This window comes from Mercenaria mercenaria, chromosome 11, assembly GCF_021730395.1.
Source record: "Mercenaria mercenaria strain notata chromosome 11, MADL_Memer_1, whole genome shotgun sequence".
NCBI classification, from domain to species: domain Eukaryota; kingdom Metazoa; phylum Mollusca; class Bivalvia; order Venerida; family Veneridae; genus Mercenaria; species Mercenaria mercenaria.
The window spans coordinates 12,942,481-13,086,659 of NC_069371.1; the positions used below are offsets into that span (position 1 = coordinate 12,942,481).

General features: G+C 34.0%; 4 protein-coding genes across 4 annotated transcripts in view; 2 read left to right on the plus strand and 2 right to left on the minus strand.

The window, feature by feature from the left end:
* Nucleotides 1-22,802: 22,802 nt before the first annotated feature.
* LOC128546231 (uncharacterized) lies at nucleotides 22,803-70,407 on the plus strand. The gene is made up of 6 exons (XM_053517952.1): nucleotides 22,803-22,895; nucleotides 48,034-48,126; nucleotides 49,394-49,786; nucleotides 53,420-53,510; nucleotides 61,344-64,423; nucleotides 70,381-70,407. The coding sequence occupies exons 1-6, from the start codon at nucleotides 22,803-22,805 to the stop codon at nucleotides 70,405-70,407; spliced, it is 3,777 nt and encodes a 1,258-aa protein (XP_053373927.1).
* A 13,163-nt stretch (nucleotides 70,408-83,570) lies between these two features.
* Nucleotides 83,571-88,244, minus strand: LOC128546697 (ceramide synthase 2-like). The gene is made up of 8 exons (XM_053517953.1): nucleotides 88,123-88,244; nucleotides 87,361-87,418; nucleotides 86,929-86,979; nucleotides 86,339-86,431; nucleotides 85,588-85,716; nucleotides 85,143-85,249; nucleotides 83,995-84,160; nucleotides 83,571-83,627 (listed from the first exon to the last, which is right to left on the minus strand). Exons 1-8 carry the CDS (start codon nucleotides 88,206-88,208, stop codon nucleotides 83,571-83,573), a joined length of 747 nt encoding a protein of 248 aa, XP_053373928.1. The 5' UTR covers nucleotides 88,209-88,244.
* A 32,361-nt stretch (nucleotides 88,245-120,605) lies between these two features.
* LOC128546852 (ras-related protein Ral-A-like) lies at nucleotides 120,606-122,926 on the minus strand. Its single transcript, XM_053518246.1, has 3 exons — nucleotides 122,848-122,926; nucleotides 122,583-122,656; nucleotides 120,606-121,275 (listed from the first exon to the last, which is right to left on the minus strand). The coding sequence occupies exon 3, from the start codon at nucleotides 121,150-121,152 to the stop codon at nucleotides 120,829-120,831; it is 324 nt and encodes a 107-aa protein (XP_053374221.1). The 5' UTR covers nucleotides 121,153-121,275; nucleotides 122,583-122,656; nucleotides 122,848-122,926; the 3' UTR covers nucleotides 120,606-120,828.
* A 14,823-nt stretch (nucleotides 122,927-137,749) lies between these two features.
* Nucleotides 137,750-144,179, plus strand: part of LOC123531303 (splicing factor 3B subunit 1-like) — a gene marked incomplete at its 5' end in the record, with an annotated part of 23,857 nt that continues 17,427 nt past the window's right edge. Inside the window, 6 exons of the mRNA XM_053517954.1 lie at nucleotides 137,750-137,947; nucleotides 138,339-138,428; nucleotides 138,975-139,092; nucleotides 140,952-141,025; nucleotides 143,250-143,432; nucleotides 143,729-144,179. The exon at nucleotides 143,729-144,179 is cut by the window's right edge and continues 236 nt beyond it. Of these exons, the coding sequence (XP_053373929.1) occupies nucleotides 137,750-137,947; nucleotides 138,339-138,428; nucleotides 138,975-139,092; nucleotides 140,952-141,025; nucleotides 143,250-143,432; nucleotides 143,729-144,179 (1,114 nt within the window). The remainder of the gene's footprint in view (nucleotides 137,948-138,338; nucleotides 138,429-138,974; nucleotides 139,093-140,951; nucleotides 141,026-143,249; nucleotides 143,433-143,728) is intronic.

A 144,179-nucleotide genomic window follows, 5' to 3' on the forward strand; every position in this document is an offset into this window, starting at 1 on the left:
GTATTTTGAGAAAATTATGCCCCCTTTTGGACAGAAAATTCTGGTTAAAGTTTTACATGCAAGTTACTATCTCCAGAACTAATTCAGATATTGAATTGAAACTTAACATGTGTCTTCGGGGTTATAAAACTAATTGATAGCACCAAGTCCCATAACTCTGACCTTCATTTTGGCCAAATTATGCCCCCTTTTGGACTTAGAAAATTCTGGTTAAGGTTTTGCGTGCAAGTACATACAGCTATTACTAAAAGGCATATAGATTTGAAACTTCTTTTTTCTTTTTCTAGATCAATTACCAACCTCACTGGATCAAGTCCCATAATTCTGACATGTATTTTGAGCAAATTATTCCCCTTTTTGGACTTAGAAAATCCTGGTTAAAGTTTTGCATGCAAGTACATACAGCTATTACTAAAAGGCATATAGATTTGAAACTTATTTTTTTTATTCTAGATCAATTACCAACCTCACTGGGTCAAGTCCCATAACTCTGGCCTGTATTTTGGGCAAATTATGCCCCCTTATGGACTTAGAAAATTTTGGTTAAAGTTTTACATGCAAGTGTTTCTATCTCAAAAACTAATGCAGATATTGAATTGAAACTTCACATGTGCCTTCGGGGTTATAAAACTAGTTGATAGCAGAAAGTCCCATAACTGATATGCATTTTGGTCAAATTATGTCCCCTTTTGAACTTAAAACTCTTTTGATATTTAACCTTTTTGGGTAATATTTCCTGCTTCTGGGCCAATATTTCGAATAGTCGAGCTTGGCTGTCTTACGGACAGCTCTTGTTAGTAATCCAGCTGACTTAAAGGACAGTGGCTTAAAATAATGCATTGAAAGTTGATATATGACCTATAATTCTGTCAGTCTGACATTAAACTTAAGAAAAACAAACATTTGTATTCACTCGATCAATTGGTCTAATGGCTTATGTTGTTGAATGCAAAAGGCAGTGATGCCATAATTAGCCTTGCTATATACACATGTTAAATAGTGTCGGCACATGAGGAGTAGTAATAGTAGTACATGTTATTTAATATGTTTGGCTCTTAGATACAAAATCTGTCATTTATCTCCATTTAGAATAAATTTAATCACCAGTTTTTCTAGATTCGCCATTTTGTTCATACAAACCGCCTGTTTGTTCAAGCACTCATTTTAACAGAAACCAGTTTAAGTTTATCATTATTTTTTATCCAAACCAAAACCTAAAACCCAAACCGGATTTTTGCAAACAAAAGCGCCCACAGTCGAGGGTACTACGTCATATTGCATGTGTTTTCTTTACCAGATACAAATAAGTGTACATTGTTTTGTGATTCACATATTAAATACTGCAATTAGTGTATTCATGTCAATGATTGCAGGGACATAAAGAGTGATAAATAGCTATGCATTCTCTACTGTAGCCCAGTAAACACCTGACGTCGTACCGACGTTGGTTAGACGTTGGATTTTGGTCGCGACGTCGGCGACTTGGATCCAACGTCTAACCAACGTCATATCCACGACGTCTAATAGACGTCAGACTTAGACGTCTAGAAGACGTTGGAATTAGGTTGGATAGAAAGTCTGATAAATGTTTTTAGTTATAAAACTAACTGGTATAATTTTGCTAGTATATATAGTTTAAAGATATTTACTTGTTTTCATAAAGGCCTGGAAATGCACTTATTAATAATAGTTCATTCTCACAACAAACATTATATTAATTTAATTAATATAAATGTTACAATATCGCATGAGATTGTCTGCTTTCGGAGTCGGATTCTTTCCACGAACTTTAAACTGTTCAAGATAAATATGCATTCTATACACATGTATAGATTATTCTAAATTCACAAAGATCTTCTCTTCTACACATGCTGTCTACCAGTCACACATTCGCGAGATAAGCCTGCATCGGTTTACACAGTCTTCCTGTAATTTGATATTTATTGGGATAAGATAGAGCAAGTTTATAAATACTTTACACAAAGAGAAGGATCCGCAACGTGAGTGACAGATTTTTAAAAATTATACTTATTTTGAAAGTTATACTGTTTTTTATTCCGTATTTTTTAAAAAAAAAAAGACTTATTTTTGTTTGTTACTTTAAACAGCAATTGCATTTAATTACATTTTACGAAGTTATAGAATATTTTATTCATAGAATTTAAAATATTACATATTTGTTTGGCACGTATTAATTATGTTCTTAGTAATAGCACTAGTATATTTGTATGTGTTAAATAATGAAACTGTCAAATTTTATACATTTCAGGTGGAAATGTTGGCGGAGTTGAAGAATCATACAAAAATGACGAAAATTGAAAGTTTCAATTACTGCATTACTTTTTGGACCTACTGTATTAGACTTACGTCGCCATAATATGAAATAAAGATGATAAAATACATGTGTTGATTACTTGTTTGATTGCAAATTATGTTGAAAATTTGGTCAGATTTTGGTTTAAAAGCGGTTAGATTTAGGTTGGAAAAAGGTCGGATTGCGACGTCTAGCCAACGTCAGGATCCGACGTCTAAACGGTTTGCAAATCCAACCAAAATCCAACGTTAATCCGACGTCGGGGTCCGACGTCTATACGACGTCTAACCGACGTCAAATGCCTACTGGGAGGCATTTCAAACTTTGAACAACACAATTTGTTCACAATACTCCCATTCTATTTTGTTGAAGATATCAAGCTTCTTTTTCAAAAGCATTTTGTCATTTCTGACATGATTATAAATTAATTCTGTGTCTAACGTATTTCGCCAGGTACTCTGTGAGTTGAAAGTGCTGCAAACCATGTACATTTATTTGAAAATGCAAAATGAAAGTGAAAGTAGGTAGAACTGTCAAAATGAAAAAAAAATGCAATATTTCAAAAAATATATAAGTTAATTAGATTTCATTAACCAGAGTACCTAGATAAGTACGTTAGACACACAACAAAAACAAATTTAGAGAAAAAAAATGTGTTTAAAAAAAAAGATTGACATTTCTACAAGGGAGAATGTGGACATATATAGCTGCAGTTAGAGGTACATGTGTTTAATTAAGACAAAATACAAAGTATAACCAAACAAGGTGACTTTTATAGAAAGTATCTGCGACTTGTGTATATGTGCTATGAATATTATTGGTCTGTTAGGTATAATTTCCATTTATGAAAATTTACATGAGGGGGTCTCAAAGGCTTTAAAATACATGATCCTAGTTCTACTTTTCATTTCTACTTTCACTTTCAGTTTGAAATGTGTTCCATTTTTTTGATTACATTTTTGCAGCACTTTCACCCCCAGACTTCCTGAATAACCAATATGTTATGTTAGACAATAGTATAAACATTAGTCTCACTTGAGATGCAAACTACAGGTGTCATATATAGGCCTAGCTTATTCCTGTTATTAAATGTTGCAGGTTTGTAATATATCATAACTTGAGACAGGACTATATAAAAACTATTTTTGACATAAGCATGGTAACAAAATATATTTTTGAAACAGAAGTTTGAAAATCTGTATGACAGTATAATAGCATTTTATGATGGGAATTTCCAATCAGTATAATATATCATGTATATTAAAGCTTTTCCTTCTTTTTCTGAACACTTCTGTATATTGTAGATCTAAATAGAGACAGAATATAAAATTCCTCAATAAAATGCTAATATATGTTGTTGTTTTTTTGAAAATCATTATGAAAGAAAAAGCTGTTTCAATTGTAAGGCATCCCTGAAATGTCACAGATTTTGATAATGGTTTTAAATGTTTATTGTCAATGCATATATGTTTCAAAGTATGCTATTTAGTTTTATATGTTTATATATTTTATATGTGGTTTATATAATACACACCAACACACAATTTTATTAAGATTCTTGTAGATATCAAAATTATTTTGCTAATAATTATAAGCTTATGTACCCAATAACCATTGATCTTGTATACCTAAGGCTCAAACTTATTGTTTAAGATTTTCTATATTATCAAAATCTTTGTGTAATTTAAAGATTGATATTCCTTCTTATAAATGGAATAAACTATTTATTTAAACCTGGTTACAGAGCAATTTTTAGACAAACATTTTTATATAATTTATATCAGGTCACAGCCTGCTGATGAAGATCCTCAGCTTATTATACAGAGGTCAGGGTTGAGCTGTGTGCTGATTCAAAAGATGCTAATGACAGTGGATAATCCATTCTGAGTTGTTCTAGGACCATTCACCAATGTTTCAAAACACTGATGGAACTGAAGGCAGTACATGTACTGGTGTCTGGCCCGTGATTTCAAGTATAGACTATAGTATGTATTGACTAAGTTAGTCTCATCAATGTTTCCTAAATTTGCAAACTTTATTATAATTCAAATCATGCTAGATTTTAATTTTACTCAAAAGGAAATAAAGGAGAATAATAAATAAAATCATGCTTGCAAAATATACAGAAACCAAATTGATACCCTGAATGGAGGCACTTCATTTACAAACATTTGAAATGGATCAGTCTGATTTTGACCAAGTATTGGTTTTTGTTTGAAACTTTCACATGATATTTTGCATGCCTAGCTCAGAATATAAAGCACTAGACTATGAATCAAGAAAAGTTGTAAGTTTGATCCTTTGGCTATGCATGCAATATCTTTAACAGTTTGAGAGAAGAACATGTCTAAGTCATTTGTCCACCATTGCTTACTCATTTACAATGGGAAGTTGTCTGTGAGCACAAGTCATTTCTAGTAAAGAATGCAGGAACACTTAAAAGGTTAACTGAACACCATTACATGACTGAAATACTATGGCAAAATTGAATCATATTGAAACAAAAAACAAAAAAAAAGGAAATTTTGCTCCATAAATGCATATTAACAAAAATAAAATTTGTGATAGTGTACTGATATATCACATAAAAAAACCAATTCCTTTTCAGATTGTTGTACCTCCTCCTGATGTATCTCCTTGAATACAATATATCTGCCATGTGAAAGGAACAAGCCGCAAGATATACTGTGGAAGTGGGGGCCTGTGTAAAAAAAACATTTTATTTAAAGAATATAAGAAATCTGACACTAAACTACTGAAAAGGTGCACAGGGGACATTTTTGTGTGTATAGACTTTCATCAAGATTCTGAGAAAGTTGATTTATTAAACAAAAAATAGTCATATTGTGTCTTCAAAGCTGAAAAGATTAAGATCTTAGGAAAACTTAGGACTCAAGAAAAGTAATGGGATTTTGAAACTGTAGTGTTCAACATTTAAATTGTTTTTTTGTTGTTTTTTTTTCACTACATTTTGTGAAGAGGGTTCCATCACAAGATGTGACATATTGGTAAGAATGAGATGTAATTTATGAAAAAAAGTATTTTGCTTTAAATGTGCAGACTTTAAGTTACATAAAAAATCAAAGCTGTAACAATAAAGCTTGATTAAAAAAAAAAACACTGTTGAAAACTAGCCAATATGTAATTGTCACACTTTTTTGGATGCACAGGGGACACAATTAGCTATATAATTTAATATAACTTTAACCCTTAGGCCCTTGCTAAATTTCTATAATGAACTTGTCCGTTTTACAATTTGGACAGTATTATTAAGTGTTAAAAGGGGTGCTAACCAAAAGATACTGACTGAATGGCGAACAGTGCAGATCAAGATCAGACTGCACAGATGTGCAGGCTGATCATGATCTACACTTGTCGCAAAGGTAGGACCAACCGTGTACAGCATAATAAGGGTTAAAACTGCTTGAGCCATTCAGCTGAAATTGTAAACATTTGTTGACTACATTGATTGGATATAATTATGTAATTTGCCCCAGAACACTTTATAAAACTGAACTGAATTAAAATAAGGTGAGAGAGAAGAAAAAGCTTAATTATTAAAGAAAAACCAATATAGCCGATAGATATACATTGTAGAAGGCATTATCTTTGTTTACATTAAATTTAAATGTGGCTGCCACCTTGTTAGAAACATAAAGACACATTAATTTCTTGTTTTCGAATTTTATTAACGGATTTATGTGTCAAAGACTGGCATATGGGTGAAAATGTTACTGAAAATATTAAATCAGTTTTTATTGATTAACTCCCTTTTTGGCTTGTGCTGTATAAAGTCATGTGCATCATTGAAAGTATATGTAGTACTTTTCTAACCAACTGATAAACATTCTATTTTTGGAAAGTTTGTTGCATAAAGTTAAAGGAGTTTTTTTTTTGTATGAAAGTTACATGGTGTAGGCCTTTAAGCTGTTTACTTTAAAAACCACCTTGTATTTTTGATAATTTCTTATGTAATTAAGTCATTTCAAATGTTTTCTCTTTTAAGTGACCCTGAGTGGCAGTTCTTGTTAACTACAAAACCATCTACTATAATTATTGGTTAACTAATTATTGGAATAGTGAGCATTTTAACATTGTTTCATCACAATGCACTCCTTTATGGGAATAGGGAGGCAATAGCACATTTAACTATTAAACTAATTATTAAACTATGTCATTTGAATGAAAACAGCCTTAGACACACCTGAAAATCAGATATTTAATTTAAAAATACATGTCAAAGTTTTAAAAATGTTTTTGGATTTAAGTTATAACATTTTTTTTATTTTTATCTTCAGTTGGTTATAAATGCAACTGATTGTTTTTATCAACATCTGTTGTCAGGTGTGTTTCGTCCCAATTTAATTTTGTGACCCATACAGTGTTTCCAGGACTCATCAGTAAGAGAAACACCATTAACTTGAGTCAACAACATAACTTTTAACATGTGAACAGAAGTTAATTATAAACATTTTCAAAGGAACATAGTGAACTGGAACAGTAAATGAAAATTATAAAAGAAATGAAAACCTGTACACTTTGGCATTTCATAGTTCTTTTTAAAAAATCAAATTAATCTGAGAAGACAATGACAGTGAAATATAAAATTTTACTTAAAATTATTGTTGTAAATCATACTGAAATCTAACAACTTACAGATAATATAAATTTTATCAATAGCATAGAGTTAAGATTTTCTGATATTTTTGGAAAGATTTGAAAAGCATTGTACTTTAAATGTTCAACCAATATTTTAGATCAAATTATGAAATGCCATATTTATTTATAAATGAATAAACTGTTGTCAACTTATAAAAATTTCTGTTAACTTTAATAAATTATTAGAACTTAAATATTTTCATTGTCTTTGTGTCCATCAGTTTTTCTGCTTATTCAATTACATCATGCTATTTGCCACTTGCTAAATGTGAAATATCTAAAGTATAGATGTTAATAGTTAACAGCACTGCAAAATGCAGAACAAAATATTTCCAAATGCTTATTAATGAGTGATTACTTATAAACAAGCTGGTGTATAGAGCCGTATGTAACATCATGCCATTATGTAATAACTTTTATCACTTGACATGGCTAGAGACTGAACCTACAATATCCCACCGAAGTGGTGGGCCATCTACCACTTAGCTACTGAGGCCTATGAGGCAACAGGACTTGATTACTACAAAGTGGAGATTTTGTTTAAGCAGTATGTTAGCTTAGTTGGTAGAGTACTAGTCCTGTATGAGAGGGTCCCCAAGATTGAGCCCTACAGCAGACTGACTGCACATTTTACTCTATCTGTTCAATTAACTAGGTGCACAACATTGGACTGCGACTGTTTTATAAACTGTATAGGACTTGATTACCACAAAGGGGAAATTGTTTCAGCAGCTGGTTAGTTCAGTTGATAGTGCGCACACCCTGTAAACAAGGGGTCCCGGATTTGAGCCAATCACTAACTGCTCATTTTTATCACCCCTTGATAATAACCCCCAAGGTGTGAAACGAAATTTCACAATTTTGTTGTGCGCTATTATTGGATTATTATTATTAAGAATAAGGACTTCTAGGGACGTTATAGTCCTGGCTTCCTAAACTCTAAATGCCGCTTTAAATTTATATATATATATATTTTCATAGTTGCGGCTTTAAAATCCAGTATATAAACCGAGAGCGCTAAAGATCTTAAGCTAGGGACGTTACTGCACATGTCAATATATCTCGGTACGAGCGTTTTTGGTACGAAACATAGGCACAGTAAAACGTCTACCGTACTTAATAAATTTTGTCTTCAAAGTTGTGTAGCATTCAAGACGAGAAAGAAACAATTTAGAAACAGTAAAAAGGTTTGAAAATGTTGTTCTTGTGGTAAATTACTGCCAGTAATTGCTGCGTGTGTTTTAAAAGCGTAAACAGTGTCCCTTAAGTGTAGTGAATTGTGGCCTTTGATCAGCGATGGAAGGGGTCGCCGACCTGCAGAAGTGACGTCACCGAAGCAGCACGCGGGGATTCCAGCCAACCAGCGTCAGTTGAGTCCAAGCATTCCTATTGTGTAGACGTGTTTTGCATTGCTCTTCATATATCTGCTGCAGCCTCGATATATATCGGTTGTAAGTAGTCGTTTTTAGCTCGACTATTCGAAGAATAAGTAGAGCTATCCTACTCACCACGGCGTCGGCGTCGGCGTCACACCCTGGTTAAGTTTTTCGTACCAGTCCACTTTTTGACAAAGTCTTTTGAGATAAAGCTTTGAAACTTTCAACACTTGTTTACCATCACCATGTCCAGTTATAGGCAAGAGTACATAACTCTGTCAAGCATTTTGACTGAATTATGGCCCCTTTTGACTTAGAAATCTTGGTTAAGTTTTTCGTACCAGTCCACATTTTGACAAAGTCTTTTGAGATAAAGCTTTGAAACTTTCAACACTTGTTTACCATCACCATGTCCAGTTGTAGGCAAGAGTACATAACTCTGCCAAGCATTTTGACTGAATTATGGCCCCTTTTGACTTAGAAATCTTGGTTGAATTTTCGTACCAGTTCATATTTTGACAAAGTCTTTTGAGATAAAGCTTTGAAACTTTCAACTCTTGTTTACCATCACCATGTCCATTTATAGACAAGAGTACGTAACTCCATCTAGAATTTTGGCTGAATTATGGCCCCTTTTTGACTTAGAAATCTTGGTTAAGTTTTTCGTACCAGTCCACATTTTGACAAAGTCTTTTGAGATAAAGCTTTGAAACTTTCAACACTTGTTAACCATTACCATGTTCAGTTATAGGCAAGAGTACATAACTCCATCAATGATTTTGGCTGAATTATGGCCCCTTTTGACTTAGAAATCTTGGTTAAATTTTTTGTACCAGTTCATATTTTGTGTAAAGTGTTTGACATATGGCTTTGAAACTTTTATAACTTGTTCATTATAATAGTCTGTATTAGTAGACAAGAGTACATAACTCTGTCATCAATTTTGGCTGAATTATGACCCTTTTTGGATGTGGAAATTGGTTCTGTTTTCGTACATGTCCACATTTTGTCAAAATTATTTGACATATGGCTTTTAAACTTTAAACACTGGTTTATCATCATGATTTCCATCTGTAGGCAAGAGTACATAACTCTGACAACTATATTGGCTAAATTATGGCCGTTTTTGAACTTTGAAATTTGTTAAGGTTTTCTTACAAGTCTGCGTTTTGTCAAAACTATTTGAACTGTGGCTTTGAAACTTTTAACACTAGTTTATCAACATGATTTCCATATGTAGGCGAGAGTACATAACTCTATCAACTTTTTTGACTGAATTATGGCCCTTTTTGGACTTAGAAATTGGTTAAATTTTTCATACAAGTCCATATTTTGCCTAACATATAAATAACATAACATATTTGCCATTTAGTGCAAGTCTAATCAAAATTCACAAGTACAGGAACATTTTTGTGTTTAATCCATTATTTCTTTTTTCTGAAAATCTATGGTAATATTTTGACCCCATTCTTCAATCAGTTTTTCGAATAGTCGAGCGCGCTGTCATCCGACAGCTCTTGTTATGTTTGTACTGTTCATCCTTGTTGTCTGTTAAGCTAAGCAGCCAGATAACATTGTATTTCCTGTAATTCGGCTCCTGTATAGTGAAAAATCACTATATTGGTGTCAGAGTGGTTTTCGGGCCCACGTAGCAATACGTCAACTTTACAAAGTTTTTGGGTGAGAGTAGGGTATTAGCGGCTCGAAACACATCGCCGTTATTGTCGTGCTTAGTGTGTTTTCAACCACTTAGGTTATTTTACCCCCGGACCTTACGGGTCCGGGGCACTACCAGCTATAAACTTATAGCGTACCGGGAGGTCATCCCGGTGTGGGGAATTTAATAGGGGAGGTTGAAATAGGTTTCTTTAATATTTCTATTTTGTATTTGTGACTTTTTGGTATAAAATAAGTCTATAAATTTTGGCAGGGAAACCGCTGCGCAGAACAGCTGCGCGCGGGACGCGGCGTGGTCCCGGCTTCCGGTTTCTTTGCGCATAGCTACCGTTCGCCTTCCGCAATATTATATTGTTCGCTGTTTGTATTTGTATTAAATTGTTAAAATAATTGCTTTGTGACTTGTTTTGTATATTGTGTATCTACCATGGACCATCACACTCAAACGTCGGGTAGTACCGACCCGATCTTTATAAATTTTACCGAGCTCGATGAGGTCGATGATCCCGGGTCTATCCCGGGAGGGGACAAAGGCAATCGCCGTGCATAGAAAAATGTACGGCAACATAGAGTATGATATGTTCATGCAATTGCCTAACCTCAGCATTGGGGAGGATGTTATCAAGAGGATAATGTTTACTGACAATTATGATTTGGGTGGTTCATTTGAGTGGGAAGACGAGGAATTTGATATTGAGGGGGAAGAGGAAGGGTTAGAAATTTTAGACTGTGGTGAAGACACTACAATCAAAGACAAATACTTACAAAATTCTACCCTCGTAATTAGGGCTACACCCTTCCCCAGGGAGCAAACAAAAAAGAACACCCCTTGTGAAACGCCAGGGGAGTTGAAGGCTCAATGTTCTCTTTTCAAGATTAATTGTTTTAATCATGAAAATCCCGGTCGACCTGGGTATGGGGATCTAGGGAACAATACCCAAAGAGTTTATGGTGCTAAAGCGTCCAATATTCAGGGGCTTTGTCAAAGCAGAGTTGGCCAGGATGCCCCACATACACACGGGGAGGGCACTTGGGCTTGCCAACCCTTGTTCACTAAACCTGTACCTTGGGACACAGCGGTCAGGTCCTGTCTGGAGCACCAGTATATCAGTTGGTGGGTACAACACCTACTACACCCCCACCTTGGATATCCCAGACCGGGGCACCGCCCACGGGGTCAGCTGAAACTACTTAACCAGGTTACCCATCATCTGCGACACCACCAGTTCCGGCACCTTGGCGGCTTTCACCAGCAAACCCAGCCTATAAGGGACCAAAGACAAGCTTCCCAGACCCCTGGCAACCTCTTAGTTCAATGCCATCAGTGGGGGGTCCACCTGGGACTACTCAAAATGCATGGTGTTTATCTGCAGTGACAGCCGTGCGTGGAGGCTTACCCTCTGCCACTGCTCCTCCTTGGCACCCTCCACCTGCAGCACAAACAGTGGGGGACGCCCCCGCACTACCCCCTTTACCTTTACCTTGGAATCAGGTTAGTGGGGGTCCACCCCAGGTAACCCAATCCAGTTTGGGACTACCCCCCGGGATGCCGGGGGCAACCGCCCATGTAGATAACCAATACCACCCAAGCCCTCATACACCATGTCAATCAGGTCCGGTTTGGGATCCTACCAGGTGGTATATGCCACTTTGGTGTGGGGATAACCCTCATAAACAGCGTCACTTTGATTCTCATGGGGTTCCTCACACAGGGACTCTGCCCCCGAGGTCCGAGGGCAGCTCCAATACACCAAACAATATAAGCCCAGATGGGAACAGTTTCATGTGGACTATGTCACCCGGAAATGGGGACAACGCCCATTCACAAAGTTACGTAGTCCAAGATCAGAATCCTAGCATGCGCGATATTTCAGAGCAGAATGGGGAAAACCCCCATTTGCAAAGTAACTCCGATTCATATATACCCCAGACTGTTGATACCGCATGGTCTAATTCGTCACAGCTTTTGCAGAACAGTGACTGGGTCTGGGAACTAATTTTAGATCAGGGGGATTTTGGGGACCCCAATTCATCTCATAGTTTGTATGGTCCCCAACAACCGAGGTCACCAGGTAGTTTTACAAAGCCAACCCAACGTCAGGCTTCTCTTGAGAAATGCTATTCCCGGCAATGCCCTATGACCTCAACCCCTATGAAAACGGCGATAATCAGTACATTAAGCAAGTTGGCCAAAACATTAAGCCCTGTAAAACAGAGCAAAAGATTGTGCAAGACAGATTATGATAATTTACACAAGGTATTTATCGAACCGGGTCAACATGCTGTACCAAGGCCTATTAAAAATCAGTCCCAAGATAAATCTGAAGATTCCTTATTGGAAGCCTTGGTAGAAAGTGCTTTGTATACTGAATGTCAAACCCAAAAGGTAGAAGCCGAGAGCAAATCCGCTCGTACCGAAGTTGAGGGAATTAATGCTAAACGGTCCCACTATACTAAGGAAAGGTGTCAGGCCAGTAATGCAGAGTCCCTTGACCCGTTTCCAAATGCTAAAGTTGAAGATCAGACCCTACATAACGAGGCTAAGGGTCAGTCCCTAAATACAAAGGTCGAGGGTCAGTCTTGTACTAAGGTAAAGGATCAGACTACCTATACAGAGGCAAAGGGTCAGCCCTCGTGTTATGTTGGGGCTCAGTTCGTTAACAGTGAGAAAGAGCCCTTGCCCATCTAGCAAGCATACATGGGACCCATGTGGGACCCATATGGGTTCCCATATGGGACCTATATGGGCTACCCATATGGGACCCAGATGGGTTTTGCAAACCATTTTGGCATGGGTCCCATATGGGATATACTATATGGGACCAATGTGGGCCCCTTATGGGTCCCAGATCTTATAACCCATGTGGGACCTTTCTGGGTCCCATGTCGTATATATAGTATTGGCCATTTAGGGGCGTTCTGGAATTGTATGGGTCTTATTGATTGATTGATATTGTCAACTGTCCGAAACATTGTAGCTGCCCATGTAGTTGTTTCAGAATCATTGTGGACCTTTTTATCTTGATCTATTGCATTTCCAACTCACTTCATCAGATTCTTTGTAAAGGCATTCTGTAAAGTAGAAAAAATAATGTCAGTCTGAGCATTTGTCCATGAAAATTAAGACTATTTGCAAAAAAGTAAGTCGTAATTTATAGCTTTAATATCACCTGAAATATATTAAATTCGGGTTTTTATTATAATTATCATTCATCATTTTCCCGCAAATTAAATAGAAATGCAAAAACAGTTTTGATAAATAAGGTACTGATTAAACATTTAATGGAAGCATTTAAACTATTATCAACATTTTCTGAGATGTCCTCTCTAAGTTTATAGTATGAGAAATAGAATGCAGATTAAAAAAAGGCAACTGATGTTAAAATAGATATCTTATAAGTACGTAAAGTTATTGACGAATAATAATACAATTATTATGTTATAATAATGTTTAAAGTATTGTACTCACTTTTTCTGCATTGGTCCCTTCTGTACATAATGAATAAACTTGTTCTGTATTGCAGCTTAAACCTCCATCAAATTAACTGAATAGTGTGTAAACCATTGGCGTGACTAATAGATAACATGTGTAGAGAGAGATGGACCCTTAGTTACCATGGTTACAAACATGTATTATAAATGTTCCCAATGTCCAGTATAGCATTCCTGAATATTTTAAAATGAATGAATGTTATTATTAAAAAGCAATTACACAATTTTGAAATAGCTTAGACAACAGTCGAATTTTAATAACAATTAGGAATAATTTCGGTAGTGCAAAAAATCATTTACTAGTAATAGTCCATTTTCATGATTTTGTAACCCTAGTAATTTTATTTTGAAAATACAATAAAAATGCTATACCCGTCCTTTCTATTATGAAGTAAGAAAATTATCAAACCTTCGATCCAACATTCCGGTATGTCTAATAGCATAGGTTTTTTTTGCTAACATTTCATATTGTAAATGTTATTGCAGCTAAGAAGAACGAAACCTTGCATTTTCTTATAGTCAGAGACGGCTTTAAAACGTCTTTTAAAAGTCGTCTTTATTTCGTAGGAAAAACAACGGAAAAGAACGTCTTTTTTTCTGTTCACAGAAGACATGACCATAAAACAACCAAATAAAGACGTCTTTAAGACGTCTTTTGTTTGCTGGGATGGGACCCATATGGGACCCTTCTGGGAAACATATTTTTTGAGACCAAAGAAATGTACATGTATTAGAATTCAAAGAAAACATAGAAAAAAGGATTGTTATACTAGTGACAACACTTATGGTCCTAAAGTAAAGACGTTGCTGTATCACTTCAATGGGTCCCATATGGCTCTGATGTGTGCAAATACTTACAATATGGGACCCAGATGGGACCATTCTGGGAAACGTGTTTCTTTTTGAGAGAAAAGAAAACGTAGAGACATTCAGAGAAACCATAAAAAACTATTTTCTATGCTAGATACATCACTTTTAAACTTAAAATGAATGCATTGGTATATCCATCGCTGAGTTATTGTATATGGGTCCCATATGGGTCCAATGTGGGCAAATACTTACAATCTGGGACCCAGATGGGACCCTTCTTGGAAGCATGTTTCTTCTGATACTTCAAAAAATATAAAACTTTTCGAAGAAAACTTAAAATATGAACTTGTATACTGGTGACACCACATATAAACTTAAAATGAATACATTTGTAATTTATATCACTGGGACATTATATATGGGTCCCATATGGGACCAATATGGGCCAATACTTACAATAAGGGTCCCATGTGGGACCCATATGGTACATTTGCCCAGATATAGCCCATATGGGCCACATATAGGCTTGCGTGCTGGGTGTATAACAGCGTGGGTCAGAACATTAAAAGTGAGGTTGAGCCCTTGTACACTGTCGAGGGTCAGTACACTAAAACTGAGGTTAAGCCTTTGTATAATCACATGGAGGGCCAGTATGATAAAACCGAAGTTGAATCCTTTTATACTGTTGAGGGTCAGTCAATTATTACTGAGGCTGAGGGCCAGTCTGATAAAACTGTGGTCAGTGGTCAGTCCCAGATAAGTTTGGTCAAAGATCTGTCCCGAGAGACTGAGGGCAAAGAGGAACAGTGTCAAGATAGGAATGGTTACCGGCTTGATAAACCTATTCTTTTGAATGATGACCTAGAACAGTTTTTTCAGTATCTGGATGAGAAACATCTGGAACTCTCACAAGAGGCTAATAATGCATCACCCGAATGTTCACCCTGTGGAACTGTGACCCACAGGGAGGATAATACCCTACATGTAATGGGGGGTGGAGTAAGTCCCCAACTTAATTTACCACAGGGTACCGGGCCTACCACCTACCCCGAAAGCACGACATGCCCAGATATTCAGCCTAATCAAGGTGGAGAAAGTCTTTGTAAATTAGGTAAGGGAGAGGATAGTGCTGTTAAATGGCCGGATTGTCAAGATGACCTTGCTTTATTGACAGTAGAAACAAAAAAAAAAGCCCCAAACTAGCAGATATTTATCTAAAAGAATCCTAAAAGAATGTAACTGCACCATGCACAACTAGGGTTGGTACTGATCATTTGTGTGAAGTTTCATTAAATTGTGTGCAAGGGTTTGGAAAGATTAGGCACGCACAAAATTGCATATGCAGACTGTATGTACATAGTATGTTAACAAGAAACAAAGTCCAATAACTCTGCAATTTTTTTTCTGAAAGAACCTAACATGCCCCATGCACAACTACTGTTGTTACTGATCACTTGTGTGAAGTTTCATTAAATTGTGTCAACTGGATGAGGAGAGATGGTGCGCACAAGATTGTGTCTATGTATATAGGATAGTAACAAAAAAACAAAGTCCCATAACTCTGCAATTTTTTTCTCTAAAAGAACCTAACATGTCCCAAGCACAACTACTGTTAGTACTGATCACTTGTGTGAAGTTTCATTAAATTGTGTCAAGGGGATGAGGAGAGATGGTGCGCACAAGATTGTGTCTATGTATATAGTATAGTAACAAAAAAACAAAGTCCCATAACTCTGCAAATTTTTTTTCTAAAAGAACCTAACATGCCCCATGCACAACTACTGTTGGTACTGATCACTTGTGTGAAGTTTCATTAAATTCTGTCAAGGGGATAAGGAGAGATGGTCCGCACAAGATTGCGCCTACGGACAGACGGACAGACAGACAGACAACCTGAAACCAGTATACCCCCCTTACAACTTTGTTGTCGGGGGTACAATAAAAAAAAACGACAGAATATAATGAAACTCTTTTATTTGATTTATCTCAACCTTTAATTCTAACAAGTACGCTGTATAGAATTTCATCACAGGCCGCTATTTCCGTGACGTATTATCTATGCGTAAAACATTGTTACATAAAGAGTTTTATGCATCTTATAGCACTGAGGCAAACAAATATAGGCCTACATTATATATATTTGCCATAAATATCGTATTAGATAATATAGGTGTCTTCCTAATGAAGCAGATTCGAACGACAACCAGTCTTCAGAAAATAATACTGGGGCCAACAGAACCTGGCCAACCTCGACGAGTACGAAAAAAGTAAAACGTAGGTCAAAATGGGAAATATTCATTTGAACATAATACATAACTCGGGAAAAAGTGCTAATACAACTTTAGAAAATTCAGAAAGCCTTTATGTAATTATAACATCATGTTCGAGTAAACATTATTGATTTATCTAACATTATTACAATTTTACGTTTTGAAAATATTCGATTGTTTGGAGATTAGTCGGACACCCCAATTTCGAATAAAGTGCATCCTCTTTTGAATAACCGGGGGAAAAACAGAATAATTGTTGTACGGAGGCTGTTGCTCTGAAAGGTTAATTTATTTAGCAACTTGGCCAGATAGAAATACCATCCTTTTGCAAAGAGGTTTTAGCTTCCGGAGATGTGTGTAAAAATGTTATCCTTGTATTCATAGACACATAATAGAAACATATTCCATACATAATATTGTTTCCTAATATTAGAAACATCAGAAATACAAGTAAACACTCCCCTAAACATTCCATGACATAAAAAACGAAAGAATTTTTTTTTGATTTATCGCTGTTTTCTATGTTACTGCGGGCAGTTTACCTAACCAGTGTTCCTGGATTCTGTATTCTCAACAAATAACTTCCATCTTCACCAAATAAATCAGAGATGGAGGATGAATGATTTCGGACACGTGCCTTCTATCAAATTGTCACGCCCTACCCGGGGACCCAACTCGCGATTCATAGATCTACGCTCCTTCTACTGAGCTAGGCGGATGGGTTATAAGAAAGAAAGAAAAGACACTCGCTGTGACTCAACGAAACCTCTCTTATATCAAATAGCGCCTGTGGTATAAAATTTCAAAATAATGAAAATTTAATTCTGACCTGTAAAACCAAATTCCGACGTCAAATTATGTGAACATATGCGTGGAGCGGGTAATTAACCGGACAAGCCCTGGAATGGCCCTCGGGCTATTATCACCTTGCCAGGGCCATTATCACTCAAAGGCACCGCTCTCCCATTTATTAACCTATACCTAATCAATGATATTGTACATGTTGGTGTTTCAAGTGTGAATACTCCGAACAACATAAACAATTGCATATGCAAATATTCTTCATGTTAGCAGTGTTTTACAACGGAAAACATGTTTATTGGTACTTCGAATAAGAAAAATATGAAGAAAAAAAAGCTTTATCATATAGAAAATATATTTAAAGCGACTTTCAAAAATAACGTATCAGTATTTTAAGCAAAGTTGTCGTATTGGCGTATGTTATACATTCTGCATTGAAACCATTTCGCACTGAAATTGCCAGTTTTACAGTTATAAAGACCTCTTTTGAAAAGAAAACACTCTTTCTCACGTACCATGATTCGTTTTATGCCTGTAGTGAACAACTGATGAACGAGATTGTAAAATACTAAGATATGAAATCAGATATATCAGAAAAACAGCCAACCTAAGCAATGTTGTGGTTTGGGGGTAGGGGTAGCGTAATGTAATTTTACGCGAAAATGAATTCGGTGACACCATAATTTTATCCCTTCAATCGACAGAAAATAAAGTTTTCATCATCATGTCAGTTTTTTGTCAAATTCTACCGTTTGGGTTTTACACGAAACAAGATTAACGCAAACTTTTTATTCAAAACTAAACGTCATATTTGTTGCTCTGACGTCACTTTTACGTAAATATCGACTTCAACGTTAAAATGATCTCCAAAAATTATACACCATTTTAAAGACATTTTTAAATGAAAATATGATGAGAAACAAGCAAATCGATACGTGTTGACTGAATACAACGATTTACGAAAACACTCTGACGGACGTGAAATCATGGTTCATCAAAAATTGACGTCAATGGTCGTGTTTGAAGGTTTGTAGAGAAAAAAGTTACAGAAATATCAAAAATGTAAAATACGCATTATATGAATAATATGCTGAATTCTATCTTAAACAAAATGTCAAAACGAAACCCGATAACTTAAAAATAGGCGCATTTCACCTTAATCAATTAATACAAACTTTAAGAAATAATACATTGCAGAACTGTTACACGGCAGAGGAATAATTTCAATAGTAGGTCGTCTCGTGCCTTCGTTTGTTCACACCAGGACCGGAAATGGAAATACACCTTGTGGAGTTGCTTCATTTTGTCGTTTTCTTATATTGTGTATGAAACAAATTGTACAAAAAAAATACAGAAAAACGAAACTTTCTTCGTAGCACTCTTTCGTATTTACACGAAACGCAGAAAAACTGAAATAAATCAAATGCTTGCCATAAGCTACAGTCAAGATGACATTTATGTCACAACCTTTAAGAACGTAATAAAAGTATTTAATGTACAGTAGATTTATTCATATTTTGCAGTATGCCATGCGTCAAATTTTCTTACTGTACTCAAAATACCGTCAAATAACTTCATTGTTTGCATTTTTAGCAAGCATGTGCGCGTCACACCACTAGAAAAAGAAGAAATTTTAGTATTACTGCATTATTTTTTTTTTTTTTTTAGTTTTTTTTTGCTCGTTTTACAAGCAAAATAAATAATATTTTAACTATGAGATAAAAACTTTGTACAATAAAATTACAATAATGAAATATATAACTCGGCTGAAATTCACCCAATTTATACGTTTTCTCGAAAATCTGGTATTTTAGAAAATTTCGAAATGTAGGTAAAGAAATAATGAAATAACGAATAGCCTTATCACGTTGCTTTCAACCCAAAATACATGTAAATGTCATTTGACTTTTCACGCAACTCTTAATCATAAGTCTTAATTCTACACGTTATTTGTGCCAAATATATTACTAAGCTAGGGTATTAATAATAAGCTTGAAATATTACAAACTATGTCGATCTAAATTAAGTTAATACTTTTATTGAGGTCAAGAGTTCGTATCCAATGGTTTAGTACCGTCAGTGGGTGACAAAACTTGGATGGTGGTGACAGCCCGCGCGGCATAAGTTCTTGGATTACTTTTCGGAGGAAACTGTGTTTTTTTTTTTTTTTTTTTTTTTCAAAGAAGAAATAACACATATTTCGTAAGATTTTATTTTCTATTTTATTTATCTTTTTTATTTTGGTTGATTTACAGTACTTTGTATCGCTTTATTTGAATTAAAATTTTAGACAAAGTTACGCAGTCCTGAAAGAAAAATTACGCATATAATTGTGTATGTGTTAATCTTAAAATTATCTACTTTCAAGTTTTAAAATACTAGACAATTTATAATCTACGAATTCGATAAAGGCAAATGGGTATTTTAAGTAATCAAACGGGTCATGAAGACCGGATTTAGAATTCAGCTTTGGTAAATTTCACAAAAAAGTTTTCAGATAGAGCTAATCAAGTGCTAGTGTTTTAAAAATTCATTTCAACCTTAATTGTATTTAAAATAGAAATTTCTTTAAAACGACTTCTCCTAATGAACTGCTTGATGGATCAACTTGTCTGTAGAATCAATGTAAGTTCCTTTCTCAGTTTTGTTCAAATGTGGGCACCTGCCTCTTTTAGAGGTAGTTCGACCTAAAAATAAAAGATAAAAACTTTCTTCTCATGAAATGAGTGATTGGTCTTCATCAAACTTTTGCATCATTGTCAGGTTTTCTTTCAAGCTTTTTTATCTGGTGGGGCTACTTATCCCCTTTTAGGGGTCACAACAGCTAAAAATAGAAAAAAGGTTTAAACAATTTCATCTCAAGAACCCCGTAATAGAGCCTCATTTTTGTAAGCACCTCTCTCAATTGTGTGCAAATAGGGGCACTTTGCCCCTTTTGCCAGCCGCAAGAGGTATAGATTACATAGAAAAAGCTTAAAACAACGTCTCCTCGAGAACCGCTTAATGGATCTTCGTCAAGCTTGGTATGTAGCATCATTGTAAGGCACTCTCCCAATTTTAATTAAAGTGGGGAACTTGGCCCCTTGAAGGGACCATTAGAGTTTTACCGTTTTTATGTTTTGTGTGCTAAAACAGACCTCACCATTCATGATACAATGTGTCAAATGTCACACGGTTAAATAATCAAAGTCAGGGGAGCTATTTAGGGCCGCTATGGCCCTCTTTTGTGCCGTCCACTTATTTATTTATTTATTTATTTATTTATTTTTATTTATTTATTTATTTATGTCTCATTCATTTACAAACATATAAAATTACATACAGACTAAAACAATTGTAAATGACCGTTCTAAATAGAACTATAAGAGGCCATATACATACTCACATTTAAAAACATACCATATCACTTACAAATTCATATTAAGAATTAGAATATAAAATCATGTGTACTATATTCAATATCATTTATGAATAAAATCCCTCTGGTATGACTCTACATAAAAGTTGACAATGACCAAGTGACTACATGAATACATCTACGGATGTTGAAGGAGTACACGAATGTTGAGTAACTGACCGAGTGAGTACATGAATGTACGGATGTTAAGGTAAGTAACCGAGTGGGTACTTACAAAACAGACGTACAACTTAATCCTTTCATTAGAAAATATCCTATTTTCTTTCATCTATCAAAGGAGTTCTTTTTCTTCAAATAGCTGTAGCATATAATATATATTATATATTTAAGTTTATAAGGGGGACGGCTTTTTGTCAGAAGTTGCTGTTCTTAGCTATATAATCTACGGCTTATTATGTAATTATTTTGCAACTGGCATGATAAAATATAGATCACCCATAACATTGGACCTGTTTGTATAACTAATTACACCGGTTTGTAAAAGTTATTAAAACATATCAGATGTCTTTAATGTGACTGACTGCCTTCATAATTAGTACGCAATCGGGCACATATATCAGGTGGTTAAGCTGGGTTTTTTAAATCCTAACTTAACATATCACGCAATATCTATAATTGTAAATTAAATCTTTTGAAGTTTGGTGGATATTTCCTTTTAAACTGATGTTCAGTTTTGGAAAAAATAAATAAATTTGTAACATCTGCATCGTGTGAAGGGCATAAATTACTATTGGTATTAATTTACATTTTTATATTCTTAACATAATCGAAAATATACCATTAGAAATCATAAGGCTTCACTTTTGATAGCATAATTAAAGCAGATAACTTTAATTACACGCCTAACAAAAGATAAAGAATGAGAGTACCTCTACCTCGAACTCAGCCCCAAGCCCCCCTGTAAAATTTTACCGCTGTGGTCACCACCATCCACGTTTGTTAAATAAAACTTCATCAGACAGGATGAGTCTTAACCCCGTCGAAAATCTTAGTTAAACATTGAAATTTTACTGTCAGTTATTTCTAATTATAATTTTCTGAGTTTACCAGTTGTCAAATACCAGCTGTTACTAATTGCTAAGAATAACTAATGGACATAAATCATGGACCTACAGAGGATCTAATGCGGCATACAACGCTTTATGAAAGTCTATAAAGATGTGTTTATTATTATTTTATTTAGGCAGTGTATTAAAACCTATACATTTTGGAATGATTGTTTTTAAATATTCATACAGAAAAAAGAACAGGGCGGATCATTTAACTTCTGACTACAAAATGCTAAGGTCACTAGAGGGAATAGAATGCCCTACCCGTCTTTTGAACAAGGCTTGCAGCTGAGGATAAATACCTATACCCAAACTTTTTACTTCATTTTAAACTGTATTCTCTGTTCGGTGTAGTAAACAATGTACAAATGAAATTTCACACGGAAATGTTATACAGTAACTTACTATATAATATATATTCCTCTTGATGACTCATAGATTCTCTTTTTATGTAGGCGATGAAGACGCTGATCCTGCTCTCCCTTCTTTCTGTGTTCCTGAGCAGCACTGTCCTCGGTAAATATTCGTTCGTCTATATCTTAATCATCTCTCCAAATCCGTATACCATGCTGTATACAGCTTTAATACTTTAGTTAGTTTTGTTCAAATTTTGTTTTAGTGGCATGAAAGATATTAAAACTACCCTTCAGATAAGATTTTCAGAATCCGATCAGAAGTTAAACTTTCAAAGAGTATATCTAATAATGTTTGATGAACAGAAGCAATAAAACAACTGCCCTCTCTTTTCAAATATAACTACAATGAAGCTGAGCATGCAAAGCCGTTATACATTTACCAATAGTTAAGTGCCAATCTTACTTTAACGAAGTAAACTCTATAAAGAAGCCAGAATTTATACAGATATATAATAAAGATCTATGTTTAGCTTACCCTTCTGGCTACTTGGGTTGTTGGACAGACAAAAGTTCAAGAATCATGTCTGGCCGTGTAAGCGATTCCAATACGAATTCTGGTGATGAATGTAAGCGGAGATGTAAAGCTGCTGGTTACAGATACGCTGGCACAGAGGTACGTAAAGTCATTGATTCTTGGGACAGCAGTTCGCAAAGTTAAAATCTCATTGATATTCGGTAGCGGTAGATATAGCAGTATGTAAACTTAGAAGGTCATTGAGATACGTTGGGGCTGAAGTATGTAAGCTTAAAAATATCATGAATACGCTGGGGCAGCAGTATGTTAACTTAAAATCATGGATATGCTTGGACAGCGGTATGTAAACTTAAGAGGTCATTGATACACTAGGGACATTGGTATGTAAACTTTGATGATCATTGATTCGCTGGGACTTCGGTATGTAAGGTTAGAATGTAATTGATACGCTGGGACTTCGACATGAAAGGTTAGAATGGCAATGATACGATGGGACTTCGGTATGTAAGGTTAGAATGGCATTGATATGCTGGGACGTCGGTAAGGTTAGAATGTCATTGATACGCTGGGACTTCGGTATGTAAGGTTAGAATGTCATTGATACGCTGGGACTTCGATATGTAAGGTTAGAATGGCATTGATACGCTGGGACTTCGGTATGTAAGGTTAGAATGGCATTGATACGCTGGGACGTCGGTATGTAAGGTTAGAATGGCATTGATACGCTGGGACTTCGGTATGTAAGGTTAGAATGGCATTGATACGCTGGGACTTCGGTATGTAAGGTTAGAATGGCATTGATACGCTGGGACTTCGATATGTAAGGTTAGAATGGCATTGATACGCTGGGACGTCGGTAAGGTTAGAATGCCATTGATACGCTGGGTCGGTCGTCGGTCAGGTTAGAATGTCATTGATACGCTGGGACTTCAGTATGAAAGGTTAGAATGGCATTGATACGCTGGGACGTCGGTAAGGTTAGAATGTCATTGATACGCTGGGACGTCGGTAAGGTTAGAATGTCATTGATACGCTGGGACTTCAGTATGTAAGGTTAGAATGTCATTGATACGCTGGGACTTCGATATGAAAGGTTAGAATGGCATTGATACGCTGGGACTTCGTTGATACGCTGGGACTTCGGTATATAAGGTTAGAATGTCATTGATACGCTGGGACTTCGATATGAAAGGTTAGAATGGCATTGATACGCTGGGACTTCGGTATGTAAGGTTAGAATGGCATTGATACGCTGGGACTTCGATATGTAAGGTTAGAATGGCATTGATGCGCTGGGACTTCGGTATGTAAGGTTAGAATGGCATTGATGCGCTGGGACTTCGATATGAAAGGTTAGAATGGCATTGATACGCTGGGACTTCGGTATGTAAGGTTAGAATGGCATTGATACGCTGGGACTTCGGTATGTAAGGTTAGAATGGCATTGATGCGCTGGGACGTCGGTATGTAAGGTTAGAATGGCATTGATGCGCTGGGACGTCGGTATGTAAGGTTAGAATGGCATTGATGCGCTGGGACGTCGGTATGTAAGGTTAGAATGGCATTGATACGCTGGGACTTCGGTATGTAAGGTTAGAATGGCACTGATACGCTGGGATTTCGATATGTAAGGTTAGAATGTCATTGATACGCTGGGACTTCGATATGAAAGATTGAATGGCATTCTACGCTGGGACTCGGTAAAGTAAGCTTAGAATGTCATGATACCTGGGACGTCGGTAAGTTAGAATGTCATTGGGTACGCTGAGACTTCAGTTTAAGGTTAAAATGTCATTTATAAAGCTGGGACTTCGAAGAAAGGTTAGAATGCATTAATACGCTGGGACTTCGATATGAAAGGTTAGAATGGCATTGATACGCTGGGACTTCGGTATGTAAGGTTAGAATGGCATTGATACGCTGGGACTTCGATAAAAGGGTTGAAAGTCAGATTCGCTGGGACTTTTGGAAAGAAGGTTTGAATGGGGATTGATACGCGGGACTTTTTGGGAAAATAAGGTTAGAAAGGCATTGATGCCTGGGGCGTCGGTATGTAAGGTTAGAAGGCATTTAACGCTGGGGGCGTCGGGATGTAGGTAAAGGGAATTTATACGCTGGACGCTGTATTTAAAAATTATAATGGCATTGAAACGCGGGCTTCGGTATGAAGGTTAAAGTCATTGATACGCTGGGCTTTGATAGTAAAGTTAGAATGGCATTGATACGCTGGGGGGCCCGGGAGTAGGTTTTAAAAGGCATTGAACGCTGGGGCTTCGGTAGTGGAGAAGGCATTTAACGCTGGGGCTTCGATATGTAAGGTAGAAGGCATGAACGCGGGACGCGGGATTAAAAAAAAATGGCATTGAAACGCTGGGACGTCTTATGTAAAGGAAGGGAGATACGCTGGGGCTTCGTAGTAAAAGGTTTGAATTTCATTGAACCTTTGGCCCGGGAGAAAGTTAAAATTTGGGTTGATACCCGGGGCTCTGTAGTAAAAGGTTTGGGAAGGGATTGAACCTGGACGTCGGGAGTAAGGTTGAAGCATTGTACGCGGGACGCTGTAGTAAGGGTTTGGGAAAGGGGATTGATACCGGGGACGTCGGTTGAAGGGTTTGAAATGCATTGAAAACCCCGGGCTCTTAAATTAAGGTTGGAAGGGATTGGTCGCTGGGCTCGGTATGAAGGTTAGAACGGCATTTATAAAGCGGGGGCGTCGTATGTAAGTTGGAATGGCATTGAACGCTGGGCTTTGGTAGTAGGTTTGAAGGGATTGATCGCTCGGACCGATTAAGGTTGGAAAAAAGGCCTTGATACGCGGGCTTCGGAGTAGGTAAAGGGTTTTATACGCTGGGGCTTTTGTAGAAGGTTTTGAATGGGATAGTCACATGTTACTATAGTATATTTCTGACCAACTTCATTACTTCACCTACTGACGTTTTTAGCATAATATTATGCTTGACTGTAGCATTATCATTGATTGAATAATTCGAAGGTACCATGTATATGAAATCTGGAAAACAAGTTATGAATATGAAGCAAGTTTGAGCACTCATTCTGTGCAACTCATTTCACATATGTGTAATTTCTTTCTTTATTTATTTATTTATTTCATTTTATTTCATTTCATTTCATTTCATTTTCCACTCAATGAAATCAGTTTCGTTTCACATGAAAAATGATATTTTGTTAATCTTGATTGTAAATTCATTTTGAAGAAAACTATATATGTATAATTTATGAAATTAGTAATTTACGTTACATAGATTTATAATTTGTGATATACCGTGCATTCGCGGTGCTACGAATCGCAGTTTAACGAAATACCGGTATATGTATTTATATGTTTTAAAATATATAATACATATTTATGAATTTTGTACATGTTACATATCTGTTTAAACAAAATATATTACCATATCCCAAATATTTTTTGACTTTTTAAAAAAAAAAAAGATATTATAAATTTGAAACTCATATTATCGACATAATATTATTTTATCTTCTTTACTATACATTATCAATTATTTTTCGTAATAATTAGAAATATTTTACGACCGATAGTAGTATTAGAAATACCGATTTTGAGTCAATCTGACCCCCCTGACCTTTTGACCCTCGGTCCGAACTGACCAATGCCGGACAATTTAAAATCCACAGGTTTTAAACCCAATAATTAACCCGACCCTAAACTTATAATACTAACTCGCGAAGCTGAAACCTTCGAGGTCTTTGACCCAGTCAGACCTACAGTCTTCGGTTGCACTCGGTACATTTGTACCCTTAAAATCTAACGACACCAGTCATTTTCTTTAATAAGTTTATCAATCAATATCGTTTGTAAGCTCAATGTAAAGCGACACCGGTGCCGCTTTATTGGATTTATTTTCATTCATAAAACCGATATGTTTACATTTGTAGTACAATTCGTTTAAACTTCCTTGTGATCGATTTACGTTTTACAGGTGATTTAATATAAATGTCAAAGGTAAATCAAGTGCATTTTTTAAAAATGATAATGCGGGAAACCACAAATTCAACCAATCAAAAGCCTGCCATTTTTCTGCCACGAAGGCAGCAAACTGTCATTTGCTTTTACTTTGGCCGAATCTTTGGCAGAACTTTGGCAGATTATATTTATTAATAAAATGTAAGGTATTTGATCTTATTTTCAATTAGTAAGTATATTATCAGGGTACACATAGTAATTAAAACTTTAATTAAACTTTTAATTAAGCTTTTAATCCAAAAGTCTGTTTGTGTGGGGTGCATATCCATCCGATACAGGTTCATCCGATATGTAGAATTTGATGTAACTATCCGCCAAAAGCGAAAATGTTACTTCTGTAGATTTTGAATCGTCATAAGGATGAATATCAATCACTGTTTCTTGTGATAGATGAACTTTAATTTTTTTCTTATACATAGATATTAACCGATCAGTGTCAAAGTCCTCAGCTGTGATATTTACATTATCAGATATATTCATTATAAACGGGGTTGGAATGACACTCCACCACCTAAATATAAAATGTGATATTGGGCTTTTAATCGGTTTATCCGGTTCACCTATAGGCCTGGCCCCCGTTAATAAAATATTAATATCTATTATATAAATTCCAGTTTTTTCAACTTTAAACACACCACTCAAAATCGCATCTTGTGCAATTAATTTATATTGTTGGTTTGTTTTTATAAAATTTTTATAATCTACAATAATTCCAGTCTAAATTGAAATGTATTTAAATAGTTCAGACCGTCATATTTTCATATGTTGAATAATACCAGACACCACCACGGTTAAAATACTTTTTCATTTTACATAATCATAAAAACTTTTATATAAGTATTCAAAGAGAAACACTTCATGTCTCACTTTTTTCTATTTCTTTTTTTCCAATTCTTCTTTTATTTTTTTGTCTTTTCTTTTAAGTTTAAGAATTATTTCAGCTAAATCATCAAGTCGTTTTGTTGTAGCCAACTTCAGAAAGCAGATAAATTGTCAACAACACCCTTTGTTCTAGCTAATGTGTTTCTTGTTTTAAGAAAACATTTTTTACTTTTGTAATTTCTTCAGCATTAGTGGTAATTTCCTCCGACATTAGTGTTATTGCTTTAGTATTAGCAGTAATTACTTGGTATTAGCAGTGATTGATTCTCCTTGTTTAGCTGATATTTCAACTACAGAGTCCAAATCATTTGTTATTTTTTTAATTTGATCATTAATTATTTTAATTGCTTCTTCTTGTTTAACTGATTTTTCAACTACAGAGTCTAAATCATTTATTATTTTTTTAATTTTATCATTAAATTCATTAATATCTTCTTGTAATTTTTTTGTAATATTACTTAATTCTGCATATTTTAAATTGTGACGGTTGTCAACAATACTAATCCAAATTCGAATTTGTTTTTTAAAGTCATCTATTTTAGAATTAATTTCTTTTTTAAAGTCATCTAATGCTGTATCATGATCATCACCTCTTTGCGAAGCTGCCTTTTCCAGTTCAGATTTATATTCTGCAAATTTATTTGAAAATGTATCGAGTAAATCTTGATTCCCTTTTGCCATTTCAGTATTTAGTTTATTTATTTCTGTTCTAATTTCTAACTGATACATATTTTGTAACTTTTTTTCAGCTTCAATAATTTTGTCTTTTAGTTCTTCATGTTTAATCATACTATCTTTTAATTCTTGAACTTGAGTGTATAACTTTTCAAAATTGGTTCTAAATACTTTTTTTATATTGTCATCTGTCAAATCAGATTTCTCTTCAAGTTCTTTAATAGAATCAGTCATAGCTTTCATTTCTTCTTCAATTTACCTTGTAATTGATTAATTAATAATGAATTCTTTTTAAAATCTTTTGTTAATTCTTCAATATTCTTTACTTCTGCTTCTAGTGTTTGTTTTATACTTTTGACATCTTCAAGATTATAGTCATCTATTACACTTTGAATTTTTTTATACACAAACCGTCTTGAAACTGCATCGTTGGGTTTATCTGGATTTTCCTAGGTTGATTATTTCATTACACCCCATATCTAATGCTCTATTCATTGTGTTATCAAGTTCCTTATTTCTATGAAGATACGATTCCGTTTCCTTTTTAAAGCTTTTTGAATTGCTTTTTAGTAGCATAATCACTTAAATCAATATCAAATTTAACTTTACTTATACTGTCAGGTTCACTTATTTGTTTTACATCATTAAAAACTCCCATTATATAATTATTATATATTACCAGTAAAGTTTTTTCTTAAAAACTTCCTTGGTTTGTCAATATCTAAGAAATCATATTTTCGATTTGTTACATTAGCAAAAGTATCACGATCTATATTTTGTTCATTACAAATCCTATTATTTTCCGTTTTACCTGGACTTTCAAATAAAATATAATGTAAACAGTTAATTCGAATATCTTTTGGTGTTTTATAGTAAGACTGACTTAAATAAATAACACAACAGTTTTTGTGACGTCCTTGAATAAAGTATTTTGTTATTTCATTTTGAACTTTTTAATCTTCACATACAAAATCATCAAATATTTACTACTTTTTGTTTTTCTGATTCAAGATTCTCACAAGGTTCAATTTGGTCGGGATCAGCTGAATATTCAAGTATTTCATTTGGATCTACTTTAAATCTTTTTTGCAATTTGACTAATTGGTTAATTAAATCTTGATATTTAGATTGTTCTAGGTTTTTAGCATATAAGTATAACTTATCATAATATATAAGAGGTTTTCGAAGTATATGCATTAATGTATTTGTTTTTCCATATCCAGAAGATCCACATATTAACATTCTAAAACATGAATCTGGCATAAAAGGATACAATTGTTTAAAGTTATTGGATTTATCACTTTTTGTATCATAATTTGGAATTTCCATTTATATAATAATACATTATTTTACATTATCTTACATTATCTTACATTATTTTACATTATCTTACATTATTATATAAATGCAATCAAAACTTAATGAAATAAGAATAAGAAAAAAATTAGTCGGACAAAAGATGAGAGATCTAGAGAAGAAATAATGAGAGAAAAAATAAGAAAAGCTACAAATCGGGATATGTACACTGAAATTTATAAACCAATTACTGAAAAAATAGAAAGTCAAAAAGAGCAGTTATCAAGTCAGTTAAAAGCATTACCTGGAATAAAACAACAATTAGCATTACTAGGTGATGAAATGAAAGACATACAAACATACCAGGGTGTACCACAGCTATTCCAAGAACCAATACGATTATTACCACCAAAACCGGCTCCCTATACACCAACACCAATAGATTGGGGAGATGAACCAGCTGGATGGGTTCCTCAAGATGAACTTAAAAGAGTAGAAGATTACGGAAGAGAAAAGATGGGAATAACTGAAGAATCAGAAGAATTTCCTGAAATTGTTGGGACAAGACCGAAAGCAAAGGAAATACCTACAGTAGATTTAGATGCTGGTTTGGATAGTAATGTTTTAAAAGAATATAAATATTACAAACCGTCTGAAATGTTTGACTTTTTTACTACAGATGAATCTAATCCAGATAAAATAGATAAAGACGATATTACAGCTACAATAAATGGTGTTACTGAAAATATTAGAAGATTAAATGGTCTAATAGCTAGCAAATCAAAATCAAAAGATCCAAATAAAAAAGAAAGAGCAAAAGAATTAAAACACGATCAAGAGGAACTTATAAAATACAAAAAACGGTTGGTATATACTTTTAAGTTAGCTCCTACATATACAGGAAAAGGAATAAGATATCATAACCCATATAAAGTTTCACCAAATGGGCAATATGGTAATTTAATTATTAACTTAAATAAACTTTATAGTCAAAACAAATTAATTGCCAAGGATAGAATAACTGGAAAAGAAGTCATTAACACTAAAGTTGATGATGATTTAATTGATTTGATTAATAAAAGATATAACAATAATAAAAAACATTCAATTCATTCAAGAAAAATATTTAAAGAATTAACAGAAAAGTCAGGATTACCTATCAATAAAAGATCTATGAAATTTAAAAAAGTAATTAGGGGACAAGGTTATGGCGTTTGTCCATGTAATCCAAAAGAATTGGTTAATGACTTGGAGTTAATTTGTGGTTCAATTAATAATGGAAATAATAATGAAGAACTAAAAAATGAAGGTATTAGAATAATTGATGAACTATTAAAAATGAAAAAATTGTTACCAGAACAACATGAAATGTTTTATAAAAATTATTTTTCTTGAATTTAAACTTTTAATTATATATAAATGGAACAAAAAATAGTATTAAGTTCTGAAACAGTTAAAGATAATAAAAATACTCCGAGTGATTTTTACAATCAGATTTAGTCGTTCTTTAATTTTAGATAAAAAATAAAACTTATGTGTTGTTGGTTTGGATAGTATTAACACTATGACCTGCTCTTGCATAATATTAGTGATGAATATGACAATAAAAGAATTCGTTATCATAATGGTAAGGATTGGAAAGATATTATATTTACAAATGGTTCTTACAGTTACACAGATATTAATAATTATATTAGGGAAACATTAATAAGTAATGATGATTTGAATTTGATAAATCAGAAATTGCTCCAATAAGTTTGGAATTTGATTTAAGTAGTTTTAAGATTTTGATTTCAATTACAGATAAATTTAAGTTGGATTTGGAAATATCAAATTTCATACATTGCTTGGATTTGAGAAAAAAAAAATTAGACAAAACTGAATGGGGAACTAAAACACCAAATAAACTAACTCTGTGGATACAATTACATTCATTGTGATCTTATTGATAATTCACTTGTTGACTGTAATTTCAGTGATATTATTTATGCTTTAAGTACTGCAGATTTAACAAGAGCTTATCCATTTACAAAAGAACCACAAAGAGTTGGATATTCTGAAATTAATAAATATATTATAAATTCAATTAGAATATATATTACAGATGTATTTGGTAGAATAATTAATTTTAATGAGGTTGAAACAAGTTTTACACTAATTTTAAAAGAAATATAAATTTTAGTTTTATATAATGTACAAGAAAGTTTATGATAAAAATAAAGGAATATTTATTTATGTTGATGCTCACACAGGAGAAGAAATCATACACGGAACAGGTATCTTGGACACTTTAACAAAATTGCTTTCAAGTTCAGCCGCATCTTCAATTAGCACAGCTGGAAAAAAAGCTTTGGAAACAGCAGGAAAAGCAGCACTTGAAAGTGGAACAAAAAAGGTTGGAACAGAAGTTGGAAATTTAGCTGCTAATAAAATTATTGAAAAACTTAAAAAGAAACCTGCTCCAGCAGTTGGTAATTTAATTGCTAAGGAATTACAAGAAAAGAATAATAGTAAAAATAATGATAATGAGGAGGATATTGATATAAGATTAAATAGATTATTGTCAGGATCTGGGACTTTAGCTCGTGCTGGAACTTCAACTCAACAAAAACGTATTAACAGATTAATTTATAAAAAATAAAATAAAAACTAAAATAAAAACTAAAATAAAAACTAGAAAAAAAAATAAAATAATATATAATATATACATGTTTAGAACAAAAGAATATTGGCGAAAGATAACGAACTAACTCCTATTCAATTAGATACAGCTTTAATATCTGTCTTGGGAAATAATGTTAAGCAACAAAAAAAAAACGGATATCACTTTACAATTAATGATAGAAGTTCAAATTTTGATTGGTTTTAATGGTTATTTGAAGTAAGTTTTAAAGTAAATAAGCTTGCTAATGGTAATAATTATGCTGATGGAGATCAAATTGCTCTAATTAATAATGCAGCTTCATTAATTGATCAGTTAGTGGTTAAACAAAATGGAAAAATTGTTTATGATTGTAATAATTTATACAAAGTAATAAATGTAAAGAGTTTGGTTGAATTGTCTGAAGATTATGCAAAATCAACTGGAACAAATGAATATATTTATTTAGATGAAGCTGCTACTGCTGCTGCTGATAATAATAAAGGTTTCAAATTTAGAAAGGAATTAATCGAAGGTGGTAAAGAAGTAAATGCTAAAATTCCATTAAATAATTATTCATTTTTTCAGGGTTTAGAAACTAATATTTTACCTCCAAGTCAAATATCAAATAACACTGCAGCTGACAGATGATGATGAATTAATTTTTAGAGCTAATGCTGCTGATCCCAGGTAGGGTAATTGAAACAAAAATAATTCTATGGGTTCCACGTTTAATTTCAATGAATTTGGTTTGATCTAATACTACTGAAAGATTTAAAAAAGCAAGATGGTCATACCTTAGGGAAATGATGGCGCAATCAACTGATACACGACAGACGAACATAACTTTTAGAATAACGGCTGGTGTAATAAAACCACAACATGTATTTGTTTATTTACAACGACCTGATAAAAGTAATTCACAAGAACATAACCCACATTTATTAGATACATTTAAAATTAATGCATTAAATGAAAATTGCATTTTGAGCTCTTGTCGTCTTGAAGTTGGTAATGGTGTTTTTTATCCAGAAACAGAATACACAAGTATATCAAGAATATATGATGATGTAATTAATTATTATTATAAACAAAATAACAAAACTACTGGAAGTCTCTTAAATAGATTTAATTTTAAAAAATTGTTTGGATTTATTCATTTTAACTTGGAATATAAAAAGGAAGTAACTACAGATGACCCTAAAGCATATTACATTACAGCTAAATATAAATATTCCACCAGCAGCTAATATTCGTGTTTACGCAATTGTATATATGAGGAAACAGTTGAAATAAATACTATTGGAAATGAACTTGTTATTGTTTAAATGAACTTGTTATTGTTTAAATAAATATAAATTAAATAAAATAAATATAAATTATATATAATGTCATCAAATTATATTGAATATAAAGTTAACCTTACAGATGGACAAAAGAAAAATTTAGCCCGAGCCTACAACAACAAAACTCCATATAATTTTAGATTAAAACATGAACAATTACGTGGAAACTTCCCTTTACTATTAACAAAAACACAAATTAATCAAATTAAAAAAGCTGTTGCAAATAAGAAGGGATTAGAAATTACAATTTCGAAAAAACAAATGTCCAGTCAAGGTCAAAATGGATGATTTTTAGGAGCTTTGGCTGGTTTGTTAGGAAAAACAATTCTTCCAATGGCAGCAAAAATAGCTCCAAAAATATTAGCCCCTCTAGGCATTGGTGCTTTGTCTGGACTGGCCAGTACTGGTGTTAGTAAAATACTTGGAAATGGTATGATTTCAGTAGCTAATGATAAGAGAAATATGATATCACCATATCTTACACCTAATCAAAGAAAGCAACTAGTAGGATCTGGAGTGATTTAAATTAACACAAAAACAAAAACAAGACGGCGGCTTTTTAGGTATGTTGGCTGCTAGTCTAGGAATACCTTTGATTACATCTTTGTTAAGTGGGAAAGGATTACAGATTGATTCACAACGGAGACTTTACAGACGAATTCCTATAGTAAAAAAAAAATAAAATTTATAAACAAACCTATTTCTAACTTTGAAATTGAACAATGGGTAAAACAATTAAAAATTAAAAACTTTAGGGTTGGTTTAGTAGAAATAATTTATTAAAATTAAAAGAAAAGGTTGAATGTGGAATTATAAATTTGGATGCCTCTATTGGTCCTGGAACACATTGGGTTTGTTATGTAAATAACATGTATTTCGACCCATTTGGACTTCCTCCACCAAAAGAAGTAATTAAGTATATACCAAATGTAAAATACAACAATGTTCAATATCAAGACAAAACAAGTATGCTTTGTGGTTATTATTGTTTATTTTTCATTAAAAGTTACAAGATAAAGTACCGTTGTATGATTTATTGTATAAAATACTAAAATAAATAATCAAAGAGTAAATGAACAAACTATATAAATTATTTTAACTAAAAAGGACATTTATTTAACTGGAATAATTAATATAATGGGAATATATCAATAAATAAATGAAAAAGTAAATAAAATAGAAAGGCAATTAATAAGAAAACCTCCATTGTTTTTAACAAGTTATACCCAAGATACTGATAGTGGATTATTTCAATGGAAAACTGTAAATGCTAGTCCTGGTTTAGTTCAAAATGGTAATAATGTAACAATTAATTTTAATTGCATTTTAATTATTCTTGTTGATGCAATTAAATATAGATAAAGGAGAAGCTAAATATTACAACTAAAAAATAAAGAAAATGTAATTCTTCAAAGTTATCATGTAAAAAATAACAGAAAAAATGAATCTATTTCTATTAATTATGCAAATGAATTTAAAATAAATGATGTTATTTTATATTAATTCTTTAAACGTTATGATATTCAGTTAACAATTTATGGTTCTATAATTTAATAAAAACTTTAATAAAAACTTTAATTAATTTAAGAATAAGCTAATGTATCAATACCATTATCAAGAATATATCTTTTATCGTCATAACATGATAAAGATGTTTTATTTATAACATAACTGGAAAGATTGTGTTTATCAGAACGAATAACTTTAAAGGTGTGATTACTTTGGGTTGAATTAAACAAAGTATCTTATAATTTTTATGAACTATTGTTTTCTTAACAACAAGTTTTTTAATTTCCTTTACTTTTTTAATGTTAACTTCGTTTTCTAATAAATATGAATACATTTATACTTCTTAATCCGACAAATTCAACAATGGGAATGCCGGCAGCTTCATCTTTAAATTTTCCAATTACTTTTTTATTATTACAAAATAAAATTTGAATTACTATCGTAATCACTATTATCAAATAAATTTTTGTCCTTATAAAAATCCTCATATGCATCTTTAGTTTTTATTTCATAACATAATGAATCAGTGTCAGTAAACAATAATTACAATTACCCTCGTACTTTTCCTTAATATAATTATAATGAAAATCATACATTAAATATTTTGATAAATTCTAGAATGCACATTCCAACATAACAAGTCTGTTTAATAACAAACTTCTTTTATTCTATGAATACCAAAAAGGTTAGAGTTAAACACGTTGAAACTAACAAATGAAGGTTTGGCTATGTATTTTAATAAAATAATTTTCATCATGTGTTTAATTTAATATTAACCCTCTTGCGTAAATTCTCCATCGTCTTACCGAATACAGAATTGTTTATTAACTTAAAAAAAGTCCTTTTCAAATGAATTTTTTGCTTTAGATCTTTTTTGAGTATTAAAATCAATATACTTTTTTAACCAAGGACTTTCGTCAAAAGTTAATATTTATGTATTTTGTTACTTTTAACCCTAATTGTGTATATAGTTCAAGATTTTTATAATGAACTACATAAATTTTGTTTTTCATTAAAGTTGGAACTAATTTTTTTACATTACATTTTCCTATTTTCAAATTCTGTTTAATATTTTTACTATAATCAGAAAGCCATTGATCTGGTATAATAATTTTTTCAGGAGCTAAAGGATAATCATTGTGGGTTTTATGTAATTCTTTTGGATATTCAAGATCACATTCAACTATAAATTAGTTTTTACCTTTTGCAATTAATTTCTTAAATTGTTTTTCGATATAAATTTAAAGTTTCCAGAGGGTAAAGGTTGACACATAGCCCAACCGTAAAGGTTATTGGCGTCAAGGTACATAATGTATTTGCTTTCTTCTTTTGAATTATAATCTTTCATATATTTATTGTTTGCTTTACTGTATCTGTTTGAAATATAACTTATTCCACCTCTCAGTCCCTTTTCAATAAAAAGATACATATCAATATCAGTTATAAAATCTAACTTAATTCCAGTCATTTTAACATGCATCCCAAGCTAAACCAGGACTACTAAAATAATGACAAGGATCTAATTTGTAGTACTCCAAACATAGTTTTCTAAAATTTTCGAATACATCAGCTAAAAGTAATACGTCAGTTTTTAAATATAGATCATGATATTCTCCCTTGTTTTAATTTTAAAATTTATTCCAAACATTTTAGCATTTCATATTCGTTGTCAGAAATATTTGTTTCATTTAAAATGAATAAAACTCTTCTTTAGAAGGTAATTCTGTTTCTTTGAATTTTTTAAATGAATCCATGTAATCATATGGATAAACACCTTTTGTCTTTAATAAATTAATGCTTTCACAATCAAATTCTTGAAATAAATATTTAAATTCTGGAATATTTTTTACTAGGTATATCCAATGATGAGAACATAAATTGGAATGAATCAATAAAGACCAAGTCAGAAATCATAAATAGCCATATATCTTTCCATATTGTTAGGAATAACATTAATTTCTTTTTTAAATTTTCCCTATTTGTTGCATAATAAAATGACCGTCATAACCTCTTAAATTATGAAAAATAACAGGAATTTTGTGTGTTAGTTTAAAATTAATATTACATTCTGAGTGAGCACTTCCCTCTGAATTTTCCTGTTATATGACAATGATCCCGGACTGGCAACTTCACCTTCTATATATTCTTTTTCACAGATATGACAAAACTTTTGTTTTTTAAATTCACTTTCATCTTTTTTAGACATTCTTAGTTCTTTGTTAAAGTTAACACTAAAATTTCTTTACAATATTCCTCTTCCTCAAGCATTTTTCAATAAACTTATAAACTGCATTAGGACCTCTATAAATCTGGGTTGGTTTAGTATATTTATCGTCATAGCAACAAACAACTTTATAGCCGTAACCACAATCTATATGATTTTGATATGCTTCAGTAAATGAAGATTCAGTTGATGGTAAAGCAGTTAAAACTTTTTTAGTTATTGATTCAAAATCAGCATAAATTACAAAAGGTACTGCTAAACCTTTATGATAATTTTTAAATTGTACTTTACTTCCCTCTTTTGGCATTTTTACGCCTTGGATACCATTAACAGCTAAACAGTTTGGTATGTGTTCATTTAATATTCTTTCTTGAGTAAAATGTTGTAAGCAACTTTTACAAAAATATTTTCTATGTTGGTCTTTGGTTTTGTTAGTCATTAATCTATTAAAGTCTTTTATCCAAACATAATGATGAACTGGGGTCTCTGGTGATTTACAGTCGCCATTTATCTTATCATTAGTAATTAGCAACATGTCACAGTGTTCTTCGTATTGATATTTTGATATGTACAATGGATAAATACTATTTTCTTCATAACCAAATATATTAAATGATATTTCATTTAAAACTTCTATTTTAGGTATTTGATTTAATGTAACAGGAAATTTAATTCCAGTATAATCAAGATCGTTTATATGTTTTTTATAATTTGAAACTCTTTCAGAATGTTTTGTTACAGGAAATTTGTAAGCTAAATGACACCATCTAAAACATTGATTATCATCCCCCTTTATATTTATTAATCCTTTCATTGGATGTTGTAATGGTTTTGGTAATTCTAAATAACTTGAAGCAGCCAATGGACTATACTTATATCTATTTATATAATGAACATCAACTGACTCTATTCTCCAGCCACTTCCTTCAGAAATCCAATTACCAATTCATTATTATTATCATCAAAAGCTTGATGTAAAGTTTTTTTTTATTTCGTTTGTGTTAATAATTTCTAAAGCCTTTGATTGAAAATAAGCTGATTTATATATATTGTATCAGTTTATATAATTCCATTTTTGCAAAAGTTATTTTTAAAACAACATTTATTTTATACCTTTTAAAGTTTTAAGTTCAGATTTAAGTATTTCATAAGAGTCGTTTATAGTTAAATATAATGATTCTTTGGATCTTGTCTATATGTAATTTTAATTTCAAATTTCTATAATATTGTTTTGAAGATCTCTCGATTCCATCTATATATTATATTTAGAAAAAAAATCTTCAAGCAAAAAAGGATTAAAAAGATAATTAAAAAAAATAATTAAAAAATAATAAAATAAATAAAGTTTTAAATTATCTTTAAGAAGAAATAAAATATTTAAATTTATATCTTTTTCCATTAACTTTTGATATTCCACATTTTACTCGGTTTGTCCCTTCACAACACATTTTTATTAACCCAGCATTAATACCAAATTCTTTAGATGCTTTGTAAGTGCTTCTATATATTTTTTCTTCATTAGTATCACAGTCGGTTACAATAACTTTTTTAGGATTGTTTCGATAATTATTTGGTCTGGGACAATCACATAATCTTTCATCATTTCTCTTCAGTTAATAGACAACCACAGTCCCATTCAAATAAAGTTCTTTTACGAAGATAAGGATCTATAACATTTTGTAATTTATCAATGACATGATTTTATATTCATCGCTAACTATTTGATCAAGTTTTGATTTAATAACATTTCTTCTTTTAAGAACTTTCTTAATGAATTTTCATCTGGATTCATTATTCTCCTAAAGTGCTAGATAATTTTGGCATAATCATTCTAATCTACCTTTCTATTAACCATCTATATATAATATACTATAGAAAAAAAATCTTTAAAAAACGCACCTAATGAAATTATATTGATTTGAGAAATTTGTTTATATTACTATATCTTTTGAATAAAGATTTTAAAGTCATTTTTTCTAAATTGTTTATCAACTGTTAAAATTTTAATACCTTCTGAAACATTCTGTTTAACCATTCTTCGTGTAATTTGTGTAGTTTTTCTAAATAATCTAAACCAACTTTGTTTTCTTCCGTTCTGTTCTTTTTTGAAGTCTTTTTAAAAACATATTTCGGGTCGTTTTAACAATAAACAAATCCATCAATTGGGTTTTTTCCATATGGTTTTATAATATAGATCAGTTAAGAAAAGATTGTATACTGCCCACATCGGGTCATTTATAACACCGTGTCGTGATGTTGTTTTGTAAAAAACATTACTGTTAGTTAAATAACAACGTTCAAGAACAAGAAACACCATCAAACTGTTTAGCAGAAGATAACATTTTATATGACTGTTTAAAGTTGTTAGCTGAAAAGGAAATAAATATTTGGAAGGTTCTTGAGCAGCAAGTTCAAAAAGGTTATATGAATTATAACTGGGTCCATAACATTTGCCATTTCGTGAATTGGTTCTGGAATTATATTAAAATTAGGATTATATTCTTTAATAATATCTAAAAACGTACTTTTCCTGATGCAATATTACCTTCAACTGATATAATTTTTCTCATTTATATAAAATACTTATAGAAAAAATCTTTAATTAAAGTTAATACAACTCTTCTTTTTTTTACTTTAATCCGTTAAGTTTAAATTCCTTCATATGCATTTCAAGAGGTGTTGAATAATTTTTTTTCTCTCTGCATTTCTAATAGTATTGTAAAAATATCCTGAATAACTTTATTTGGATCTTCTTTATTTACTTTTTCCAATCCGTGCTTTTGTTATAAGTTGTTTTATCTTATGATGAGTGGATTTTAAAATAAATTTCTTGTCGTCAGTTTTAGTCTGGTTAGTAAATATGGTAATTACTGATGGACACAGCGCCAGCAACTGCTACAAATATAGGAATAGCTGGAACAAGTACTAATGCAGCTGAGCAACCAAAAATACCTGCTGTAATATATAATCTAGTATTTACTCTCCCACAAAATTTATAACTTTTTCTGTAAGCAGCAGCTAATTTAGTTAAGTGAATAATTAATTGATCTATTGTTTCTATTCCATTATTATTAGAAATAAGATTTTTATACTCATTTATATAATTAAACTTTTTATTTCTAAATTAAATTTGTTCAAGATCGCTAAACGGAACCCAACTATTAAATTTTTCGCTAAACCCTTCCATTTTACTAAAGCTTGTTTTTTTTTCTTATAGTCTCGTCTAATAACTTTTTCAATTCTAAAAACTTCTTGTGTAGTAGGTAAAAGTTCTTGTTCATAAAATGAAACCTTGAACTATTTCATCATTTAAATCTTTAATAGTGTATGTTCTGGAATTTGTATTATTAATTTATATAAATTATAAATATTTCCTCTGTCCAATTTGGTGTATATCCTTTTTCAAAATGTCTTTTAAGTTTACTTAAGCGAACTCGATCACCAATTTTAAATTTTGCTTTGCTCTTTGGTATCTTTAAATCACCATATAAATTAAAGTAAACAGTACCTTTATTTAAGTTTTTACTAGCTTCGGTTGGTGCCATTTTTATACTAGAATGTTTTGTTTTTTATATTTATCAACCATATCCTGCAAATTATCTAAATAAGTATAAGTATTATTTGCTGTAAAATATTTCCCACATATTCTTTTAATAACTATCTATTAAATCTTTCTATTACTACAGCCTTTCCTTCATTAAATGTATGGTACATATTAATTTATTTTTTATTCAAAAATGATTCAAAACTTTTTATTATAAAATTCTTTTCCTCATCTACCATAATTTACTGGTAATCGTCCTTCAGAAATTATTTTTTCAAATGCTTCAGTAACAGATTCTCCAGTTTTTATTCTTTAATGGAATAACCCAAGCATATTTACTAAATATATCAATAACGGTTAACAAGTACTTTACTTCCTTTATTATATTTGAAAAAGCTTGCATGTCAACTAAATCAGCTGACCAAGTATCATCAATATCATTAACTATCACTCTTCGTTTCCTAAATTTTCTTTTAAATTGTTTGTGTAATTCTTCTGCTAATTCATCGCTCCATGTGATTCCGGGGGTATACTCTAAACCCCCTTTCCCGTTTTTTGACTTTTGTTTTTGTCCCAACCCAAGTTGTATTTCGTTTTAATTATAGGTTTTACAACTAAATGTTTTGCAATCTTTTCTCCAAATGTTTTTGATTTAGTATTTATTTAAATGGAAAGCATTTGTTTATCACATGTACCCTTTTTTACATCACTGTCATAGCAAAAATCATGGTCCATACATACTGCATCCAGTTCATTGACAGGGGTCCATTATCTAGGGATTTCCTGGCCCACAATAATATATCCTGGAAGTGTAAAACCTTTCTTAGGTAATAAAGGTAACATTGCTTTGTGAATATCTAAATTACCTCCTGTACTTTTAACAAACTTTGAATTTCATCTTTCCACAAGATGAACAGGTAGCTTTTATCATTTTTCTCCCATTTTTTTGTTATAACATAATGGGGGTTTATATTATCAGTAAATTTTCTTTCTTTCAAACAATATATTTTATTCTGTAAACTCATCTATATCATATGTATTTAAATTTAACTTTAAAACTTTTTAGTTGGTTTTTAATTGGGTTTAACTGGGTTTAAAACCTGTGGATTTTAAATTGTCCGGCATTGGTCAGTTCGGACCGAGGGTCAAAAGGTCAGGGGGGTCAGATTGACTCAAAATCGGTATTTCTAATACTACTACCGATATAATTATGTCAAGCTCTTATCTGTTATAACCACAACCGCTTTTCATAACCCTTTCGACATAGACACTTCAAATAAACTATAAAATCACATAGTTATATTTTCTATTTCCGTTACAGTTTTTGGTAACGTACATTTGATAACGTAAAGCACATACCTATAAGTGTTAATTTTACCTGCAAAACAAAATCTGTATATTCTGTCTTTATATGTTTACATATTGTGTAGTTAGTAAATCATTTATGGCAAACTGTAGTGTTAGACAGTATTTTCTAGAAATTATTAATGGTAACGTATAAAGTAGGTTGTAACGTAAAATGAACCCAACTGCCAGATGGCAGAATTTCCAGAGTGATAACGCATAGTATATGCTATAAGAAAATCATAGTGTAGAAATATCTCTAGAGATGGGGAAGGGGCATTATTGTCAGCTCATGGTCTAATTATCTGATCATATTTCCTAAACTGTTTAATTATAATTACCGTATGACCCCAAGTAATTAGGGATCATTTGACTGTACCTTGGCCTATTGACCTACTTTCTTGTCTTTAAGATACAGCCTTGAAATTTGTATGACATGTACAATTTTGAACACTGATCTTAAATCTGACTTTAAGTTACCTACAGACCTACTTTCTTCTGTTTTAAAATACAGCCTTGAAATTTGGATGACTTGTACAATTTTTCACACCGATCTTTAAACTGATTTTCAGGGACCTCAAATGTGACTTACTGACCTACATTCCTGTTTTTATACAGTTTTTTATATAGCTTTGAAATTTTGGTGACATGTATAATTTTGCATGCCGATCTTTAAACAGACTTTCAGTGACCACTAGTGTGACCTACTGACCTACTTTCTTGTTTTCTAAGCCACAGCAAAAGAATTCGGACCACCTGTAATATTTTTTTACAGATTTCAACAGTAATCTTGCATAATCTTTACCTTGACCCACTCTTTTAATTGTCTTGTTTTTAAAGCTTTAGCTAAGATTTTGTCAAGCAAGCAACTCTCATCAGGTAAGCAATACATGACCATCATGGCCCTCTTGTTCTTATCAGTTCTTATTAAAGGTATGTAAATTGTTTTGTTTGTTTGTGTCATTACTGTTTTCTGCCCCTTCCCTCGCACGCTGCGCTCCGCCTTTACTTTTACCGTTATCAACCATATACTTGCTCCAGCTCCCAACATATTTTTGACACCGGCCGTTCATGAGCAATGCCCTGCTATGTTGTTTTTTCAAGCTCTGTTTATTCTATTATATGTATGAGTTTGTGTATAGGTGTCGATGTGATAGTTTTAATGATATTGTGCAGGTTTACAGTTAACGTTACCGGTAAAGGGAGTCTACTATTTTATGGGTGTGGCTTTCCATGTTTGTAAAAATATTCAACTCTACATTTTCCACTTGCCCCAACACCTCCACGAGTTTGTTTTCCAAATTTCCATTTTTACATCTTGCACACAATTAGAAAGTGCTTGTTGGATTTTTTAAGCAACACATCTGTTATATCTTTCCACTATATTTTGTTTTTACTGTTTTGTTGCGAGTCTACTTTGCATGGCTCTGACCATCTTTGCTGAGCTCTATTCTCATTTGCTTTTAATATTAACATTGTTTGCAATTCACCAGAAGTGTTACTAGGTAAGATACATATGTATAATGGTACACAAGTATACGACAGGAATTGAAACGATTCCTTATCAATTATCTTCACTTTGATTTAAATATCAAAAATACTACTTTCAGATAAATCGGATAAATGAGATGCAATAGCCTTATGACAACAAGAGCTTTTATAATAGCTGCATTAGAATTGCCTCTAGTTCTGTATCAACTTGCAGAGTCAACATTTTGGTTTCATGTGATTAATTGTACGCTAAAATGCCCATGTGTCTTTTGAAAATTGATTCACGCAGCTTCTGTAATTTTGTTATTTTGCCAATTTAATAAACTCAGTTCCCCATGATCCAATTAACACAACTTAAGAATGCACACTTTACTCTAAGAAAACTGCATATAAATAGTTAACCCGTAACAGTTAATTCATTATTGGCATTACTAGTAGTTTTGGAGTACAGAGCAACTTTTGAAACCAGGCATCGTTCATTGTATGAGAATGTGTTACCTTTTATTCTATTTCTATTACAGGAACGAAAGTTCAGAGATACAGAAACTGGGTAATGGCAGGATTAAGACTACACGTTTTAAAAATGAATTTAAACGAGATTTGCGACAAAGCCGTAGAAAGTCACCATAAAGAACTGCTTGATAACGTCAAAAAAAAGAAAGGTTTATCCATTTTGTCATGCAACAGATGCAACGTGAAAACCCTGCTGCCAGACCATGTCCAAACCGAGCACAAACAGTGTCCACTTGGCTATTTGAACTGCAATTGTCTTAATCCTATTGGAAAGTCGTCTTGTCCAAACAACTTATGCGGGGCCCTGTATGACAACATTATAGGATTATTTAAAGCCACTCCTCCATCTCCTTTTTGGGAAAACACAGATGTGCAGACGTGGTGCACAGATCCATGGTCTATTGCTAAATGTTTTATCAGCAAAAGTGGATATGTAACGAAGGCAAAAGCATCCGAGTTTGACATCAAAGAATTACTTCACCTTTTGAAAAACAACAAAGAACTCCTTAGAATGGATATATATAGACCCAAAATTTTATTTCATGAAATAGATGAAGATGACTTTTTGAAGGTAGACAGTTTAAATCAATCACAATTCATGTCAGTTAAATAATAAAAATTATCTATCAAGGAAATTTTAAACCACACAACACAACCATAATATTAGTAACAAGGAAACAAGGAACTCCCCAAATATATATATCCTTTAATTTAATTTCCTGATATTGATGAAGATAGATTACCACCTGTAGAAGGTTTACATTATTTCACATTTAATGTTAATTTAAACAAAAGCTATCCATGTGAAATTTAAACCAGAAAACATAACTCTAACAAAAATAATCAGAAGCATTAAACTAAAAACAGGAACTTGATTTTCAGGTCACTGTGCACTCTACATTATGACAAATATACAGTAAACACGAACAATTTCTTTTTATCATCCTGTCTATTTTTGTTTATGAATTCTTTTGTACAGGGGGTAATTTTTTAACTGCTCAAGAAGGTTTTGATAACACCTCACATAATAAAGGGGGGTCATTGAGAGAAAGTGCATTATACTATAATCATAACTCTATGTTTCTTTAGGCAAAGGGGATATGTTAATGGTCTCCGTCTGTCTGTACAACCATAGAACGTTTTGCCCTGAACATATATATAAAACTACTAAAAGGTATTTTCATGAAACTCTGCTATATGACAGAGGCTTTGAAGAGAAAGTAAAGTGTACAAGAATAACTCTTTCTTGCCAATTCTTTCATTTATCTCTATAAAACATTTCTTCGGAGCATAACTCCGAAATTTTTAAAAGATTATTCTTAAGACTTCACACACCGACAGAAAATATCGTGCAAAAATGCAGTATACAAGAACTGTACTACATTCCTTACTTTTTTAACTATCTCTCTTTGTATGATTTACTCATGAAACATTTTGTCTAGAGCATAACACTAAACCTGATAAAGAGATTTTGTAAGGTTTAACAAAATAACTATATTGAGAAAGTGCATTACACGACTTTCTTTTCTTTTCGCACTATCTCCCTTAATTTAAGGTATTAGGCCCATATTAGAGTATCTCCTTTTTGAAGAGTATTCAATTTCTACCATAAACCTACTTTGACTGCGATTTTCAGGGGGGCGTTGGTTCAAGCCCCATTGGGACCAATTTTTTTTCCTTATTTTTCTTTTTTTTCTAGTAAGTTTTCACTTCTCTCAAGACTTGTTATTGATTTATTGTACAAAAGTAGAACATATTCATTGGATAAGCGATTTCTTGCTGTTCAAGGTGAATTTACCTCTGAAATAGAAGGGGTAGAGTTAGACATCTTTAAAAATACTGAGTTACGTGCGGTAAAAAATCTCTATTTTGCCTTCATTCTTTAGATTAAATATTGTGGAAGAAATGTAGGTAGGTTTTACTTCTGTCCCACAGTTATTTTTGAATGCAGTGAGCAAAATTCGAAACAGACCCGCAGGATTTGACCTTAATTTTTCAATGTTGGAGACAGAATTCTGTCTCATCAAATCCGTTTATTTGAGGCACCCTAGAAAAAATGATACTGACACTTTTATTTTTTAGTTTTACAATTGTTTACCAATAGTTTGATGATTCTTTAATAAAAAATAATGGTATAATGAATTCCCTGCAAACATTTTGGATAAAGGCCGCCACTTTGAAATTTGTCTCTACTTGAGCTTGAGGAAATACCACAAATTACACAAAATTGATAAAAAACGGCACGGTAAAAGTTTTTAAAAATTTGCAACAAAGTGCGAAGCACGGTCAACTGTAAGAATATACCAAGCAAATGCCATTTTTTAAACATTACTATTAGGGGCCTAATACCTTAATATACTTTTTATGGCATTAATATTCCAGTATTCAAAGTGCATACAACCACAAAGGGTGTTAAGGGAAGATACGGTGTATAGAACTACAAATCTAACATGCTTATTTCTTGAATTACTTTGGTGTTTTAAATTCACTCCTTTGAAAGGGACTCTGTTTTAATTTCAGGCAACGATGGAAGTCATTAAAAAGAAGCGCAATATTTAGCAACTATATTTTGGCTTAGTTAACTTTTGATTTATCTGTCTCTGTTACGTTTACTTGTCCGTGTCATAACTTTTTATTTTACGATGCGATTGTATTGATAATACATTCAAAGAGAACATTTTGTTGTGTAAGTGCAATGTATATAAGGGTGATATATTTTACATGCTTGCTTCAATTTTGCTTATAAAGTTTTATCCATCGCATAACAATGATTCTACACTTGTTTTACCTTTTTGAATTATGTACATTTCGTAAATAAAGGAATTTATAATTTTTTACAAGCGCTTTAACTAACGCTTAAATTCGTGGACTGATATCGTTATGTATACGTTATTTATACAATTTTAATTGTTATCATGTACAATTGAAAGTAGCTCACACCACAATAATTTTACTATAAATAAAACAATTATATTTATTCAATGTAAGATACTGTAAACACAACGTAAATATCGAAACCTGGTAGATGGATTTTGTATGAACACCGCCTCATTGCCAACCAAGGCGAGTTTGTTTTTTTCAACTTGCTGCGAAAAGTTTGGTATTCATTTTGTCACAAACAATTAGATATATTAGTAACAAACTTGTCAAGTTGGTACAGTTTGATACAGTTCGATGATTTTATTAACAAAAACGATGAAAATAGCAGTTTGTAGTTGAAAGAATAAAATAAATATCTTTCTGACCACATAGTTTATATTCATAATTACTTAATATGATCCGAGAGAAGTTAAATATATCAAACTCTTTCTGAAAAATATATTTTCTAACAATTTGTACACATATACATTACACAGTTTACAAATTATCATAAAAGAGAATATGTAAAAATGCATAAACGTGTATTGCGTGTATTGACGTTGCAGTGTTCAGTGGCCACTGTAAAACAAGAAATAATATAAAAACTGAGTCTTAAACTGTGTAATATAAAGTTCAATGTAAAGGTATTTATACGACCTTAAATAAGACTGAATAAAACTCTCTTTTATCCCTTAACTATTATTTAAAAAATCCGATGGTTTATCAAGTTATGTAAACTGATTAATAACTCGGGTGAAATCTGATTTGTATGATACTTAAATAAAAATGCAATAACCTTAATTACTCTATGAATATACGTTGCGCTTATTTTGAATGATATACTTTCAAAGAAACTTCATGGTAGATTTTCATACAACATTAAATCGAATAAATGTGTTGATATTCCTATCACAGTAGTCATGTTGATGTATACATACTTCACCAGGTGTGTCGCTACAGAGACAGTTTATATTACTCAAAAGAAATGGAGCTGGACTCGAGTACAGGTCTTGAAATCAACAGTGCACTCATCAATGTGGTAATTTCTACAGCACATATTGGTTCTTGCACAAATACGTCAAAGGTATCAGAGATATTTACAATAATTGTGAACTGATCGTTTTTTTTTTTACTACGGATTAATATGACTTTAAGATCCTTTAAAATAAATTGATTTTGTCATCTCACAATGTATGTAATTCTTGATAGTTACAGATTCTATTATATACCTACTAAATTTTATCAAAAATACGGCTTTTCTTAGGAAGTAAATACGAACAGGCAGACAAGAATTCCGTATTATACCTTTTGTATTGCACTTTTCTGGAGTACTTTCATCAATTAATGTGCTTGACCTGATCCAGTTTAAAAACATCGCACGCCAACAACGATAGACATTGAATCAAACATTTTATCATTTTTTAAATTTTGAAGATTTTCATAATTTGTACGTTTTGGACTATTATTTCAACAAATATAAGGCTTTTAAATGGAAACGGTTCTAAAAGTGTGGCAAACAATGCTTACATGGTTTTGAACGGTTGGCAATGAATAATAGAAATGAATACATTTCTGCACGAGGTAAACAAATAGCCATATGTTGAAGATGTTGATTTAGTCACCTTTTGCTAAAACCAACAAACAAATAGTACGAGGTATATAATAAAAGTGTCATTATAACATTAGCTTGATCTGAGATGTATTCGGGCTCGGAAGGGCCTGTGTGACCCGGCCTGACAAAATCCACTCGAGTCGAATACAGCTATCCAGATAAAGCTACTGTCATAATAACCCGATTGTACCGTATGAAATGTAAAATCTTTCTCTTCTGCTTACAATAATTCAACATCACTGAATATTTAAAAGCTCGACCAGCTATCACTAAACGTGTGATATGTAATAGTTGAACGGTAATGCTAAAATTTTGTTTAGCGAAAAAGACCGATATAGGTGAAAAATCAGATTTAAGGTATAGCATGCTATTCATTTCGATTGCGATGAAAAAAAATCAATCAAATTTGTTCATACATTTTACATCGTGCAGTTAAATACACTTTATAGTCACTAAACTTCAACAGACATTTTAAACATTTGTACTATAATGTCTTCAGCGGCGGTGCAAAATAATTGAACCGATTACAATCAGAATAAATGACTAGGGACGGTGTTCTAGATTATTATCTCCTTTTAGATAAAATGACATACATACATGTATTAAATTATAATGAGTATTGCTAGTTCACAAGACCCGTTCACAAGATCCGTTATATTTACAATGCAACATAATTATATCTATTGACTTTCAGTTCAAGGATGACTATATTGTAACGTCGAAAGATGAAGCTTTAGTTCATGCAGATGTTATTGCTGCACTCAGTGAGGAAGCAAAATATCTAGAGCAAAAGATAACTTCGTGCCAGGAAACTAACCAAAGTGAAAAAGAAATTGAAGATGAAGAAGTTCACGTAAAAAAGAGAAGATTTGATTCGATACTAAAAGAATCCTTACAGGCAGTACTTTTGCCGCAAGAGTCTAAAGTAGAACGACTAGAGCCAGGTATTTCTGGACAAGAAGTGCCAGCGAAGAAAAGAAGACTTGTATCGACGATATACGGACATTCGTATGCAATCAATATGCCTACAGAGTCTGACGCAGGACAAGAGCCGACTGCGTCCTATCGAACTGATCATTCAGTTGAGGTACCCGCTGTTTATTTATCAAATATAAAATAATTGAAATTTGACAACTGTAGTAATTAAAGAAACATTTAAATTGCTGTTCAAATGAACAAGATTTGTACCTTGATGCAAAATTTATACCCCTCAATAGCAAATCATTCGCGATGTGATTCAGAATATGCGCAATGCAGAAGTTGTGTTTGTTTGTTTTTGGTTTAACGCCGTTTTAAAACACTACGAGGGGCGTTCAATATGTAATGTTACTCCGTATGTAGTTCCGTAACCGCTTATCATTTTTAGATGCGGTTTTCGGTCCACTATAAAGCAATTTATTGGGAACAAAATGCTATATAAATTATAAAATCGGCATGTTCAAAGTAAAAATATAATCATTTTATTGAGGTGTGCTCAGGTATACTGGACCATAATTATAGTTTAGGTTTGTCCTGGGCATCCAGAGTATAAGAAAAATAGAATAACTTGTTAAATCACAAATTTCTATCATTTTTCTACGAGGTACAGCAATTTGTGATGAGTTTGCGTTTGTTTTAAACAATTTATTGCATTTTTAATTTTACGACACAACTAAAATATCTAAAGTCGAGGTTGCTTCCATCTGGAATGGGTATTGAGAGCGATTAATCAAAGTTGTAAGAACTAGTTTCGCTGTCGAGAATTAAGATATTGGTATTAACTTAAAATACAAGAATTTTTTAAACGATGATTATCGCGCCTGACAAAATTGCAGAGGCTTATTGTACTCACCTTACCATTTTTCGAGTAAAAATATACATACTCAATTTAGAATTGTTATAAACATTTTTTATTTTAGTTTTCATATGTTTTGTGAAGATTATGATTTGTTTTATCTGTTTAAACTGAAAAATGAACTATAGTTCTAGTTGTTGAATAAAAGAATCAAGGAATTGCATATTACAATCTCAATATTTTGGACATAAAATTGTCCAGTATACCCGAGTACACCTCACTCAAATGATTATATTTTTACTTTGAACATGCCGATTTTTATAATATATATAGCATTATGTTGCCAATAAATTACTCTATAATGTGTCGAAAACCGCATCTAAAAATGATAAGCGGTTACGGAACTACATACGGAGTAACATTACATATTGAATGCCCCTCGTATGTCAGTTATGTAACGGTGGGCAGTTAACCTAAGCAGTGTTCCTAGATTCTGTACCAGTACAAACATGTTCTCCGCAAGTAACTGCCAACTTCCCCACATGAAGGATTAGAGATGAAGGACGACTGATTTCAGATACAATGTCTTTTATCAAATCTTCACGGAGAACATACACCCCGCCCGAGGATCGAACTCGCGACCCCGCGATCCGTAGACCAACGTTCTCCCTGAGCTAAGCGGACAATGCAGAAGTTACACAGTGTGTATTCTTGCGCCTAGTGGGAGTGGGAGCTGTTATAAATCACATTTGTTCCCTACTCAACTTAAGCGTGTGGTGTACTTTTCTTCATGTAAACAAACCTAAGAAAAAATGACCCAAAGCAAATTTATCCATCAATAATGAAACATTATGTTTGCCTGATATATTAAAAAAGGTATGCTTAGAACTTATTTTCAGTTGTCAAAGGCATAACTCATGTTCACGTATCACACCTCCAGATTTCTGTCAAACTTATTGAAATTTTACAGATTTTATTGATCAATTTTAGTCTATTCAATGATAAAGTGCTATGTTGCACATAAGCTGCATGATGCTTTCCGCAAAACATTAGATATAAGTCACAATATAAAAGGAATATGAACCCCAAAAGGTGATATGGTCGTTTAGAAGCTTAATATGTCACCAGAGTGACGTCCTAGGCATAAAATAATTTGCTATAAAACATACCTCTGGCGTAAAATTGGATACGTTTCAGTTAAAAGATGTGATTAATATAACTTCGCTCATAATTTTAGGCTACGAAAAACATATTGCATTATGTAAGAAAACGTGGTATTCTTTGTTCTTAAAGACACATGCTGTCTGTACCAAATAGTGTAGAAAGTTACTATATTAATATTTGTGAATAATTTCATGTAAATGTAAAAAAAATTCAACGGAATACATTTATATTAGAAACAACGAAAGAAGCGGTCGTTGTAAAACTCTCTTTACTTAGCTATAATGCATGAATTAAGCAAGTTTGGTGACAAGTTACCATCAAATTGCTTTTGTTTATTCAGTATCACAATATTTTCGCGAAGTATGAAAAAGTAATCTTATTATTACTGAACTGAAAGCCGCGTTGAGAAAAAACTAGTTGTGGACGTAACGCACAACCTTTATTCATAAAAAAAAACACAACACGACAGATGTGATGAAAGAACTATTCAAATATAATAACATCGCCTGCCTTCCACGACTAGTAAATTCCGCTACTCTCATTTCGAAATCTGGGGATTGTTTAGTTTAAATGGACTATATGATAAATATCCACTGAATCAAGTAGCAACAACATGCAATTGCAGTGTTATTTGAAAATTGTGTACATTTCATTTCAATTTCAATTTGTCCTCCTCATCATATTAGACCGCCCCGGTAGCGTTGTGGTAGAGCGTCCGTTTTGGGTGCAGGAGACCGTTGGTTCAATCCCCGTTTGCGACATTCTAAAGACGTAAAAAAAATGGTGTGGTACTAGTAGCTTCCTCGCTTGACGCTCCGCATTAAGAGGATAGTGCTAGGACTGGTCAGACCGGTGCCAATATAACGTTATTGGGTGAGGTATCATGTCACGTATCTACGACGTGATATTATAGTGAGGCAGCACTATCAAGTTATGCATTGTGCTCTACACGTACCCACCGTCGTTTATATGACTGAAAAAAAGTTGAAAAAGACGTTAGATCCAAACACCCACAAACACTCCTCATCATATGTCATTTGAACTGGAGTTACAGTCTTCCGTGTTAAAGCTCACTCATGATTTAGTTTTTCAAGTACTTTTTCTATGAAATAAAGTCTATATTAGAAATTTTAGTTAATAAGTACAGTACGTGTGCTAATAGCCTTTTTGTGACAACATAATTAAAAATAAAATAACTTTAATAAACCCTTTATCAGAATACGTGAACATGCCCACGAATATAAATCAAACACACAAACAATTAAAATCTTAATACGGGATGGGTGTGCAGTCTATCAAAACTGCATATGTTCTTAGCAATGAAATTCCTCGAGTGGCAAAAACATACGAAATGTTCGTGCTTATTATCAGTATCATAACTATGAAACGCCTTAATTACCTAAATCCTTTATGAATATATCAACATTGTGTCGTTTTAAGATATGTTCAATACAACATTTCAGTGGTTGCTTCAATATATGATGAAAAATTTAGTCAAAGTACTAGCTCCCTAAACACATCTTTGTACCCGTGCTTTTCTAATGATACTCTTCAGTTATAATAAATGACTTGAGTTAATTGGATAGAATTGTTTTTTAAATTCTTAGGTACTGCATGAAAGTTGTTACTTACTGATTTAGTTTTATATTGTACAGTTAATCATCCGATGATGCAATAGTTTTTAAACAACAGTACTGCGAATAACTCGAAATATATGAATTTAACATTTTTCAATATTACGTATTCATAGCTAATAAAAAGAATGCATGATTGTTTTTGTAGGATATAGAGGACTACAAGACCCAACTTGAAAAGATCAAGACACTTATTTCAGTTCACAGAGAGAAAATGGCTTACATTGATAGTAAAATTGGTATGTATCTTGTTTTATCATCTAATATCAACAGTCAAGTATAAAACTGATGTCGATAAATGCCTCGGTTTCATTCGTCTTGTAACAGTTTGAATGAATTCCCCGATGCATTTGCTTTCATAGTTACCAAAAGTGATTTATTTTTGATAACTATGTGTGAGTGACCTTATTTTCGACAAAGGTTGCAAAATTCAACTTTATTTTTGTATAAACGTTTTCCTTTTAATTCAAATTACAAAGTCCAGATAACAGTACTTTTAATATATTACATGAATACCATCGAAAAATTGCAATAGTTTATTTGAAAATATTTTTGAATACAGTGAAACACTTTATACTGGAACCCCTGAATGCCGAAAACTCTCCAATTCTGCAGTCCCGCCTGGTCGCCTTATTTGTTCTGTAATTTTATCAGCGCAAAATTACCCATAAAAAGTGAACAATTTTAAAAGGCAATCAGAATGGCACATGCCCTTTATCATGATTACCAGAATTTATTCTATTTGGTAGCATATGTCCATAAAATCTTAAATGATGCTGTTTACACAGTAGCTAAACAAGATCAGGAGCTCGAAGTAATCAGATCGCTGGATGATTTTATAACTACAAACAAAACCGCTCTAAAGCAAACGCCACTCAAAACTCGAACTTTTACTTTGTCCGGAGGCCATTAGGTTTAGAGAGGTTCCACTATTCGTTTAAGAGTTCATGCAAAATGGATCGGCACATAAATGAATCGCTGTCTAAAGATATTTTGTCTTAAATGAATGAGGTGTTCCGGTTCACTCGCACCGGGCGAGCAAGAAAGAAAAAATATTGTACATATTATACCCTTTCCCTAGGTATAGTATAGGTATCGCGAAGTCTTCGTAGAGGCATGTTTTTTCGCGTAAAAATAATCTAGAGCTAATAATTACGATACTGTTGAGTAAAAAGTACAAGTGAGTGCCTTTGGTGATACACTGTCCAGGCCCGGAACCAGGGACAACGGGGGCTCGTGCCCATCCCCCCACCCCACACACATTTGGTTTAGAAATGACCTATACTCATCGAAGTTGCACCCAACAATCTTGGAAAAGGAATAATATTTTCTTAAAATTTAGATCCCTAAAACGCACCTCAAATTTAGAACAAACAATGCACAAGAGTCCAGCATTTCATACCTGAATTTTAAAATTCCCCCAACCATCCCTTAAAGTGACGGCGTATACCCCCCTAGTACCTGAATATTTATACCCCCAAAATGCACCAGAGGCCATCATTTAATACAAGTATATGAAAACCTTTCTGGGAGAGACCCCATTCATCCCCATCACGGATACAGCCCCCACCCCCTCCGCCGTACCCGCCCTCTCCCGGAACATCACCTCGCCGATGACGCTTTTTTTCTGAACTGGTGCCCCCACCCCACCTCCCAGACAAATATTTCTGGATCCGGGTCTGTTGTCTGACTACGAAACCAGCGATTGCTAGTTCGAGTCCAACATCCTCCAACTAATAACAAATAAAATTTAATTAAGAGTCCCGTGTATTGTTGCGTTACACCTAGCACGCTAAAGAACTACCGAAGCTTCTGTAGCCGGTGCGTCTTCTGTGTCTTACACTTAAATTACTAACAGTCTTCTAAAAGCCGGCGATATGGGTTTCTAATGGCAACTGTACAAAAGCTGACAGATTGGCCTGCATACACTTTAAACCAGTGTAATTGCTATCAAAATGGAAACTACGTGACTGCGATATTCAACGTAATAGTACATTGTTTTTCATTTACTGTGTGCACGTTGAAACAAATGAAAAGGCTTAGATGGAACAATTTGTAAGGATAGGTACTCAGCGTCCGCCGTCTATCGTTCATCGCCCCGCATCCAAGATTTAGATTTCGTTTAAATCATCTTTAAATGGGACTATCAAATGTTTCTTTTCAAATGTTTTCGCGCCAGTGAACATACGTTCCGCCGAGGTTGTAATTTAAAAACAAAATACTTTTAATCGACTTTTGTTCATGAATCGCTTGACCAACATCATATATCCCAGTAGCATTTTTCGGTAAACCTCTACTAAGTTTGTTAGATTGTTTTGCTGACTGTGGGACCATACATAGGACCGCTCTAAAAACCGGTTATTTTAGAAAATTATAAGAGTGAGAAAACTTCTTCTCTAAACGTATAAGGTTTGTGGGTAACATACTAGTATTGTACATAATGCATCGTCATGTTATCCCTAATAATACACTAAAACCCTCGTCCAAATTTCAAGAAACTAATTGCTTAGATACTTCTGTTGACTTTTGCATCTTCATCAGAACTGCATAGGACGATTTCATAGATCAAAATATAACATAACAATTCTGGATTTCAAAGAAAACGAAGCACAGAAATAAGAAACATACTTAAACATATATTTTCTTACATCATTCTTAAATAGAAATATCGTATTTGCTTGACTGAAATAAGTACTACTACTAACAATAGTATAATTGAGCTATAAATATAGAAGATAAATAGTAAGGGTAGATTTCCTGGAAGCACAGAACACCCAAAACACATCCATAGAGTCATAGATCGCAAAGTGTGCTCACAACGAAAGAAGCTGTCACGGAAAAATATTGTAGACGGGTTGCTCCAAAAATCTAACAACAAGTACATTACAAGTATATACAAAATACAGAAAATGGGGGGTTGTGTGGTAAGTGGTAGACAAAAAGGTCGGATGTTGGAGGAGGGCGGAGGAAGAATGAACATTAAACAGGGAAAACATCAACATTGAATACCTATTACTTAAAGGTCCAATACTAAGGAAAGTGAACATTTTAATTTCTTTTAAAAAGCACAGAAACTATTTCATTTTATTGGAAAATGAAAGTTGGTATGTAGAAATTCGAAATAAATCGCAGTATATGTACAATTATTTTTCTATGAAGTATGAAGAAAGTTAAAAAGACCTGGGGGTCATTCTGTCGATTCATTGAAATTTCAACATAATACACATACATTTCTTTGAGTTCCAAAGACCTTCTGTAAATTTTGACCTGCCAATCTTCATTATTTAGTGTCTTGCAGAAGTCTATGCACTGGCTATGAAAAAAATTGCCAACTCACTTTCCCTTAGTAATGGACCTTTAAGTAATAGCACGATGTTAAATAACAGACTTAACTGAGTAATTACAAAATATTTTCGCGAATTCTGGCCTGGAACTGAATTTTTATTTGTCACATTTGGAACAGTTTTTGACATAAACTTATAAAAGATAAAAGGAAAACATTGAAAATACTTCTAATACAGGAGTTCGCGGTTTATAAGCAATATATTTAATGAAGCATAACAACGAAAACAAAACAAGGACAGAAGTCCAACATGAGAAACCACATTAAAAAAACTAGCTGCTGACGGCTTTATTAAAGCTTCTTCTAAAAACGCAATATTTATGGTAATGCCTAATAATAGATGTAACATAAACTTGTCGTCTTCTGCAAATGTTTGTTTAAAGTAGGTTTCCGGAACCCATTTTTGTCCCCGTTCTATTTTACTTACATTCTAAAATACTTCTTATAAGGTATAAGGTGTCTACTCATAGTATTATGGCATATTTATTCTAGACCTGTCCGAATTAAATTATTGGCAACCACAGGTATCAAAATTTTTACAATGTGACAGGTAAGGAAAACTGAAAATCAGTTTCTCTAAAAGTACAATGCTTAGTATAGAGCTTAGATGGTTTATATGGATAAGGAAAACTAAAAATCAGTAATTCTTAAAGTACAATGCTTAGTATAGAGCTTAGATGATTTATATGGATAAGGAAAACTAAAAATCAGTTTCTCTAAAAGTACAATGCTTAGTATAATGCTAAGATGGTTTATATGAAGCATAACCTAACGGTCCAAACCACGTTTCTTCAAGTCTGGTTCCAGGAACCAAATATTGGGCCACAACAGACTTTCGTGATTTTACATATGGGGAAAGTTTTAAAAGTCTTTTTTTCTAAAAAAGTAAACTTTGACTCGGTGTATATGTATTCCCTGTCCTTTAGAATCATAGAGTCTACACAATGTTTTTATGATAAAGTTCAGTTTATGCCGGTACAAACTCCAGCTTATTGTTACTTCCGTTAATCGGTACAGACGACACTCTCATCAAGTATAAATTGGACTGAATTTGGACTGAAGTTTATCCGCATAATATCTTTTTCATACTTCTTTGTACATAATTTACCTCAATAGTTACTATTATATATTTTAATTTAATTCTTAAAAACGAACAAAAGCAAACAAAAAAACTTCAGTAACACTACATTTTGTTAGTCTTGAACATACAGGATTAATAAAATCTATAAGACGGTCCTTTAGATGGAGAGAGTGCAACCATTCAAAATAAATAGCCGTCTCGGTTTGATTAAAGGAGTTCATTACAATATTTTGTGCGCTACTCAATGCGCAGCAAGCGATAACCACTGTAGTCATTTAAGGATCCGCCGCCGAAGGTGCATAATTGTCGGATATGCAGCGCAAAACTATCGTATATACTGGCAATATAGGTCATGCATATTTTACCTTTAAAAGTGATGGTGTATTATAGGAGGAGTAGTCGTAGGATGTTCGTTTTCAAAAAAATCATCTTGCTCGAATCGAATACATTGTGGACAGCCAAGTTAAAATATTTCGTCGAGCAATGATTCAGCCGACTCTAAGTCACAAAACATTCTAGAAAATCTTAATGTATATCAATCTCATTCAAGTTCAAATTGACTTGCTTAAAATATCGTTATACTTTTTGTGCCGGGCTTATCCCGGATTTCACATAGTAATACCAGAGTTATAGCCCTTGACAGTCAAAATGTACATAAAGAGCCTAAAAATTTGTGTCGCATGTACCTCAAAAACTATATGACCTGGAGTCATGAAACCATACAAGAATTTAATTCAGCATGCGAAGTTGTGCACCAACGCTTTTATTTGATGTTTTACTCAGTAAAAACAGATTTATGTCCCTTGACTTAGTCAAATATATACGTTAATGGCATGAAAGCTTGTGTAGTACGTATCACAAAAAGTATTTGACTTAGAGGCATGAAAACTTAGAGGGGTATTATTCAGCATGTGAGTAAGAAAATTAGTTATGAAACTGATTATAACATTGTGCAATTTGTTGTGTAAGAAAAAAAGTTCATATTTTTAGGTGGGTGGGGTAATGAAAAAATGCTTTTGTGGGTGGAGTGAACAATTTTTAGTTTTTAGCTCACCTGTCACAAAGTGACAAGGTGAGCTTTTGTGATCGCGCAGCGTCCGTCGTCCGTGCGTGCGTCCGTGCCCGCGAAATGATGGTTAAGTGACTGCATAACGGTACTTTCTCTTTGATGTCATTCATTCCGTTCTGTTTATGTGACCTTTTTCTTTTTATGTGACTGTTAGAACAATAGAGAGAACATTGGGGGTGTCACATAAATACCGTTTCGTTAGAACGTCCGTCCGTCCGTCCGTTCGTGCGTAAACTTTTGCTTGTGACCACTCTAGAGGTCACATTTTTTATGGGGTCTTTATGAAAATTGGTCAGAATGTTCATCTTGATGATATCTAGGTCAAGTTCGAAACTGGGTCACATGCAGTCAAAAACTAGGTCAGTAGGTTTAAAAATAGAAAAACCTTGTGACCTCTCTAGAGGCCATATTTCTGACAATATCTTCATGAAAATTGGTCAGAATGTTTATCTTGATGATATCTAGGTCAAGTTTGAAACTGGGTTATGTGCCGTCAAAAACTAGGTCAGTAGGTCAAATAATAGAAAAACCTTGTGACCTCTCTAAAGGCCATATTTTTCATGGGATCTGTATGAAAGTTGGTCTGAATGTTCATCTTGATGATATCTAGGTCAAGCTCGAAACTGGGTTATGTGCGGTCAAAAACTAGGTCAGTAGTTCTAAAAATAGAAAAACCTTGTGACCTCTCTAGAGGCCATACTTTTGAATGGATCTTCATAAAAATTAATCAGGATGTTCATCTTGATGATATCTAGATCAAATTTGAAACTGGGTTACGTGCCATTTAAAACTAGGTCAGTAGGTCAAATAATATAAAAACCTTGTGACCTTTCTAGAAGCCATACTTTTCATGGGATCTGTATGAAAGTTGGTCTGAATGTTCATATTGATGATATCTAGGTTAGATTTGAAACTGGCTCAACTGCGATCAAAAACTAGGTCAGTAGGTCTAAAATTAGAAAAATCTTTTGACCTCTCTAAAGGCCATATTTTTCAATGGATCTTCATAAAAGTTGGTCTGAATGTTCACCTTGATGATATCTAGGTCAGTTTCAAAACTGAGTTACGTGCAATCAAAAACTAGGCCAGTAGGTATAAAAATAGAAAAACCTTGTGACCTCTCTAGAGGCCATATTTTTCGTGAGACCTTCATGCAAATTAGTGAGAATGTTCACCTTGATGATATCTAGGTCATGTTCAAAACAGGGTCATGTACCTTTAAAAACTAGGTCAATAGGTCAAATAATAGAAAAACCTTGTGACCTCTCTAGAGGCCATATTTTTCAATGGACCATCATGAAAATTGGTCAGAATTTTTATCTTTATGATATCTAGGTCAAGTTCAAAACTGGGTCACATGAGCTCAAAAACTAGTTCACTATGTCAAATAATAGAAAAAACGACGTCATACTCAAAACTGGGTCATGTGGGAACAGGTGAGCGATTCAGGACCATCATGGTCCTCTTGTTCTTGAAAACAAGCACGGGTTGATATATTTTTTTTTGGTTTAGTATTGTTTGTCCTAGTTCTAGCTAATATAATACAAAATTTGGTAAAATTCTGTCCGCTAGATTTTTCATATCTTTAGGAAATAGTTTGTGTTTTTCTCAGTTTCAGATACTTTCGAAATCTGTCAAGAGTTTTTTTGTTTTTTTTTTTCAGTTTTTTTTTTATATATCTATATGTTGACATTTTATGCATAGTTATAGTAGATTCATTAATTTTGATGCAAAAACAGTAACATCAGAATGAATTTTTAAGTAAATAGCTGTTTGCACTTGTTTTATTATAACATGTATTTATTGTTTCATCAGAAAAAAATACCAATTTGGTGTTCTTAATAAACTTTGAATATTGAAAAAAGAAGCACGGATAGCTGTCATTTTTATTTTTTATCTTAACTTGTGAAACATCAATGTATAGATATGCTGCAAAATTATAGAAAAATCTGTCCGCTAGAAATAATTGTGAAAAACATCTTTAAACTGTCCATAAACGGTAATGAAATATGCACCCCACCCCCTCAAGCCACCAAACAACGGCAAAGCGTAATTCTGTTTCACCGAAAAAAGAAATATTCTCAGAATATCACAAGGCCAATGAAAAGATGTTTTTATTGTAAGAATTGTCTAGTATTACTCAAGGTACCTAGAACCAAATGTGGGACCGCATCAGATTTCCGCATGTTTTACATAGTTACATACGAAAGAATTATCCTTAAACAGTGCAAGACTTTGCAAAATGGTGAGGATGAATAGTAAATACTTGTGAACAGTTAACCGGTTTGAACACCCCAGTGGTGTTGTTTTCATTGACAAAGCTTGTTCACTAGTATGTTCCTTTTGTTTCATGGCTCTGTTCTTCCTGGAATTCTACCCGTACCCTTTAGCTTTTTGTTGTTTATATGTTTTGTTCATATCATTCATTATACACATATATATTTCATCATATCTATCATGACTTTTATAAAATAAATGGCTTATTTATTATTTATCAATATAGATATATATTGAATTAATAATGTGAGAAATAACCTCGTAATTCTTAATATATGTATGTCGTTTTTCATATTTATTAGATATACAGAAGCGGTTAGTAAAACTTTACTGGGAGAATTGTGTTAAGGTACCTGCCTTACCTATACAACCAGAAGAGAATCAAAAGGATGTCGGCGACGTGTACGTTGAACCTTGGATGACCATTATAGAGGAAGATGATCCGTCAAGAAAGACCAGTGAAGTGAAGGAGAGAGAAATCTCGTCATTTTTTGAAGTCTTCCAGGAAGGCGGTAAGCCTATCAAAACGGTTTATGTTCTTGGCGAAGCGGGCACAGGAAAAAGTACGTTTTGTAAAAGTTTGGTGCATAAATGGTGCAAAGTGCATACAGATGGGGGATATTACATAGGTGAGGACAAACGAATCATAAAAAGGTTCGAATTCTTGTTTTTTATTTTACTCCGTCACCATTTAGACAAGCAAACTATTGAAATGATGCTAGACAGCCAATTTCGTCATCCTGTATTACAGAAAATACTGGATATTGAATCAGATAAATGCCTTATTTTACTTGATGGCCTTGATGAATGGATTCCAAAATCGTTATCTCATTCACAGATGGAAACAAAAGGATTACCAGCTAGGGATAACGCTAAGGACTACACCGTCGTTACAACATCTAGGCCGTGGAAAATTGGGTTACTTGGAATGACAACAAATCAAATACACAAGAAAGTAATGCTTCGGGGGATTGACAGAAGTGCAACAAAGATACTCATAGAGAAAACAATCAAACTGCTGAATGCAACTTTTGAAGAGGACAGAAGTCCGGAAAAATTTATCAAATACTTGAAAACGAGTCCTTTGTCAGACATACGGCATATCCCCATATTATTAGAGCAGTTGATTTGCCTATGGTATGAAAACAATGACTTATCAAAATCTTCCAGGTGTACTTTATATAATGGTATGCTAGAACTTCCGTTCAAATGGTTTGATCAGAGACAGCGCGAGAAACTTGAGTCTAATCATGGATCAGAGATAAAGGGTCGATCAGAGACAAAGGATCTTCTGTCTTTGCCAAGTCCACATGAATTAGATAAAGAGAGAATATACCCTGATTACAGGAATACAATAGATAATGCATCAAAGTTAGCGTTTGAGTTACTGTTCAAACAACGACAAGAAAACACCCTTTCCTTTGACATCCAAACTTGCAAACGTCTGCAAATACCATTGGATGTCTTAAAGATCTGTGTAAATATTGGAATTCTCTCGGAAGAGAAAACTATTGGTTTTACTTCTGGTGGACAAAATGAGTCGTCGTTTTCTTTTGTTCATAAATCAATCCAAGAATTTCTTACAGCTGTACATATTGCAGCTATTTTTAAAACATATTCGCTACCTGCGTCAGAGCGGGAGGAAACAATGTCTTCACTACCCATGCCAGAACAAGAGTATTCGACGTCACTTAGTCATATATCGGAACTTGATGATACAACATGTCAACGTCCTGTATCAGGGCAGGACATAGCACCCCTACATCCTGCGTCAGAGATGCAAAATATAATGAATCAACATCTAAGTTCAGAGCGAGAGGATATTACGTTTCAACACCCAGATTTGCAGCTGGAGATGATAACAACTCCACATAATGTCTCAAAGAGAGATAATATAACGTCTACGCAAACTGGTTCGGAGCGAGAGGAAATAACGTGTTCACATTCAGGTTCACAGCGGGAGTACCTAGCGTCTCCAAATACTGGTTCAATGAAAGAGAATAAAACGTCTCCACATTTAAGTTCTCTGAAGGATGATATACCGTCTATGTATACTCGTTCGGAACGAGATACAATGTCTTCACATCTTCGTTCGAAGACAGAAGATATGTCGGGGCGGGAATATACAGGGTGGTCAGATGTTTGCGAAGACTTCATACACAAGTATTGTGCTCGAATCAAAACCATAGAAAACATTTTAGAGATGGCAAATGTTTTCGTGTTTTTGTCAGGGCTACAGCCAAGACTTGCTACTTATATTTCGAAATATATATACAATGCTGCTAATCGAAGCACGCTTGTAGTTCAGCACAGAAAGACATTAGATGACTGTGCCTTTTTATATGACATCCAAAGATGTATATCCGGTTGTTGTGACGAAGCAAACTCAAATGCAACATGTTTTCGACATGCTATCTATTTGGGAGATTGTTTTCTTGATGATTCGGAATCAGTTCTGCAAAGTCGACTGAATAGTAAAACTGTACAGCATGTTATTCCTGACAGTATTGCATCTTTGTCTGTTTCATTTTCTCGGGCTTGTGCGTTACATGGAGGGAGTTCAAAATGTGATACCTGCATATTACTGACTCATTTCTTATCATGTCGCCGACTGACAAAATTAGCACTGAATGATAAAAGATTGCAAACAGACGATGGACATATACAGCTGGTTAAAGAAATACTAGAGACGAATTTACAAAGTTTACAGGCGGTTTCAGTGGACTATATCTTGGGAGTAAAGTTTTGCTTGAAAGGTATGGAATCATTTAAACCTTTGATAGCATCTATTCCAAATGTGAATCAACTGACCTCGTTAAGAGTGCACGGTATCAACCTGCCACATGATCAGTGTGATATTCTTACATCATATCTGGCAGACCAGGTTCGTTTACAAGAGTTATCTCTCGATATAGTGTGTGAGGGTAAAGATAACCACGAGATCGATATGTCAACGCACAACACTCTTCAGTATCTGGAAATTGGAGACGGCTTTACAGTAAAGAATGTTTACACAGAACATGATATGACAGTGAAGTTTAAGATTAAATGGTCAGATGATTCGTCTATCAACCGACTGTTTCTTATTCTGGAATCAGTCAAACTGAAATATGTCAGTTTATGGGGAAACCGTGATGAATTTTCCATATCTCAATTTGTCACGCATAAACTGCGTTCACTCTTTGCAGTGTCGAACTATCTCTGTGCTATTGAACTTGACAGTCTTGAAATAACTGACAATGTCCTGACACTCCCATTTCGATTGGTCAGCCTCAAACGCATTGACCTTTCTGTGGTCACTATGACAAATAAGACGTGGATGGCATTTATTGACAGTCTTCATAGCATACCAAATGTCGTTCATGTGAAAGTGCTAGGTTTGGTAATAAAATTTGATAAAACTTCCATTCAATATTTGAGAATGTCAGAATTTCCCAAATTCGAATACGCTCGTCTGCATGTTAGACTCCATCATGAATTATTTCATGTCACAAGGGATGACAATTATCAGTTCGAATTTTCCACGCATAAAAATGATAAGTACTGGTGATTAGCAACAAGAGAGATTGTGTTATCAAGAACACACAAGACTGTGTCATTTCATTAACTAATTCAATTGTTCGTATATGGCATGTCAAACGTTGCTAAATTATATATGTATGTTATTATTATTGTATGTTTGTTATTGTTATTCAATGTCTTGTCATTCATATTCTAAAAGTCTTTATTGTTATTCTATATTTCGTTATTCTTATTGTATCTTTGATATTGTTATTCAATGTCGTGTCATTCATATTCTAAGTAATACCATTGTTATTGTATATGTCGTTATTTTTATTGTATTTTCGATATTCTTATGGTAAAAGTCATCATTGTTGTTCAATATCTGACGATTCTATTTACAAAACTGTCATTCTTATTCTATATTATGTGATTGTATATAGCGTCGCTGTGCTGTTTATATCGCGTGTGCTATTTATATCGCGGGAAATCCCACATACAATAAGAATATCAAGCTTACAAAAACAATAATGAATATATAAACAACAACAATAACGTCTTTTACAATAAGAATATCGAACATACAATAAGAATAACGACATATAGAATAACAATGGTAACACTTAGAATATGAATGACACGACATTGAATAACAATAACAAACATACAAATAGCATACATATATAATTTAGCAACGGTTTACATGCCATACTCGTATGTTTGCTTCTCTCAAACTACACTTACATTTCATTTCAGATGCAGATATATAGGAACATTGAAAACGTAAATAGGCACTTTTAGTTCTGACATAAAATATACAATTCAAGCAGACTAGATTTGGTAAAAGTTTGTTGTCTTGAACGGTCTACGGAGGAGAAGTATTTGAAATTTTAGAACAACGTTGTAAAAATCCGATATTACGTTCTTAGATTTTTGTTTATATGTTTTGTTAAAATGAAATAAATTGTATAGCTCTGTGTTAAGTTTAACTGTTAAGTACTGCTTTTCAGCGAATTATACAAACAGCATACTTTTCTTTTGAGATATACTGCAAACGATTTTAAATCTAAACAAAAAGTAATTTTGTAATTTTGTTTATGTAAAGAGTATACTGTTTCTGGAGGTTAGTAACTGACGACTTTGTAACATAGAATATAGAAGCATCTTAATTCTGAAAAAAAAAACGCAAAAGATTACTTGCCTTATGCTTCTCCAGGAAACAATCGTTATATTTTGCTCAATAGTTATTTCCGTGATATGATGATTTACAAACTTCAAGGCATAGATTTAATCCTGAAATTATTGTAGCCAGTACCACTGCCACTGGTAACAAACAAAACTGAAAATAACAATATTTAGTATATGTAAATATTATATATATAAGTGGTTTGTATACCACTGATGTTTAATTTATTGAATCAACCCGGGAAACTGCTATGCCTTTAAATTCTGGTCCTGTTGTAGTTAAGCTGTTGTTCATGTCAAATATGTGTCTGTTTATGAGACATAAATTGCTTTGCAAAGATTCTGCTGGAACTGTCATAAAGTTAAATTGCCTTTATGATCGGATTTTACAAAGTAAGAGACCGGAGTTATGGCTCCTTACATAGTTAGAATTGTTCATATATAAAATATGGTGTGGCGAGTATCTCAAAAGTATTTGAGCTGAAGTATTGTAACTTCATATGAATGTAATTCAGTGAAATTGTACAATATTTTGTTCGGGATTTCACGCAGTAATGCCAGAGTTATGGTCCTTCATGTAGTAAAATTATGCATTAAGGGCCTAAATGTTTCTTTAACAAGTATCCCAAACGTGTTTGATCTGGAGTCGTGAAACTGTACAGGAATAGTTTTCAGCACCTGAAATTGTGTACCTGTTTTTTTTTTAAGATTTGAAAAATTACTAAGTCTGACCAGAGTTATGGCCCTGAAAATAGACACAAATTTACATAAGGATCTAAATATTTCTGCCGTGTACAGTAACCTAGACTAGAACTATGTTTATTTCTTTGTATATCGTCGCCATAGCGCATATTTGCCTTGACGTAAAGAAGTACTTACCCAATTTTTGTGCTGGAGTGACGATATCAGATTATCCTTAGATAGCGGTTAAAAGCAACAAGGTTGCCTAATTTGTTTCAGATAAGAAGCATATTAAGATCCATACCATTCATTCGAAGAGTGCTAATTATCAAAATTTATATTATGATCAATTAATTAAGCGTTCAGAATTTGATATGTTTGGAATTGATTGTATTGTAATATGTTGTATTTTCACGTGTGAGATGAAATAAACTTTTTGTATCAACATTATGTCAGCATATGAATATTTACATGACGGAATACTATACATGTACATGTGTTTGCTATCTTGTGTACTTTCCCAAACGAATCTTTTTTATATTTGAGTGTATACTGCTTTATAATGAAAGAATATAAATAAACCAGGTATACTAAGACATTCTGTTGTTATTTTTAATACATTATGTACTTATTCAATCATTTAAATTGTATTTCTTTTTCCGAAAGGAATCTTTTTCAAATTATAAGAAAAATCGCGATGACCGAAAGATAAATTTAAGTTGGATTTGAGTCTGTAAATAGGCTAGTTATTTTTGGAATAATAGCACGCATATCTTTGTCATAATTCAATTATGTCAGTTTGCTCGATGTAAAAATGGATATATAGGAAAATTATCAGACAATAAATAATTATTATTGTAATTATAATCCCATGTTGAGTTTGCGTTCATTTAGTTCTCCAAAAGCACTTAACATGTTTCAATAAAACTTCGGAGGAGTGATAAATATAAAAAGTTTTGCATACTGTTGGTACTTTTCACTTATATAAAGACTAAATAGATTCTTGTCTGTGTTTCATTAACAGGGTTTAATTACTGTCACTGCTATTAAGCCATATTGCGCATACCGTCCACACGTCCTACTCGGACTGGGTAATCCACAGCCAACGATTTCGTGGTTTTCATAGCCACTGATTTAGATTCTGCCGCTGTCATAGCTTTTCGTTAAATAGTCCTCCTTAGAAGTGTAAGGCGTTTGACCAAGTATAACGCCAAACTTGACAGTTTGACATATGTTAATTTATTTTGACCAGTACGTCTTTAATGTTTTTAATTTGTCAGCATTTGTTTGATCCTTCTGATAGAGTCCTATCAAATGGACCTTCCAGTATAAAGTTTTGTAATCAACCAGTCTTAAACAAATAGCCATTTGTTCTCTATTTCTCCAGATAATATTTAGTAGTTCATTTCGTATTACTTGAAAGTCGCTTATGTCTGATTTGCGATATAGTCACTCCTGAAATGATGACGAAACTTCCGCTTTCAACTTACTAATTTGTATTAAATTTGGGCTTCCGTTGTTACTATTGCCACGATCTAGCAAGAAATCTCAGGTTTGATTGCATCGTCTAGGGAGTGTACCGACAATTGCCTGTTTACTCTCAACGTGACTTAATGTCTTTACATTCAACTGGTATTTTCAAGAAGGCAGTTGCCTTTCGGTGACATTCCAAATTTTGATAATTATCAAATTTTTATAGCCTCTTTCAAGTCATTTGAGATGGAAGAGAATTACCCTTAGAAGCTTAACAAAAAATCGGATAAAAATGAAATATGGAAATTTAAAGATTTTACGCGCTGATTTCTGAACAAATTTCAAAAGGGAAGAGCAGAATCTCTGAAAGCATTAAGTATACCAAATGCAACCAATGTAGCACGGCTTAAAGCATGCCTCCTATACAGTAGGCTTAGTAGACGATAATATACATATTCTGGAGGTTTCCATACGAAATACAATTATTTTTTTAGGCGGAGTCCGCCTTGCAATAGGCAAAATTTCAGAAGAAGATTGAATTCTTGTACTGTTCAAAATGTATATGATATAATTCGTTTACACCAAAGTAGGCGGAACTGGCTTACCAGGAAAAAAACGTTACTTTGCAATTTCTTTTTAGTAAAGCACCATCTCTACATTCAAACAAATGAGACACATTGAAACACTTAAACTGGCGAAATTTCCAAACGTTATCTTGATGTTTGAATCATAATGCTCTCAAGTTATCTAGATAATTCTGTTTCGTTCAGAAGAGTGGTAAATGATTAAAATATAAAGAATTATTTATGGTCGGAAACTATCAACGAATTGTTCTAGGGGTTTTCGAAAAATGTACATGCGTTACATGGCTCCTAGTCAACATATCTAGCTGAATGCATCATGTCTATTTAATGAAAATAAAGTACATGAAAATACAATTCTAGGACAAGTTAAAGTTTTTCACCTATGCATAATAGTAATTAATCTATTCAACCTAAACAGATCATATTTTACATGCTTGTACTTGTTTTCAAAGGGGAATATACCACATCTTGCAAAGAGTTTGAGAGTATTATATTTCATTCCATTAGGCTAAGAAGCCCAGGAAGACAAACATTGCATGATTATAACAAATCATGTAAGAAAGAGGTCTGTGACACAATAAAACTGACAAACAATTATGCTAATCGGACTATAACAAAAAGATGGTCACCTTTGCATACAACTTAAGTAATAAAACGGTAACCATTTTGGCCATAAGATAATGCGATTCCTTTTTATAGATCAATTTACATTTTACGAAAAATACACGATGAATTCACTGTACCAACATGGCTCCGTTTCATTAAATTGATATTTATCACTTTCATATCATTTTTGTTTTAGTCCGATTTTCACATTTTTCACGAGCTTCATTTAGTTCTGTCGTACACCTTCGCCAGCAGCTTTTAACCGCGGCCTCGCAGTCCCGCGATTTCAAAATTAAAAATACGTGTAACAATTGTCCTTATCTGAAACAATGTTCATTGTCGTTTTGCAGACACAGACTTCATAGCTGTAGTAGGCCTCGAGTGTGTGCAAAAGTCGAAAGTCATATTCAAAAGCCAAAATCATCTTATCTTCCGTACAACTCTGGTAAAAGCTCTTCTGTACACATTCAGGCGGATAAATACGACAATTATATCAGTTGTCAAAGATGCACCTACCTTGCCACATTCTGCCCTTTCATACTTCATTCGTATGGGGGCCTCCATGGCCGAGTGGTAGAGGTCGCTGACTTAGAATCACTAGCCCTTACTGATGTTGGTTCGAGCCTCACTCGGACGTTTAATTCTTCAAGTAAAGAAGTCATACGGAAATTCGGTGGTTTTACACAAGTGCCCGCTCTTGATAATATTATGTACGTATGGGTATCTCGGGTCTTCCTCCACCATCAAAGCTAGAAAGTCACCATATGATCTATACTTGTGTCGGTGCGACGTTAAACCCAACAAAAACCAAAACAAATTTTTGTTTGTATGATTAGTTTCTGTGTTGCTTGAGATTTTGGTGATCGTTACTGTACAATTCCATAACAAACTTACACAGTATTGTGTTTTACCTTGTTTGGAATATAATAAGGAATGAAAATAATTTCACTTGGGACTGAAAAGGGCAAGTTAAAAAGGGTGAATTGAAAAAGTCGAGTATCCATAATATTTGCTCTTTTGTTATGAAATTTGTATTAAGAGATAAAGCGGAATGATTTGAATAATGTGTAAAATGAGAATGTCGTAGTTTTGTGAAGCTCCATCAAGCAGTGCACGAAATGTACTTGAAAGCTTAGGCCTGGGAACACATGTGCGCAACTAAGTGCGACCATTTTGAAAATCAAGTTTAGTGAAGACACAGCGGGCAGTTAATGAGAAGAAGGCGGTTACAGTATTTCGAGCTATGGCCATCCATGTGTGCAGAGGAATTTCATTAATCTTGACAAAAGTTCCTGCAATGTACATTCAGGCCATGTTTGGTGACGATTTAGAGTGAATAAAAACTATGAAAACTAAACTCAGTGCTGCTTACTCCTCCCGAGTTTTATTATTAACAAAAGTGTAGGAAAGAATTCAGTGAATAAATGTGGTGCATAACAGATGTATGAACAAAACAGTATGTCTTCTTTCTTAAAGAGACGACAGAAGTATGGAGAGAGATCAAATGTACTCGCATGACAATGACCGGGTAAGACAAGAAAAATACTGGACTGAGATGCACGCCCTATAAGAACGTGTCTAATGTAACTGAAGTTGTTTCTAAGCATACCCAGTTGGTGTGTTTTGAATGTTTTTTATAACATCCAGTATCATAAGTTTGGGGCAATGATTTGACATTAAAATGAACAAGGCAGTTTGAAAGACAGCTAAACCCCACGCCACTGTTATGGATAGTGAAAGGGTAAACCTTTGACCTTGAGCTGTGACCTTGACCTTCTGCATATTGTCTTGATGAAGTGATCATTTGACCCAAGTTTCATGAAAATCCTTCAAGGGGTTTAGGAGATATAGAGCCCAAACCTTTGACCTTGAGTTGTGACCTTGCCCTTGAGTTGACATGGCTGACTAATGAGTTCTTGATGAGACGGTTTTTGACCCAAGTTTGACGTAAATCCTTTGAGGGGTTAAGGAGATCCAGAGTGGACACAAAATGGAAGTCTCAAACCTTTGACCCTAAGTTGTGACCTTGACCTTGAACCTACATGGCTGACATATGTTTTGCCTATCGTCTTGGTGAGGTGATCATTTGACCCAGGTTTCATATAAATCCTTTAAGGGGATTAGGAGATACAGAGCGGACACAAAATGGAAGACTCAAACCTTTGACCCTAAATTATGACCTTAACCTTGAGCCTGCATGGCTAACTCGCAAGTTCCTCACGTCATCTTGAGAAGGTAATCATTTGACCCAAGTTTCATGAAAATTCTTCAAAGGGTTTAGGGGATACAGAGGGAACACAAAATGGAAGGCTCAAATATGTGACCCTAAGTTGTGACCTCGACCTTGAGCCGGCATGGCTGACTCATTAGTTCTGCACATCGTCTTGATGAGGTGATAATTTGACCAAAGTTTTACAATTTTCTTCAAGGGGTTTAGGAGATATAGAGCGGACACGAAATGGAAGACTAAAACCTTTGACCATGAGTTGTGACCTTGACCTTGAGTCAACATCGCTGACTTATAAGTTCTGCACATTGACCTGATGAGGTGATCATTTGACTAAAGTTTCATGAAAATTCTTCAAGCGGTTTAGGAGATATAGAGCGGACAATAAATGGAAGGCTCAAACATCTCACCCCAAGTTGTGACCTTGATCTTGAGCCGGCATGGCTGACTCAAGAGTTCTGCACATCGTCTTGGTGACGTGATCATTTGACCAAAGTTTTATAAATTTCCTTCGATGCGTTAAGGAGATATAGAGCGGACACGAAATGAAAGGCCCAAACCTTTGACCTTGAGTTGTGACCTTGACCTTAAACCGACATGGCTGACTTGTAAGTTCTGCACATCGTCTTGAAAAGGTGATCATTTGACCCAAGTTTCATGAAAATCATTCAAGGAGTTTAGGAGCTTTGGAGCGGACACGAAAGTGTTACGGACAGACGGAGACCCTATTCCTATTACCCCCCCCCACCCCCCACTCCTTCCCCCCCCCCACTCCTCCCCCTCCCCTCCCTCCCACCCTCTCACCACTCGTGGCGGGGAATTAATTATTCGTAAATTCGAGCACACGTACAGGGGAACCGTTTAGGGATTCACAGTAAAGCTAGCAGCAAAGACTAACGAGGAATAAAATATGTATAGGTATCTCACAGTAATAAGGCGCTTTGAAATGTAAACAAACAAAACAATAACATAAATTTAAGTCAATACACAACGTTTACGCTGACAACAGTAATTCCTCGTTGGCCGAGCGGTAATGATACCCGACTTATACGTTTTCGTCGGGCGTTCGATTCCCGGACCCGTAAAATAGTATTTTGAAAAGTGTATTTAATTTCTTTTTTTTCCCAATACGATTCAACGAAAACAACACAAGTTTGTTAATCTAGTACTAACTTGCTAACTAACTTATATATGTCACTGTTAACACGTAATCATATTTAAATAGTCTTCATCTTTAATATGATCTAATGTTTTTGAGGCTTTCGTGAATAAATTAGAAACCAGACAAAAACACAAACTTACACAAAGTGTATAAATTAAATGCAAAATAAAACAAGAGGGCCATGAAGGCCCTGTATCGATCACCTGACCTATTGACCTAAAGATCATTAAGATTAACATTCTGACCAAGTTTCATTAAGATATGGTCATAAATGTGGCCTCTAGAGTGTTAACAAGCTTTATATTTGATTTGACCTGGTGACCTACTTTTTGACCCCATCTGACTCGGATTCAAACTTGACCTAAAGATCATCAAGGTTAATATACTTCCGGGGTTTCGTAAAGATATGGCCATGAATGTGGCCTCTAGAGTGTTAAGTACCTTTTTCTTTGATTTGTCTCGATGACCTAGTTTTTTATCCCATCTGACCCGGATTAGAACTTGACCTGATATCATCAAGATTAACATTCTGACCTAAATTCATTAAGTTATGGTCATAAATGTGGCCTCTAGAGTGTTAACTAGCTTTTCCTTTGATTTGATCTGGTGACCTACTTATTGACCGCACATGACCCAGATTCGAATTTGATCTAAAGATCACCAACATTAACACTCACGAAGATACAGTCATAAATGTGGCCTCTAGAGAGTTAACTAGCTTTTCCTTTGATTTGACCTGGTGACCTAGTTTAAGATCCCACATGACCCAGATTCAAACTTGATCTAAAGATCATCAAGACAAACATTATGACCAAGTTTCAGGAATATACAGTCATCAATGCCGCCTCTAGAGTGTTTAAAAGCTTTTCCTTTGATTTGACCTGGTGAACTAGTTTCTAACCCCACCTAACCCAAATTTGAACTTGACATAGAGATCATCAAGATTAACATTCTGACCAAGTTTCACAGATATATTTCATTATTGTGGCCTCTAGAGCGTTAACAACTTTTCCATTGATTTGACTTGGTGACCTAGTTTTTGACCCCAGATGACCCAATATCAAACTCGTCCAAGATTTTATTGAGGGTAACATTCTGACTAAGTTTCATTAAGATTGGGCCAAAATTGTGACCTCTAGAGTGTTAACAGTCAAATTGTTGACGACGACGCCGCCGGCGCCGACGACGACGGACGAAGGACACAGGGCGATCACAAAAGCTCACCTTGAGCACTTTGTGCTCAGGTGAGCTAAAACAAATGACGGATGCAAGGTTTGAACCATCAAAACTGATAACATTTCTATCCACTCAACCTACTGCGCCATTAAGCCAACTGTTGACCTTACTTTCAATATCTTCTGTTTTAAATGAGATTGCTAAGTACTGATTGTTTATTTACATGTTGCTAAAAATAAAAACGCCACAATACTGTGCGGTACTTGTAGCTTCGTATTAAATCACCTGCGTTAAAATGACACGTCATTTATCAAAATAAACAAAAAGACATTATTTTTCAATTTATTGAGTAATATAGTTGTTATTGATACAGGATGGCAAGATTTATCTAAAATTAATACAAATACTGAACACATTTATTATACAGGAATTATAATAAAAGCCCAATATATAGTGTTTATGATCATCCTTAGCACCATCAGACGTTGGAGTGTCATCATGCAGCATAAGAACGGTATTTAAAACACTTTGATAGACAGAAACAGTACTCCTTTAGTAAAAGCAGACATTATATAAAATAACAAACTTTTACATAACATGTTTACACAAAATCAAGTTTGGTGAAGCCAAAGCGATTGAGAAGTCGGTTACAGTATTTCGAGCTCTGGCCATCCAAGAGTGCAGCGGAAATTTTAATAGTTTTGACATAAGTTCATGCAATGTACATTCCGGCCAAGTTTGGTGAAGATCTAGAGGGAATAAAAACTATGCATAGCTAAACTCAGTGCTCCTTACTCCTTCAAAGTTTTAACGAAACTGTAGAAAAGATTTCCATTAATGAAATGCGATGCAGAACACATGGATGGACATAACAGTATGTATCCTTTTAAAGAGGCCATATAAGTAAGGAGAAAGATCCAACTTAGTCGCACGACAATGACCGGATGAGACAAGAAAACCACTGGTCCGAGATGCAACAAACCACCTTCCTATAATGACGTGTCTAATGTTACTGAAATTGTTTTAAAGCATACCCAGTTGATGTTGTGCTTTGAACGTTTTTATATCATCCGGAATGGTAAGCATTATTCGTAAAATCACGTACATGGGATCTTGTGTTAGGCAAAAGTTTATTTGTCACATTAAAGCTAGCAGTAATATTATTAACGCATAGAGTAACGAGGAATGATAAAAGTATGTAGCTTTGTATTAAAAACACCTGCTTTAAAATGACACGTCATTTATCAAAACAAGAGCTCGTAGAACACGAAATCGCCCCCCCCCCCCCCACCCCGCCGCCCACTTGATGCGTTCAGTAATTGCAAAAGGAACAGAAATTATTTGGTTACTGTGCACAAGAATTCTACTGTTCTTGGGCAAAGAGACATTGACCTTTGACCTGTTGACCTCAAAATCAATATGAATCATCTGCTGGTCATGATAAACCTCCCTTTTAAGTTTTGTGATCCTAGGCCCAAGCATTCTCAAGTTATCTTCCGGGCATATTTTTGCTGTTCCAGGCCACTGTGACCTTGACCACTGACCTCAAAATCAATAGCGGTCATCTGCTGGTCATGATCAACCTCCCTATTAAGTTTCGTGGTCCTAAGCCCAAACGTTCTCAAGTTATCGTCTGGAAACGATTTTACTTTCCAGGTCCTTGACCTTTGGCCTACTGACCTCAAAATCAATAGGAGTCATCTGCTGGTCATAATCAACCTCCCTATCAACTTTCGTGATCACAGGCCTAAGCGTTCTTGAGTTATCATCCAGAAACCGTTAAATTGTTCCTGGTCACGGTGACCTTGATCTTTCACCTACTGACTTCGAAATCAATAGGGGTCATCTGCTAATCATGACCAACCTCCATATAAACTTTCATGATCATATGCTCAAGCTTTCTTGAGTTATCATCCGGAAACTATTTAAATGTTCTGGGTAACTGTGACCTTGACCTTTGACCTAACGATCTCAAGATCAGTAGCGGTCATCTGTTGATCATGATCAACCATCCTATCAATTTTCATGTTCCTAGGTCCAAGCCTTCTTGAGTTATCATCCGGAAACTGTTTAACTGTTCTGTGTCACTGTGACCTTGACCTTGACCTACTGGTCTCAAAATCAATAGGGGTCATCTGCTGGTTATGACCAACCACCCTATCAACTTTCATGATCCTCAGCCCAAGCGTTCTTGAGTTATCATCCGGAAACGGATTGGTCTACATACCGACCGACAGACCGACATCTGCAAAACAATATACCCCTCCTTCGAAGGGGGGCATAATAAACAAAAAAAATGTATTTTCCCATTTATTGAGTAATATAGTTGTTATTCATACAGGATGGCAAGATTTATCTAAAATGAATACAAATATTGAACACATTTATTATAGGAATTATAAAAGCCCATACAAAGTGTTTATTATAATCCTTAGCACCATCAGACACTGGGGTGTCATCATGCAGCATAAGAACGATATTTAAAACACATCTTTAGACAGAAACAGTGTTCCTTAGTAAAAGCAGACGTAATACAGAATTACATAATGTTACATAGCACATTCATACACATGTACATTTATTGTTATATTTTGAACATGGGAATGGTAACTACCCTAGACCGTACATTCAGTAAATGATGTACCGGAAGACAACCTTGCAAAGTCCTTAAATATTTACAAGGCAGCTGACCCAAAATGACGCTCGGCAATTTCCGAGTGATTACGTAACACTATTCTCGTTAGGCATTTCGACATTCTTCGGGTATGCCGAAAAGTCAACCGAAAATACGTTATTTGTCAATTGTCACTACGGGTCCACTACCTTCACTAACTACAGGATAAAACTTATTTTGGCCGACAATGTATGACTGTTTGAACATCATTCACTATCGATGACAACCGCGCAGTTCGTAACTTAAAACACAAAAATGTTAGCACTGACTAGGTATATAAATACATCACCGTCATATATCCATATTAAACCTGAACACAAAAGATTAATTGCAGTGGCGTGTTTATACCATTATAAATGATGTTAGATAAAATTAGCATAGAAACAAAAGCACCAGTTTATCAGTAGTAATAAATACAGATCCTTTATAATATAGGAAGGGAAGACCGTCAACAAGACTAGAGCGAAAAGCGGCGACCAACTTGAAACTTCCAAAAAAATAATTGTTAAATATATTAACATGTAGAGAAATAAGTGATTTTTTTTCAAATCTGAAACAAACATTTCTAAGGGAGATTTTGTCGTCCTATGCCAAAATGAAGCATTAAGCTGGCAAGAAAATATATACTTGAGAAATATACTGAGATGCAAGACTAGAGGTAAACAAACATAACACAAAATATATACTTTAAACGGTGTTAACAACATGTTATTAATTCTAGGCATAAACATAGTCACAATACTGAACGGATAACAGTAATCATCAGCTAGCACAAAGAAAACTTAAACGACGCTATTGAAGAGCTAGTGGTAGCGTTCAATGTTAATATTTGTGCAGAATCTAAACATAACATGACATAATACTGAGCTAAAATCTACAAAGGAGAAGATCTAAAACAAAGTTTGAATCAAGAGTTCAAAATCCTTTGGTATAATTTAACGTTACAAAACAACTACCACATGGGCTATATTCTCTTGTGCAAACAGGACTCGAAAATTAAGTGAATACTGGTTAATATGTTTTGTTCTTTTTATAACGTCGCACCGACACGATTATTGGTCATATGGAGACTTTCAAGCTTTGATGGAGGATGAAGACTCCAGGTGCCCCTCCGTTCATTATTTCATCACATTCGGGCACCTGGGTAGAACAATCGACCTTCCATTAACCAGATGGATGGCTTCCTCACATGAAGAATTCAACGCCCCGAGTGAGGCCCGAACCTACATCGGTGAGGTGCAAGTGACTTGAAGTCAGTGACCTTAACCACTCGGTCACGGAGGCCTAATTGGTTAAGAACATGGGAACAATGAAATGACTGGAAAGGCTTTAACAGAGGCTCTTAAATACAATACAACCTTATCCGGTCACATGTACTTTAAAATAAATGTACATGGCATTACTGCAATAAAGTATGAACATTTTAATTACAGGTTATAAATATTGTATTCTTACATGGCTCGATTTGATTTTCAGTTAAACAAAGAAGGAAACCAAGCTCTATATTCTGCGATAAACAAAGGTTGAGGCGCGGACCAGTAAGAGAGCATTGTGACGTCAATTATGACGTCAAATTGCCGCATGATGTCCGATACATTACTCCTCGCGTAAATGAAGTCCAGCATAATATTTATTACAAGAGGGCCATGATGGCCCTATATCGCTCACCTGTTATCATTGCACTTGAGGACAAGAAGGTCCTCAGAAAAAATATCTAAGTCCAAAGGACAGGAACAACAAAGGGAAGAAATTTAACCAAAAAGAAAAAAAAAATCTTACAAGGTATAGATATGTCAAAATACACCTAAAAATTGGAGGTACCATCCATGTTGTACCACAGAAAAGTGGTCTCGGTTTTTCCCTACAGCCAATAATAAAAAAGTTTCTAAAAATAAGCTATTTATAGTAACGTAAAAGGGAAGTAATTAAAAAAAAAATATTGTGAGTGAACAAAAGAAGGATCTGCCAAATAAATCTGTTGACATAAATGAAATTTCAGATCAGTATATTCATTAGTTATGGAGATATACCAATTTTATTTGAAATAAAGGGAGGTAATTTGACATAAAACCAGTCCATAGTTATCAACCCGGATTGTCTCAGTCCAACTAATAACAATAATGAAATTTCAGATAAGTCCTATAAGTACTTACTGATATAAATCCATTTTGATTACAATCAGGGGAGGTAATCAGATATAAAATAACTCTGGAACCTACGATTGGATCTGATTTGTCATGGAATCCAAGATTTATTGTTGTTGAAGATATTTTGGAAGTTTGTATCAAATAAAACCATAAATGAAGTCTCTATATGGCTGCAAAAGCCAAAATAGCAAATTTTGGATCTTTAATGGGGCCATAACTCTGGAACCCATGATGGAATCTGGCCAGTTGAAGAAAGGAAGCAAGGTCTTGTGGTGATACAAGTTGTGTGCAAGTTTGGTTAATATCAAATCATAAATGAAGCTGCTATTGTGCAGACAAGGTCAAAATAGCTAATTTTGACCCTTTCAGGGGCCATAACTCTGGAACCCATTATGGGATCTGGCCGGTCCAAGAAAGGAACCAAGATCTTATGGTGACACAAATTTTGTGCAAGTTTGATTAAATTCAAATCATAAATTATGCTGCTATTGTGCAGACAAGGTCAAAATAGCTAATTCTGGCCCTTTCAGGGGCCATAACTCTGGAACCCATAATGGAATCTCGCCAGTTCAAGAAAGGAACCAAGATCTTATGGTGATACAAGTTGTGTGCAAGTTTGGTTAAAATAAAATCATAAATGAAGCTGCTATTGTGCAGACAAGGTCAAAATAGCTAATTCTGGCCCTTTCAGGGGCCATAACTCTGGAACCCATAATGGAATCTGGCCAGTTCAAAAAAGGAACCAAGATCTTATGGTGATACAAGTAGTGTGCCAGTTTGGTAAAAATCAAATCATAAATAAAGCTGCTATTGTGCAGACAAGGTCAAAATAGCTAATTTTGGCCCTTTCAGGGGCCATAACTCTGGAACCCATAACGGGATCTGGCCAGTTCAAGAAAGGAACCGTGATCTTATGATGATACAAGCTGTGTGCAAGTTTGGATAATTTAATATCATAAATGAAACCACTATCGTGCAGACAAGAAATTGTTGATGCACAAAAATAGCAAATTCTGGCCCTTTAAGGGGCAATAACTCTAGAACCCATGATGGAATCTGGCCAGTTTTTGAAAGGAACTGAGATATCATGCCAATACAAGTTTTGTACAAGTTTGATCAAAATTGCTTGCAAAATGTGGTCTCTATCTTGTTCACAAGAAATTGTGGACGGACGGACGGACGACGGACGAAGGGTGATCACAAAAGCTCACCCCGTCACTACGTGACAGGTGAGCTAAAAATATAACAATGAGCATGTCAGAATGAAAACAATCAAGGTCTTCTTGTGATATATTGTCTAATTTATCACGGTTCATCGTTCAGATGATTCAATATTTAACCACTCAGGCTTACGCCCTCGTGGTTCAATTCCTACGCATCTGAACTCTGGACCGTGGTAAATCAAACGATAAACTCGAGGGCCTTGATTATTTGTTAAGTAAAGTTGCGATATTTTCTTTAAACAGCATTAGAAAGACATAACCAATGCGAAATGGATAAGAAAAAAGTTTAAAAACCAACTTCTTTGATTTCAAGACAAATGGATATACTTGCTGAAACAGTTCTGGTAATACAGTTTCACATTAACAACCCTAAAAACAATATCTGCAACTTAAAATATGACATAAATTAAATTTGTACACAAGATATGATGATGACAAATATGATGAATTATTTAATACGAGGTTTAACAAAATGTTAGCGCACGCAAGATCGGACATTCGAATATCGTCATGCAGCGTGCGGCTATATTGTCGCTAGTATTCGGGTATGTTTGATTAGTTTATGTTGCATTTCAATAGAAATGCAGTTGTACAATAGCAAACACTTGACCCAGCCATTGTTCCAGCACTGACTTCCTCATAAAATTGAAGTGACAACTTTTCAACATAACTCAAAGATCTCACAAATGAAGTGACAACTTTTCAACATAACTCAAAGATCACACACACAATGCCGAACCAAGGGAGCGAACGTAAAATCTCTCGATTCATACAGTCTCATCTGAGTTAACAGCGGTTACGTATATTAACACAACCAAATTCTTTACATAAATTGATGAGTAACATATAAACAGGTACGAAGTATTTTCTTAGAATTTTCAGATACAGAGATGTGATTACTCATTGATCAAACAACGCGGAAATCAGAGAATACCCCTACACCTGTTATCAAAATACATGTTTTGAATATTGACAATAATCTGATAAGTTTTATTTCCAAATACTGCTTTTTCAAGCAGAGGTAAGAAAGGCATCCCAGCAGGATACGATGCTGTTGTTTGTTTGATTAGTCTGCAAATCGACAGATCTACCATGACACAGCTCGACGTCTTAAACTTCCAAGAGAATGCATGCTTAACAAAAATATTCGTAAAACAATACAAATAATACATTACATCTTAACAAGTTATTGAAAACAAATTACATGTATATAGTTCTAAAACACTAAGATTATCAGCTGCTTTTGATCTAAGCTTATGATTTTGATCATTCTGAGATAGCGCATTCTAAATGTATAAATACTAATGAGATACAGGGGAAGACTACAACAATATGAATGCTAAGTTCCATAAATGCTAAAACAAATACCATTCTGTAAGTTAGATAAAGTACGCTTTCATATAATTAACAAATTAATCATATAATTTATTGTATTATTGTTCATATGCAACAACAGCGATGACAGGCATCAATACTTATAAATGTAAACAGGTTATCAGGTTGTAAATACTAACCACCATCATAATAAACTAGAACTTTCACTATAGGTGATTAATCACAGACGCCGCTCAGATACAGGGTAAGTAAAATGTTGCGATAATGACCGTTGGCCTTCAACCTTACCGTTGTGACCTTAAACCTTATTTACTTGGCTGTGAACTTTACGTGTCGTCTTGATGATTTTAACAATTAATGTGTTTTATGTTAATTTTTCCAGTAGTTTAGAAGATTTGGAGCAGACACAAATTTAAGGTATCGGATCTTTGACCTCCAAGTACGACCTTGAACTTGGACCTAGTGACCTGGGTTGTACACTTTGCTCCTTATCTTGATGAGGTTAATATTTGATGTTAGTTTTATGAAAGCCCTTCCCATGGTTCTGACGTTTTGGATTGGGCCTGCATTTAAGCTATATGGTCATTAAACTACCAGGTATGACCTTGATCTTGGACCTAGTGACCTTGGTTGTGCGCCCTGCACGTCGTCTTGAAGAGGTTAATATTTGACGCCAGTTTTATGAAATTCTTCGTAGTAGTTTTAAATACAGGTATAATTATGGAGCGGTAACAAAGTCAAGTTCTGTGACCTCTGACCTCCACATATGGACTTGACCTATGATTGACTGACCTGGGTTGTGCCGTCTGCACATCATTGTCCGACGGCCGGACGGACGAACCCAACGGACGGACATGCGTGAATCCAGTATAGCCCCGACATACTTTGTATCTGGAAGAACATTAAACAATGCACAAAATTATTAAAACTTTACATGTTATTGAAAATTAAATTGTTTGTATATAGCTCTAAAACACAAGGATTGTTTACTACGTTTAATCTAAGATGTTTATCATATTGTTGAACTGAGATACCGCATTCTATGAAACACACTAGAAGACTAAATCAATTTGAAGGCTCAGTTCTTTAAATGCTAACAAACACTGTGCAAGATAAATACCATTCTGCACCTTAAATGAAATGCTTTCATATAATAAACAAATTATATACTGTATTACTGTTCATATGCAAGCTTAAGGAAAATAGCAGTAAAACAGAATTCAATACTTCCTCTCAGACGGTAAAACAGTTACGCTTTCCGTACAGGAAATTGTTGAACATCCCTCTATATACAGAATGTTTGATAAATGACTGTTTATGGACTGGGTGACAAAATTAGTAATATTAGTACATATTAGAAATATGTTAATGAGGTACTACCTAGACATAACAATTTAGCGTTTTAACTTCCTTCCTATTGTAAACTGTCGCCATCAAATTAAAAACATACATGGATTTAAAAAAAAAAAGAGAGTAGAACGCTTATACCCTAGATACAAATGCTGATGATGCCGCATGTTTGCAAAACTAACACATTTTATGAGCACATGGCTTATAAACACATGATAAACACAAGAAGACAATTTCTTTAGTCCTCAATGAAAAATAGTTTTTCAAAACATACTAGTGTTTCAAATCAGTAAATGTTGCTAAAGCATACACTTGTGTCATGAAAAGCATGTACACTGCGACATATATTCTAACATTTCTGGTCCCTATTCAATGAAAAACGTATAAAAAGATACATAACCGACTGAGAAATATCTACAGAAAGGTTGACAGATATGCTTCATGTACAAACCGGAGTAAAGCAAATCAATAAAAGACCATTAACAAATTAAATTAACGTTAATGTTTGCCCATCACAATGATAATTATTTTCTCATACTCGGCTCGTAATAAATGATTCAGACCGGGGAGTGGTGTATTATGCTACAACAAATTCAAACTGGGACTGTGACATTAACAGAAATACCATGCTAGACTGTTAGTTTTGCTACATCATTAATCTTTTTATCTTGTTTCTCAAAAGAATTATTGTTTCCCATCATTAAAAAACATGATTTGCGAGGTATAAATTAATGTGTCCCTATCATAGCTAAAAACATCAATTTTCACTAATCAGCTCTTAAAACTTGGTAAAATATATCACCCGTTTAAACAAAATGAATTGATAATCTTCTATAACTCTTTCCAAAAACAACATCGCTGAACAAAAGTTTCTTGGGAAGCGCCAGTGTTTTGTGTGTAGTTAATGAGAAGGGAAACAAAGCATATTTAAGTTTGCATCTAACTCGTCTCATGCACACATTTATCTAAATTACACTATCTTCCGTTATAGTTTCAGCTGTATTAAATGCTTCTGCGAGTAAACGCTCTTAAATTAATCTCTGTTGTCAATCTGTGGCATTTCCTTGCCAACATGACAGCATTCATATTCCATTTCTTTCCGCAGTTCCATTTTTTATACCTTAGATCCTTTACTGACCATTCGCGAGTTTTCCATTGCCGTTTTCTTTAATCTGTTCTGTTTATTATGATCAATATCATCTATATCATCTCATTGTCTGACTCTTCACCCAGTCTTCAGAGTCACTTCGCACATCCTCGACCTGTAAAATAATATCAACCATAGGTTCAGTACAGAAAGTAAAATGGTATTAAAATTACTTTCAGAAACGTGATCAAATGAAAAAAAGGACCGGTCATTGCAAAGTCAATATTCACACCAAATTAATGTTCTACAGTAGAAAATAAGACATACAAAAACCAAACATAACAAAAGTAAAATGTTACAAATGAAAAGAATACTTAACTCAGATCTCACTCATACGATATTACATTAATCTACGATCTTAACATCTTTCACTGAAATTTTATCTCACAGAATATTTCCATTTACGTTTTTCTAGCAAAACAAAGTATGTTTATTCAAAGACGTTGCTACGTTTAACACTTATGAAACTTTGAGATACATACATTTCCTTTCACCATTTTTCTGTAGACAATTCTAAAGATCATGTAAGTCCATATACAGTGTAGCACCAACAGAACATAGAGGAAGAAGTTGAAAAACTGATGAGCACCGAAAGTAGAATCTATCAACCCAATAGTGAATGGCTCAACAGTGGTACAATACAACACACTGAAATTGCATAAAAGATAGTTTTACAGTATATCACACAGTAATAAAGTAGTTTAGATATAGTATCTTGTATCAACGTATTGTCTATGGTGATTGTCGTGTCATACTTAACCTCAGATTCAAAGACCAACATTAAACATGTAATCTTGTCTGTTTGACTCTGTGCTTGGTTGTAAAAGAGAGAAATAAAATTATTGATAATAACATAATAATTTCTATATATTCCGAACTAAAATCACTACAAATCTTAAAAAAAAAATTTATAGCGACTGATCAAAACTATAAAACCATATGTAAGTAGGAATTAAATCGATTAATTTCTGTTTTATCTTTTTGTTGGGTGCAACTATGGTCATACATGTATGTCGACTTCCCAGCTAAGGTGCCCTTTCGTGCATCATTTCCGACAGGTAAAAGAGAGTACCTGGGTAGAACCACTGACCTTCGGTAAGCCAGTTAGTTGACTTCCTCACAAGTTTCAAAATTAGCATTGATTACGTCTGAAAAGTTCATGCATGTATAAAATCCATAAACACAGAAGCTACTATTACTAAATCTATGCTCATGTAGACAATGCTTACATATAAGGTTATTTTAAGGGTAAACAATTACGAGTATTAAAGTTTTGCATGAAAACAATACGAGGGTTGAGCTCAGAGGTAAAGAAGTCAACTTGCCATAAAAACTTTGACTTAATTTTACTAACCATAAAATGATTAGGAAGGTAGACACGCAATTTGTTTAATCGCTTTGTGATTAAACTGTTTACCTAGCAAGAAATAAAAGTAGATTAATTCGTTCCATGTTTGACATGCACTGGAGCGCCCTCTGTCTGCCATTCTTCGACAGAAGGCGGGTTTTATATGCTCTCTCAAACATGCATCATAATCTACTAGTACTTCAAAATACCCTACCTAAAGAAACGATATCTAAAAACTAACGGTTTGTTTTTACTTTTTTGTTACTGGATAATGATACTTACACGAAGGGATACACAATCAGTCTAGACAGTACCCATACTAGAAGGAATATGCCAAAGAAGATATCAGTAGCTGTCTTGTTTTTTGCGTATATAGACATCTTGGCCAACTGAAAAAAGGGTAAAATATTTATCATTCATCCTGAAAAATGAAGCGAGTGGAGCTTAGTTTAACGGATAATGTATGGTAATTAAACTTAAACACTGTCCAGTAGTATTATTACAGCATTAAGTAACTGCACCATGTTTATCAGTCATGTTAAAACGACTGTGGTGGTACTAACTTCTGTATTAGTTACTTCCCGTCCGCAGACGTGAAAACAAAGAACTGAAAATACGCAAAAGAAATGAGTTGGTTATGGCGTATTCAAACCTGTTACATAATTTTAAAACGTATTTACCTTTCTGCAAAATTAATGATTTTACCCATAATGAAAATGCCACTTACTGCAAGCCAATTGTCTGCTGCATCGTGTACGACAAGCACGAGCGTTCCTACCCGAACAAAGTTGAGAACCCATGAGAAATACATCAACACAATAGTGGCAAAATGGTGAATAATCATCTCCTTAAAGTCCTGGAAAATATATGGTGTATTAAGGTAAACAAATGATGAATTAAAAGTATATAAATGTTAGTTTCACATGATTATATCAATGTAAGGTGATACTTTCACCTAAAATAATTTACTGATTAATTTATCCATGATGCAAAAAGGTGCTCTTTATCAACCTTCTGTATAAACCATAAATATGAAACTGGTACAAATAAATGCATTTATTACTAAAACAATTATTGCTTTGTTTAAGTTGATAGCATATAGAAGAAAATATATACATGTAGTTTCTTATGCTTCTGGTGTATCCTTAACTTGAAATGGAAATGATAATAATCATGTCTATTTTCCTGCCTATGCTGGTGTTATGCACCTTAACTTATACCGTGGTAATATATTCCAGAAAAGTTGAATGAATATATAGCTTCAAGCAAACGTATCCGAAATGACCAGTATCAAGTCATCATGTTACTTCAGTAACGAACATTTCAATTACTTCAGTGAAGAGCCAGCGGTGTTTGTCGCTTCTTGTTGATTAAAGCGTATATAACTACAAAACATGTCTAGGCTGTTGTAATTCTTCAAAGATTTTGTTTAGATTTTTTGCTCCTTATATGTTATATGAGCACGTTATAATACATACCTTGCGTTTATTATCGGAGAACAAGGTGAAGACGAGACTCCAGTAGAAGGCTAACTCTATCATATAGTGCCAGTACATATCGTTACTAACGTGCTGAAACAAACAGAAACAGTTAGCGTGCAGGGTTTGTGTTCATCAAAACAGACTTCGTCTTGCTACCAGACCTTTTAACAATAAAATATTCGTAGATCTACTGCTGAAAATTTGCTGAGATAATTATTTCTACATTAGTTTTAAAGCTACACCACAGTATGTATTACATAAACAATGACATAGCAAAAAGAGAAGTTAGCTTTTAAACATATGTAGGCCCAGCAGCGTGAGGGACAGCTACTATATAAAGACTCTACATCTTACAAGCGTAGTACAGCTTTATTTCTGTTTTCATAAAATAGAATGTCTATTGATAATGTTAGAATAACCTCGAACCATACTTTCATTGGTTGTATACGACTTTGCTACATGTTTCAACTTTGTCTTGTTTTTAGCATTGTAACAACATATTTGACATTTTTGACACTGAGCACTTAAATATTTACTTATTTATCTGTACGAGCCAAAACAAATACCAGTCTAAATATAATATCTACCTGTACTGGCCAGTCCCTCCAACATTCAATTGTTTTCCAAAAGTACGGTTTCTGAAATAAAATACAGTGGTGACTGAATAGAATATAATTTCATTCAATTGCCTATTTTTGAAAATTTTGCATTTACCATATGTTCGAAAAGAAGAATACGTGTCATTGTAAACTTTATATAGACCTGTTTTTTACTTTTCTAAACATCAATGATACTTTCTATGTTGTTTAAAATGTTGCTTACTGACTCTGTAACCAAACGGTTCCTCTAAAAAGCAAAACAAATAATTAATCAGTTAGGAGCTGACTTTTAATCTGTCTTAGCACTGTTACCATTATTCAAAAACTTGAATATATTATTTTCAATTAAAACTGAAGAGATTTCGTTAAAATATTAAAGATATGTGCGAGGACGAGTAACAACGAGTATCATTTACTTACTTGCCATAAATACACCATGCCATAAACGAAAAATGAGGTGTAGAATACAAGGTGCCAACTATATAAAATATAAAACGTGAAAACAATTACTGGCAGTGCTCACAGGTATCCCTGTTGTAACTGGTATGTTTTATCGTACTTTGTGCAGAAATGATCTAGTGTGCTAAAGACATAAAAATAAGTGTGAACAATAAAATTAATATTCCTGCATAAATACAATATTCATAAAAATGGAAAAACCACAGGGGTACATCACATAAAGGTTTTGGGGTGGTCTCGGGCATATGGTCTCGGGTATAGTAACCCCTATTTATGGTCTACAAATAGGGGTTACTATACCCGAGACCACCCCAAAACCTTTATGTGATGTACCCCTGTGGGAAAAACGATGTTGAAAAGTAGTAATTAAAAGTACGTCAGGATGGTGCACAAAACGTAAATTTTCGTTATCAAAGCAAAGCCAGAAGGTTTAAACTAGAATAGATATGATTTTAAGATAACATATCACTGAAATTGATTTGCATTTTATTCTTATGACTTTTAAATAAATGCAACAACAAAGAAACTACCACATTTTTGCGTAAACTTCCTTTTATCAGCCCTTGGAGCTATAAAAAAATAATTAATTCATTGTACTTTGGTTTTGGCTGGGAATACCGTTTTAACATAAGTTTTAACAAGTCTTCAAATATTTTTTTCTGATCGTGCAAACAAAAGTGTGCCACAGAAATGCTCTATTTATATCCTGCTGTATTAATATACCTGCACTCCCTGAACTTCTGTATCGGGGTTGGAGCATCAACTTTTCTCCTCTTTCGGAACCAGATTTCAATCTGTTTCTCCGTCATATCTGTCTGCTTAGACAGCGTCTGAAAGGGACAGACCTTAAATACATATTCATAACAAATAACGGCCCCTTTTATGCTTTATAATTTCACTCCAACAGTTAAGCGTTTGACACCTTACCTACTCATTTGAAAGTGTGTATAGCTTGCAAAAAAAACTAAGATATATCTTACCGCATCGAAATGATTTTAAATGAATACAATTCAACTATTTATTTGTTATCTAGTTGCAAGACAAACAGAAATCATTACAAGGAGCTAGATGTTACAGACTGAATCCGAAGATGCACTGGTGTACAAAAAGAATCGGCCGGGATCGTGACACGGACGACATAGTTCAAGTCGCTTTACTTGTGGAGGAGATTGGCCACGGTCAACTACAATGTTCAGAAATCACGCATAAATAACTACTTATCGGGGAAAAAATGACAAATAAAGTCACATCGAGACTAACACTATCGCTATATGCGATGTTTCAATTTTCATCGGAACTTCTAACCAAATCACTTTTCTGAGATAGGTAACGCTTGTTATATTTACTAGGACATAGTGCCGCTCTTCTATTCTAATATTACAAATGTCATTTGATCAAATTTCCCAGACGCAGTGCACAAAGGGCATAGCTGAATCACACGTGAAACTCTCTTTAACGCGATTTTCTGTTGCCATAGCAATATTAAAACACAGTTTATACTCATGAATAATGCTACATAGCTGCTAAATAGAACTAGATCGATTTTCATTTTCATGAAGACTTGTAGGGAGTTTAACATCTGACAATGTCGCTATATTCCCGATTTTAAATGAGGCACAGCACATTACACGATCAACATTTTTAGAACAGATTTCGTCGTCCCAAACAGTAGACTAGCCACTAGACTGATAATAAGAATTTGTCACAATATCTATAAGTTTTGTGATTTTTTTCTTTTATTTTATAAGACAAATGTCAATCTATTTCAAAGTGATTCTAGTAATACCTAGGGTGTAGACAGGCTATATTCACAATTTTTCAAATAAAAAATAAAATATATATCATTGTCTAGGAACTAGTCTAGTAAAACAGTTAAAGTGTTGTAATGTTTCATAACACTATTTTACAGCGTGGTTAACGCAGTACACTGCTCTTCCTAGCGATGCACAGAATAACCAATGCGTTGACGAGTTATGAAAACGTGATTCATCAACTAATTTTTTATCGTGGATGAATTTTGACGTCCTAATAAGCAAAGTCTCACTGCCACTAATTGAAAACGTTTCGCAAGACTGGCGCTCTCGTCCCTATGGTTGTTCTTTATTGACAGAGGAAGTAACTCAGCAGGTTGTTTTTATATTGACATGTTCTATTACCTCTGAATCTGAACGGTTTAGCCATCAGGTAAAAATGTGCTATTTTAGAGGCTTTAAATTTACTTATAAGATATTTGCAATATTTATAAAAAAAAATAACCATACAGCCTGGGAGCTAGGCTAACGTTTCGCTATTTCATCTTATTTTCGATTTTAGCCATAATCTGTACATTTTATCAACGTCATGTTTAAAACGATCAGAAAACAAGAGTGCCAGAATGTCACAATATACGCCAATCACAGCAAATTTCTTTACTCTAGCACCTGTATTTGCAGATGTAATTTTAATTTTGTGGTTGTTTAGTAATCATTGTAATTCTTTTGTTTTCCTAAGTCCACAAAAAAACTCCTTACCAGGTAGAGATACCTTAAAATACACCTAAAATTAGAAAGTAACAAGTATGTTGTACCACAGAAAAGTGGTCTTGGTTTTTCTCTATAGTCAATTATAAAAAAGTTACAATATAAGTTATTTATAGTAACAACTAAGGGAAATTAATCTTTAAAAAAAATTCCAAAAAAAAAAATTGTATGTCCACACAAAAATCCTTACCAGGTAGAGATTGGTCAAAATACACTTCAAAATTGGATGTAACATGCATGTTATACTACAGAAAAGTGGCCTCGATTTTTCCCTACGTCTAGTAATGAAAAAGTTACAATATAAGCTATTTATAGTAACAACAAAGGGAAGTAATTCTAAAGAAGGGAACTGCGCATGACACTTCGTCTCATGATGGTGTATAATTGTGCCAAGTTACATCAAAATCCCTCTATGCATGAAGAAGAAATGCTTTGGACAGTCATTCTGACCTTTGGCCTCTAAGTGTGACCTTGACCTTAGACCTAGGGACCTGGTTCTTGCGCACGACACTCCGTCTTGTGGTGGTGAACATTTGTGCCAAGTTATATCAAAATTCCTCCATGCATGAAGAAGAAATGCTCCGGACAAAGTTTTCATTCTTGTATCCTTGACCTCTAAGTGTGACCTTGACCTTAGACCTAGGGAAACCCGGTTTCTTGCGCATGACACTCCGTCTCATGATGATGAACAATTGTGCCAACTTTCATCAAAATCCCTCTATGCATGAAGAAGATATGCTCCGGACAAAGTTTTCATTCTTGTATCCTTTGACCTCTAAGTGTGACCTTGACCTTAGACCTAGGGACCTGGTTCTTGCGCATGACACTCCGTCTCATGATGATAAACAATTGTGCCAACTTTCATCAAAATCCCTCTATGCATGAAGAAGATATGCTCCGGACAAAGTTATACTTGAATTTGACCTCTAAGTGTGACCTTGACCTTAGACCTAGGGACCTGGTTCTTGAGCATGACACTCCGTCTCATGATGGTGAACAATGTGCCAAGTTTCATCAAAATCCCTCCATGCATGTAGAAGATTGCTCCGGACAAGGTCTGTGGACGCGCCCGGATCAGATGATTTTTTAAGTATTTTTCCTATATAACTCATATAATAACTAAGTGACCCCAGGGCGGGGCCTCTTTTAGCCCCAGGGGCATAATTTGAACAATCTTGGTAGAGGACTTCTAGACAATGCACCACACCAAATATCAAAAGCCTAGGTCGTATGGTTTCAGACAAGAAGATTTTTAAAGCTTTTTTCTATATAAGTCTAGATAATGCTACACACCAGATATCAAAGCCATAGATCCTGTGGGTTTGGACAAAATGATTTTTTTTTAAAAAATCCTTTCGGTTGCCATGGCAAGAAGATTTTTATAGAAATTGTTCACGGACGACGGACTACGCACGACGCACGACGGACATCAAGCGGTCACAATAGCTCACCAGAAAACGAGGCCTCTGTAAAGTGCACTGAACAACTATAACGGCATAGAAGAAATCAGCATAAACAAAAATCAGGAATGGTTTTGAGCACACTACTATAATGGAAACTGCTGAAGCCGATGTTAATCGGGTAAAGCATTACAAATACTTTGCAAACAACCTAATGTCTGAATGAATGTAACGTTTGCATGAGCTCAATCTTTGAATGAATTCAAAGGAAAAGAGCTATCGACATTTCCGTGGTGCAGCTATCACCACTTTCAAACTGTAAATGTTAATATTCTGTCTTATATTTTTATAGATGAACTTATTTCAAAAATCGGAGAATGTAGTGCTGGGTAAAAAACACTTTTACTACAGGATGGCTGTAATTTCATTGAAATATCTTAAAAATTGTGGTGTCAAGAGCTTTTCTCCTGATTCGTACAATTGCACATTTTGGTATCTGTCTGTATTCGAGCTGTAATTTGATGCATAAACACACTATAAGAACATTATCGCGCATGCATATGGTCTAAATATGTATGATATTTACACAGGCAAACATCAGCAGTAATGAAATCTCCACTAAAAGAAATAGGCCAGTATTTTTTAAAAGTGGTGGCGCTATCGCATCAGTGGTGGAGCTGTGCGTTTTCTGTTCAATTGTGTTTACCAACTTACACGTCTATCTTGTTTAAGATCTGAACAAATTGAAGTTTTGTTTCTTACATATAAACAACAAATCTTCAGTCAATAAAAACACACAGAAAAGAAAACATTTCGAAGCTATAATCATTTCCGAAATAAAAGTGTCCGCCACATAATATATCATATGGCCATTTTCCCCCGAGAAATGTATCGTTATACATATCTAACCTGCTGAACTCAATCTACATTGAATCATTTTATTACATCTAGAAACAACATACATGTACATGTAGCATCAGCATGTGAATTTACGTGAAATGACAGAAACTCAATTTTTACATTTTTGTTTTCAGATCATCTATTAATACTTCTGAAATGGGTCGCCTTTGTTAAAAAGAAAGGAATAAATCGACTTATCTGTCTTATTAATGACTGAGTCTTCACGTGCACCAAATTAGTACAATTAAGTGTCACATTCCTCCATTTCGGTAATATTTACAAGTACCTCCCTGTATTCATTGTCAAATCTAAAAGTGCTTCTTGATTTGAAAACGACTGATTGTCAAAAATTTTGTTTTATTTGGAATGTGATTTCAGTTTCGTAACCTATTTTTAGATCGGTGAACAAATTAAGTCCTTTTTCAAAGTTTTGAGTGACTGTATTTTGGATGAGAATGTGTTCTTGTAGAACTTGCCTTCAGTGAGATAATTGTGTTCATTTGAATTAATCTCTTGGAAGAAAAAGGCTTGGCAAGATATTGTTCTTCTTTTAAGTTTTTAGGAGATATTCACTTTTCCCTTTTCACTCGAGACTTCCCATCTGCAACGGATAAACAGTGTCTGCATGATACTTGAATATATAAAAGTTTTATAATTTGATTAAAAAATGAGTCGTTTGATCATAATTCACATACATGCTTCAAATTAATTTTAAGACATAAGATTTTAAAAGGTAAATGACAATCCCTGTAATTATACCATATTTGCTATGAATAAAACTACTTATTTGTTGTCAGACATTCTAACGCTAACCGTCCGCCACAGCGCCTCAACTACTATATAGCGCCATCACAGAGATGAAAGCGCCATCACTTTTAAAGATGCTGGTGTATTTCATTTACAGGACAATTAATTAATACTAATGCATGTCTGTGTGAGTATCATACACATTTCGACCATTTGCACGCGCGATAATGTTCATATAGTGTGTCTATGCATCGAAATTTAGCTGGAATGCATAAAAATGTCAACATTTACAAACGTCGGAATTGGGAGAAAAGCTCTTGGCACCACAATTTACATAATATCTTAACGAAATTATAGTCAACCTATATTAATAACGTTCTTACGCGGCATAACATTCTCCGATTTTTGAAAAAAAAATATACGACAAAAATGTTACATAAAATATAAATTTTACTCTCTCTGTTTACCTTTTGAAACCGGTGATAGCTGCACTACGAAAATGTCGATAGCTCTTTCCCTTATCACCACTTTTTGGTAGTGGCGCTAGGGTTTATTAGCCGTGTATTACCAAAAGTCAAAAGTCAAAGATTTTATTGGCACAAACATAATGTTCATCGCCATAACTTAAATAACTTAAATCAATCGCTTAGTATCGGCATCATATTTCAAGACAGCAAGGACTTGTTTTATTCATGTTTATTGAGGTGGGACAGAACGCTAATTTGAGACAAAAGAAGCTAACCTTATTTGTTCAACTTGTCACTGTGTATTGAAAATAATATACTTAATATTAATGAATCGATATCAATGAATCGTTTATGCATACGAAATTTTCAACAGAAATATTTTACACCAAATTATATCAATGCAGAAATCAGTTCACAACGACCTTGCTGTAAGGTTATAGTTAGTAAACAAGTGGCTAATATTTTAGTTTAAATACAACAGAATACCTTAACAACTGTATGGGTTGATGATATTGAAAAGATAAAAATGATCATGTACTAGACAGAAATTTATTTACAGTATCGCATCATTTCTAAAATATTCCTGGCTTTCGGCAGTTTTAAAACAGAATAATTTATTTTGTATATTATGACGAAATGCTATTGAAAAAACCCAGAGATATTCAGAATTTAATTAATCATCATTATCACCACCACCACCACCACCACCATCATCATCATCATCATCATCATCATTATAGTTAACAAAAATATTGATAAAAATGATAACATCATCGTAATTACTATTGTTGATTCTGACGTTGTTGTTGCGTCTTTTATTGTTATCTTAAGTACTGTTTTTAATGGTAAAACTTAAATAAATAATGTGGCACAGAGAAGCGGACACAGAAAATTTATATCAGATTGTAACCTTCAGTTTGACCAAAGGTTGTAGATAAGTCGTAGTTCATGACAAACGTAAATAATATCCCTGGAGCTTAGTTTTCATTGTGTTCTATTATTTTATGGTTTTCTTATGGAAGAATCTATATTAAGAAATAACTAGTATTTGTACGATAATTTTTAAAGTACATTATTATTCAACTTTACAATATTACACACTGTATTAGATCAATTGCAAACATCATATGAAACAGACAGAGCTAATGCAAAACATAACTGAGCCAATATGAGAAAAACAGGGCCAATACGAGAAAAACAGGGCCAATACGGAATTCATGCATTTTGATTGGTTCAAAAGAGAGGGCCAATACGGAGAAGCCACTTCCGTTAGATTTTTAAATGACGCCATTTTGTTTTACATCAGAGTTATAGATTACATTTTTTTCACATTTTGACAAAAAAAAATCATCCGACATGTTCATATAAAAACCAAGTATGATTGAGCGGGATGTACGTCTTCAGAGATTACAACGGTACTTTCGCATATTCGGTATTGTGTAAAATGCAAGTGTTTCCTGTTTAACAGACATTTTGATAGTGTGGACTATTTGTGCAATGATAAGCTGGAAAGTGGATAAATAAATTGGCGAACAAGACTGTCATTTGTGAACTGCAAACAATTTCAGATAAGAATTAAACGAGGCATAGGACTATATAATATGTGCTTGGTTGGTTGTTTTATCTTGATCAACACATATGTGTAGAAGTTTGTGTGTCTCGTTGCTTGCAGCCTAAAAGGAAATGACTTTTAAAGCAGTTTTTATCAAAGTTCAAATGATAAGATACTCGCTGAAGAAAATAAATAGGAAATCCAAAAAATAAGGTAAGTTCTAGTTACTCTTGATATTGTCGTATTAAAAATATCTCTCAAAATTATTCTAAAGTACCTACATACAACTCATTCTGTTTTACTGGCGAAAATGATCGTGATTTCTGAAATACGTCTAAACAACTTGTCAAGATTTTTCACCTGAACGTGCATAGCTGTCATAAGGTAACTCACAGAGTTTTTATACTGTTACCGCCAACAGTTGAAAGTTGAATAATAATATTATCATTAATCAAGCAATTTCATATTGGCCTAGTTATTTGTCCTCGGGCAGTCGTATTGGCCCGAGACCGGCCAATATGAAATTGCCTGATTAACATTATAATATGCACTTACCAACTTGGTGGCAATACGGAATATCGATCCGACCCCGTTTGACGGAAGCTTGAAGTGGTATCTGATCCTCACCTGAAACAGAACAAAAGTGAATCTATATGGTTGGAGACAAGCCCGTTAGCCATTTATCAAGTTTGGTAACAAATATAAAATGTTTGAGGTCCTTTTGCAGAACTTTCGCGCCGTTTTTCTCGTCAAACTGCATTATACACATACTTGTTAAAATACTATAAGGATGAAAATAAGGCAAGGCATCATGCATGCTAGCTCCTTGACCGTAGGTGCGTATTTCAAGTTAACATGTTATATGTACATTTATTTCGAGTTCAGGATTCAGTGATATTATTGAAGATTTCCTTTTTTAATTATTTCTTATCGAGAAAAAGTCCACTTGTAAGTCTAAAACCAGTACAAGTTGCTAAATTACGATACAGGTTTTCATATCATATCAATTAGTTTCTGTTTTTTTTTTGTTTTTTTTTGTTTTTGTTTTTTTTAGCTTAAACGAATTAATATCTGTATTAGTTCCAAACGTTAAAAGATTATATTTACCGTCTTTATGAAATTACTCCAGGACTTTTCTCCGCCATTTTAGCCTCAGGTATTGATAATGCACTGAGATTTGCGCATGCGCTAGTATAGAAAAATGAGTAACCTATACTTTAAAAGCTTATTGCGCAGTATATTATACGTGACATTTTTGAAAGATTAACACTACAATATAGGTTAAAGGGTAAAGTCAGTAATATAGATTTTCAGTGTATTGACGATCAAGCGTTTTGTGTTATATAAAGTTACAAATTGAATTTGCTTTGTTCCTTTGTTTGCTTTTTTGAGGGTGGTTATTAACGCCATTTTTAAAAAGAATTTCAGTTAACCTAACTCTGTACCAGTACAAACGTATGAATCAGTGGTGATTCAGAGGTGAAGTTAGAGCACGTGATTTAAAATGTTTGAATATAAGTAACCAATGTGGCAGATGGTAATTTAGGCAAATACAAAAGTCATAACTCTGGTGGTTTATACAAATTTATCTTAGGTCGATGATGAAGCAAGTTCTACAATTTATTTTAATCACACTAGACAACTCATTCCCGATGAAATCCAACGCCAACAGGATGTAAAAGAAGAGAAGCCAGTTTCCCTTTTAATGCTAAGTGCCAAGCATGGGAGTTCTTGGGGCCATTTTTCATGTTTTTGGTATGACGCAGAGATCGAGCTCACGACCTCCTGCACTCGAGGCTGACGCTGTACCAGTGGACTATCGAGGCGGTTAATAACTCTGGTGTTCTTTTAACTGCTCTTTCCTAAGGCGGTACACGATTGTTTTTCCTGCTTATATGTGTGCGTTTGTGTGCTTGTGTGTCTAAAGCGGTGCCTTTCAGCGTTGTTGTATCTTACTTGCCTGTTTCTGTGTTACCTGGGTGTGGCTGTGTATATCCTTGGAACATAAATGTATGTGCCATTGTGGTTCGTTGTAGTATAACTTTGATTAAGAAATGTAGCATTCCCTTTTTACATTCATCCTTGTTCTACTTTCCCCTTCAACCTCCTCCCGCACCCCAACCCAACCCCCGCCTTTCTACCCCTTACCCCTCCTCCTCCCCTATCTACATCTCGCATAAATGTAAATGTACGTGTTTGATTTTTGAAGCAACCCGTTTGTAATATTCTTCTGTTACAGCTTCTTTTTATAGTGGGCCTACTTAGCAAATGCGTGGCTCTGAGGCTGTGCTTTTAGTGTTCTTAGCTTCCGAGAAATTAACCCTTATCTTTTGATCAAAACTTCGTTTTGATACACTTCATAAATGTATATGTCATCATGCGTTTAGGTTGATCTACACGTTTCAATCAAATGTTTTTCTGTATTGAATATTATCAAACCATATTTTCTTTCAAAGCGTAATTATAACGAAGGATAGTCAGTCAAATAAAAATGATACGGTTATGAGTTTTATTTTTATTTTTATCATTTTGTGTTTGTTTGTTTGTTTCTCTTTTTTGACAGATTTGAAAATACTGGACCTCTAGCCAATTTTTCATAACGGCCTATTATGTAGAAATCACAACTTTTTTGCGAATTAAAAGGTCCAAAATGTAGATTTTAATTGAAATAAACGTTTAAATTTTCTCAACTCGCTAAATATTAATTAAAGTTTCTTCATTGTTGTTTTTTGTTTTATTTATATTATTATTTGACCGATGAACGAGCAGATCATAATTAAACTGATGTAGACGCATTCAGAGTCTTTTACATCACGTGCCATACAATGCTGTCAGTGACCAATGCACGAGCAGATCATAATTAAACTGATGTAGACGCATTCAGAGTCTTTTACATCACGTGTCATACAATGCTGTCAGTGACCGATGAACAAGCAGATCATTACTAAAGTGATGTAGATGCATTCAGAGTCCTTAATATCACGTGCCATACAATGCTGTCAGTGACCAATAAACGAGCAGATCATAATTAAACTGATGTAGACGCATTCAGAGTCTTTGACATCACGTGCCATACAATGCTGTCAGTGACCGATGAACAAGCAGATCATTATTAGCTGATGTAGATGCATTTAGAGTCCTTAATACCACATTGCTATACAATGCTGTCAGTGACTAATAAGAGCAGATCATTTTAAAAATGATCAAGACGCATTCAGCGTCCTCAACATCTCGTGCCATACATGCTGTCAGTGAACGATGAACAAGCAGATCGTTTTTGAACTGATGTAGACGCATTCAGATTCCTTAACGTCACGTGCCATACAATGCTCTCAGTGACCAATGAACGAGCAGATCATAATTAAACTGATTCAGATGCATTCAGAGTCTTTACATCACGTGTGATACAATGCTCTCAGGGACCGATGAACTAGCTGATCCTAATTAAACTGATGTAGAAGCATTCAGAATCCTTTAAATAACGTGCCATACAATGCTCTCAACGCCGATGAACAAGCAGATCATTATAAAACTGATGAAGACGCATTCAGAGTCCTTAACATTACATGCCATACAATACTGTCAGTGATCGATGAACAAGCAGATCATTATCAAACTGATGTAGACACATTCAGATTCCTTACCATCACGGGCCATATAATGTTGTAAGTTACCGATGAATAAGCAGATCATTATTAAACTGATGTTGACGCATTCAGATTCCTTAACATCACGTGCAATAAAATGATGTCAATGACCGATGAACAAGCAGATCATTATTAAACTGATGTAGATGCATTCAGAGTCTTTTACATCACGTGCCATACCATGCTGTCAGTGACCAATGAATAAACAGGTCATTATTAAACTGATGTAAACGCATCCAGAGTCCTTAACATCACTTGCGATACAATGATGTCAGTGATCGATGAACAAGCAGATCATTATTAAACTGATGTAGATACATTCAGAGTCTTTTACGTCACATGCCATACTATGCTGTCAGTGACAAATGAACGAGCAGATCATTATTATGCTGATATAGACGCTTTCTTAATATCACGTGCCAAACAATGCTGTTGACATCAGTGACCGATGAACAAGCAGATCATAATTTAACTGATGTAGACGCATTCAGCGTCTTTTACATCACATGCCATACACTGCTCTCAGTGACCAATGAACGAGCAGGTCATAATTAAACTGATATAGATGCATTCAGTGTCTTTTACATCACGTGCCATACAATGCTGTCAGTGACCAATGAACGAGCAGATCATAATTAAACTGATAGAGACGCATTCAGAGTCTTTAACACACGTGTCATACAATGCTCTCAGGGACCGCGATGAACTAGCTGATCATAATTAAACTGATGTAGACGCATTCAGAGTCCTTAACATCACGTGCCATACAATGCTCTCAGTGACCGATGAACAAGCAGATCATAATTTAAGTGATGAAGACGCATTCAGAGTCTTTTAAATTACGTGCCATACAATGCTGTCAGTGATCGATGAACAAGCAGATTATTATTAAACTGATGTAGATACATTTTGAGTCTTTTACATAACGTGCCATTAAATGCTGTCAGACTCTAATGAACAAGCAGATCATTATTATACTGATGTAGACGCGTTCAGATTCCTTAACATCACGTGTTATACAATGCTGTCAGTGACCGATGAAACAACAGATCATAATTAAACTGATGTAAACGCATTCGGAGTCAGAGCAGATTATAATTAAACTGATGTAAACGCATTCGGGGTCCTTTACATCAGTTGTCAAATATTGCTGTCAGTGACCAATGAATGAGCAGATCATAATTAAACCGATAGAGACGCGTTCAGAGTCCTTAACATCACGTGCCATAGAATGCTCTCAGTGACCGATGAACAAGCAGATCATAATTTAGCGTCTTTTACATCACATGCCATACACTGCTCTCAGTGACCAATGAACGAGCAGGTCATAATTAAACTGATATAGATGCATTCAGTGTCTTTTACATCACATGCCATACAATGCTGTCAGTGACCAATGAACGAGCAGATCATAATTAAACTGATAGAGACGCATTCAGAGTCTTTAACACACGTGTCATACAATGCTCTCAGGGACTGCGATGAACTAACTGATCATAATTAAACTGATGTAGACGCATTCAGAGTCCTTAACATCACGTGCCATACAATGCTCTCAGTGACCGATGAACAAGCAGATCATAATTTAAGTGATGAAGACGCATTCAGAGTCTTTTAAATTACGTGCCATACAATGCTGCCAGTGATCGATGAACAAGCAGATTATTATTAAACTGATGTAGATACATTTTGAGTCTTTTACATAACGTGCCATTAAATGCTGTCAGACTCTAATGAACAAGCAGATCATTATTATACTGATGTAGACGCGTTCAGATTCCTTAACATCACGTGTTATACAATGCTGTCAGTGACCGATGAAACAACAGATCATAATTAAACTGATGTAAACGCATTCGGAGTCAGAGCAGATTATAATTAAACTGATGTAAACGCATTCGGGGTCCTTTACATCAGTTGTCAAATATTGCTGTCAGTGACCAATGAATGAGCAGATCATAATTAAACCGATAGAGACGCGTTCAGAGTCCTTAACATCACGTGCCATAGAATGCTCTCAGTGACCGATGAACAAGCAGATCATAATTTAATTGATTTAGTTGCATTCAGAATCTTTTACATCAATTGCCATACAATGCTGTCAGTGACCGATGAACAAGCAGATCATAATTTAATTGATGTAGTTGCATTCAGAATCTTTTACATCAATTGCCAAACAATGCTGTCAGTGATCGATGAAAAAGCAGATCATTATTAAACTGATGTAGATACATTCAGAGTCTTTTACATAACGTGCCATACAATGCTGTCAGAGACCAATGAACAAGCAGATCATTATTAAACTGATGTAGACGCATTCAGATTCTTTAACATCACGTGCATACAATGCTGTCAGTGATCGATAAACAAGCAGATCATTATTAAACCGATGTAGACACATTCAGAGTCTTTTACATCACGTGTCATACAATGCTGTCAGTGACCTAAGAGCAAGCAGATCATTATTAAACTGATGTAGACGCATTTAGAATCCTCTACATCACTTGCAATAACATGCTTTCAGTGACAAATGAACGGGCAGATCATAATTTAACCAATGTAGACGCATTCTGAGTCTTTTACATCACGTTCCATAAAGTGCTGTCAGTAACCAATGAACGAGCAGATCATAGTTATGCTGATTTAGACGCATTCAGATTCCTTAACGCCACGTGTCTTACAATGCTTTTAGTGACCAATGAACGAGCAGATCATAATCATGCTGATGCAGACGCATTCAGAGTCTTTTAATCACGGGCCATACAATGCTTTCAGTGACCAATGAATGAGCAGATCATAATTTTGCTTATGTAGACGCATTCAGAGTCCTCTACATCACGTGCAATACAATGTTTTCAATAACCGATGAACGAGCAGATCATAATTTAAATGATGTAGACGCATTCACAGTCGTTGACATCACGTGCAATACAAGGTTGTCAGTGACCGATGAACAAGCGGTCAATAATGAATAAATAAAGATGCATTCAGAGTACTTAATAGCAAGCGGCATACAATTTTGTCAGTACCTGATGACAGGCGGTTCATAATTAAACTGATATAAATGCATTCAGGGTCGTTTACATCACCTGTCATACAACGATGATTAGGCTGACCATTATTAAACTGATATAAGTTTCAGAGTCCTTAACAGCATGAATTATACAATGCGTGTCAGAGACCGATGATTGGGTAGATCGCAATTAAATCTATTTAGACGTATCCTGAACAGTACGCACCATACAATGCTCTCAGTGATTATTGATCGGACAGACAATAGTTAAACTGATAAAGACGTATACAGAGTCCTCAACAGCATGTGCCATACAATGCTGTCATTGATCAAAGATCGAGCGAACTGTCATAAAACTGATATGTCCTAAAGAACTATACACTGCTGTCAGGGACCAATCATAGGGCGAACCAAATCTAATCTGATACAGATCAGTCAGACACGTCATCAGCACAAAGGCAGACATGTCATTAGTGCTGTCAGTGATTATTGATTGAATGAACTATAAAATACGCTTCATTCTTATAAACGCTTTCAGAGTCAGCGAATATTTTTTTATTTGGTTTTGAAATTCAAATAGATTCTGAAATCAAGATGTAAAAGACAATAATTTTATCAAATGTTTATTCAATGTCTTACATTACAACTCATATAAAATTTGAAAACTGGAGAAAGTACCATATATCGAGCCCACACCTTGCCCCTGTTTTTAATGACAGTACAATAGAATTAGTCCCTTGCTCAAATGCACTATCGTTGCAATACATGTGCACAACAACCTGTCCTTTGAGTGCAAACTGGGTTTCCAGGTATTGTCCGTAATGACACATGATAGTTGCCGTAAAAAAATACGTGCCGTTTTGTGGTGCGGTTAAGACGCCAGTGATTGGGAAGTAGACGTTGGCGACATTGGTGAAAACATGGTCAAACACGATAGTTTGTTGATTGCCGAGATTAGTCATATGATTGGTGAGGCTTGTAAAGAATGCAACGTTTGTTTCGCTCTGCGGTTCTAACATCAAAACTGAATTGAGATATTGTCAAAAATTTAATCGTTGATATGACTTTTATTTATTATGAGAAATAAATGTCATATTGTATGTATGCATAAAGACGTGCAAACGTACTGTAGGCGTACATTTATTAGCGCGGCAAAAATTTGGCGCAACGCAATTTTTGGTGAAATATCTAATTAATGCGTGGACGTAAATTAGCGCTTTCGCGCGACCGCTAATTTCTAATTTCAGCGCTGTCCGAGATGAGGCTCTCGGAGATTTACGGAGATTCACGAAGATTTTCGGAAATAAACTTAACCGTCGGCAATTTTTATGTAATGTGTTTCTGCTGTAATTATTGTAATACGAATCTGACTGTCGACCCTATACAACCTGAACATGTACCAAGTATGACTTTAAGATAGTGTGCCGTGATGATACTTGTATTTTTGTGCCCCCCCCCCCCCTCCCCCATGAGTGGTGGGGGCATATAGATTTGGTCTTGTCCGTGCGTCCGTCCGGGCAAACGTCCTGGGGTCTATGAGCTTCATTCCGTCCATGTTTTATATGAAATTAGAAGAAAAAGCACCTAATTTATGTGGAAAATAGCCCCTAAAGATCAAAGAAAATGCCACATAAACACCATTTGTTGGCAAGTCCGTCCGTCCGTCCGTCCGAAGTTCGTGACGCGCCTAGCTCGAAAAGTATTTGATATAAATTGATGAAACCTTGCTTGAGTCTTTATCATGATATGAACTTGCGCACCTCCTATTTTTCATCTGACTCCGCCCCCTATTTTCAAAGTTATGGCCCCTGAAATAGTCAAAAATGCACATTTTCACCTTGTGACATGCCTAACTCAAAAAGTATTTGATATGGATTCATGAAACCTTGCATGAGTCTTAATCATGATATGAACTTGCGCACCTCCTATTTGTCATCTGGCCCCGCCCTCTATTTTCAGAGTTATGGCCCCTGAAATAGTAAAAAATGCACATATTTACCTTGTGACACGCCTACCTCAAAATGTATTTGATATAGATTCATGAAACAATGTATGAGGCTTATTCATGATATGAACTTGCGCACCTTCTATTTTTCGTTGGGTCCGTCCCCTATTTTTAGAGTTATGGCCCCTGAAATAGCAAAGAATGCACATTTTCACCTTGTGACATGCCTAGCTCAAAAAGTATTTGATATAAATTGATGAAACCTTGCAGCAGTCTTAATCAGGATATGAACTTGCGCACCTCCTATTTTTCATTTGGGTCCTTCCCCTATTTTTAGAGTTATGGCCCCTGAAATAGTCAAAAATGCACATTTTTACCTTGTGACATGCCTAGCTCAAAAAGTATTTGATATAAATTGATGAAACCTTGCAGCAGTCTTAATCAGGATATGAACTTGCGCACCTACTATTTTTCATTTGGGTCCGCCCCCTATTTTAGAGTTATGACCTCTGAAATAGTCAAAAATGTACATTTTCACCTTGTGCCGCACCTAGCTCAAAAAGTATTTAATATAAATGGTTGAAAACTTGCATAAGTCTTAATCATGCTATAAACTTGCACACCTCTAATTGTTTGGCTGGCTCCACCCCTTATTTTTAAAGTTATAGCCCCTGAAATAGTAAAAAAATGCACTTTTGACCTAATTATGTGCCTAGCTCAAAAAGTATTAGATGTAAATTCAGGAAACCTTGCTGGAGTCTTTATCGTGATGTGACCTTGCACACTTGGCATTCTTCTTGAGAATTGTAGCTCTTATTACAGAGTTATGGCCCTTGAAATAGCCAAAATAGTGGATTTTTTGTTTGTGATGCTCATAGCTCAGGAAGTATATGACCTAGAATAACGAATCCTTTTCATAAAATGTTTGTTGAGGCTATACCCTCAAACTGAGACTGCAAACATATGAATTATTGCCCCTTATTTGTTACAAATGTACCAGTGGGGGCACACCCTGTGTCCTACAGGCACATTTTAGTTTCCATTATACTTTCAACTATGATATAGCTTTAAGTTTACGTGCAGTATAGAAATTATAATGGGTCTATGACAAATCACCGACGCGACAATTGATTGAATCGACAAAAGATCGACATGTTGGATTGTGTCGTGCCGGCGTTTTGTCGCATTTATGGTTGAAAATAATTTTGATCATACGATTATCATACGATCATGATTTTGATCATACGATTATTATTCATAAGCATTGAACATCTTTACAATAAATTAGATAAATTTATGATCATAATTAATAATTCATAATTTTGATCATACGATTATAATTTATAAGTATTTTGGTTCTTTTAGAATTAGTCTAAGAGCGCGTATAATTGAACGATGAAATGCTCTAAGTATTGACTTCCTTTATCGTCACAATAGAATGAATATAATTGAATACATGTACAAAAAGAGTGAAAACACTTTTTTCTTTGTCCATAGTGATGGAGTTCTTTACTTCACAAAAAGGAAAGTTACAACTTGTGTTTGATGGATATATTTTAATAAGGACAGAAGTCGTAAATATAAAGTAGTAAAAACGTATTGGCGATGTGTCATACAAGAATGTTCACGTCGAGCTATAACCATCGGGGAACCACTGAATATCGAAGATGCCCGAGGAACAAAACCTACATAGAGACCCTTAGCATTACCAATACTAATAAACAAAGTCAGTAAAATCCTTGTGCAGGTATAAAATATATACAAGTTCAATTTGCAAGGAATTAACAGCAGTAGACTTCTGTGTTGTTGTTGGTTTTTTGGGGGTTTTTTTTTTTCGATTATTTTAATTCTTCACTGCAAGCGCTTTCAATTGTACACATATCTTTAGCGCAAAGTTTGCCTATATATAATATATATATTATATGCACTTGACTTATATAACTGCACTTGAAAAAGACTACGTCGACTATTGTGAAATGAATACCTTCCTGGGAGATAAAAACATGTGTTATTACGCCAGGACAAGGTCCAAATTTCTTTTAAGTTACTTAAAGGCTATCTATCCATCATGATATGATGATAAAAATTAACGACATTTGAGACAATGTGGCGCGGCTTTAGTGAAATTCTATAGTTTAACTACAATAAGTATTCGGTGGTTTATTTTATTTTATTTATTTTTTATTTTTTTGACAACTCATAAAAAACGGTTATGGCGTTGATTTATAACAATAGCTCTTAGGCTAATGTTTCCTTCTAAATAATCAAATAGTTAAAAGCGATAGTATTGTATACAGGGTTGTCAAATTATCTCTGTTTTATTGTTTTATGCTTTTGTTCATAATTACTAAATGTATACAGTTCAACAACTTATGAATGACAAATATGTCGGTTTTAACGGTGCAATGAAAACCAATCTATTTATATAAAGTTTGCTATTATCAAAGGCAACCGCATAACTTGAGTCGATACTGACACATATATAATCCACTAAATAGACGTTTTGTTGTTTTGCCAATATCTTAAACCTTACCGAAATAATTTCTTCGCAGAGTAAGAGAACGTATATCATTGTTTGTCATACTTCAATTAATTTGAATGAATTTAAACCATATTGCTAACTTTTTTAATTATTGACTAAATTACAGATATTATCTTACGAATATGAACATACAGAAATGCAGACATGAGCTGTTATCTGTGACAAAGAATGATATTATTTGACACGAAACTTGTCTAGTATATGTCCTAGTATGTCCAAACTAAGCTCTTTGTCATCAAAATTGAGTTGTTACACTTAATCAAACTGGTATTAAATTTTGTGTCAGCTGTGTAGGTTTGATCAGTACCTGACAACAATTTTCACAACTGCACATTTTAATACCACCACCAATTAACTGAACATTAACCGTAAATGTTCGAGTCTTAATCTTGACTGTATGAAGATATAGACCGAACCTTTCAGATATGTGTAAAAATTTCAAGGTAATTTAACCCCTGAAAATGAAGAAAAAGTGTAAATAAATTTATGTGCCGATGTTTTGTCGATGTTTGTGTCGATGTTTTTATCGAGCTTTTGTCGTGTCGGCGTTTTGTCGTGTCGTTGTTTTGTCGCGCTCCCTAGTATTGCCTACGTTACTATATTGTCTTCTTATATTTAATTATAACAATCTGCGTGTTTATATATTCTGTATACTAGTTATAATTGCTGAAATAAAACACATTTTAATCATTGAATCCCCTTTGTCCTACATGCATTGTGTTAATACAAACGTTCACACCTTTCCGTAAACGAGCGACTGCAACAACGGACATGCCCGAAGGTGATACGGAAATCCATAACAACTTGATCAAATGAGAAACACACAAACTACAAGCTTAAATATTTTATTTTGCATGATCATATATCAAAAAAAAATAATATGAACAATAAACAGGAGTATCATACGAACCTTAAAATATTAGCAAGCGGTGTAACTAGTGCATACTGTCAAGAGTATTTATTTGCAAAAGTTCGAAGAAAACATCATCAAATGAAAATGTACATGAAAATACTTATACAAATTAATGCGTGGACATGAATTAGCGCACGTGCGATAGCGCTAAAAGCGCTGTTATTATTACACCGCTAAAAAAGTAAGCCTACAGTATTTGTACAGCGATTTTTAATGCCATTTGTATTTCTTTTATTATTAAAATGCACATACTAAGCAGATTGAGAAGGGATTACTTAACTATTTCATTGTTTACATTTCCGTTGAAAGCAGCATGATCTTACGAAACAAAAAAGATGTCGAAAATCTTACTCACTCCGCTTGAACTTTTCGTTCGGATTATCACATTTTTGGGAACGTAATTGTTTATTTTCCGCCATTAATTTGGTCTGCCCCAAGCCTAATCTCTGGACTTCGTTCTTTAGCACTTTCGATCTGCATATTGTGACTCGGACAACTGTTCGTTACGTTTCACTTGTCGTTTTAAATATGCCGTTTCGTTTAAAAGAAGTTTTATAGTTTCATCCAGTGACAGACACAGAGCAGTTTCCGACGCAAAACAGATCAAAATTACGAAAAAAAAACATAGTTCGACACATTGTTAACCAACTAACTAGCAGTAATAGTTGTTTTACAAATACTAATGTTTGTATGAATAGACAAAATATGGATTTAGCAGTAAATAACTATGGTTTTAAGTTTATAGAATTCTTACAATGAAATGATTTGTACATTTTAAATGGACGAACAAAGGGTGATAATGAAGGCTGTGTTACATGCAAGAATGTTAGTGCGGTAGTCTCTAAGACTATTTAGTATGTTCTACAAATTTATTCTCGGCAGTCGATACCTTAAAAGTACTAGATTATTGCCCAATGTTATCTGATGTTCATAATCCAGTAAGTTTGACGATTTTTTGTGAAACTTCACAGACAACTACAAATAAACAAACACATAATAATACAAATATTAAATTATGGAATCCAGAGAAGTCAGAAGATTTTGTTAACAATATAGATACGGATAAGATTGATGAAATATATGATGAGCTTTGTCAACTTGAAACAATGGAGGTTTTTTTTCTTCAGAATATTTTAATAACATCGTGTAAAAAATAAGCTGTGTGTTTAAAGATAGTGCAAGTAAAAGCTTCGGAACCATCAGGAAATATTCGTATTCTAGAAAACATGATGTTGATAGACCCACTTGGTTTAATGAAAGCTTATCTTTATAAACTTAGAAAAAAGTATTCAAGTAAGGAAAACTTGAAGAGTAATAGTAAGAATTATAAGAAAGTGTTAAGGAAGAGTTTTACAGAATTCAGAATGAACAACATAGAAAAAATAAAAGGTTTAAAAAATTCGAACCCAAAAGCTTATTGGAAAGTATTGCGCGGAAATAAGAAAAACACTGTTTCTGCTGAATTGCCAGACTTGTATGAATTTTTTAAGAATGTAAATTCTGCAGAAAATGACTCCACATCAGAAAATGTTGTTAATAATACGGACTTTCCTGATAATATTGAGTTAAATTCCGTTATTACGATGGATGAAATTGAAAATGCTGCCAAAATGTTGAAAACTGGTAAAGCATGTGGCGTTGATGATATATTGAATGAACATATTAAAAATACTTTACCTGTTATGAAACACATATATTTGAAACTTTTCAATATCATATTTAACAATGGAATTATACCAGAAAACTGGACGATAGGTGTTATCAATCCTATCTATAAAAATAAAGGTGACGCTACTGAACCTTCAAATTACAGGCCGATAACTTTACTTAATTGTCTAGGAAAATTATTTACAGCTGTTTTAAACATTCGTTTACAAAAGTTTGTTACGAAATATGACTTGATAAATGAGTATCAGTCAGGCTTTCGTAAAGGATATTCCACTATAGATAATATGTTTGTTCTGAATATGTTGATAGACTTGCTCAAAAGTAGCAAAAAGAAACTTTTCTGTGCTTTTATTGATCTAAGACAGGCTTTTGACACTGTCTGGAGATCGGGACTATGGTCAAAGCTAATTGATTTTAATGTAAATGGAAAATTTTTGAATGTTATTAAAAGCACTTATAACCAAGCAAAATCATGTGTTATGAAAAATGGGCAGAAATCAGACTATTTAACTGTAATATTGGTGTGCGACAAGGTGAAAACCTTTCGCCCCTACTATTTTCAATGTATTTAAATGATTTACATGAATATTTTGTGAATAATGGACTAGTAGAAGGTGTATCCTGTAACAAACACGATTTAGATGATACTTTGATAGAATATTTAAAACTTTTCATTTTGTTATATGCTGACGACACTGTTATTGTTTCTGAAACTGGAAATGATTTACAAATAGCACTGAATCTATATGAACAGTATTGTGAAATGTGGAAACTTACTTTGAATACCTCAAAAACAAAAATTTTGATTTTTTTAAAGGGTCGACGCAGTCAGCATAATTTTCATTTTAAAAATGTTTTTTTGGAAGTTGTTGATGAGTACAAGTATCTAGGAGTTCTTTTTAGTCGAAGTGGTTCTTTCTTTAAAGCTAAAAAACATATTGCTAAGCAAGGAACTAAAGCTATGTATTGTCTGTTGAAAAAAGCAAAAGCATTGTGTTTACCGATTGATATGCAAATTGAACTTTTTCCTAAAACTGTCAAACCTATCCTATTGTATGGCTGCGAAATCTGGGGCTATGGAAATATAGACGTCATAGAAAGAGTTCAATTAAAATTCTTAAATCTAAAAAGTTGTACTTCAAATTGTATGATATATGGTGAAACAGGTGTTCAACCATTGTCTATTGATATTAAAACAAGAATTGTATCTTTTTGGGCAAAACTTGTCCAACCTACAGGAATGAAACTAGCAAGTACTATCTATGCTATTTTGCTTAGTCATTTTAAACATAGTAACCCAAATATTTTTTCATGGATTGTAAATGTTAAAAATATCCTTCTTTCCTGCGGATTTGTCTATGTATGGGAAACGCACGAATTTCCCAATACAAAATGGCTTACCATGAGTGTTAAACAGAAACTGTCAGATTTATTTATTAATGAATGGTTTTCTTTGTTAGAGAACTCCAGCAATTGTAGAAACTATAGACTATTTAAGCGTACTTTTGGTTTCGAACAATATTTAGTTAATAGTCAACATAACTTTTTTAAAATTCATGATTAAAATCAGAACAAGAAACCATAAATTACCTGTTCTGTTGAAACTGGTAACTGGAATGGAGTACCGCTTAATCATAGAACTTGTATATTGTGTAACTCAAATATTGGTGACGAATTCCACTATCTTTTGGAATGTCCAACACTGGCTGATGAAAGAACGAAGTATATAAAACCAAAGTTTCATAGATTTCTAAATATTTTACACTACGAATATGTCATGAATATGAATTGCAATACTATAGAATATAAAAAATTATGTATCTTTGTTAAAAATATCATCCAGAGGTTTAAGTAGATTATGATAAGATTAATATACGTAATGTTTGAAAACTGTTGATAGCTTTCTACCTCACCTAAATGTCATATTTATATTGTTTAATGCTATAAATTTGGATAGAATGTGCGGATCTGTTAACTCAATTAAGTGATATTTGTATTGTGTACTGTTGCAAAATTGTTACTCTCCCGCAAGAACATAACATTAAAAATATTATTATGGAACTTAATGCTAGTATTATACCTGCTGTTTTGACAAATTCAATGCAAATGCCTTGTTATAATTATATATTATGAATATTGTATTGTACCTCATAATGTCATGTTATCATGAATTGAGAGAAATAAACGAATTGACAATTGAAAAAAACTATCTGATCTAACTGTTACCTCTGTCGAATATGTCTTGTTTAAACACATTTACTTGTTCTACAGATGTACTGCCTGGTTCGCATATTTTCATACCAAAATTTTTCATTAGTTTTATCTTACATTTTTACGAACGTATTGGAAGCATTAAGAACTGAAAGAAGTTATTTTATTTCATCAATTGATGTTGCGATGTCACCTAAATTGCGACGAAAATAATCAAATTATAGGAGAAAAACATACTAATATTAAAAGTACAATTATCGGGATACGTTCAAATGAGCTGTTCACAGACAACCCAGTTGTGCACAGCCTGTTCAGCTGAAGAAGTTATATAAAAAGAAAATCAGATGTGTTTAACCGGACGAAATCAATATCGTTATGGTGTTATCAGAGAAAAACTATAATTGCGAAAATGAAATTCCTTATTGGAATATTTGAACCGAACAATAATAGACAAATACCATATGTGTGACATTTCAATATTTTAATTGCACTGTTGATTATTTACTCGCTGACATCAGGTAGTCATCGTATTAAGGCAAATACATTTTTGTACAATTCGATTGCAAAACTGACTTTTTTAAAGAAGGCGCTTTGTAAATTTTGTAAAATAATTCTGGCAAAAACGCATTTAAATACATGTATGTAAAACAATCACTGCTGGTGTGTCTCCAATAAAAACTAATTAACCGACGAAGAACGTTTAAATTTGTAAAATGCAGATATTTACAAACAGGTCATGTATACTTTTATTGCTTTAAGCACTGGTATTCGGCAATAGGGGTAAAATGGTCCCAGGGGGCAGGGTACGGTCATGACTGTTAGTTTGGTTGGAGCTGTGACATAAGTGCAATCATCTAAATGTTTTCTTCGTTACTTTAGCACTTTCGCCCCTATTGGCGTTTTTCTTTTAGGTTAAATTGTGAGGCACCCATCGGGTGAAACCTTTCTTCATCCTAAATGGTTGGTGAGGAACAACTTAAGACACTTTCCAAAAGATGATATTTTAATTCTAAAATATAAAAAAACTTAAATGTTTCTCGATTTTCTTTCTGAAATGCTTTCAGACAAACTGACCTCAATTTTAGGCAAAGGCCATCCTTTTCACGAGAGGGCCAGTCACATACTAGTAACTACCTAGTTCATTTTTAGATGTTATTTGTTTTTGTCCTTCATTGAATGTTTCGTGTAATCTGGCCCATGCCATCTCTGACGTGATTCATTGTATTGGACTGTAACATCTGGCTTCAACGAATTTAAACGGTTTTTGTCCGTTTTTTCCTTTTCTGGTTGTAATTATCTAGAAGATACATATTGTTCCAGTAGTAGTCCACCATCTTTCCAACCAAAATGTGCAACACTCCGAACATTTGTATGTTTCCGTGTCTCTTACGAAAAGATTTACAACAAGATGCGCGTTGAGGCACCATGCAGTGAAATGAAACGTGACGTCATTTATAGAAGGAGAGGAGACGTAATTGCTGGGAAGAAACAGCACCAACGAAACAAAACAAAATAATTACTCATGATGAGACCAACTACAGTCTTACAAATTCTTAATACAGGTTTTTGACGGCTAGCTTAGGCTCATAATTTCGGATAACGTCTAGATTAAAATCACAGATAAGCTATATGCCCACCCTATATACCATCAAAAACCATATAGCTATTAGTATAAGAGACATACCCTGAAAACAGAAAAAAAATTTTTTCGAAATATACGTGAACTTAAAAAATTGGTTTAGCTGCTACGTAGCTTCTGTAGTAGTACATACTGATGATAGAATAAAATACGATTCCTTATGTAAAGTGATTCTGCCAATCTATTCCGTAAGTCACATGCTAGTCAAAATCCGCTATATGCCGCAGGTTTTGAAACATTTCAATGGATCCGTTGTCTTTAATATAGTAAATATTGCAGTTTACTAATGCAATTTACAAATTTTTGCGGGGAATTACAAACGGGAAATTTACTCCATACAATGTACATTACCTTTGGTTGCTCCGTTGTCATTTTTATTTCAACAGTACGAGGGTTATTCAATACATTTTGCCATTGATGTACGTATGCCTAAATATTTACGTCATACTTTTGAAGTTTTCTCCCTGCATTGCACTTAGAGTTCTAAATACTACAAAGTAGTCTCCCTTTGTATACTGTTTCAGACATTGAAAAATTGCAGAAACAAGGGCTTTTAGTTGCACAGCGTTTATATGCTAGCATTTTCTTAACCAAGGGAAATAGGAAAATGGGCTATTTCAATTGCTTTCACTGGATCATGTGGATCATAGACTATTCAGAAGTCTTTAATGTATCATTATTTGGACCGCTATGTGGCTTTTTAAGGAGGAATAGCAAACTCTCAAAACTGACACCAGTCCTACTGAGATTATATTTCGCATAAAACTGTAACAAAAAACGAAATGAATGTTTGCAAAGAACTAATTGTTGTTTTTTTTGTACACCAATATTTTCTGAAAGTAAAAATTAGAAAGCCGGGTATCGTGTTTGTTTGACTTCTCATTCATCCTTTCGGACTCAATTTCCCGCCATTTTCGACAGATGCCCGGAAGTTAAAGTCACTTGATCATAATACTGACACTGATGCACGCCGGTGTTTGACAGTCATTAGCGTTCAAATTAACTAGATTATTCATCAAATAAAATGCTGGTGTTTAAGCTAATGTGAGTGGTTGGGTAGTCACAAGCCCAAGTACTTTTTCCACACCGTAAGCACTATTTACTTACTATTATTCTGTATCGTTTATTTATATAGTGTTTTTGCTTTTAGACTAATTCCATTGTGTAAACATACATCATGTTGACAGGTTTATAAAGGCTTTTGTAATAGCTGATGGTAAGATATACGATGTTTACCTCTGTTGTTTTCGACGATGTGCTCAATGCTTTTTACTTTTGTATTTTGAAAATATTCAGTAAATTGTTTACATCTCTGACATGTGGCATTTCTCAAGAGTGTTATAATGTCTTAAAGCAGCAATAACAAGAAAATTGTCATCAGGACCAAAGGAGTGTTTTATCGTAATGGTAACCAATATTCTGCTGCGGGTCTGTTTTGTTCAATTGTTGCAGCTGTAAGAATGATAATGCGAATAATAAACTGTATCAGTTTGTGTTAGTAAAGATTTAAATTACCTAGTTTACGCATTTATGAGCAAAGAACCTCACGCAGTTTAAGGTTATAAAATTCAATCAAAGACATCGCCCATGAAGAACAAATATCTGCACTACTAGGTTAGCTTTCTCTTTATGTTATGTTATTGGGTTTGTGCAATCACGACTTAAAACATTTTCTCTACCGTCATTCGATTCATATTAGCGTTTCAGCTGTACAGGTAATATGATGCATGAAACGTTTTGAGTTTTCATTTCGGTTACAAAAATGTTTAAAGCATGCGGAGGCAGGCTTGACCACGTGCACAATGAATTCTACGGTCAGTCACACAAACATTTTTATACTCACATGGAACTTACTAGTGCTAAGTAAAACCTTAGAAAAAGAAATTGCACGCTTAAAGCGGCTGTAAGAATTGCAAACGTACTAGTAAACGTGGTTTATGTTAACGTACCATGAGCCACTGACACATACCAGCTACCTATTTCGTACTATACTACTTGTTTGTATGTTTTCTTCCAGAATTTGAAGGAAAATTATGTAAAATGCAATACACTGCAGGCATAATTTCTTTCTAAAAGCTTTCATTTTTGTTTGAAATGCATATGTATTGTATGGATTCTTTTTTATTTTAACAGCTTTTGGCTGGCTTCTGTCAATAAATACAGGCATTTGTAAATTTGATATATATAATGCAGCATTGTCTATGACAAGATCTTGAAGTAATGTCAATCAAAACTTTCAGGATTGCCCTGGTGGACTATAATATTGTGTTAGTAAAATGCAAACAGCATTAAATGTCGTTCAGGTTTGATAATATTGACAGATGATGCTGTTTCTATGTTGCTTGCAGCTTTCCCATTTCTTTAAGTTAATGTAGCAATGTTAATGTAACACTTTGATATTTTGTCGGTAAATCTTTTGAGTGAAACTCATTAAGATAGCATTTTTACACGGCAGAATGTGATGCGATAAACAAAGTTTGAAAATATAAAGAATGATCACCTTTAAGTTAGCTGTACAGGATAAGCATAAGGTGTCACGGGGTCCGAAGATGGCGGGGCATGTATTCTCCGAGTTTATTTTCCATTTTTATTGACACGGACGTTTTGTTCAATGTCAGCTCTGATCCATGTGTGAAATAGACTTTAATACGAAGGCTCTAAAATAGATACATGTACATTCATTTCCGTGAGAGAAATGAAAACTGAATTATTCAATATTTGATTTTTATATTATATGTATCAAATATAGATAAAACGATTAGATTTCCTTCTCGCGTTATGAAATACAGTGTTCTTAAAAATGACGGACAGTGGAATCTTAAACATTGAGAAATATTAAATTCGCAAGATTTTTGTCTTACAAATTTTGACAGAATCTTTTGGCTTGTTTTAAAGGTCATAGAACGTCAAAACACGATATCAAGGGCCAAGTTAGTGCATAAGACGTGCAAATTTTCCATTATTGCTACTGTTTTTACTATGAACTTCCACTATTTCGGTGATAATAATGAAATATATAACTTTGTGTAGTTTCACGAAATTTGAGGCATGAAAAATTAAGAATATTGTTATTCCTACAGAAAGAGATAAGATTATGGTGTGCGTTGACATTGTATTGATATAAGGCTATCTTTCTAAATCTTTCGTTTTTAAACATACATTTTTCATTCACAAGACAGTCACAAAGTTAAACAATCAACTAAGTGCATTTCATCAAAACTATATTCAATTTTTAACATTTGAAGAGATCTTTTGAAAGTAAACCATCTCACCAACATAGTTCACCATTTTAGTTGCTATGTCAGTAATTGCGAACATAAGGACTATCTCAAATTATTTTATTTCATTGAATGTATCTCATACTTACACTCACAATGTTTACATTTTAATCAACCTTTTTGAAAGTATAAACGTTGATATATATTTCTAAGATTTCTGGTCGTAGATCATTTGAAAGACTGATGTTATTTTTCGGTGTTAGTGTACTTACTTTGTTTTTAAAGTGTCACCAAGGTCAAGATAACCGGACCAAAGTCCGAGATCAGAAAATGGTTTCGATCTCATTAGATATTTTATTTCAATTTTAATAATGTTGTTTCGAAAGGGAACAGAAAGAATATATGAACAAAGACCAGAGTAATGGGATGGGAAGCGAAACAAACAACGAGTGCTGAATTTTAAGAACAAAATAATACAAATATTGAATTGATACTGTCAATGATAGTGCTTCAGTTGTACTACTTATTCAAACTACATAAAGTATGACCAACAATAAAAAGAGGCGTGCTTGTTTCCATCGTAACTATATCGAAATTAATAGATTTCATCTCACTAAAACTATAGGGTATTGATGCTTCATTCTCTGTAATTTATGAAGAGCCGGCATCTTCATATAGTAATTTAAATATATTTCAACTCGTTAAAGTATTAAAATATAAACTACATAAAGAGAAAATAGAAACAAAGCTAAAAGAAAGTTCTTCATAATACACTAGTTAGAATCCTGCAGGTCTGTTCTGTTACTGCAAGTAAACGTACTGTATACAGGTATAACGTGACCCTAATTAAATAGGGGTGTTTATGGTTGCTGTCTTTAAATCACTTGGCTCTCACCGATATGGTTTCGAGTAGAATTCTTCATGTGAGACAGTCATCCAGCTGGCTCACGGAAGGTAGGTGGTTCTACCCAGGAGCCCGCCCCTGATGAAATAATACCAAGAGGGGCACCTCAGGTCTCCCTTTCATCATGAATAGCTAGGCCATATTACCTATAATTGCGTCGATGTAACGTAAAACCCGACAAAAACTGAAAAAGGTATATAGATGTCACCAGATAACCAAATGATATAAAATAAAATATGATAAAGTGACTTATCAATAGTATTGATATCCCAATTCTGTTGGAGCGTGAACGTAATATGACTCATGAAGAAAGGTGCATTTTCAATTATCACTTAATGTGTGTGTATAGACCTGAGTCCTGTATGATGGCTGATGTGTGCATTCTCTAACAATTCACGTTATAATAATAGATTCTACTGTCTGTTGTTGTTTTTTGTTGTTGTTGTTTTTTTTTTTTTTTGTTGTTTTTTTTTCAGTGAAATGCACAATCTTCACACTCATCACTAGCAGTGGCTAAAACGTCTATAAAGGGAGTCACGCCATAATGTTCTCTCACCAGTTCATGCTTTAACCGTTGCTTGCGTCAAAATATACAGTGATTGGCTTCAATCCTTATTAACCATGACTAAAAACAAACAATGTTAGAATTCTGGAAAAATAACGGGTGAGTGGCGGATAAGTTAGAGCACATAACATACTGAAGAATTGGGCAAAAATCGATTCTATTATCTTTCCTTGTTTATTGAGATCAACGCTATACCTTGTTGTCTCCCTTCGATCGTCTAGCTAAATATCGATCACTATCGGATATTTTTTAGATCGTTATGGTTCGGCTATCTCCGCTTATCGTATCACGGGAGGTGCCGATCATAAAAAAAACAAGGATTATAGATTAGAGATCTCCTGTAAAAACATAGTGGGAAGGGTGATTTATTTTACACCAATTTTAAGTACTGGTAAAACAACAACAGCAAATATAGTCATCAACTTGGTTTAATTCTGTTTTTCAATAATGTAAAATACGGAACGAAAAAAAAGAAGACACTACGTTATTTATTCTTTTATTTTGCATAGTCAAAGAGCTATAAAAAAAGTGTTTTATACTTCTTTGGCATAGTATATGAAAATATGATCAACACTATATTATCTTCTTTATATTTTACATTAAAGAAACTGAGACATAAAGACAAATATAAATACACAAAATCATGTATATTAGGCGAGCATATCATACATGTACATGAAGCTACTATTATCTTAAAAAATAGAAAGCAGGAAAAAAAATGTATTTTTTAAAAGTGCTTACAAACTTGACAATTTCATTTTCAGTTATTATAAATAGATGTGAAATGCGTTTTTTATTATTATTATTAATCATATGTAACTTGTTAAAATTAATTTTGCTATGTAATGAACATTTGAAAAACATATTGTCACACACTGATGAAAAATGAACAGAAAAACAAACAGGCAAACATACTTGACAATGTAAAAGGTATCTTTTTATGACACCAGAGCCTGGAAGTGTGACCTATTTGCCCCCGAGCCAGTCATGTGTAATAAAGTATATGCGAATTATGACATCTCAAGGTTTCTCAAAAGGGACTGACTGACTGACTGCTTTAATAAATGTCAGGTTTTTAAAATAAAAAGTTGAAAACCTAAGAATAAAACAAGCACACCATAGAAAAAAGTCTTTTAGAAAAGATTTAGGATAAAGTGACACTAATGTAGTGTAAAGGTTATTCATAATAACTATCACGAATATTTTTACTATATGAACAGGGGATTACAGATTTTTCATATCTTTTAGCGCGTGCTATACCTTCTTGAGATTAGCTGTGCGTACATTCAGTTCAATTCAGTTTCAATTTATTGCATAAATACAATGCTTACAGCAAGTGAAAGCATTATAAAATATGGAGCAGAGAAAGTACGTTATATTTTTCAGGAGAGACAATAAACCAAAGAGCTATAAAAATTAAAAATGTATTTTATACTTCTTTGAATAAACTAATAAATTAATAAACGACAATTTTTCACAGTGTTGTCACAAAACTTCTATACTATAATATTTTCACTCTTAGGCGAACTTTTAACACGTGTTCTATATATCTATACTTTAATATCGAACAATTAACCTGTATTCAGGAAAAAATACTGTTAATCAAATACAAGTAAATACTCAATCACTGTCCCATTATCTTATGTATCTAAGAAAATGAAACAATATATTTATTGTGTATTTAAGTCTCGTTCGTTAAACATGTTACAATTTTCAAAATGCTCTTACGCAGTCACCGAGAAGATTATTATCTGTGTAATAAAAAGACCTGATCGTCCCTAATCCCCTAATAAAAAGGTGTTGATAAGCAATAAACTTGCAAAAAGCTGTTAATTGGTAATAAACAACTATCGAAAAGCGCTTTAATATGGCTGTTTCAGAGGCTCCGAAAACAATTTACTCAAATGTTGCATTATATAAATTCTTTATAACATATTTATGGTTAAAACTTAAACTAAGGGGTATAAGTATAATTAAACGAATCTTTAAAATACGAGACAGTGGTTTAGAAAGAAATATATATAGTTGCAACGTGCATCATGTCTTTTTTTTTTTTTTTATTTATTAACATGAAAAGTCAGCATCTTTCTCTGTAACATTATTATTTTACGGAAAGCTAGTAATTCCCAAAAACTATGGTTCGCCTTAATATAACTGAAATTATTCCCGCACTATTATTATCACTTAATACTATGTTGTAACAATAATATTTTCTGCATCATCGGCAGCTAAACTTCGGGCGGGTTCGTGCGTTTCCGCACGCGTCCGGAAATACCACGGACACGGCAAATAAAGAAATAATACAAAAATCACCAACTTTTAAACGTCTAGGGAAGCAAGAAGACATTAAAATAATTTCAAAATAAAAACATATATAAAAAGTTTATTGTCTGTAGAATACTTCAATAGGATAATAAATATTCTCAATATATGAATAAAGTGGCTACAGGGAAAAGAATAAGATACGTATCACAGGTTTTTGCTTATTTTATACAGTAACTATATGCCGTAAACAGAGACTGATAGTGATGTTTTTTAATCGCCAAGGGAAGCATTAATTCTTCATTTTAGATAAATAATTTTTATATCTTTGTAAAGAGAAAAGAATGACGAACACTTCAATAGGATAATAAATATTGTGTGTTCATTCTAATTAAAACAATATTTGTTCAAACTTTTTTTCCTTCTTTGTTTCTATTGGAAAATATCAACCAGATAAAAATCGATATCGCACTGCCAGGTGATTTCAAGGGGGATAATTTTACCGATAAGACGACAAATTTTACCTAATTGTTGATCATGTGACGTCAATTATGACGTCCAGTTGCCGCATGACGCCAAGGTAATTACTAATTGGATGAATAACGTTCAGCATAATATTTATTATAATAATTCAATGAGTATTTTTGAAAATAAACGATGCCTTCTTGTAATTTATTGTGTGATTCACCACGGTTCATAGTTCTGATGCTTGGACATTTTAACAGTCGAGCTAACAACTTCACGTGTAGTAAAGATAACTAAATAGCTTATTTCTGGTCACTTTCTGCACCATTTGGACCGTTGTGTGGTACATTTAAGAACTCAGAAACCGACGCCTAGAGATAATGCGAAAACGAATATCTGTAAAATACTAATAATTTTCGTACAGCAATATTTTCTGAAACAAAAAATTATTAAGCAGGGTAACTATTATACAATATCGTGTCTGAGTTCCCATGGAATACACCATGTTTACGCTCAGTCTTTACTCATTTACGATTTTATCTCGAATCATAATGTAATAATATTCTTTGAAGATGCTCCCTTAATGTTCATTTTGTTGTCCTCCATACACTTTATGAACCCCGATGCCACAAATGAAGACATTTTGATAGCGGTGATCAAAACCTCAGAAGCAAGATTGAAATATATCACAAAATAATGCTTTATGATGAAAGACGATTATTACATAAATATAGAATTTAATTAAATTACATTTTATCATGTACAAATTTCATCTATAGAAGAAATATTGATTCACTCATTATCAGATATGACCATCAATAACAAAACACTTTATCACATGAGTTTCACGGGCTATAATGTAGACGTTCTAGATCGCCAGGTTTTCTCCGCGAGACTTCTAAGAGATTGTTGGATTTGTAATTTAGCAGCAACTGCAGGATTCGACATAAATCGAGTCAATTTTTCCCGCTTTTTCATAATCATTCTTACTTGGCGTGCTAAAACTGTAAAAACCTCTAAAACACTTGCCCTCGCTTCACTTGCCGAAGTTTCAAAGTATAACAAGTTGAATTCAGCACATGTTCTTGAAAGATCTGTATCCGACACTTCCTTCCTGTCAATGAGATCGGATTTATTAGCCACGATGCCGATTGGTACTTGATTGTCTTCTCGCATTATCTGAATATGTTCCGCTATGCTTCGAGCTATGTCAAAACTGTTTCTGTCGACGATAGCGTAAACGATTACAACACAATCTGCCCATTTAACCTGTTCTTCACTAACGTCTTCTTTCTTAACCTTAAATATTTGAGAACAGACTATTAACAAACCAACATTTAACACTACAATACTTTTAGCTCAGGGTTAAAGGAGTTTGCTACCTGCATTTCAATAATGTTTAAGACTTGTTTTCAGTTTCTTTGCTTCGTCTCCATATACATGTACCACTAAAGTAAAAAGTCACAAAATATTTACTTGTTTGAATATGAAACCTTCTACAGGAGATACAATTTATATAAATACAGATATAATGTTCCATATTGTGCGAACTATTGAATATAAACGGTTTCAGTTGAAGTGCGTGCAGTAACAACAATCAGCCAATCTAATATTTTAAAAAAAGAAAAAACGAGAACTTTTTAAAACGTGTGTGAATTTGCAAGTGTTTATAGATTTGGATAGTATATTACAAAAGGCAATTGTCAGCAAAAATGGACACTGTCAGCGCCAGATGGTTTATGGACCTTACTTGACTGAATGAATGTCAGAATATATATAGAGTATAAGCATAAAGAATGGCAGATTCGGTTCGTGAACAGTCACTGAATGTCCCTCTAACATTCTATTACACGGATACACTAAATAGACTTCGTGATTCCAAAGGACCGCAAATAGAATAACACTGTTTCTATTCAATGAAAATTAAATGTAGACGATTTAATGTAACTAAGAGGAGAAACAGCTTATGTAATTATGATAATCAAGATGGATTCAGAGTATCAGGACAATCTGATTCACCATTATTTCTTATTTAATTCTAATAGCATTACTATCATTATCAAAAGCTACAACAAGTGTGAATGCAAGTTTGATAAATAATCTAAGGTGCAGCTTCAGACTTAGACGACAGTCTTATCAAAATGAGTTACATTAATTAAACAAACAAATCAGTAATTGTGTTCTCAGCATTGTCAGAGTACAATCTTTTAGTTAAGCAAGTTAAGCAGCACATATCAAAATGAGATTATGTAAAAAACATCCTTACCTGCCCTCCTAACTGTTCCCTGAACCACACATGTTTATTTGTTTTTATTATTATTATTATTATTTTTTGCTTTAGGAACATGCCCAAGTTATCTTAACAGCTTCATGTCATTTATGCCAATATATGTTGATGCACTTTACTCAATCATAAATTCTGTTTGTTGCAAACCTAATTTCAATATCAGGCTGCTTCTTCCAAATATTATTTTCCATATCAAGGCACACAACCGATCATAAGTATACCCAATGGTAGTTGTTTTGTTTATGCATACACATTGCTGCTATGCTTTGCTTTGCAGTGGCATTGTTCCAAACGATTCTTTCTTTAAAAAAAGTATTACCTGTCCAAGTGTGTCAATGATGTGTAACGTCACGTGTTTACCATCTATAACTGTACAATGACTGTATAGTATTTCTGAAACAAGGAAAGAATAAAACATTACTACGTAGAGGAATAAGTACATATAAAACTGATGTTTGATACTTCTTTGCTATTTTTGGATGCGTCTGTCTTTGTTTATTCTGTTTCGACATTTTTAAAAATATTGTCAATAGACATGAGAGAGAGGGGGAGGGAGGGAGAGAGAGAGAGAGGTGTTTACTTACCAAGTTCCGAGTTGTAGTCTCCTATAAATCGCTTGGTTAAGTATCTCACAATCAAAGCTGAAATTATAAAACACACTGCATCTGATAACTATTAAAGGGCGTGTGAAATCTTCTTCGATAACAAAGTTATGTTTCTGTACTTGATCGATAACAATTTGAGCGATGACTCATGCATATGTGAACCATTTAGCTATTTGTTCTATGTACTTACAAGATGAATTGTGTTTACATACATTTTTGTTTGAAAAGAATATTTACTTTATGTGCTTGCTGAAAATGAAATTCGTACATTACATTTAAACTGTACGTTTGCAATGTGGCCTGATATGAACGTTGTACGAGGGGCGTTCAATAAATACCCGGAAAAGTGCTCTCAATTCTTCATGTATCATCAAAAATAAATGAAAATGCTACAAAATGTTGACTAGGGAATACTGAGTTGATATGTCAAAATTAGATTGTCTTTGGATAAATAATAAGTAAATGCGAGTCCCCATGGCAACGTCATGTGACGTCATCCGGCCCAATTTTGTCTCTTTTTCTATTTTACATGCGCTAAAAAATTATTTGCCACTTACCTCTTTTTCAAGCTACCTTTTCTTAAATTGGGTGAATATTGATATGAAAAGTAAGCGTTACGCCAGTAACGTCAAATTATAAATGTGACATCATTAAAATATTTGGCAGGCATACTGAGTTGGTCGTCGCTTGAAAATCAGTGTTGAACGAAGATGTAAGATACCATTTTGTGTTTCGAATCGAAAATCAAGGAAAGAGACAAATGCTATGCTGAAAAAGGTTTAAGGGACAATGCCCTGAAGAAAACAAAATTTCATAAGTGGGACGTGACGTTTAAAAGTGGTCAGGAGAATATTGCTGACGACATGTGTTACAGACATGAAAAATAACGTTCAGACACATTTAATAAATTAAAGAGCTCCTTGATAGGACATCAGTTCTGTCTCCAATTTCTTCAATACGACAGGAACATCATACGAACAGTATTTATTTATTCTTAGGAAGGTGTAAAATGCATTATTTTAATGGTGATAAACATTGAATCAATGGTAATTACGAGTAGTATTGACTAATTGAGTGTGATATGACAGCATCATAATGACGTTGGGCCGCTTTTGAGGTGATGGCGTTGCCTAGGAGACGACAAATAAATATTGTGCATGTTCTGGAATCTGGAATTTAGGTATTTGCATTCAGTATGTTCATATCCGTCATTATTTCAAACTTTAGCAAAATGAGACTAGAAATAAAGAAATGAGAGCACTTTTCCGGGTATTTATTGAACACCCCTCGTATTGTCCAAACATCATATTCTATTATAATTGATATCTGTTCACTAAAATAATAGATGCTGTTACATGTATTTTGAGTCCATATGATATGTATTTGTTGTTCAATGTATTTTTCCTGAATTAAATGTCTTGTCTTGTTTTTAGTTATCAGCACTGCGTTAGCACTAGATTTCAATTGCAGCACAATTTGCATGAAAATAGATTTGTTTGCTACCACGTCCAAACCGGAATTAGATTTGAACTAACACAAAATTTAGTGTTGATTTTAATGTTTTCAGAGCGTCGAAATATTACATATTTGATATCATGTAAATAAAATCTGAAAAGTAGATCCCTCGGAAGCACCTAGAATGAGGCAAACAGCGAAAATTGCAGACTCGGTTTGACTGAGTCTGTTAATGCACAGTAATGGAAAATGCAACACTGCCCATGCCCCCCCCCCCCCCCCCCCCCCCCCCCCCCAATCTAAATGAGTTGAAATCGATGATCCCGAAGGACCAGAAAATATAACAACACTAAGATGAAGTCGGGGCGACTTTGTACGGCCGCCACACAGCGCTTAACACCCGCTGTCGTGAAATAAATAAAATCTGAAAAGTATAACTTTTAGAGAAAAAGAGGACCATGGTTGCCGTATTTTGCTCATCTGTGCTGATGTTCATGAACACTTCCGTTCAGCTAAGGAAAATCAAAGCAACACTTTTAATGTTTTATTTTCTGTTGCAAATATAGATAAAGCTCTACCTAGAACTGCCACGATTTCTGACAGGCACAACTGAAAGTACTATTCCTCTGAAAGAACCATTAGATATGGTTTAATTTTTAATAACCAATTCTTTATCAGCAAGGTCAATAATAATTATATTGTATGTTTATCAACGTAGCAAATATACATAATCTTTCTTTTTTTGCTTAATCAGTCATTTTACATTTTTTCATATGAACGGCAATATTCTTATCATTTTTGCCTTTTTTCAATTTGTTTCTATTTTTTATGTATCATATACTCAATCATTTGTTCTTTATTTTGAACACATCTTTCTGTTAATTTGTGTGCACTATTTTTGAATGACAATTTTTTTTCATGTTCATTTTAATGTTATAAAAAAGCTATCCTATATTTATATTAGTTCTCATTGATGATTGTGATTTCATTTCTTGTTTCGCTAGTATTGATGTAGGTTCAAGTTTAGCGTTATTCGATTCAAAACATTTTGACAATTACGTATATCCACTTTTAAGTATGATGAATTAACTAGATCTGCTACTATACACATATATCTAGTATGTCCACGTGTTTCCATCCAAAATAAAAAAAGCATAAGCTGTAGGTCTCGTAATGTATTATTTCATTTCAATGTCATTATAAGTCATTTTATACCCATTCTGTTGCTTTAAAAAATAAATACAATTAATGGAGGTTTATTTGGCGTGAAGTCAAATAACAATTCAGAACGTTGTTTAGACCAATATAATTATCTATAATTATTTCATTTTCTTTATCTGTTTGATAAAACTGCCATTTCAAAATGCAAATTACAGAAAAATAGGCATATTGGGGTTTAAAGTGCAATAAATATAACCATTTCATCAGGTCACGTAAAAATGCTTCTGACTAAGGTTTGGAAATATCTATGCAATATTTCGTAAGAAGTTGTATTAAGGCTTTCCTTATTACAATAATGTTTAAAATTATTCGATTGTGCCCTCTAAAATACAGTCAAACATAACCATTTAAACAAATTTAAGTTAGACCCGTCCGAAGTTGTTACATAACAAGGTTTGTGAAAATCCATCTAGCAGTTAATGAGAAGAAATCGTTTACAGGATAGTTTACTTTTTTAGCTTTGGCGACCCTTTTATTTAGTCAAATGGAACCAATTGAACAAGTCTGAAAAACGTTCGTGCAAAGATACTATTGACAAAGTTTGGTGATTATCCATCATGTGTTTAATGACAAGAAGTTGTTTAAATTGTTCTTTTGTTTTTAGTTAGTTCTGTCTATCCCTAACTACAGTAAAATAGGAACGATTGAACAGACTTTACAAAGATTTATGCATGAATGCTACAGGCTAGGCTTAGTGAAGATCCATTTAGTAGTTTATGAGAAGAGGTCGTCTGGAATGTTTTATTCTATTGTAAGCTGTGGCAATTTCTACATGTCGTGCAGCAAAACTATTTTAATTAGAGAGAAGGCTATATCAGAAAACTGCATACCAAGTTTAGTGAAAATCAAAGGAGTGATTCAATAGAAGAAGTCTTTGGAGGTTATTTCGCTGTTCTTAGCAATGATGACCTCTAAATGTAGTCAAGCGAAACCATCTGAAGAAATTCAAGAGAGGTCTATACCAGAATTAAAAAGAAGATTGGATGCGCTGATTCGGTGGTAGTACTACCTGACTACGAAATCAAGGGTTGTGAGTTTGAGTCCCCATTCCTCAAACTAAAAATTATTAACACTGGGAAAAGAATGCCGTCTATGGCTGCTTTACAATATCAAAGAACCAGGGAAGCCTCTAGAATTGGAACGTCTTCTGTATTAATTTGCACTCTCAGCAACTAAAAGTTACTTACTCTTCTGCAGGAGTCGCCCCTGTGGGTTACTTGTAGCGAATATAAATAAGATTTACACATACATGGTTGCTACAGATTACGTTTGGTGTTGTTCTGACGAATTGTTTCAGAGGTTTTTAATTAAAATAGAATTTTTGACGAACAAGGACGACGGACACATGACGATCATAAAACGAGAAGCTGTAACTTTTTCACAATAGATGAACATTAGAAAATAATGTTTGTCATTTGGCAAAGTGAAAGCATGATACAATGTTATTAATTTAGGTATTTCTATAACAATTGGACATAAATTTACCAGTCTGCTGTGTTGAATGATTTGCTTCTCTTTTCGTTTCAGTTTGTGATTTACTTTATATATATTACCTACTTTTATCATTACTTTACGGCATAAAAATATACGTTGCTGATAGGTTCGTCAAATGGGGGGGACACATTAACGGTGTTATAATGTATATGTAACCAGAACATATCGACAAGAAGTAACAAAAATAACTAATATTTGCAATTACATCTGAATTCCAGCGCAATGGGAGCGAAATGCACCTTACTCTCATAATCATTAAGACAACAGAAATATTGACGTCATGTTTATAGAAAGAGAAATTATCATTCACATTCAGCAAAACATCTATGCAAAAAGCTAGACTTTCAGAAATTTTAAAAAGCTATTAGTCCTGTTCTAACACAGGATAATTAAATGAAGCTAGCACGAGTGTAGACATTGTACTACAGATCACATCAGCACATAAATGTTTCCTACTTATTATTTACTCGTGCATCTGTATGACAACTGCTTAATGCATTAATGAGCTACTGATAGTGATCAGTCATTTTTTTTTTGTGAATATGTTAAAAATCAGTTGGTAATTATTCCGTAAACGCGTCGAAAAATTAAGTATTAACCCCTTAATATTTGGTGAAATGTACAATTTCAATGACCTAGTAATAATAATAATGATATTTGAAGGAGGATATGCACGAACACTGAAAAAGAAAATTCAAAAGATCTAAAAGATTTCCGATGCGCTTCTTTCACTAAAATAGCTTATAGTTAGGGACTAAACTTAAATGTAAAAAAAATCCTTATCAAAGAAATTTAAATTGACTTAATTAATGTATAAATTAACTGTGTTTATTGAACTACATTTACAAATTAATGTCTTGTATAACAGTCATTTGTTAATAACACTTTCGGTTTTTAGTAGTGTAGTAGTATTAATTCATACTATGCTGACTTACACATTTATTAGTGTACTATTTCAAACCTAACAAACAGTACGGTTTACACACAAAAGCACATTGATTTTATGTTAACATAGACACCATGACTTGCTTATATTCTTAAATATGACTTTGTGTCTAATATATCTTGAAACAACATAATAGATATATTAAATATCAAATTTTTGGTGTTACACTAGGTTTTAAATGTAACTTTAACTGTTTTGCACATTACAAGTTCATTTTAAATAATGCATTTCCAGGTAGCGAACTTAGCCTTTCTCTTCAAAAGCTGACTGTAAACTCTAGATAATATTTGTTTTCAAAATTGGCTTGTTTTTGCATGAAAACTTTTCAATCATCTCATAAATTAGAGACAATTTCACTAGCAATTTCACTAGCAATTCGTTTCGCAGGAAAAAACAATGTATATTTTCTTAAATTTAATCACGAATATCACTTTACATCTTTATGAATGTTATCAAGCTACATCTATTGTAGATCTTCGTAAGAACAGTCAAGAATATTTCATTACCTCTAAAACAAACTTATCTTCACCTGTATCGTGAAAAGTCCGCCACTAAAAATCATTAAATTTATCTTTACGCCTTTTAACATTATTGTTTTCTACTTTTTGTCTTGTATAAAACAAACTTTTATGCATATAGCGGTAATTTAATTGCTAAAGCTTTGTCATTTTTTTGTTATTATTCTACTGTTACGGTAACAGCAAAATTAGATTTTAACCTGTAAAGCTTAACTGAGGCGTTTTCTTTGAAACATGAGTAAACCTAGCAAATTGTTTATTGTACACCTTAATAACAGAGAAAGAGCTTTTAATAGGCACTTAGCGTCTGGATATTGCAAAATATATAGCAAATCAGTAAACTTAAGGTTGATCATAGAAAATTTGTTTCGGAACTATTTTGTAGAATCCTCCATAGCATCTAGTAATAAAAGGCTACACAGTGTCTAGTATCGACACCTATTTTATGAAGACTCGGCAGGATATTCATCGAGCCTTTCTTGGAGACAAGACAATAGTTCATAACGAATACACCTTCATCGAGTCTTTCTTGGAGACGATACAATAGTTCGTGACGAATACACCTTCATCGAGACTCAACAATAGCTTGAGACGAATAAAACTTCATCGATACTTTCTTAGAGACAATACAATAGTTTGTGACAACTACACCTTCATCGATACTTTCTTGGTGACAATACAATAGTTCGTGACGAATGCACCTTCATCGAGCCTTTCTTAGAGACAATACAATAGTTCGTGACAACTACACCTTCATAGATACTTTCTTGGAGACAGTACAATAGTTCGTGACGAATGCACCTTCATCGAGCCTTTCTTAGAGACAATACAATAGTTCGTGACAACTACACCTTCATAGATACTTTCTTGGAGACAATACAATATTTCGTGACGAATGCACCTTCATCGAGCCTTTCTTAAAGACAATACAATAGTTCGTGACAACTACACCTTCATAGATACTTTCTTGGAGACAATACAATATTTCGTAACGAATGCACCTTCATCGAGCTTTTCTTAGAGACAATTCAATAGTTCGTGACAACTACACCTTCATCGATACTTTCTTGGAGACAATACACTAGTTCGTGACGAATGCACCTTCATCGAGCCTTTCTTAGAGACAATACAATAGTTCGTGACAACTACACCTTCATAGATACTTTCTTGGAGACAGTACAATAGTTCGTGACGAATGCACCTTCATCGAGCCTTTCTTAGAGACAATACAATAGTTCGTGACAACTACACCTTCATAGATACTTTCTTGGAGACAATACAATATTTCGTGACGAATGCACGTTCATCGAGCTTCTCTTAGAGACAATACAATAGTTCGTGACAACTACACTTTCATCGATACTTTCTTGGAGACAATACAATAGTTCGTGACGAATGCACCTTCATCTAGGCTTTCTTAGAGACAATTCAATAGTTCGTGACAACTACACCATCATTGATACTTTCTTGGAGACAATACAATAGTTCGTGACGAATGCACCTTCATCGAGCCTTTTTTCGAGACGACAAATAGTTCTTGACGAATACACTTTCATGAGACATTACAATAGTTAATAGAGACGAATTATGAGGTGTAACCAAACAACAGAAATTATAAACCACAAAACATCTTTTTGGTGAGTTGTGTTAAATGACCGTGACCTTGAATATGTCCCTATAGACATCAAAATGGTCCTTTTAATTACAAAAAGTAAGACCCAGGCCGGAATTTGAACCTCGACCCATCTGTTCAATATTACAGTCGGTACAATAAAACAACGCTTTAGCCCCCTATGCCACGGTGAATATTCTTAATATGAAGATTAATTCAGTTCTGCTGACCTACGACCTGACTCCACTGACCAATATACAACTCCAACTTTGTTTTTTCTATTAACTATTTATAAGTCAAATTTAATTTCAACACATCAATGTAAGCTAAAGAATATTAAAGACGCTCGTGGTAGTATTTTCGGACGAGTCGATATTTACCCCACACCGTGCCAATTTTGTTGTTCCTAATCCTCGTATCGTACCCGTACCGTACATTCAGGAACTATCGGATTTGTTCGGAGAATGGCGGAAACCTACATCTATGACATCAAAATACTCCAGAAACAAGTAAAACTCCGCTTATTAAAAATCTGCTGTTTGATAATTTGATATATCTCTAGCTCCACATGTTCAAATCATTGACGTCTAAGTATGTTAAAGGTTAAGGATGCAGCAGCCGGAATGATTCCTCTCTGTTTCTTCGTTTAAAAATACAGAAAAAAAACAGTTTCTTCAGTCACACATTCTGCGAGTTTATTCAAGATGTTCCTCAAATAGCGACCTAGGATCATTTGATTCTCTTGTTAACTGTCTTTGTCTTGAGCTATGGATAAAAACAGAATACATTAAAAGATTTTGGCTGAATATACGCCCTTGTTTGAAATAAAAAAAAATGATTAAGTATTCCGTACCAACCTTCGTTCTATAAATACCCGCCACACCCCACCTCGTTGTAATTTAATTTAAGCCAATCTATATGGTGACCTACAAATTTTCTTTTTGTTTTAGATTAGGTAGGCCTAAGCAAATACATGTTCAGAGTTTGATTTAGTTCTATTATGTAAAACTCGATACAATAACAGAAATACCAACTTAAGATTGACAAAAATATGAAAAACTAACCATCGGTCTGGTTAACAAGTATTGTTTTTTTTGTTGGTTTTTTTTTTTTTTTTTTTTTTTTTGTTTTACAAAATCAGTTTCTTTTGATTACTCTAAGGATGTTTCCACTAGAAATATTGTTTTCTGTTGTAAAAATACTTAGATTTCAAATTTAACATAGTTATTGTACTTAACTGAAATACATGGTAGGAATATGGAAATTTTGAAAAATGTTCAAAATAGCATCATATCTGAGGACAAATAAAACTGAAACAGTGCTGGTGACCTAGTATTTTTATTTCATTTTTTTTTCAATACACCATTATATGATCTTGTAATACAGAACATTTCATCAAAATCTATTATTGCGAAAACAATCACGAAACTGCCGCGAGCGTCTTTAAGCGAAAACCGTTTTCCTTTCTATTTCAGTGACAGTGACCTTAACCTTGACCCTGGTGACCTTTCATGCAGTCCCAAACTCCGTCCCTATACCAACTACTTATGCATAAGTTTCACTGCAATCGGTCTCTCTTAATTAACGTTATTGGGCGGAAACCAAAGATTGCAATGACCAACGACATCCGACAGTATAATATAAGTACTGGAATACCGTTTTTCTTCTGTAAATTACACGGGTTTTTTTTTGGGGGGTGGGGTTTGGGGCGCGGTCAAATTGTTGTATCATATAAATATTTTTTATTTCTATTTTGTGTTTACTGTCGTTTACAAGGCAAATCGGAGATCATTTTGTGTAGAAGAATTACGTACAAAATTTCTAGAGGCCTCACAAACAAACGTTTATAGCATGGTGCCTTTAACACATTTCCGAGTGTTTATAGCATGAGCACTATGACAACATTAGTGTTTCCATATCAAAATCAAACATTTGCCTATCATTCCGACGGAAATCTCTCTCTAGTATAAGGAGAAACAGACGATGGTAATTTTCTTTGAACAATCCATTTCACAAAGAAATGCCAACTGTTGTTTGTCTACTTTTCTCGGTTAATGAGAGACCACAGTAAAGTAATAATAACAGATATTTTTTGTCAAACATGTGATTGCAAATCACTTTTTAACAATTTTTTTTTCATTTCTGTTTGAGAAAATGACGCGAGGATTGTATAATTGATAAAAATGTAAGAAAATATTCCCGATAAATTTCTCAATTTGCCTTTGGCACATATGCAAGCATGTTGCTAAAACTAATGCTTTTAATAATTTCTGAAGTGAGTTTATAGATGTAAATATAGATATTGTAGTTCTTTCGTTTGCGCGTCCGATCAAATTGAAAAGTACAATAATGTTTCTAAATGAAAATCCTCCAACAGATCTCCTATACATCACTCGGGGTACCAGTAAATTCGGTTGTGTGAACTATATCAGATGTTCTCATTACGTTTGAATGTTCAACAACATGTGTACAGGTTTGAATTTATTAAGACATTTCCTGCATAGGTTCTGTTATTCTTGTGAAATTTTATTGTGTACATCTGTTAATTCAAGAATATACCTGGCAAAGCGTTTGTCTAAACATCTTTTTATCAATGCTTTGGTAACTCTTTTTCTAAAACTCCTAACAACGCTGTTGGTCTGAATATTGCCTTTTTTTTTTCTTTGCTAAAAGTATTTAAATCAAAGGAACAAGATCATTAAATGGGAGCCCCTAACAAGTGTTAACCATGGTTTCCATGATAATTATCATTATTTTCAGCATCAGTGCTATAGTTATTGCAATTGTCGGCTAGGGGACGCATCCAGCGTCTTGAATTATCACTCGGATTGTTCGGGTTTTATCCCAGTTGCAAGGTGCGCGTTACGACTAGCTACATATGCATTTATATCTACGCGTTTTATTGATCGGCCTGGCCGCGATCATATGGAATAGGTGAAGTATATGCGCGCTGGGGAAAATATTTCATGATGGACCTGTGAATTCTTTACTTTTGGGTGAAACAGGTCTCATAAGCGTAAATACGACTAGCTTCTACTGATTATAAAACATACCGTACGATTTGTTGTGAATTAACTGTTGTTGTACTTTTTGTAGTTCAACCGCCACCCTTGTTTAAGAGCAACATTTAAAAAACACGTTTTTTTTTCATCCTCAAGTAATAAGTAAGTAGACTCGCCCAGTGTAATCAATAACCCACAATTGACCGACCCCTCTGGTACAGTATCAAGACGCATAATCTAATTCTATACATAGAGCGCCTACTTCACCCGATTTACATTCGGAACATTTTCACGCGTTTCGGGCTTTATCGTATGTTTAACATGGGATTTTTGAACCGTCCAAAGATGTTGGAAATGTTTGTCTCATTGTTTTTTTTTTGTTTTTTTTTAATAAAAATGTTACTGCTTTCATTGTCTACCACTTTTTTCCACCCTTGCCTGAAAAAAACAGTAATGAGTTTGTACACTGTTCAGACAATTGTGCTCTGTTGAAATTTAACCAAACACAAGTTTACCTGCATAAACAGAAAGCATGATATCTTAAACGTATGTCACTATACCTGTCCAGTACTGGACATTATGGTAAACGCTTCTTTCCTTCACAGATGACAATTTCGCAACTTCTGTCCGTTTTGTACAAATTTCTGGCCGCGATAAACCATTTGACTTGTGAGCAAAATTGAATAGGCCAGGAAACTGTTCTGTGATCATTATCAGATTTGAACCTGAAGTTAATAACAACAAACAATACGTTTACTTTTCATAATACATGTACATAGAAAGCGAACGTGCATTTTTGTAAATTTATAAAGTCACAGCAATGGGTACGAATGCGGTCGGAAGTTTAAATGATCTGAGTAAATTATTATTATTATTATTATTATACCAGATTTATATAGCGCCCTTTTCATGATCAATTTCACTTTTAAATGCAGCCACACAGGGCGCATAATTCATCCTCTACTAGTACAGACACAGAGCGATCTGACCAGAGGGACAGAGAGACAAAGCCCCCACGATAGAGAGATCAGAAATCAGATACATGCTTGTCCGGCTAACTTAGCCCAGCTCGTTGCGAATAGACAGCCTGGTTCTTTAACGTGCCCAGTGTATAGCACTGATACACGCAAAAAAACCTTAAGGAATACAAAAATCGGTTGAATTAAAAAGACAAATATCAAATAAAGATTTCCAGGCAATACTAAAATATTACTACATCAGGGGCCGTATTCATAAAGCATCTTAAGTATAAGTTTTGACTTAAGTTGAAGATTTTATTTAAGTTTGTGGTGATTTCAGCATAAGTCTAAGTAAAAACATAAGTCCTATTCATAAAACAGCTTAAATTTAAGATACGTATGAATGACTTAAGTCAGAAAACAAAATAGCATCGTGAGTACGATTAAAGTGTTGTTTTTCAGATAAAAGCACTTTAAACATAATTGTGCATGTTGTATCTGTCTGAAATTAATCTTGTTTTTTTTTAAAGTTTTCGTTCACAATAAAAGCCAAGAATTACTTATTAAGTTGTTTTATGAATAACAAATTACCTAAGTAAAATAAATTTCTTACTTAAGTAATACTTAAGTAAATAATCAATTTCTTATACTTATACTTAAGGTGCTTTATGAATACGGCCCCAGATCAATTTTGTGATTTTATGAACATATGCTGCACAGAAATAAAATGTCGGAACAGGATACGGACTTGACGAGACAAATGAGTCAACTCTTCCGATGGCGGCTTAATTTAAATCTAATCATACAATATTTCGTTATATTTCAACAGCGATAATTGGCAAAGAAATGTTTTGTCTACAATTTGTAGTAAATGAGATTGCCTAACTTTTGCGAATGTTCCAATTTCACCTTAAGATCACAGTTTCTTTATTTGTTAAATTAGCTTTTATTTCTTTACCTTACTGCACATGTGGTATTTATTGCCAAACTCAAAAGCCAATAACAAGAAGCATTTCTGGTGATAAAATGTAAACGAACTAGTTATTTACTGTGTAAATCATTGGTTTTGATGCCAGGTGTTGTTTAAGTAAATGCTATTAACTTATTTCCCAGTACCTGCAAAATAATGATCCGTCATTATTTCATTCTTCACTTATGAATTATAAAAGAGATGTATCACTATCACCAGGCAAATCTTATTTTAAAAGAAAACCATTATTTCCCGGGTGAACATATACTGGAAACTGACTCCGCGGTAGATAGCATTACATAATACAAAGTGGTATCATAAAACAATCAAAAGTGATGGAGTGTAATGCAAAAATATACTTAGAAGTGTTCTAAACATTATTTTCCCATTCTGTGTTCGAAACTTGTTTCCTCCCGTATTCTAGTATTAATGTTGTTGTTTTTTACAAAATTGATAAAATGACGTTTAGAACTGAATATCAATTACAGATATTTGGCAGTATTTATCTGGTCACAGATTTCAATGTGTTTCACCCATCATCCCGTTCTGTTTGAAATGTCTTATGAATATTCGGAATAATACTCTAGTAAACTGTAACGAAAGAACGAAATTACATTTAGAACATATAGCAATTGAAGCCATTTCAATGGAACAATATCCCATAGTTTAATAAGTTGTTGTTTGTGATACTGCTGGCAAATAAGACTTTTGTTGCAATATGGTATACTTGAGAAACAAAAACGCTAAAATTGGAGGCGAGTAACTCCATCATAAAAAGCAGAATAACTATTTCCTGGACATTTTCTATTGGATAGAAATTCACCAATGTATAAAGATAATTCGCAGAACGGCAAAGGGCATTCATAGAAAGCGCCTTAATTCTATCCTACTTTTAATAATATCTCTGTATTTGATTTGACTTTTATATCCGGATAATAACTCTAAGGTTATAAAATAGTGTGTGTTAAAATTTTACACTGACAAAAGACATTAAGTAGAATTACAGTTACAAGAATTATAAATCTTCCATGATTTCTGTACAAATCATATCCTTCATTGAATTATGATTTCTGAAGATAAACTCATTAAGTGTTGAAGCAGATTGATTTAAACTGCAAACGAAACATAGAGGACATTTAGATAAGTTGCTTTTTTACAAGAACTATAACATTACCTTGCTTACTTTTTTATTATCGCCCTAAGCCTTTATTTAATTTACTTGTCTGAATATGACTGTTTAAGTGCTGAATTTATCCAAATAGCATACATGAAATTATCTTATTATTACAGATATTAGCATGTTAAAGTCTTTGTTCACAAAATAATGAATAATGCAATACAAATAGAAAACGGTTAAGTTATAGTCCTTTTTGAGCATGAAAGCTAAGATCATAGCACTGAATTTCCAAATTTATGTTTTAAGATGATTAATCGATTAAGTGATGATAAGAGAAATTCTGTTAAAACTTACAAAAATGTCTCTCATAGAACTACATTTTTCGGAACTGCATACCTTCGACCCCCATCCCTCCACGAGAGAAATGCCTCACAACTTTTAAAAGGTCTTGCTACGTGCCAGTACAGACTACTGCACACATTCATCCTTTCCTACAGTTTTATAATACCAGAATACTTATATTAAACATCTTTAAGAAAATTAATGACTTAAAGATGCCAGATACTAAGCCTTTTACAATAATTCCTTGGCAGTTTATTAGAACTTAATGGTTTCCACATTAGAACGCTCACGAATGCATTTTGGACGCGAAAATAATATGCTCATGACCCCTCTCGAAAAACTATGAGCTGCATTAAACCATCCTATCAAAATTTAGTTGACATTAAAACATAAACTTGCCTTGCTGACATTTTATGAATGTATATTTTGTGTTTTGTTTTCACTGTAAATTAGTGTCATATCGACAGTCTTACGTAATTGAAACCAGTGTCAGTGTAGGTATCTCCTCGCACCTGTCACATTATTAATTTATTAAAGCAAGTAAGTCTGACCAGTATATTATGACTTTTTTGGATTTTTTAAAGTCTTCATTTTCCTAACAGTAAAATGCAGATACGGGTAAGGCTTAGAGGGATGACAACTGAAAAATATCAGATCATGAAATAAGTCATCCCGATAAGCCAAATGAGTAAGGAATCAAAATCCCTGCTGCAAAAGTAGCAGGGTTATCATAATCCCCTTCATGAAAATGTTAGGGCTATCGTTAGACTAGCTCCTAGACTATGATATATCTTTTTACATTTTTATGATTAAATATAGTGAACTGAGCCAGTCTATATCCTATGTCCAATATCATATGATAATTTAAACATCATTCCTCTGTGAAAATCTCTAAAATAGACTGGCTTTTGTCTCTATGAAATTGAATTCGCCAAAAAAAAGGGAAAAATGTAGAAATATATGTATTATCAGTCTAGTGGCTAGTCTAGGCTATCATAAAAGCATGAAGGGGATTTTGTAACATCCTATCTTTTTTAGTAAAGGGGATTTTAATATACACATGCGGAAAACAGATTTATACGGGGTAAGAATCGAGGAACACTGGTTAGGTTAACTGCCAGTCTTTACAAATTAACTGAAATACTGTTGAAAAATGGTGTTAAACCAAGAACAAACAAATTCTTGTTCAGTGTGTATGCAAAGATGTTTGCCACATGACCATTCTTTTAACATTTTCCTGTCGTATTTGCAGATATTGAAGAACAAGTCCGGAGCATACAGGCCAGAAAACAAGCTCTAAACAAAGAAAACTATGAAGAGACCTCACCAGAGAAGCAGCGAGTGGGTCTGGGTGCTGGTGGACATTTTGACACAGATATTTATGGGTCAACACGCAGTAAATTTGAAGGCTATCACACATATATCCCTGCAGAAGATGCAGAGGTAATTTATATATTGCACTTAACTGTTCCACTTCAAATTAAGAAATGTTATTTCATGACAAGTTTTTAGCGCAACTATTTGAAATTTCTCTAACAAGGAGAGCTATTGTTGTCACCCGCATGTTGGTGTCAGTGTCTCAAAAGTTTTGCAAGTAAGCAAATTTATAAAAAAAAACTACTAAGCCAGATACCTTCAAATTATTCCACATGTAGTAGAGGAGTCCTATTTAATTAGTGCTGTCGGTCTGTCGCAAAGTTTTTCAGTGCATCTCCTCTGACACCACCTGGCAGATTTTTGTAATATTTTCCCAAATTAGAAGTAGCCTCAAGTATCTTTTCATTCCACATTATAAACGACATAAAATAATTACAGTTCTTTATCTTTTCAATAGGATGATGATGATGTAAATCCTGTAGAGACAACAGGGCCAGTGAGGTCAGCAGCACCCTTAAACGCTCTCAATGACTCACTTAACGACAAGGTAGGTCTTCCTTAATTCTGTGTATGAGGGTTGATCCAGAAGTAATGTCAGTTCGTCCATGCGCATTTATTCTTCGTTGTAATAACTACTGTTATAGAAATTAGTTTAAGATGTAAGCTAATTCAGTTATGGTTACATGGATGAATATTATTTTCTAGGGTTGTTTCGTTTTATATATATATATAGTAAACTTTTTTAAAATCATGGCATTTTACACACTTTTCATCATTTTCATAATTAAAATGACTTGGACATCGGAGAAACATTGTAAAAAAAATTACTAGTCTGAACTTGCGCTGAATGAGAGCAAATGACTTATGGTGTGCAGCTGTAGTTACTTCCAAATAGCGGAAACTTCCAAAAACCAGACTTTTCTTCTTCTGGTCCCGAGGGTGTGCGGTTTTCAGAAGTTACACTGTACCTTTATTCAGGATGTCATAGGTTAGAACCTTTGACAACTGGTATAATCTCTGAATGAGGGATGTCTAATGGCTTCTTTTGTACACATGTTTATACTCGTGTCCATGTTTTTCTTGTTTATTTCAGGAATATGACCCCATGGCGGAGCATCGACGAGCAAAGATCTCGGACAGAGAAGATGATTACATGGCACGTCGCCGACAGATGATCATTTCACCAGAGAGATATGATCCATTTGCAGACGGTCAGTATTTATACAACATTGGTTTTAGTTGTGTGTGAGACATCTATTTTAAAAACTGATAACACTAGGAAACTGAGTGCCTTGCTTAAAACATCCATAATCAAATTTTGCATGTTATGACAGAAACTTTTTAGCTTTTAGGGAAAATGTCTATTTTATACAGACATACAAGGCTATCGGTTCCTTAGTTTATTAGTACGCACACAATTTTAAAGGATTTTTTTAGAATGGCTTTTTAATCTATAAGGCCCTGTGTGAAAAGATTTGAGTGAAAATTGGATGTTAGTTGACATAGATGATGGGGAGAGTGTTATTGTAAAAATTACAAAGTCAGTGGACTTCGTTCAGCAATAATTCAGTTATAACAATAGGAATAGAGATGATACAAATTCATGTAAGTATGTGTTTGGTGATGATTTAAAAAAGAATTGATAAAAGCTAATCAAAAGCAATATTTTGTTGTGCAGTATACAAAACCTTGTAGAGGAAAACTGTGGAAGTGTGTGAGCTTGTACATAGTAACTAATGTTGTGTAGTATAGAGAGACTGAAGATGTTTCTTACGGTCTGTGCTCTAAATGTTCATGCTGTTTTAATAGTTACTATTGGTGTGTGCTGTTTTATTTATCATTTTATTTATTGACTTGCAAACTTTTACGAACCGAGACTAATCTGAGAACTTTTCTTTCTAGCTCGACGAACGAGGAGCACCTGGAGATGTCAATTTTAACTCTATAGTATATAAATGATCTAAAAGAGCTTATAATATCTTTTTAGCTTACAATTTATTAAACAATAAAACTTTTCTGAACAATACCAGTTTGATTAGTTTGAATTAAATTTTTCAACAAGTCGAAAAAAAATTTGCACAAGATTACAGAAAACTTTTCCTGGTTAAGTACGAAGGGGCCTTTCTCCAGATGCGTGTGATATGTGTAATTTTTTAAAAATTACAGATCATACTAAGGCAGTATATATGAAATATCAAAAGTATCAGTTAAGTAGCTGTTCAAATACAGCAAAATTCCTCCTATTTCACAACACATTTTACTCTGTGGTTAACACAGTGGGTGTTGATGTGTATTTCTTCCTGTTTTACAAAGTATACATAGTATACTGGTACAGGTGTTTTCATAAGTTCATACTGTCCTGTTCTGACCGAAATAGCTTTACTATTCAGTTTACCAATACAAAGGAAAGTACAAGTGTTCTGTATTTTGGAAAAAGTTGGCATCTGGAGACTGCCCTTTTAATAATTTAATGAGACAGTGCTAAAACAAATAATAGGGTACAGAGAGTGAGAGAGTGCTGAATTGAGAGAATGTTGTGAGTACAGAAAAAAGTTCTACACTAATTCTAGAATTATTGTAGGTGTTAAAGCTGTCATTACAGAAATCATCAGATGACTCCAGTCCTGGTAAAGTACGTATACACGAAATAGTTGTTCAGCTCCAAAAACTGACGCTCGGGATTCCGTAAAGTGAAGGATTTTTTGGACCTCTGTTCAGATATTTAGTGTTTTACAATTGAAAAAAAAAGAAAAACACAAAATTCTCAAGGGTACCAGAAGGTACTGGTAAAAAATCTGTTTGATAAAATAACGAAACCTATACAAAAACAAGTTTTGTATGATGTGGACTTTTTTCTTTGAAAAACTTTTGGAGTTGACAGCTAAATAATGTTTGTTTGCTTTTTCAATCAGGCTAACCATTTAAATATAATATAAAATTTATAACGCTTTCTATTAAGACCATATATATTAAATATTTCTCTTTAGATAAAGAATTTCTGTGATAAATTTACTAATGAATTTTTCCTGTCACGGCCCCGTGTCGTGACCTTTCTGCTTTCTGTTTGCAGGTGGGAAGACCCCCGATCCACAGGCAAGAACATACCATCAGATTATGCAGGAGAAAGCTTTGGCTGCCCAGGAGGTAAACTTGTAGCCAAGCTCTTTGTAATGTCTCAAAATAGCAAGAACGTTACGGGGAGGGGTGGTGGGGGGTGCAAACACTTAATAACTATGAAATCAACTAATTATATCCCCCCCCCCCCCCCCCCCCCCCCCTCTGGGGGAGACATATTGTTTTTGCACTGTCCTTCCGCCCGTCCGTACGTCACACCATTTCCGAGCAATAACTGGAGAACCATTTGACCTAGAACCTTCAAACTTGATAGGGTTGTAGGGCTGCTGGAGTAGACGACCCCTATTGTTTTTGGGGTCACTCTGTCAAAGGTCAAGGTCACAGGGGCCTAAACATTGAAAACCATTTCCGATCAATAACTAAAGAACCACTTGACCCAGAATGTTGAAACTTCACAGGATGATTGGTTATGAACAGTAGATGACCCCTAACGTTTTTGGGGTCACTCCGTCAAAGGTCAAGGTCACAGGGGCCTGAACATTGAAAACCATTTCCGATCAATAACTAGAGAACCACTTGACCCAGAATGTTGAAACTTCATAGGATGATTGGTCATGTAGAGTAGATGACCCCTATTGTTTTTGGGGTCACTCTGTTAAAGGTCAAGGTCACAGCGGCCTGAACATGGAAAACCATTTCCAGTCAGTAACTTGAGAACCACTCGACCCAGAATGTTGAAACTTCATAGGATGATTGCTCATGCAGAGTAGATGACCATTTCCAGTCAATAACATGAGTACCACTTGACCCAGAATGTTGAAACTTCATAGGATGATTGTACATGCAAAGTAGATGACCCCTGTCAATTTTGGGGTCATTCTGTTAAAGGTCAAGGTCACAGGGGCCTGAACATTGAAAAACATTTCCGGTCAGTAACTTGAGAACAACTTTACCCAGAAATTTGAAACTTCATAGGATGATTGATCATGCAGAGTAGATGACCCCTATCGATTTTGGGATCACTCTGTCAAAGGTCAAGGTCACAGGGGCCTGAACATGGAAAACCGTTTCCGATCAATAACTTGAGAACCTCTTGACCCAGAATGTTAAAACTTTATAGGATAATTGGACATGCAGAGTAAATGACCCCAATTAATTTTTGGGGTCACTCTAATAAAGGTCAAGGTCACAGGGGCCTGAACATGGAAAACCATTTCCTGTCAGTAACTTGAGAACCACTCAACCCAGAATGTTGAAACTTCATAGGATGATTGCTCATGCAGAGTAGATGACCCCTATCGATTTTGGGGTCACTCCGTTAAAGGTCAAGGTCACAGGGGCCTGAACATTGATAACCATTTCCGATCAGTAACTTGAGAACCTCTTGATCCAGAATGTTGAAACATCATAGGATAATTGAACATGCAAGTAGATGACCCCTATTGATTTTTGGGTCAGTCTGTTAAAGGTCAAGGTCACAGGGGCCCGGTCATGTCAAATCATTTCCGGAAAATAACTTGAGAACCACTTGACCTAGAATGTTAGAACTTAATAGGATGATTGGACATGCAGAGTAGATGACCCCTATTTATTTTGGGGTCACTTGATCAAAGGTCAAGGTCACAGGAGCCTGAACAGTGACTTGAGAACCACTAGGCCAAGAGTGTTGAAACTTAGTGGGATGACTGGACATGCCAAGTAGATGATCCCTATTGCAGCCAACCATCAGTGTCTCTTTGACTTTCGCTCCTGACCCCTACTGACTTCTTGCCTGTATCACTTTGCATTGGGGGAGGCCTGCGCTTTTTTGCAAAAGCATCTTCTAGTTTCATTTGCTTACAATTTCAGGGTTTTGTCAAAACAGCAATTTTTCGTAGACTAATATTATGTCATGCGATTTTATTGGTTGTAAGTATTAAAGATGAAGTACATGGGAACTTTGTGTATTTTGGGATTTAATTTTTTTGGGTGACACACAGGAAATCTACATGTAAGACAAGTGGTCTGTTTGTGAACAATTACAATTGTCAATATACCATTGGACTAGTCGTGGATGTACCCAGATTTAATGTGTACTTGTTTTTGTATTCCTCTGTTGAAAATTTAAGGGGTAGCACACATTTCTGGTTTTGCCATGCTTTTAAAGCCATATTTATTATGTAAGGAGTGAAATTTTATATTAATTATGTAACAATTAGTAATAAAAGTGCCTAGTTTTGTTCAACATGTTAATTTATATCCTTATATATGTGTATTAATATAGGCTTACTTCATTATAAATTTTTGATTGCAGAAAGGTTTACGTGAGCAGATGAAGGACAAGGCAAAGGCTGGAGACCTGAAGGCTGTCAACAGTGCTGGTTCTCAAAAGGTGCAGGAAAAGAAGAAACGAAGATGGGACCAGCCTATGAGCGAGGAACCAGCAAAGAAGAAAGCCTCATCTTGGGATCAGGCTGAAGTAGGAACACCATCACAGGTAAACAAACATGAACACATTTTCTCAGTAATATCAAAGCTAGGGAGCGGCAAGGTCATCCTGACCTCTGAGATTTCTTTTAGAGTAAAACTCCAATTAATATCTTTTTCCTTCCCTTCAGTCATAATGTTTTTTAGTCCACTGTGAAAATGTTTTAAAATCTGAAAGAAATAATGTAAAATGTGATTATTAGATCTTAACGTAACATCAGAGTGCTCTGTATTTTAGTAAGTTCTGTCTTGTTTAAAAAAAAATCATTCAGTTGTATTATCCAGCCTGTATTCCTGTTGTTTCAGGCAAAATGGGATGAGACACCAAGTAAAGCTAAAGGATCAGCAACCCCAGGAGCCACACCAGGTGCAAGTACCAGAATGTGGGATGCCACTCCAGGACATGCTACCCCGGGGGCAGCCACACCAGGACGTGAAACCCCAGGTCACCAAGCCACACCCAGTGCTAGAAGAAATAGATGGGATGAGACACCAAGAGCTGAGGCTACACCAGGACACACGACTCCAGGAGGTCACCAGGCAGGATGGGCAGAAACGCCAAAAACTGATAGAGCGGGAGATTTGATTGAGGACACTCCTACTCCGGCAGCCAGTAAGAGACGATCACGTTGGGACGAAACTCCTGGTGCACAGACTCCAACAATGACTCCTGGAAATATGACCCCAAGCATGACCCCAGGAGGAACGACACCTGGCGGTATGACACCTAGCGGCATGAGTGGCATGACAACACCTG

Excerpts from the sequence above, each read along its gene's own strand:
- LOC128546852 (XM_053518246.1), bottom strand. The coding sequence starts at position 121,152 with ATGCGAGAAGACAATCAAGTACCAATCGGCATCGTGGCTAATAAATCC.
- LOC128546231 (XM_053517952.1), top strand. The coding sequence starts at position 22,803 with ATGTCTGGCCGTGTAAGCGATTCCAATACGAATTCTGGTGATGAATGT. Across the intron at positions 22,896-48,033 it reads ACAGATACGCTGGCACAGAG|GTGTGTCGCTACAGAGACAG; the intron begins GTACGTAAAGTC and ends ATACTTCACCAG. Across the intron at positions 48,127-49,393 it reads ACAGTGCACTCATCAATGTG|TTCAAGGATGACTATATTGT; the intron begins GTAATTTCTACA and ends ATTGACTTTCAG.
- LOC128546697 (XM_053517953.1), bottom strand. The coding sequence starts at position 88,208 with ATGACGGAGAAACAGATTGAAATCTGGTTCCGAAAGAGGAGAAAAGTT. Across the intron at positions 87,419-88,122 it reads CAGAAGTTCAGGGAGTGCAG|TTGGCACCTTGTATTCTACA; the intron begins GTATATTAATAC and ends TATTTTATATAG. Across the intron at positions 86,980-87,360 it reads GCATGGTGTATTTATGGCAA|AAACCGTACTTTTGGAAAAC; the intron begins GTAAGTAAATGA and ends ATTTTATTTCAG.